The sequence below is a fragment of the Castor canadensis genome, chromosome 8 (assembly GCF_047511655.1).
Source record: "Castor canadensis chromosome 8, mCasCan1.hap1v2, whole genome shotgun sequence".
NCBI classification, from domain to species: Eukaryota; Metazoa; Chordata; class Mammalia; order Rodentia; family Castoridae; genus Castor; species Castor canadensis.
Genome location: NC_133393.1, coordinates 15,478,188 through 15,620,249, shown reverse-complemented (window position 1 = coordinate 15,620,249; position 142,062 = coordinate 15,478,188). Strand labels below are relative to the sequence as shown.

At 41.9% G+C, this 142,062-nt stretch overlaps 6 protein-coding genes across 26 annotated transcripts; 4 read left to right on the top strand and 2 right to left on the bottom strand.

The window, feature by feature from the left end:
- Positions 1–11,652: 11,652 nt before the first annotated feature.
- Positions 11,653–24,044, bottom strand: Unc5cl (unc-5 family C-terminal like). Its single transcript, XM_020181410.2, has 9 exons — positions 23,887–24,044; positions 18,944–19,389; positions 18,158–18,458; positions 17,207–17,469; positions 16,407–16,508; positions 16,064–16,131; positions 15,101–15,201; positions 14,847–14,960; positions 11,653–13,376 (listed from the first exon to the last, which is right to left on the bottom strand). The coding sequence occupies exons 2-9, from the start codon at positions 19,326–19,328 to the stop codon at positions 13,154–13,156; spliced, it is 1,557 nt and encodes a 518-aa protein (XP_020036999.1). The 5' UTR covers positions 19,329–19,389; positions 23,887–24,044; the 3' UTR covers positions 11,653–13,153.
- A 2,617-nt stretch (positions 24,045–26,661) lies between these two features.
- Positions 26,662–29,139, top strand: Tspo2 (translocator protein 2). The gene is made up of 4 exons (XM_020181411.2): positions 26,662–26,722; positions 27,952–28,145; positions 28,544–28,685; positions 28,854–29,139. The coding sequence occupies exons 2-4, from the start codon at positions 27,973–27,975 to the stop codon at positions 29,049–29,051; spliced, it is 513 nt and encodes a 170-aa protein (XP_020037000.1). The 5' UTR covers positions 26,662–26,722; positions 27,952–27,972; the 3' UTR covers positions 29,052–29,139.
- Positions 29,140–41,795: 12,656 nt separating this feature from the next.
- On the top strand, positions 41,796–53,595 carry Apobec2 (apolipoprotein B mRNA editing enzyme catalytic subunit 2). The gene is made up of 3 exons (XM_020181413.2): positions 41,796–42,094; positions 49,861–50,424; positions 53,164–53,595. Exons 1-2 carry the CDS (start codon positions 41,958–41,960, stop codon positions 50,402–50,404), a joined length of 681 nt encoding a protein of 226 aa, XP_020037002.1. The 5' UTR covers positions 41,796–41,957; the 3' UTR covers positions 50,405–50,424; positions 53,164–53,595.
- A 2,202-nt stretch (positions 53,596–55,797) lies between these two features.
- Positions 55,798–61,318, bottom strand: Oard1 (O-acyl-ADP-ribose deacylase 1). 12 transcript variants are annotated; one of them, XR_012450646.1, is made up of 7 exons: positions 61,104–61,318; positions 60,443–60,549; positions 59,989–60,133; positions 58,966–59,024; positions 58,426–58,453; positions 57,805–57,917; positions 56,427–56,450 (listed from the first exon to the last, which is right to left on the bottom strand). XR_012450646.1 is itself a non-coding variant. In XM_074082244.1 (6 exons), the coding sequence occupies exons 2-6, from the start codon at positions 60,506–60,508 to the stop codon at positions 56,348–56,350; spliced, it is 486 nt and encodes a 161-aa protein (XP_073938345.1). In that variant the 5' UTR covers positions 60,509–60,546; positions 61,104–61,261; the 3' UTR covers positions 55,798–56,347. The 12 variants fall into 12 exon arrangements, 11 of the variants coding, with proteins under 11 accessions (XP_073938345.1, XP_020037004.1, XP_073938344.1 ...); XM_074082244.1 differs by lacking the exon at positions 58,426–58,453 and having other exon boundaries at positions 55,798–56,450; positions 60,443–60,546; positions 61,104–61,261; XM_020181415.2 differs by lacking the exon at positions 58,426–58,453 and having other exon boundaries at positions 55,798–56,450; positions 61,104–61,260.
- A 202-nt stretch (positions 61,319–61,520) lies between these two features.
- Positions 61,521–85,533, top strand: Nfya (nuclear transcription factor Y subunit alpha). 10 transcript variants are annotated; one of them, XM_074082241.1, is made up of 10 exons: positions 61,521–61,804; positions 68,051–68,201; positions 70,098–70,178; positions 73,023–73,169; positions 78,731–78,862; positions 79,054–79,159; positions 80,105–80,253; positions 81,568–81,741; positions 82,217–82,318; positions 84,970–85,533. In XM_074082241.1, exons 2-10 carry the CDS (start codon positions 68,127–68,129, stop codon positions 85,021–85,023), a joined length of 1,020 nt encoding a protein of 339 aa, XP_073938342.1. In that variant the 5' UTR covers positions 61,521–61,804; positions 68,051–68,126; the 3' UTR covers positions 85,024–85,533. The 10 variants fall into 10 exon arrangements, with proteins under 10 accessions (XP_073938342.1, XP_073938338.1, XP_073938339.1 ...); XM_074082237.1 differs by having other exon boundaries at positions 80,087–80,253; XM_074082238.1 differs by having other exon boundaries at positions 70,098–70,181.
- Positions 85,534–88,438: 2,905 nt separating this feature from the next.
- On the top strand, positions 88,439–136,733 carry LOC141425633 (adenylate cyclase type 10-like). Its single transcript, XM_074082235.1, has 25 exons — positions 88,439–88,605; positions 94,412–94,450; positions 95,185–95,328; positions 100,588–100,793; positions 101,000–101,090; positions 102,384–102,472; positions 103,073–103,264; positions 104,029–104,150; positions 107,377–107,415; positions 107,850–107,926; positions 108,029–108,217; positions 108,662–108,717; positions 109,409–109,562; positions 109,727–109,916; positions 111,333–111,419; positions 112,782–113,697; positions 114,349–114,474; positions 122,826–123,098; positions 124,391–124,726; positions 126,785–126,848; positions 128,101–128,190; positions 130,207–130,379; positions 130,833–130,989; positions 134,912–135,110; positions 135,611–136,733. The coding sequence occupies exons 1-11, from the start codon at positions 88,449–88,451 to the stop codon at positions 108,160–108,162; spliced, it is 1,290 nt and encodes a 429-aa protein (XP_073938336.1). The 5' UTR covers positions 88,439–88,448; the 3' UTR covers positions 108,163–108,217; positions 108,662–108,717; positions 109,409–109,562; positions 109,727–109,916; positions 111,333–111,419; positions 112,782–113,697; positions 114,349–114,474; positions 122,826–123,098; positions 124,391–124,726; positions 126,785–126,848; positions 128,101–128,190; positions 130,207–130,379; positions 130,833–130,989; positions 134,912–135,110; positions 135,611–136,733.
- The last annotated feature ends 5,329 nt before the right edge of the window (positions 136,734–142,062 follow it).

The following is a 142,062-nucleotide window of genomic DNA, read 5'->3' as shown; positions in this document are numbered from 1 at the left end:
TGTATGCACATATGAATAATAAAAGAAAAATGAAAAAAAAATGAGTACAGTGATCCCACGATATCTGCAAGTAATTTGTTCCAAGAGCCCCATGGACACCAAATCCACTGATGCTCTCATCCCTTACCTAAAGTGTCATAGTACTTGCATACGACCTATGCAGGTGCTCCCTAACAGTTTAAATTGTCTCGAGGTTGTTTGTAATACATAATAATACATAAATGCTGTGGAAATTGTGGTAGCACTCTATTGTTTAGGGAATAACCACAAGGAAAAGACTGCACGTGTTCAATGAAGTTGCAAATTTTCTAACACCTTCATTTGCCTTATCTCTTTTTATCTGCAGGTATTAATAGTACCAAACAATGGATTTCATTGTAACATTTTCATACGCACTTTGTTCCTATTTGCCTCCCCTAATCTCTCTTACCCTCTTCCCAGGTCCCCTCCTTCCCCTCCTCCTCCTTCTTCTTCTTCTTTCTCTTCATCTTTTTCTTCTTCTTCTTCTTCTTCTTCTTCATAATCCCCTTTCTATTTTCAAATCATGTTTTATTCAGACACAATTTTTTTTCAAATATTTTCAGTCCATGTATTGGTTGAACCCTCATGCAAAACACAACTGCAAAACTATTCTTGGGAAAGCTGGGCAAATTGAAGAAGGCCTATGTTCTAGTTAGTTGCAGTGTGCCAATGTTAATTTTTCTGGTTTTGATAACACACTTTAACCAGATGCCACCTCTGGGGGAAGTTGAGGGACGAGACTACAGGAACTCTGTGCACTCTTTTTGTGACTATGAGTCTACAATGTATTCAAAGTAGAAAGCTGGGAAAATGTATATAGAAACATCTGTTTTAGCTACAGGGCCAGAGTTGGGGTAAGGAAATTGTCCATAGTTCCTGGTGAGTGAAGAACAGCACAGAACATCAACACAGAGAGTCCCCAGCTTACAATGTGGTTCAACCTAGGATTTTTCAACTTTATTATGGTGGAAAGTGATTTGCATTTGGTAGAAACCATAGTTCAAATTTTAATCTTTTCTCAGGCTGGTGATATGCAGCACAATTCTCCCTCTTGTTGCTGGGCAGTGGCAGCGAACTACAGCTCCCAGTCAGTCACGTGATAATCCAGGAGCCAACCGAGACCCTACAGTGGACTGTATTGCTAGCATTTGGGGGATTCTGTGCTTTCTCATTACATCCTATCCACAAAACACCATCTGTATCTCCTGCTTTTGCTGAGAAAGGGAAGGCAATTACTCTTGAGCTGAAAATCTAGGTAATTTCCTGCATGAAGGCAGCAAGCCTTCAGGAACAGGCAATTCCTAGATGGGCATCACATGGGAGTTAGGACTTTTGCAATTGACAATCTTTACCATAATAAAGGATAAAGGTTCATCAGGCAGGGCATTGTGGTACACACCTGTAATCCCAGTACTTGGGAGGCTGAAACAGAAGATAGAGAATTTGAGGCCAACCTGGTTGATAGACCCTGTCTCAAAGAAGAATGACAAGAATCAGAGTGAGAGGAAGAGAGTGAGAAGATGATAATGAGCAAGGGAGAAGGAGAATCAGTGGTACGGTGAAATTGTCAGCATTGGTAAAATGCACTGTCTTCATGAAAAAAAAAAAGAGCTAAACTGACTGATGTTATGGAGAAATTGTCACATGGACAAATGACCAGGTACAAAAACATGTGCCACTTAGCTTACTGACTTCCAGACTAAGGCAAAAAGTCTTTTCCATTCACTAAAAGAGCAAGAGGTGTACAAGTCAGGGGGCTTTCAACATTTCAAAACCCATCATAATTTTCATAATGTGAAGCTTGGTGGCGAGGCAGCAAGAGCTGATGCCAAAGGTAGAGACGCTTTTAAGGAAGAGCTGCCTGGGACAATTGTGAGTAAGAAATATTTACCAGAACAAATACTTGATGCTGATGAGAGGAGTTTATTCTGGAAGCACATGCCAGGGCAGACGCATTCATCAAGACTAGGTTTGAGGTGCTCAAGGGCAGACGGTCTAACACTGCTTTGGGTAGAAATGTTGCAGGGCTCAAATTAAAGCCTTTCCTAATCTTCCACTCAGAGAACCCTAGAGCATTCAAGAATGTGAGAAAGCATTCACTTCCTGCTTATTATCCCATAGCGAGAAAACCTGGGTGAAATCAGCATTGTTAGAAGGCTGGTTTTTGAACTATTTTATTCAGCAGGCAAGAGAATATTGCAGGCAAAACATCTCATTCAAGATTCCTCTCTTAAAGAATGCTCCAGGGTATCCCAGCACATCAGTGACATGCACTATGTGAAGTTTTGGAAAAGCCTTAATATTCCAAATGCCGCCCAGGCCATGGCTGCAGTCTGGAGAGAAGCCCTGGCAATGCATGAATAGCACATAGGAGAAAGTTTTGAAGACATATGTGAACTTATTCACAGCTTTACCACAGATTCTGCTGATGATGAATCACTATGGCATGGTAGCATCCCTCATCCTAGATGTAAGAAGTATAAAATGTCATAGCTGTTTCCTGACGTGGTCTTTTTCACAGCTCTATTTTATTTTAGAGTAACCCAAGTGTTCCAGCCTCACCTGCCTTTAACGGGATTCACATTTATAGATATCGCCCTTGTCCCACCAATTGTTGTCCCTATCTGTTATTCCAGAGCTTCCTCTACCCCTCTCCAAGTCTCACCTACCTAGTCATTGCTGGGGACCTCTGGAGATGTCACTCACCAGCCTATGACCATGCACTTGTGGGCTGCTGTTCACCCCATCCCAACTACAGATGCCTTGTGGCCTCAGGCACTCTAATGTGTTGCCTCAGAGGGGTCCTGGGAACAGGCACAGGGGTGAATGGGTCCAAGAACTGCCTCTTGATATTGGCAAATCTCCACCTAGCTACCCTGGATTCCCCTGACCTGAGGTTGCTTTACATTCCCTGAAGGAAAGTGAATGTCCACTCCAGGCCAGCCTTGGCTACCTGGGTACCAAAATGGGACAGCATGTGTCCAGCAGACATTGAAAATTGCTCAAGATTCTCCACTCAAAAGTTTAGAGATGAGTGCATGCTTTAGGAAGGCAAATAGTCGTAGTAAGCTAACATTTACTGAGCGTTCACCCTCTGCCCAGCTCTGTGGGCAAATTTATCTAATCTGGATAGATAGAGAGGCTGCTGTATCAATGAGACCCAACAATAACCCAGTGGCTTAATGATGTTAGAAATGCTTTTCTCTGTCATGTGACCTGAGGGGGACTTGCTGGATGAGAGGCAGCTCTGCTTCAAACAGAAAGTCAGGAGCTCAGATTTTTTCTGTCTGGTATTTCTGCCATCCCCCCAGACATAGTCCTCACCGGCACGGTGGAAGCTGGGTGTGTAAGTCAGCGTTTATGTCATTGTGACAAAATACCTGATGTAAGTAACTTAAGGGAAAAAGGATTTATTTTGATTCATAGTTCAGTTAATAGTCCTTGACTCTTGATTCTGAGCCCATGATGAAGCAGAGCATCATGGCAGTGGGAACATGTGGAAGAGGATACTCACTACATGGTAGACAGGAAGGGGTGGGAGAGAGAAGGAAGAGGAGGAGGATGAAAAAGATAAGGAAAGCAAAAGATAGATGTCACCAGAACAATTGGTAGGACAATATACAGCCCCTAAGGACATGCCCCCAAATAACCTATGTCATCTAGCTAAGCCCCACCTCCCAAAGTTTCCAGAATCTCCCCAAATAGTGCCACCAGCTGTAGACCAAGCCTTCAACAAAAAGCCTGTGGGAGACATTTCATATTCAAACCATAACACTGGACCATTGCCAAGGCCCTTTGCAGCCAATGGGAAGAAGGGCAACTTAGGAAAGCATAGCTATTGCTCTCGTGCTGGACCTGGAAGTCTCCCGCAATCCTCCACTCACATTCTGCTGATGAGAACTTCATTACACAGGCTCACCTAACTGGGGAGACTGAGAATGTGTGCCCATGTGATTTTTTTTTTTTTTTGACACAGGGTCTTCCAGGTAGCCTAGGCTAATCCTCCTGCCTTAGCCTCTGGACTGTTGGAGTTATAGGTGTGTGCTGCTACATCTAGCCCAATATGGTTCTTTTACAGTGAAAAGAGGGGAAATGCATTCTGGCAGACAGCTGCCCCTCTACTGCACTCCCTACAGATACGCCCAAAGATGGGCAAATGCTTGATGTAGGTAATAACTATCTGATCTGATAAATTAACTCGAACCAAGGAGATAAAGCTGGACCCCTTTTAGATAAAATATGTTTTGTGCATTTTAACAGGGAGCTAATGGAGATACAAGACTTACCCAGAAGCATAGCTCTAGCAGGGTTGGGAGTTGTGGTGGACCTATTCCAGTGGCTCCTGGTCCAGCCTTTAGAATGGGCAGGGTTGGATTTGGGACCAGGTTCTGCACTTGGGAAAAATCACTGACCCTCTCAGCCCTAGAGTCTCTGCAGAAAGGAGACCAGGGAGATAATGGCTCCATAAACTGCCAGGGGATGTCATGTGTTGGGGGTTGTTTGGGATCTGAGATACCCATGCATCCCACCACCAAAGTTGTCCTTTAGGAAGGTAATATGGTCTTGTCCAAGATCTGGGCTTAGGATGAACAAATTTCTAAAAGTGAGCTGCAAGGAGCCCGCCATGAGTGTGTGTGTGTGTGTGTGTGTGTGTGTGTGTGTGTATACATGTGCATGTGTGTGCACACACATGTTGCTTTCACCTGCTGTGCACCCAATCATAGATTCCTAAGGATAGCTTGATTTTTGATGGAGTCAACAAGTTAAACACGCTTCTGAAGCCCTACAGCAAATTTGGTGGTATACGGGAATATTCTTTAAATACTGGAATAATATCAAAGACCCCTGAGGAGTAAGGGAAAGAGAAGGAAGAGCCATGGGAAACTGGGTTAGAACAGGAGGAGGAGGGATGGATGTCCTCTGATTTCCAAGCTCCAGTAAATATATTCTTTAGTAAGTCCGAACCAGCATGCAGTGAAAATTACTAAAATACATAATCTGTCTAGTCTGAGTGAGTGTTCACAACAGTCCACATTTGCTGAGTGCTTATTAAATGCCAGGTGCTGTGCTAAGTGCTTCATATACACTGTCCCCTGTAACCCTGACCACGCCAAAGATTGCACCACTACTGTGGATAGCCCATTATGCAGATGCAGAAATGAAAGCAGATTGATGTTAAACAACTCTCACTAAAGATCACACAACTAGCTAAGGGCAAGCTTGGGTTTAAAGCCCCAGCCCATCTGATTCCTGACACTGTACCCAGCCACCTTGCCTGACTAATACTTGCTGGCCACGGGCTTCAGTGTCCTAATTTGTGAACTCTGCTTGCCTTATAGCATTGCTATGAGGACCATTGAGAATGATTGCCAAGGTGCACTGTGAACTCTCAGAGATTCGTGCAAAGGAAGTAATCAACGTTGCTCCAAGGTTTTCCAAAATGATCCCACTTTAGGCAGCTGGAGAACAAAACAGTTGGGAGTGACCAAGATTAAAGTAAGCCTTCCCTTGCTATAGTTAATAGCAACGTATTGTGTTCTTAAAAGAGTGCATTTTAAGTGTTCTCACCATAAGAAACAAGAATGTGATGTAATGCATATGTTAATTAGCTCTATTTAGCTGATGTGTACATATTTTTAAACATCAGATTGAGAAAAGAAATAAATAAAGCAAGCCTCCTCCACTTGCAAACAACTTGAGAGAAAGGACGTTGTTGACTTGCCTGGCAGAAAACAGTTCCAAGCCTGAGAGCTCACAGCTGTTTTTATCCCAACAGAACATCTAGGAATGAATAACATAGTCGTCATGCTGCGAGGATGCTCAAGAAGTCCTATGGACTGCTGGGTATTGAGGGGGTGGGGGGAGATGGAGGGGGCGGAGTGGGTGGTAAAGGAAGGGGTGGGGGCAGGGGGGAGAAATGAACCAAGCCTTGTATGCACATATGAATAATAAAAGGAAAAAAAAAAAAAGAAGTCCTATGGAAAGCCCCATGTGGAGAAATACTGAGCCCTCAGCTGACAACTGCACCAACTGACCTCCCCAGTCAAAAACTGATCTGATCCTGACCCACAGAGGGTATGAGAGATAATAAATGACCATCACTGTTTTAAATCACTGTCATTAAGGGTAATTTGTTACTCTGCAATAGACAACTAACGTAGGAGCCAGGACATTTCATGGGTTAAGCTTCAGGTTAAAGGATTACTAATTCAAGTTCTTGGTTCCAAGCAAGAGAAACCAATTCCAGCAAATGTAAGCAAAGGGGAATTTTCTTGGAGGTATCAGGATTCACCAAATCCATGAGAAGACTGGAGGGTCATGCTTAGGATCCCTGGCAACCTGACAACAGAATTCCAGGCCTGGTCCATGAAGAGGAATAGCCAGGTAGGCAGGCTTCCACATCTCTGGAGAGCCACTAACCATGCCACATAGCCTGTCTTAGTCCATTCAGGCTTCTATAATAGAATACCATAGACTAGGTGGCTTTAGCAACAAATATTTATTTCTCACAGTAATGGAAGTTGGGAAGTCCAAGATTGAGGTTCTGGCAGATCCAGTGCCTGATAAGGGCCCTCTTCCTGCTTTGCAGTTGGCCACCTTCTCTTATTCTCAAGTGGTAGAATGCAGAGAAGGAAGCAAGCCCTCTTCTGTCTCTTTTTGTAAGATACTAATCCCAGTCAGGTCTCACCCTTGTGACCTGATTACTTCCCAAAGACCTCCCCTCCTAAGACCATCACATTGGGGGTTAGAATTTCAAACTTGACTCTAAGAGGGACACAAGTGTTCAGTCTTTAGCATATCTTCAATCTCCACTGTCAGGATTCAGTGTCTGGGGTGATAGTGACATGGATTGTCCAGCCTCTTGGCTGTACCAAGGGCAGGAGAGAAAAGATCTGTCCCCGTCATTATTTTCCTTTAAGACTACTCCCAGCATAGTAAAAATGATTCCTAAAAGGAAGTGAGGGTGTTACTGGAGAGGGGGATGAGATACACTGCTGTCAAAATCAGCGAATGTGCAGCCCAGGGGCTCTTGCAGAATATCATGAAGAGGAAGACCCTATCGAACCAGATCACGTGTAAGCCATGGGCTGAGTTCTGTGTGTTCATGACTTTGTCAGTGCTCACAACAGTCTTCTAAGGTAGGTGGTATTTGCCTATCATTCAGAAGAGGAAATAGAACCTCAGGCATATCAGCAACTTGCTTGAATTTACAGAGAAGGTGATGGAGCTGGTCTGTGGGGATCTAGAGTTCCTGCTCATCTTGCTTTACCAAGATGCCAAGACAGGGCCTCAAGGGAATGGAACAACATTCTGCCTTGTTGAAATCAAATAAGTGAAAAGGAGTTTAAGGGAAAGAGACAGAGGCTGAATTAAAGGATTCACCTGACCTGCTCCTGAGGAGGAAGTTACCTCACTGCTAGCTTGGTCCAGAAATGTCTAGTCAGAGGCAGAAAGGAGAGCAGGGGATGCCAGAAGGAAGGTTTCTGGAACTCACAGCCTCCCAGGGCCCCAACCCTGTGTACTGAAAGTGGTCCACTTCTGCCACCTGGCCACAGATGATGGATTAACCACTTTTATGTCACTGACAAAATACCCATGGAAATAACTTAAGGGAGGAGGAAGGATTTATTTTGGCTCATGGTTTCAAGGTTTCATTCCTTGGTTGCTTGGTTTCATTGCTTCTGGGCCCATGCATGGTGAGCAGTGCAGCACAGCAGGAAACGTGGTAGACATGGTGACCTACCTCAGGGTGGACAGGAGGAAGAGAGTGAGAGAGAAATGAAAAGGGGCAGAAAACAAGGTATATGTTTCCAGGGTACATCCCCAGTACCCTACTTCCTCCAACTACTGTCCTACTTCCTAATTTCCACCACTATCCGATAATGCCATCAAATTGTGAATCCATCAATGGAACATTCCACTGACGAAGTCATGATCCCATTCACTTCCCAAAAGTCCCACATTGGGAATGAAGCCTTCAACACATGCATCTTTAGGGAGATACTTCATATCAAAATCGTAACAGTCTTTTCAGCCAGAGTGATCACAGCCTGACTTTGAGAAATGTCATGGGTGAGCACACAATAGACACAATACCGATGTGAAGGTTCTCCTGTCAAGTTCTGAGACAATCAACGCTACTGGGTTCCCTTCCCTATTGTGTATGTTCATTATATTTATCCAGGATTCCGGAGGACAGAATGGTCAGGGATTGGGCCCTTCCCCATCCTCATCTCCATTCTCTGCTCCACTAAGGAACTTTTCTATAATCCCATATTCACCCTCTTGAGCATTTCCCAAACACTGTTCTTCATTTTCTGGTTGTATCTTTCCTAGTGTGTTTGGAAACTGAATCCATTCCCACCTGAAGGCTGATAAGTAATATGAAGCATATTCCTGTCCTTGGGCTGATATCTTTATAACATGATGACAGTAACCAGCTAGAATTGATGTTAGCTTTTTGTTGGCCAGAAGCTATAACATCTCTACCAACAAGAAACTAGTGTAGGGTGGATTAAAGCCAGCATGAGGAAGATTGCCCAAAGATAAGAAAATAAATGAAGGCCCACCGTGATCCTCAGTACAGAGTAAGCAGTCAAATGTATCCTGAGTACATCAATAAGCATAATTGTGTAAGGCTTTAAAAAAGGTGAATAAGAATGACAGGTCTCACTAAACAAACATTCTGTTTTGTATTTTTGTTTTATTTTTTAATTGGGGGAGAGTGAAGTCAATTTAGGATCACTACATTTTTATTTTGTCTAATGGAGACATTTTAATACTATGGCCTCTCGTAATATCTTTTCATGATATTATAGACTCTTTACTACCAATCAAATAGGAAGAGTATGATTCAGAGTGAAGATAGACTGTCCAGAGAAAGAATCACTGGCACATTGGACAGGGGTCCTTATTGTGCACTGTGTAGTCCTCTCTGGCTAGTTGAAGCATGAACAATATATTGTGGAAACACTGTTCACAAATCACTGGGAAGACTGAAGGAATACACTCTAAGTCAAACTTATAGCCCCTCAAAATAAACACCAGCTTCATTTCCTTTTTAACACCCCACATTGTTCCAATTCCAAATCAAAGTCCTACCTGACTTCAGTCGATTGGCAGAATACAAACATATCTAAACTCTTAAGAAGTCTGGGGAATGTAATTTGTGTTTCAGCCTCAAGAAGGCACATGGGGTGAAAGGAGGCACTGAATAAACCAATTCATCAGTGTTAGTGAGCTTATTGTATTAGTCTGTTTAGGCTGCTATAATAAAAATACCATAGACCTGGTAGCTTACAAGCCACAGAAATTTATTTCTCATGGTCTGCAAGCTGGGAAATCCAGGATCAAGATGCCAACGTTAGTGATGCTCAGTAGAAGCAGTCATGGTTCCTCCATGAGCTGGTCTTAGAGTACAGTTTAGAACACCATTCCTGGAAACTTTATCTCAGATCTGTTTTCCAGTCCTCTGGACGATTGTTTATCCTTCAGTATCTTATAAGAAATCCCATCTGCCACGACCAGGCAGAGTAGATTCTGTTGTCAGCAACCGACAGCCCACCTGAGGTGCTAGGTAAGCCAAGGAACACCTGACTCAGACTCCACTGCCTCTCCACCAGGCTGCAGAGTGAACCATTCCTATGCCAAGAGTGCGGGTCTGGACCCCACTGCCACCTCCTCAAGTCAAATGCAAGGAAGCATGAAAGGAAAGTGCCCTTCCCTCTAACTCCCACCATCCCAGAGCTCCTACAGAATAAGATGGGTTCCTTCATTTAATTTTTATCACCAACAAATTGTGCAGGGATTAGCATAATCAGGATATTCAGCAAATATTTGATGGATAGATTGAGGTGCAAGTACACTGTAAAGTTGGATCCATAATCCCTTGAAATGTCGTGCAAATGAGGAATTGTTCCAATGAACTTAAAATTTTGACTTACTCCATTTTTTGCCTCATTGTTGCAGAGATCTCAGTCCATGGACACTTGGCCCTTCTACTTTGGGCCTGTGGCAGCATAGTACATCATGGCTGGAGCATGTGGTGGAAGAGACCTGTTCACATATGGTAGCTGGAAAGCAGAAAGAAAGGGATCCGCATACTAATAGCCTCTTTATGGGCACACCCCTAATGACTTAATTTCTTCAAACTAGACCCTACTTCTAAAGGTTCCACCAGCACAATAGCACAAGCTGGGAACCAAGCTTTTAACACATGTATCTTTGGGGCACGTTTCAGATCCAAACTCTAGCAGCATACAAATTGTGATGTACTTAATATGAAAAAATTATTTAAAATATACCATTCATTTTCTGATGATATGCGGAAATGATAATATTCTGGATATAGTAGTTTAAACAAAATATATTATTCAAACTGATGTTACCTGTTTCCTTTTACATTTCTCAATGTGACTACTAGAAAATGTAAAATTATATATGTTGCTTTTGTTATATTTCTATTGGACAGCACAGACCTAGGAGTCAGTGCTTATATCACCCAGCAGTTAGAGGGATTCTGAGAGCAGGGATTAGCTCTGAGCACTGGAGGCTCTAATTCCACAGATCTAGGCCCAACCTTACCCTCTCATTCACCCATTCCACTCACACACTCTAAACCCAATGGGGGAGCATCAGAGCAAAAGTCATTGAATTTGTTTTTAGGGATCAGGCAGATAACCTATCAGGGAAAGAGCTAGAGGTAAGACCACAGGCAGCAACCAGTTGTGGGCCGCCAGTGTGCAATCTGCCCAGTCTGTGGGCTCAATCGGGGGGAGGAGGCTTGGCAAGGGGGAGGAGGCAAAGTGGCTTTGTTCCAAGGGTGAGAACTGAAGTCCAGAAAGATGAGAGCCGTTCTAGGCAGCCCAAGAGCAAGGGCTAAGCGCTACATCTCCTGACACCCACTGGAACACACCCTTTTGGCTTTAGGTATCAGTAAATATAAGCCAATGGGTTTGACTTGAATAAGGAAAGATTCCCCTACAGGAATCTCATAGCCTGCACCTACCCTAGGATTTCCAAGACTCCCTTTGCCAGCCCTGGGAACCCATTCTGAGAAAATGAACTAGGGACCAGAAAGCATTTTATCCCACCATGGGGAAACACCTCCCGCCCCACCCACCCACACCAATATACAACCACACCCACATCCACCCACACCCACACCCAACCCATGGCTTCTTTTTACAACTTAAAACAATGTGTTCCAGGATAGGAAGAAGTACAAAGATGGATTTGACTGGCCTGAGGGACAGGGAAGAGCCCATGGGAACTCCTGGAAAAACTGCCAGGACTGCATGGGGAGAGGAAGGAGCTTTTCATAGTCCAATCCTGAGTCAAGTAACATGGGAAAAGGTCAAGACACCAACCTGGAGTGATAGGCAAAAAAACCCAGTGAGGTGGGGAGGAGTGAAGAGGAGGATGGGAGAAGACAACTGGGGCTCAAGGAGCGGGGCAGGGGATGGAGGGGTTTGACTCTGAAGGCTTGCTTCTAACAAAAGGGAAATGACCTGTCTGATTTACCATGCTGGACAATTTTCATACAGGAAGCACAATGTACCAACTCCCTCCCTCCAACCCATCCCCATAGGTATAATTTTCCACACAAAACCATTCATACCCACATCCAAATTGACCAATCTGAACAAAATACAGCCAGTAACAAAGAAAGGCAATTTTCATATTTTACCACACAATATTGTTCATCATTTTAAAAGCATTAATTTTTTAAATACAGAAGTGAATTGTTAGTGTTACCAGAGAGATTGCCTGCCCTTGGGCAAATTAACAACACCTGTTTGTAAACAAAGGCATTGCTTGCATTGAGCCAAGTCCTTTGTTCTCTCTTCAGGACGCAGCCTATTCATCTCTTCTGTATTCATCTCTTCTGTAGCAGTGTCTCACACACAGTAGGTGCTGAATAAGTACTTTTTCTGTGGTGTTCTTTAACCCCTAGTCTTTATTTCCTGACCCTAAACTGGATCTTGATCCATGGGGAAATAACCCACTCATTCATTCCTAGGCTAGCCCCGGCTCTTTCAATAGCCTTTGATACATGACATGAGTCTGGAGATGCTCGCCTGAGGGGAATGACTAAGGATTTCAGATAGAGGAAGAAACACTCAAAGACGGGGCACGGTAACCAGGTAAAGGAAAAAAACGACACTAAGGCATTGATTAACACAATGACATACCCACCCATCCAGAGATGGAGCAACTGCAGGAAACAAAAGCAGAAAAATGAAGTCAGAGACTTGAAACTCACACAGTTGGCAATGAAGGGATATAAGGGTTGAACAAGAATGTTAATTCTGAGGTTTCTTCTCAGTTTTAATGTTTTGTGGAAAGATAATGGCAGAGAGGGAAGACAAGGTGTGAGCCAGGCATGAAGACACAAAGGTAGAGGAGATGGTGAACAGCAGATATACCTGCCCATCTCTAGATCTGGCCTTGAACGTCCTGCCACCCTCCCTGGACCCATCAGGAGGGCTCCTTATTGTCTGCAGCCCTCCAGGTTCACACTTGGCTCCTACCCAGTGCAATCACTCCCTTCCCCTGAATTCCCCACCCAAAGATGTCTCCCAATATTCTCCTGCCAGCCTTCTCTTTCCTCCAGCATATAATCAGCTCCCTCACTTCCCAACTCCTAAAGGGAAGGCCAGCTCCACGCTGACCACACTCCCTAGCCGCAGGGATGCTTGAATGTGCTGCTTTACCCTTTGCCCTCAGCTCCTGTGGGGACAGCTTGATTCCTGCAAGAGAACTGCTTGTCATCGAGGCTCTAGTTTAAATACTCGGGTACTCCCCGTGATCTCAGCCCAGTGCTGGGACCTACTAAGTGCTCAGTGAATACTTGTGGACTGAACTATTGCCAAGGCGTGCCCACAGGGCCACCTGCAGTCTGCTGGTCTATTAAATAGCGTTCTGGAAGATAGCCGGATTGTGGCCATTTCCCGGGCTCCCGCGCCTCCTGGCGGCCAGAATGGGACCTGCATTCGGGCCAAAGTTCCCGGGTGGAGGGCGATCGGGTCTCGAAGGTGGCCGTGGCACGGTCCGCTGGCTTGGCGGGGAACGGTGGGAGACACCAGTCACAGCTGCGGCGTTTCTTCCCGCCCCGCGCCGCCCCGGGCGCTCACAGCTTCTCGTTCAGCTCCAGGGCCTGGTTCTCCTGGGCGCCGCCGCGGGCCCGGGCCGGGCTGCCACCGGGTGGCTCACTCAGGTAGCTCTGGATGACGGAGGCGCAGTCCAGCCGCTCCATGGTGATCATGAGGTCGTACAGCTCCTGCAGACTGCCGTTCTGCTCCTCGAACAGCTCCAGGATAGCTGCCGCGGGGCTGCGCTGGCAGGACAGGAACCTAGCCCCAAGTGGGTCGCGGGGGAGAGAGCAGAGACAGATCCCAGTCTTCTCCAAGCACAGCAGCAAGGCCCACCATCCACCTCCGCCCCCCCCCATCACACCCCCGGTTCCCACCAGAGCTCTGGTCCTCCTCCTACTCTTGCCTGCCTTCCAGGGGATTCAGGACTTTGAAACTTGAGCCTGTCCTGGCTTAGAGTCATCTATCTCCCTGGGTCCTGCTCCTCCCTGGGCCTCAGTTTCCTCTTACTGAGCACAGGGCTTGCATAAGAGGATATCTAAGGTTGCTTCCAACTCTGAGGCTCTGAAATGGCCTTTTCCTCTTTCCCCAGCCCAAACACACTCCTGTGTCACCTAGGCCTCCTGACTGCCTCCTTCCTCCCTCTTCCAGGTCAGAGAGCTGACGTCCCATCCCCTAGTAAGGAATCAGGTGCTCTAAACTATAGATTCTATCATGACCCTCTGGCTCTCAAAAAACAGTCTCTTTTGCCTACTAACCAAGCCCACACTCCTGACTTACTGGTTCATCCACAGCCCAGCCATGCTCTGCCTTTCTCCACTGTCCTCCCTTCCTCCTACCCTGAACTCCTTCATCCTCAGCCCTGTTGTCTCACCTTGCACACACCACACTCATAACCACCTCAGACAGAAAGACTGATTTCCTCTTCCAGTCTCCTCTACACTCAAACCCTTTCTGATTGTCTACTCTTGGCCCCTCTCTGGTCACAGCTCAGATATTCTTGCCTCATCTATTTTGTGTCTGTCTTCAGTATGTGTTATGCAACATTGGATACAAAGAGCACTTGCCTTTGTTTTTATGCATTCTGTATCCCTTACTACATAGAGAGCATAAGCGCCTGAGAACTGAAAGCATATTTCATTCTTCTTATAGCCCAGTACTTAGCAGGACTAAATAGGTGCTTGATAAATACTCAAATAGATGGCTGGGTTTTAAAACCACCCTGTTTTCAAGGCCCAGCTCTGGCCCCACTCCTAGATGAAGTCTTCCCTGACTACTGCACTCAGCCTGGGCTCTGGGACCTTGCTCAGAATTGTTCTCCTACTCATTCCTTTGTGAGTTACTTGACAGACACCATGGCAGCATTGCCACCATGATTGCTAACACTCACTAAGGTAACATGTGCCAGGCACCCAGCTACATGCTTTACAAATATCATCCTGTAATCTGCTGTTCTACTCAGGCCAGTGTGGCAAGCTCACTAGTACCCAATGACTCACGTGGTAATTGATTCATTCTTAAATATTTATTGTGCACTTGCTATGAGTCAGGCATCACTCTAGGTACTGAAGATAGAAAGAGCTGCTGCCCTTCTGTGGAGAATAAGGTAGGGAGTGGTCATTCTCTAACTTTAAGTCATCCCCTTGTTTGTGGTCCAGTTCCTAGGATGACCTTAGGAACCCCCAGACCAGTCCACCCTCTACTTCCATCCACAGACCTTGCCCTTCTTACCGTATTTTCATGCCACAGAGCCCCAGGTGGGAGGCCAGTCGTCGCCAGTCATTTCCTGTGATGCTGTTTGGCTCCAACAACATCTGTAGCTGCTCAAAGAGCTCTGGGGGCAGCCTAGGACAAGGGGAAAGTGTATTCTTGGAAGGACCAAAGAGACCCAGTCTGATTCTCCTATGCCAGCCACCAATGCTGTACTTGACCTGTGGGTGCTGGAGCAGGAATCCCAAGCATCCCCTAGACAACCTTTGTCTCACCTATTGCAAGGCGGTGGCTGGGTGACAGGGGGTGGCACTGCCCAGGACTCCTCCTCTGATGCCTGGAATCTGAGGATTTCCATATACTTGGTTTCCAAGCCCTGAGTCAACAGAGGGGCAGGGAACACACTTAGAGGTCAAAAGATGCCCCCATGAGTAAGAAGCTGGGGCCTAGCTCCATTCCTCATGCCTTTCCTCAGCCTGTCACCCAGAACCACGTCACAGGAGATACAACCCACCCCACCCAGAACTCTCTACCCTTTGCTTCCCTGACACCAGAACCCCACATTCAGCCATAAGTTTTACCACTGATCCCTTTGGGAACAATGAAGACCAAACAGTATATCTTAATCTGCCAGGAGAAGTCCTGGATGGAGTCATGGGGCACAAGAGGTCATCCAATAATAGATATACCCGACTCAGGCTTTGGGGCCCCTTCCCTTCAACCCAACTTTTATTCCCAAGTGTCAACATGAGGGCATCTGCCTACCTTCTACTAAGATGCCACCATGGTTCCCCAGACTCTCAACCCCGATTTCTTCATATCTTCCCTTGAGGCTGTGGGAGGGAGGGGAGAGACCTAACTCCCATCCCACCTGTCCAGGACCCCCTTCCTGGTCACTCCCACTGAAGATACAAAGCATTATCTCAGGTACAGATAGCAGCCTTGGAAGAGGCCAGGCCTCTTTGGTGCCCCAGTTCCCCTGAGTTGGCAGAAGGTGTTAATCTAAGGTTTGGTTCTTTTAACCTCCGGCTGCAATCATCCATTGGTAGACAAGAGAGTCAGGGATGGAGGATAACTTGGAGGCAGATGGTCAAAGTTCCTCAAAGAGCTGGTATGGCTGTGAAAAATACCATCTCCCTCTGTTGATTATGTGCTTAATCTGGACACCAGACCCCTCAACCACTTTACCCAGGATTCCCACAGGCCCTCCTCTTTCTCTGCCCCTCAACACAACTCACATCCTGGAAGGTGTGCATGGTGACAATGATCTCATTGGTTACCGCTGAGCAGTCCTCATTATCATTGGCTACAAAGAAATGGTGAGAACACAGTAGGTGAGAGAGGAAAAGACATGGGGAAGAGTGCAAAAAAGTCAAAGGGACTCTACAGGAAGACTTTGGGGACTCTGAAGAAGCAAGATAGGATTCGCTGCCCGTCTCTCTGTAAAGATCTGCTGTGGTTCCTCACCTTTAAAAAGTATGTGCACAACCAAGGTGGAACTGCAGAGCACCCCACTACAGGGCTGCTGAGAAGGGAAGGGAAATGGGAGGGCAGGAAGTGAACTTGGGGTTTCTGGACTACCTGCTTTTCTCCGGAAGCAGAAGGAGCGGAAGGGGCACTTTCCATGCCAGATGTGGAGATGGGGAACCAGTTGGCAACTACTGTCATCCACATTCTCCCAACCTAGAGAGGAGGCAGAGAACAATAGAGATGGGCCTTCCGTAAAGCTTTAAAGAGGTTGTGGGGAGGCATGAGAACATGTGAAGGCAGGAGGGTCTTAAGTAAATGGGAATTCATTGACCTGGGTGGGAGCCCCAGAGTGACCTTGCTTCTTCTATATCATATACTCCCTGCCACACACACACACACACACACACACACACTCACGCACACAGAGCATACAGGCCATCACCCTCCCCACAGACTTCCACCTCCTACATCATCCCCAGAAGCAGCCATGCACCATGTTCCCTGTCTAGAACTGCAGAAATGCAGTGTGTCCCATGAGCAATGCCAGCAGCTCCACCATTAGGAAAAGAGGGTCCAGTCAGAGAAGACTGGGAACATGGCTCCCAATCCCAGCTACCCTTCACTCCCTGCTCCTGCAGGCATAACCCCTCTCCTCCCACCTCCCATCTGGCATCACCCTGTCCTGGAGTGGCTGGCAAGGGCAGAATGGGCAGCATAGGAAGGATGTGGACAGAGCCTGGGGCTCCTGGAGGTAGCCACAAAATCCAGGAGTACTCCTTGAGACTGTGTCCAGCCCAGGAGTCCGAGAAAGAAACTTAGGGTTCCTGAACTTCCAGCCCAGGGTAGGCCCTGAACCTCTCTTTCTCATGGGATTCCCTATTTCCCTGTGCCCAAGATGCCCCCTCCCTCACCCTCAGAGATGTACTTGAGCTTCAGGCACTGGTCACCTCTGGCCCCAGTGAAGTCGAAGAGCTGGCAGGGCCCACGTAGGCGCCCACCATGGGGCTGCTCATTGGTCATGGCCCACTGCAGGGCACAGGGTGTGTTGTTCAAGAAGTAGACTCGCAGCTGCAGGTGTGTCTGCCCCGGTGCCAATGGGGAGCAGAACACAGCCAGCTGCAGCCATTTGCGGGCAGCCTGGCCCACAGGTGCCTCCAGAACACAGGTGTAGAGGCTGTGGAGAGAGACAATGGCAGAGACCCCAGGGCATCTACCACCAGGCAGTCATCTCCCAAGGGGCCTTTGTGGGGGCTAGGAGAGAACTCCAAAGGAACATCAAGGGAGGACCTGATGTGTGCAGTGGCTAGATAGTCAAGAAGTGAGAATGTCATGGTGACTGTCACCAAGTGGGAAGAAGAACCAGCACATATTCTCTGGCAGTGGAATCAGGGAAGGTGGGCTCATGGTCCCCATGATTGGGAAGAGTTCCACATATGGCCCTGCTCTGGTCAATAGATGGCAAGGACAGTGGGAGGCAGAGGACTTAAGATCCTAGAAAGTCAGAGATAGAGGACAGACATGAGGTGGGATTGGAGGGGACAAACTGTCCTAAACAGTTTAGGGTCAGTCCTTGACAAAAGGCACAGGGTAGAAAGGGACAGCTATAGGGAGACAGAGGTGGGTCTCTAGACAGTCAGACACCTCCCTATGGGCAGAGAGACAGCAATGGGGTACACAGTCTCATGTAGGAGTGGAATGAAATGAGCTGCCATGAACATAGGAGAGGGGCACAGGGGCATAAGGGATTGGCAGGCCATCCTGGACAGATAAAGGGGCTGTTCTATAGAGAGATGAGGATGAGGCAGAGGAAATAACAGTATTAGAGATACCAGGGCAGAACAGGTCAGCAGGCACCTGCCTACCTGAAGTGGGAGAGCAAGATACGACACTCGTCCCGGGAGGTATGGGCACCCGGCCGGCCCAGGGGCCTCCAGGCCTTGGCATCCAGCAGGGCTGTGTTGCTGCTGTAGGTGCAGGCATGGCTGGGCTGTTGGGCACAGTGCTTGAATGTGAGTGTGCATGGCTTCAGGAAGGAGGCCCCATGGGGACCACACGCCACCACAGGGCTCACCAGCCCCTGGGCTCGGGACAGGGTTGGAGCATCTGTCAGGTCCCACACCAGGATCAATGATACTCGCTCCTGGCGACCCACAGCCACAGCACCTGGGGGAGACAGAGGGCTAAGCTGGGTCTGGCAAGTAGGCACCTCTCTGCCCTTAAGAAGTTTAGTCAGAGTAAGTGAGGAGGTGAGATGGGAGCCCAGGAGGAAAGAGGGTGTCCAGCAGTGCGACAGGAGCAGGGAATGAAAGAGAGCGGGACCACTATGAGCTAACTTTGGGTGCAAACCTAAATTAGACCCTCCCTTCCTTCCAGGGCTGCTGCTAGCCCATACAGTGCCTTAACTGAACTTGTAAGCCATGTCTTCCCTCTTATTGCTGAGTCACTAGAACAAAGCACTTTACTTCCACCTGCTGGAAAGTCGTCCTAAAAGATACATGATGTGTACACCTTTTGAGTAGATTAAAGTTTTACCAGAAATATAAACAATTTTCAAAATTATAAGGGCATCTAACAATGGTGCCCCTCAGATGTGGTGCCCTAATGTGCAGTCTGAACAACTTCCCTGAGAAGAAACTGGGAGTGGTTACCTGGAGGGATGAGGAGGGAAATGCCTGTGTCCTGGAGGATCAGGCAACCACCACGGTGATCCACCTCTCGAGCAGAAAACACCAGCAGCTTGTGCATCAACTGGCGGGTGACAGTCTGGCCCTGGGTGGGCGTGTGCAGTTCCTGGTAGAAGGCAGCCACCTCTGACAATGTGACTGGTGGGAACTGCCTTGGAGCCTCGTATTCTGGTAGTGGGGTGGACTGGGACACTGGGTCCTCTTGGCCATCTGACTTCCAGAAGGCTCCTGGTAGCCACCAAGAACAGTGCCACCGAAGGCACTGAACCAGAAGGAGGGCACTTGCCACTGGGACCCCCACCAGCAGGAGGAACTGGGAGGGTTGGATGGAACTCTCCTGGGGGCACATCCGCTTGGTCACTCGATGTGGCTGACTCTTCTGCACCCAAGTGCCAGTCAAGGCCAAGAACCTAGAGGGGGGAAAAAGAATTAAAGCCAGGCTCATTCTTTTAAGTTGTAGAGGTCAAAACTTGGCTTCCATGGGACTGCAGGGGCAAGGCCTCATTCTCTCTTGTTCTCTCTCTCTCTCTCTCTCTCTCTCTCTCTGCCAAGAACTTTCCACAACTAGACATACTGGTTTGCACCTATAATTCTAGCATTGAGGAGGCCAAGGCAGGAGAATCTGGAGTTCAAGGCCAGCCTAGACTACATAATGATACCCTGTTTAAAAAAAAAGAAAAAAAACCTTCCATGCCCCACCCCAACACCGACTACATTACCATAAACTCTGAGGCATAATGAGCTTGAGTTTGGAGCTAGAAGATGTGAGTTCAAATGCTACCTCGGTCATCTTGGCTAGATAAGCTTGTCATACTGCTTAATGTACCTCAGTTTCTTCACCTGTTAAAATATCTACCTTTGAGCCAGGTAAGGTGGTACCTGCCTGTAATCCAGCACTCAGGAGGCTGAGGAAGGAGGATCATGAGTTTGAGGCCAACCTGGACTACACAGTGAGACTCTGTATGAGAAACAAAACAAAACAAAATATCTACCTTTATTCAAAAGTGCAGATACAGCAAAATCTCTAAGTGAAAAAAACAAGACACACATAGACATCCTCTGATCTACTTAATGTAAAAAACAATGTATAGGGTGGGTGTGTAGCTCAGAGGTACAGTGCATGCTTGGCATACAAAGGCCCTGGGTTTGATCACCAGCACCACACACAAAAACAGTATACACTAGAATAGATACAGACTTTTATATGTGAGTGTATGTATGGGTGTGTGTGTGTGTGTGTGTGTGTGTAAATGTACAGAGAAGGGTCTGTGGTGTGCAATAAAAATATAATGCAAGCCAAATATGTTCTAGTAGCCATGTTAAAAGGTAAAAGGAACAAGAGAGACTTGAATGATATTTGTAGCAGGTTGTGATGGCTTACACCTGTCATCCTAGCTGTTCAGGAGGTAGAGAATGAGAGGATTGAGGTTCAAAGCCAACCTACACAAAAAAGTTCTAGAGACCTCCCCCCATCTCAAACAGTAAAAGCTGGATGTTATGACACATCCCTGTCACCCCAGCTACACAGGAAGTATAAACAGGAGACTCAGGTCAGCTGGATATAAACGTGAGACCCTATTCAAAAAATACCTAAAACAAAGAGGGCTGGAGGAGTGGCTCAAGGGGTAGAGCGCCTGCAAAGCAAGCACAAGGCCCTGAGTTCAATCCCTGCTACCACCAAATAATAAAATAATAATATTTGTATTTAACCAATATATTCAAAATGTTATTTTGGCAGGCAATCAATATAAACTTACTAGTGAGATAGTCCCCATCCTTTCTTCACACTGAGTCTTTGAACTCCATATGTATGTTACAGTGAGGGCACATCTCAACTGGAACTTACTATATTTCAAGTGTTCAGTTGCCATGGAACTAGTGACTCCTGTCTTAGACAGCACAGGTCTAGAATGATACAACCCCAAACTATTCCTGGTTTTCACCACTAAAAGATACAATGAAAACTGAATTCTCTTAAGCTGTTTTGTTTTCTGTATTCTTTGAATTGTTCACACCAAAACATGTATTCGTATGAACTTTATAATTGTGGAAGCAGTACTGGAGTTTGAACTCAGGGCCTCACACTTGCTAGTTAGCTTTTTTGTTTTGCTTTTTTTTTTTTTCCTTTTTCTTTTATTATTCATATGTGCATACAAGGCTTGGTTCATTTCTCCCCCCTTTGTTTTGCTTTTGTTATTTTTCAGGTAAGGGCTGACGGTTTTTGTCCCAGACAGGCCTTGGACTGAGATTCACCCACCTACAGTCTCCCATGTAACTAAAACCACAGGCAAATACCACCACATCCAAGATTGATTGAGATGGAGTCTTGCTAACTTTTTGCCCAAGCTGGTTTTGAACTGCAGTCCTCCTGATCTCTTCCTCCCAAATAGCTGGGATTATAGGCATAAGCCACCACATCTGGCCCTAAACTTTGTAATTCTTTTTTTGAAGTTATTAAAAATCTCTCAGGTGATTGTGAGGATGGGATGACATGATGTGAAAAGGATCCATGTATGATAAATTGCTGTCCAAATGTGTGTTTATTTATGCCCCTCCTTCACCAGAAATATTCGAAGGTAACTCACACCATTCAACACGAGTAACAAAAGCTAAAAGTGGAAGCAGAAAGAATGAAAGAAAAACAAAGGTGGGGGCCTACAGGGCGGTTGCAATGAGGCAGGGCAAAAGCATATACTCACTGCCTGCTCAACTGGTTACCTGAGAGTAGCCACACATTGAACTTTTCAGCAGCTTCCCATACAAATGTCAGCTCTTCCTGCATTCACTTCCACTCCTTTCACTGGCCCTCTTCAAGGCCCTTTAATTTTCTTTAATTAACCTCCATACTCTGGCAGGACTGGGTTCCCATACCCAGTTCATTCTCAGCCTCTGCCTTTCACTCCTTGCTGTTTCCTATTTCTTCACACCTGCCCCATCTCCCCAACTGGACCCCTACTGGTCAGTAGCACTTCCCCTGTCACCCCAGCCCTCGAAGGTCTCCCTACTCATGGCAATCTCTTGCCACTCCCATCCCATACTGAGTGTTGTTGATTACATGCTGTCACATGGGGCTTTTGCACTCAGATGAGCATTTTCTGAGCACCAGCTGTGTATCACGCATCATGGGAGGTTCAGTCCTGCCAAAAATGACGTTTTATTCAGCCCTCAAGGAGCTGCTGAGGGAATGGAATTCATTTGTTTGGCAGCTGAGTTCAGTAAGGCACCACGTCCTCCTTCAAAGTCCTTGGCGGCCCCTCTGGTTGACTCGTGAGGGTCTGCACTGGCTTCCAGCATTCACTCCCCCTGCTTCTTCTCTCCACCAGCCACCTGGAGTTAAGCTTTGCTCACCTTCTTCCTTCGCTCCTCAGGCCCACAAAAACTACACCAACTTCTTAGCTCCTTCCAGGCAGAGACTCCTCTGCATCCTCATAATTGAAGCCCTGTTTCTCTGTGTCCTCACTGAGGACAGGACGGGGTGGGGTGGATTTTTCCCTTTGCTTTGAAATCCAACCTGGTGGCTAGTGCCCCAGCCTTCAGTCAGGCCATTTGCAGGGCATGCAGGTGAATCAGGTGAGTTGGCAATGGTGGGAAGGTGGGTTAGAGCAACAAGCTCCGTATGCCCTGTCCATTTGTTTTGGTTCTTCCACAGTAATAAAAATTGCAACTGTAACTGTAATAGAGATCATGCACAAAAGCTTTACTCTGCATCAGTGTGTCAAAGCACTCTACATGGATTATTTCATTTTATCTCACACAGCCCTGTGCTTGATGTCATTTGTATCTCCATTTCACATGTAAGGAAGCTGCTGAGCTTCCTCCCCACCATTAGGATGGAGCACGGATTATTAACAACTGAAGACAGAAAGGAAAAATGCTACTCTCCCCCACCCCTTCTTTATTCCCAGGTCTCTTTCTTCCCTCCTGTAGAGGAAATGAAGTTGGACAAGAAAGAAACAAACATGAGTAGAAGGAACTAAAGGCACATCCCAGGTCCCAAGGCAAGTGATGCCCTTCAACCCGACCATCAAGGCACTGGAGGCAGGGATGGGCCAGCTAAAGGGAATGAAAGGAAGGGACCGGCTCTGTTTCTAAAGCAACAAACCTTTCTGGGGCCTCTGAAGACCAGAGTCCACCTCCCCTTCACTCCATTGGGCAGTGTCCCCTTGCCCAGCCTCCCAACCTGGAAAGGTTGGTATGGACCACTCCCAAATCCCCCTGGGCCTCTCCTAGGAGCCCTTTCATTTACCTGGCCTCAAGCAGGTAAAGCCCTCCCCTAGCTCAGCCCTGGGGCCCAGCCTCCAAGCTACCTAGGCATTCCCTCCATCCTCCCCTAGGTCCCAGGAGGGAAAAGAGTACTGAGTTTTGCTGAGTAGGATCCAGCTCATTCATTAGAATGTCCCAACTCCATGTCTGACTCCTCAGCACCCATTCCTCCAGCTTGTCCTGCCCACAGTCCAGATCACCCTGGGTAGCATTTCCCTAAAATGAAAGCTTTTAGAATGCTGATGTTACCTGTCCCCAGAGGGTTGCTTTTTCCAGCCCAGAGATCCAGACTCCCGCTGCACAGTCTGCTCATACCCTCCCCTTCCTCACTGGCTCTCACCAGCCTCCCCAACGCCTGATAGATCTCCAGTTATTATTGCAGGATATAAAGTTCCAGGATGAATGAGTCCACACATAAGTGCATTCACTCACACAATATACATTTCCACAGTGTATAGAATCGTCCTCCTGCTCCTCACACCCATTCATAGGAGCCCTTCTCTAAAGCCCTTTTCCTCCTCTCCTTCTGCAGAGGGTTCCCACACCTGGCAGGCCAGGCTGAGCTGGCCTGGGTCCTCCCCTGAGCCGCAGGTGACCCCACTGCAGTGCCTGTCCCCCTGCAGCTGTCCCAGGGGGGTGCTCACCTTACTGTCAAATTGTTCTCAGACGCCGCTGGCCTGTCCCGGAACAGTGGCTCCTTCTCTGAGAAACAGAGGTCAACCAGACCCAGACTCCAGGCAAGTAGAGGTGGGTGGGGAATCCAGGCAGGAGTGGCCTCGTGCTTCCTGGCAGAGTCCTGCCTCTCAGCTGCCCTAAAAAGGAGTGGGGGAGAATGTCCTTGTCTATTGCAAAGTCCAGCCAAGGTAAGGGAGTAGCTGAAGATTCCAGAAGTCAGTAAACTTACCAGCGCAAGTCTGGAAGGGAGGAGAGAGGGAGCTAGTGCAGGTGCTACACCTGGAAACCTCTCCTTAGAGTGCCCTCTGCTGGTAAGTAGTGATCCTCACCAGTCCCCACTACTAAAATGGCAGAAGGTAAGAAGAGGAGGGAACCTTAACCAGAGCTTCTCAAACTGTAATGTACACATGAGTTATCTGGGCTCTTGTTAAAATGCTGATACTGAGTTGGATGCAGGTCTGGGTTGGAGCCTAAGACTCTGCAGCTCTAAGAAGCTCCCAGACTCAGGCACTGAAACACTGTCCCGTTCTACCCTTTCCTTCACAAGCAGACTGTGCAGGCGCTGAGAGCATTACCAGCTCGCAAGTTGCTGGGGGCATTGGGAAGTACCCATATCTAGCCAGTGCTCTTTCCAGTCTCTGCACTCAGAGCTGGAGGGACACTGCCCTTGGGAGAAAGCTGGACTCTGGGGATATTGCCAGCCTGAGTCCTTAGGAACTCTACCTAGGAAAGATGGCACTTCTAGAATGAAAGCCCCTTTGGACAAGGAGCTTCCTGCTCTGTTTGCTGCTGTTTCTTCAGACCAAGAATCCTGATATGGAGCAGGTGCTCCACAAAGACTTGTTGAATGTATGACCAGCTGAGCGCAAACAGGATGCATTCTAGATCCAGACTGTCAATATGGAGCTCAGGTGACCCACATGTTGGCTATGTAATTTTACTTTCCCCTCTGAGCCTCAATTCCCTTGTCTGTCAGATGAGGATAACAACTATCTTGTATGAGATAATTATTCGTGAGCTAATAAATGAAAAGCCCCTGTCACAGAATGAGTGCTCCATAAATGCTAACTATTACCACCATGGTCTGACCTGCAATTAAGGAACTCTGGTGAACTCCTACAGCTCCAGTTATCATCTCCCACAGAAAACACATGACTTCCACTCTGCTGCACAAAAGTGAGATCAGACAGTATTTGTCTTTCTGAGTCTAGCTTAATTCACATGTCATAAATGACAGGATTTCCTTCTGTTTTTAAAAGTTGGATTCCATTGTGTATATCTGTATGCATTTATCCATCCATTTGTTGATGGTCCTTTAGGTTTAGGTTGACTCTTGAGAATGCTGCTGCAATGAATATAGAAGTGCAAATATCAGAGACTTGGAAGAGCTTAGGGGGATGGGGAGAGATTGGTAAAAGGTGCACAGTTACAATTCTATAGGAGGAATAAGTTCAGTGTTCTGTGACACAGTAAAGTGACTACAGCTAACAATAATGTATATTTCAAAATAGAAGATTTTGAATGTTCTCACTACTAAGAAATGACAAATGTTTGAAGTGGTTGATATGCTAATTACCTTGATTTTATCATTAAAAATGTATACATGTATCAAAACATCTCATTGTGTCTTATAAATATGCAAAATTATTATGTGTCAATCAAAAGCAAAATATAACTTTAAAAAGAAAAGGTAAGAAGTAGCTTCCTCTGCTCTCATTTCAGCTCTTGCCTCTCATCACTGACAGCAACCCTTTCCCCCCTCTGCTTCTTTCCCTGGGTGAAGGTGGGACACCCCCTGGGGAACCCAGTTCCCCACCTTAGAAAGATGTCAGGAGGGAACAGGTGAAGTGCAGCCAATCTGGAAAACAAACCTCATGCCTAAAGGACAAGCAAGGAAGGAGTGTTCAGAACTTTGACAAGGAACAAAGAGGGGAGGTGTCTGTCTTTGTTGGACAAAGCTCTATCTGAGTCACACAGAGACTGGACTTTGCCAACAGACAGGGACACGCTCCCCTACCCCTCTTTGGGGCGCGTGGGAGGCAGTACTCTGCTGGGAAACACCAGGCCACTCCTGCCCAGATTCCCCACCCACCTCTATCTTCTGCCGTCACCTTGTCAGCATAAAGTCCCAAAGGTGTAAGAAAGATCTGCCAAGCTTGAGGCCCAAGCCAGGCAGGGCATGCCAACTAGAAGGCTGTGTCCATGGATCATGAACTCATTTTCAAGACTGGTGCTGGCCTCACTTCAGAATTATCCCAGTTATAGAAAGACTCTGGAGAAATCCAAGGGCCCCAACACCTCCACTGACACAGTACTGATTCACAGGATGCACAGGTCACAGGCAGCAATAGAGCTGTAGCCCCGAGGTTGAACTGTTACAGGATATCCAGGTCTCACAGTGACAAACCCTCAACTATTTCATCAAGGGTCTCCCTCCGGTCCATCAAGAAGAATCTAGTAAGGCTGGGGATGTAGCTCAGTGGTAGACAGCTCACCAGTAGGCACAAGGTTCTGAGTTCAACCAGCACCACACACACACACACACACACACACACACACACACACACACACACAAAGATCTAGCAGACCAGGGGCAGGGGGAGTTCCTGCTGAGAGCAATTCTTTGTGGCCATGCAAGCAGCAACCTGCTTGGGGAGCAACTGCTGGGGAACAGTGTCACCACCCTGTCATCTGAGAAAAACACATTAGTTGAGAGCCCTGCTCCACCCTTCTCTGGGTCCCTCACCCTCCTCTGCTTTGCACACATATCATCAGGCACTCGGCCTGGGAGGTGTACTGCCTGAGGTAAGAGGAGCAAAGCCTGGGAACAGGGAGGCATGGGGAATAGTGGATGACAAGAGAAAGGAGGATGAGGGCTGGGGGCGGTTAGTGAGAGGGACCTCCAACTCTGGACCAAAAAAACAGGAAAACTGAGTCAGTGAGATAGGAAGGTGGATGAGCAAAAGGACAGTGAGGAGCAGAGAAAAACAAACAGAAAGATGCACAGACAGGCATTTCCTGTCCCAGGATCCTCCAGGGCAAGTGTCCCTCACCCCTGACAGTAAAGAATGTAGTAGGCAGTCACTCTGGAGCACTGAAAATAATCATAATCAGATACTTTCCCCTTCAAATCCCATCAATTATGGGACGGAAGCTGAAATATCATGAACAAGTGAGAATAATGATTTTGACTTGGGGGCCTTGGTTGGAGGACAGTCTACACATTGTCCCATGTGTGAAGACATGCAAAGAAAGCAATATGCAAATGATCATGGCAGCTTTTCAATCAAAGATCAAGTGGTTGTTTCCTTGAGAGTCACGCCACAAGAAATCTGAACACTGTGTCTGCAGCCCGACCCTCTGGAAATAGAAAGGCCTCCAGGAGCAGAGGAGAGCTAAGGTTTCAGAGAAGGGGATCCGAAGTGGCTGCCTTTGAGTTTGGTCAGGAGATTAGCCTGGGTGGGCCCATTGAATGTGCCTGTCTGGTCTTGTGAGATAAGCCAAGGCAGATGAGCTGGCCCATTTGGGACTAGAAAGGTCCCACAAGTCTATGACTCCTGTCTTTAGAACATGGTCCTTCTAAGGTAGTTTCTGTCAGCTTAGGTAAGACACTGTCTTTAAGGGCCAGCTGTGGGCCTGGCTGAGCACTGCCTACTGTGGGAGGTTGAAAGGTAGTCACTCCTGGACCTGACCTTTAGGAGTCAGATACCCGTAGGAAGGAAGCCTTTCACTCAGAAGCAGCTACCAATAGTGGACAGTATCCTCCCGGTACCAAATAAGTGGTGTGAAGAAAATAAGTCCATGGGAAACTACAAAATGTGCAAGGCAATGGAGAACTGGGTTGGAGACAGTACAGAGGAGTGGGACTGAAGCTTGGACAAAGTTGGGAAAGGGGGTGGAATCTCCATGACCAGACTGCAGTGAGGGGCTGCAGCCAGGGAATAGCATCAGGTTAGGAGGTGAGGGCAGACAAGAAGACCTAGGGAAAGGACTGAAGAGAAAGCTCACAATTAGCATGTTCTCTGCCTTTTCAGATTTTTGCCTCCTTGAGGTGAATGCGGCCTCAAGGGCCTATCTTTGTGGGCCTGCCCCACCTGGGGCCAATTCTGATCTGGATATTCACTCGTAATGGGATGTCTGGTTGGTGTGAGGGCCCCAAGAAGCTGCCCTGGTGCCCATTGCACAAAGTTATATTGCTTGTATGGACAACCATCTACTCTGTCATGGGGTGAGCATGCATTTCTCACACATGGTCCTGGTACCCACGAGGGTGGGAGCAAGCCCTCTGTATCTGAGCTTTTGCTATATACTAGCCTCCAAAGGGATTCCCCGCTTCCATCTTGCATCTTTGGGAGGGTCTCATGGAAGGAGACCCTCTGCCTGCCTAGGATTCCAACCAACCCTTTTGTTCCACCATCTCCAAGTTTCCTATACCCTCCCCCCACCACCATACCTCACTCCTCCCACCAGCTCCCCTGTACCCTCAACTGAGGTCAATACCCATCTGCCCACTTTTCAGCCTACAAGCTTCTCTTTTGGTAACCAAGAGTCCTTATGCCAAAGAACCTCCTCCAGGTGCAACAGAACGCCCTCCTGCTGAGCATTTGTGTCACCATCTCTCCATAGTTACGCCTCCTACCTGGTATGGAAGGACCTGGGAGGGGGCTTTGGGTGGCCCCTGGCCCTGCCTCTTGGCCTCTATGCTCTACAACTCCCTATCAGCTGGACCGTCCTGATGTTCTTCTTGGAGGCAGACAACCCTGGTCTGGTAAGGCATGCAGAGCTCAGTAGTGGATGTAGTGCAGAAGCAGGTGAAAAAGGTGACAGGTTGGCAGATTTCTCTGGGTTCCCATGGAGCCCCAGGGACTTGGCTTGTTGGATCAGGGTACCACAGAAAGGTAGAGGTGTTGACACCCATCCCCACCCCTGTGTCCAGGCCCTGGTATACCTGCTGCTGCTTTATGGACTGGTGGTGAGCATGATGCCGATCTGGTACCCCATCAACAAGCTGGCAGCCCTGCTCCTGCTGCCCTACCTGGCCTGGCTCACTGTCACTGGAGCCATCACCTACCATCTCTGGAGAGACAGCCTATGTCCAGCATACCAGCCTCAGCCCACTGAGAAGGACAGCTGAAACCCTAGGGCATGGGACAGGAGGGAGGATGGCGGTGAGGAAGAGGCAGGCTGGTGTCTTTTCTCCCTAGAATTCCAAGAAATGGGAAGGAGGGAAGTTTTTTTATACTTAATAAAATCTTGTAAGTAACTTTGAGAGTATGATGTGAAGTGTACACCAGAGTGCATGGCACCCAGGGCTGCAAAGTGGGAAGGGTAGGGTAGCTTCAGCCCTTATATGTAAGTGGACACAGGTGAACAAACGTATAAAGGCACATGAGGGAGCATGGCCGCCATCTCCTCTCCATTCACACACCCTCCCAAACCCAGCAAAAGGGTTAGCCCTTAGATTTTTAATTATCTGAAAAACAAAATCTTTTTGAAACACACATAAAAGCAAAACAGAACAAGGCTAAAAAGACTCTAATGTCATGGCCAAAAAGCAATGAAGAAATGCTCAACATCCCTGGCCATAAAGGAAATGCAAATCAAAACCATGTTAAGATTCCACCTCACTACCGTTAGATTGGCTATCATCAAGAACACAAACAACAAATGTTGGCGAGGATGTGGGGAAAAAGAAACCCTCATACACTGTTGGTGGGAATGTAAGCTAGCGCAATCACTATGGAAAACAGTATGGAGGCTCCTCAAAAAACTCACAATAGAACTGCCATATGATCCAGCAATACCACTCCTGGTATATACTGGAAGGAATGTAAGTAACGTTACAATAAAGACACCTACACACCCATGTTTATTACAGTATAATTCACAATAGCTGAGTTATGGAAACAGACAAGATGCCCCACAACTGATGAATGGATTAAGAAAATGTGGTATTTATATACAATGGAATTTCATTCAGCCATAAAGAAGAATGAAATTCTGTCATTTGCAGGTAAATGGAGGGAACTGGAAAACATGTTCTTAAGTGAAGTTAGCCAGGATCAGAAAGCCCAATGCTGCTTGTTTTCTCCCATAAGTGGAACACAGAACCAATTCAAATACAAGCAATATTATGAACACAGGTCACACTATGGGACGGTCACTAACAGGAGAGGGAGGGTAAAAGAAGGAAGTTAGGGAGGTGAATATGGTTGATGTACTTTCTATCTGACAATGAGTATAGAATTTTTAAACTGGTTGAAATCACCATAAGAAAGGGATTAAGGCAGAAAGGAGAAAAATAGAGGAGATGAACCAATTTGGGTTATAATACATATATATACATGGAAATGTCACAAGGAAACACCCTGTATAGTTTTTTGTATTTTTTTCAAAAACAGAGAACAGGAAGGTAGAACAGGCCCCGTCTGGGAGTTGGTACCAATGGGAGGGAGGAGGCGGAACAATTATCTACTCATACCTGAAAACAGAAAAATGAGACCTGTTGAAACTATTCCAGGCATGGGGGAGGGAGGATAAAGGAAATGATGGGGGGTGAATTCAACTATGAAATAATGTAAGATCTTTGTTAAATGTCACAATGTACCCCCTGTACAACAATAATGTGAAAAATGTTAAAAAAAAAAAGAGATACTAACATCACATGTTAAGATTATATATTACATGTTCTATAGCATATTAAGGTATATATTTTTAAAGACTACATATTATAATATATAATATAATTGTACAATCTATGACATATGTCATGCTAAGACTTTATGTGACTCTCTCTGATAAGTGAGGTTATAGATTTTTTGTTGTTTTCATATATTCTTATGCTTTCAATTATTTATATCAATTAATTACTATTATAATAAGAAAAAGTATTGGGCTGGCAAAGGGGCTTAAATGGTAGAGCACCTGCCTAGCAAGCGTGAGGCCCTGACTTGAAACCCCAGTACCACCAAAAAGAAAAAGTGTTGAAAAAAAGAATGTAAACCTCAGGGTGCTGAGATGTGATTTCATTAGGAACTTCTTGTCCAGCCTTCACCCTGGCTTCTCCCTTTCTAGACCTTCTCATTGACTTTTTAGTTTTAGTTTCCTCCTCCAATTTTCTTCTGATCTACTTTTAAAGCCCTGAAGGTGGCAAGGAGCAGCTGCCCTGGGGGTGCCTCCCCAGTCCCTAAGCAAGGCCTGCTGGAAGGCTCAGTTGCCTTACATTGGGGCGGGAAGGGGGTAAGTAGTCTCCATTTAAGGCATGGTGGGATCACAGGGAGGGGAGATTTTAAAAACACTAATCAGGGCTAGGCATGGAGTCTCGTGCTGGTAATCTGAGGAGGTGAAGATTAGGAAAACAGCAGTTTGAGGTCATGCCGGGGGCGGGGATTCGCAAACCCCCAATCTTGACCAATAAAAGCTGGGCCTGTGGTCCCAGCTATGCAGGAAGTGTAAATAGAAGGATTACAGGCCAGGGTATAAACACAAGATCCTATTCGAAACTAACTAAAGCGAAAAGGGCTGAGGGTGTGGCTCAAGTGGTGGAGCACCTGTCTAGCAAGCATGAGGCCCTAAATTCAAACCCGAGTACGACTACCACAAAATAAAATAAAATTACTGATCAGACTCTCCAGGGATGATGCCTGGGCATTGACATTTATATATAACTCTCCAGGAAGTGCAGCCAGAGTTGAAGACCAGGGTCACTTAGGAACTTTTTGAAAAATGCATGTTCCTGGGTTCCTACTTAAGACCCTGCAAATCAGATTTTTGGGGGGTAGGCTCCTGGCATTTTCAGATTTAATAAACTCCCCAGTACTTCTGCTCACTAAAGTTCAAAGGCTCTGGACATGAATTAATTCTCAAAGTCTGTTTAGCTCTGACAGCCTGTGGTTCTGTGAGCTGAGTTTGAGGGTTGAAACAAAACAAGCCCTTCTCAGGTGGGGGCCACAGACCTCACAAAGGAGAAGGCATTCAAACAGCATCATTTGAGAAGAGAACAAAGTGACTCTTTCCAGAGGTCACCAAGCCAGAGGGAATTGCAGCTTCCCCAACTCCACCATGGGCAGCTCCACACAACAGGGCAGGTCACTTGCTCCCCTTGAAGAACAAACATGGGGTTCCACCCACCTTTGTATCTGCAGCCACAGCATAGGGCAGGGCATAGAGTAGGTACTTATATACTTTTGACTAATTGAATGAGTAAATGAACACATTGTCACACTTTAAAAAAGGTCACCACCCACAACACCACCCCCACTTTGGATCAAGTGAAAAAAAAGGGAGGGCTTTAATAGTTTTGGGAAATTTCTGAAGCTGAACTACAACCAAATAACAAACTGCTGCTCAGGTCACTGCTTCTCATTGGGTAGCCCAGGAACCTTCTGGAGCACTTGTTGAAGTATGGACCCTAGCCCAGCGCCAGACCCAAGGAATCCTATCATCTTGGGAAACAAGGGCAGCAAAGCCCTTTCTGGTTTGCCTTTCTGGGCCCAGAACCAGAATGTTGTGGTTTGGATATGAAATGTCCCCTTCATGCACTGAAGGCTTGGTCCTCCATGCAGCAGTATTCAGAGATGACTGGATCATAAGGGCTCTACCCTCATCAGTGGATTAATCCATTGATGGAATCATAGCTAAATGGCTATTAGGAGGTGGGGCCTAGATGAAGGAAGTAAATCGCTGGCATGAAGGGTACATCCTGCCCTTGATTCCTTGCTTGCTTTCTCTGCTTCCTACCTGCCACGAAGTGAGCCAGCAGAGTCTTGTGCCACGTGTTCCTGCTGCTATGATATTCTGCCTTACCACAGGACGACAGCAACGAGGCCCAGCCAACCACAGAGCTAAACCTCTGAAAATATGAGCCTCCTTTAACTTGTTTCCCCAGGTACTTTTTCACAGTGATGGACAGTTGGCCGTGACATAAACCAACCTGGAGTTGGATACTGTCATTTATTAACAGGTAACCCAGTGCTATTTGTATGTGTGGCTGTGCTTCAGTTTCCTCATCTGTAAAATAGGTATCTCACAAATTTGTAGGAAGATATATGAGATAATGGGGGAAAAGGGTATGCAACACAGAGTAAATACTCAACAAATATTAGCTGCTCTGGGAGTTGAATACAGAAAGTCACCAGTTTAATAAGCATCTATGGTTCAAGACACACTACAGTGCAGACTCAGGCTGCTACAAGGCCCAGGCTGTACTTCCTAAATGTCCTAACAGCCAGGAGAGTGAGTGACCTCCTCCTCAGGTCTTCAGATTAATTGACCGCTGCCACAGGGACAAAATGACTGGCACTCTGTTTTGCACATTTGTGGGAGTTTTTCTTCATGTCAATCAAATTGTTAAAAGCTGCACTGGGGGTATTGCTCAGTGGTTCTTTCCCAGCATACATGAGGCCCAGAGTTCCATCCCCAGCACTGAAAATAAAGGCTGCTTCTGGTTCAACTTATAGCTAGCTCCATTTATGCAGGTAACTTGTAAAACCTTTTAACTTCATAAATTTAATCTATAGATACTGATTGACAAAAGGTGGGCTTGGGAGCCACTCTGCATGAGTTATTATTCCAAGCCCCACTCTCACTGAGTGACCTTGAACAAGTGAATATTCCACAAGAACTTGCCATTATCATTATTATCATCTCATGTTTGCCATCGATTTTATTCATGTTACCAGCTAATTCTGGAAATTCAGCTGACCATCCAAGAAGAGGCACCATACCTGTGGAATGACTCTGACTTCACAGGGCAAGATGAAGCCACAAATTCAGGGGTCTAGTTACCTCTAACTTTGGATACTTGGCCCTAGAAGGAAGCCTAATTTGGACAGCATCCCTAACCCTAACTGGCATGATGACCTGATATGGCATGAATCAAACTACAGAGCTTTGTGGTCCTGTGCAGAAACTCAGCCTGAAAGGGCAGGATCCCAAACCCAAACTCTTATTCTCTGCTCTCAAAGGTGTTCTCAAAAATTTCTCTCTGAACACCCACAGAGTGGGAGAAAATATTTGCCAACTATACATCAGACAAAGGACTGATAACCAGAATATATAGGGAACTTAAAAACTAAATTCTTCCAAAACTAATGAACCAATAAAGAAATGGGCAAGTGAACTAAACAGAACTTTCTCAAAAGAAGAAATTCAAATGGCCAAAAAATACATGAAAAAATGCTCACCATCTCTAGCAATAAAGGAAATGCAAATTAAAACCACGCTAAGATTCCACCTCACCCCTGTAAGAATAGCCATCATCAGCAACACCACCAACAACAGGTGTTGGCGAGGATGCGGGGGAAAAAGGAACCCTCTTATACTGTTGGTGGGAATGTAGACTAGTACAACCACTCTGGAAAAAAATTTGGAGGCTACTTAAAAAGCTAGACATCGATCTACCATTTGATCCAGCAATACCACTCCTGGGGATATACCCAAAAGACTGTGACACAGGTTACTCCAGAGGCACCTGCACACTCATGTTTATTGCGGCACTATTCACAATAGGCAAGTTATGGAAACAGCCAAGATGCCCCACTACTGAAGAAAATGTGGTATCTATACACAATGGAATTTTATGCAGCCATGAAGAAGAACGAAATGCTATCATTCGCTGGTAAATGGATGGAATTGGAGAACATCATTCTGAGTGAGGTTAGCCTGGCCCAAAAGACCAAAAATCGTTATGTTCTCCCTCATATGTGGACATTAGATCAAGGGCAAACACAACAATGGGATTAGACTATGAGCACATGATAAAAGCGAGAGCACATAAGGGAGGGGTGAGGATAGGTAAGACACCTAAAAAATTAGCTAGCATTTGTTGCCCTTAACGCAGAGAAACTAAAGCAGATACCTTAAATGCAACTGAGGCCAATAGGAAAAGGGGAACAGGTACTAGAGAAAAGGTGAGATCAAAAAGAATTAACCTAGAAGGTAACACCCACGCATAGGAAATCAATGTGAGTCAATACCCTGTATAGCTATCCTTATCTCAACCAGCAAAAACCCTTGTCCCTTCCTGTTATTGCTTATACTCTCTCTACAACAAAATTAGAAATAAGGGCAAAATAGTTTCTGCTGGGTATTGAGGGGGTGGGGGGAGAGGGAGGGGGTGGAGTGGGTGGTAAGGGAGGGGGTGGGGGCAGGGGGGAGAAATGACCCAAGCCTTGTATGCACATATGAATAATAAAAGTAAAAAAAAAAAATTTCTCTCTGCCCAAGCTCATAGGCGAGAGCTTCTAATCTCACAGTCACCTACTCCACCTCCCAGTTCTGAGCCTGGTCTGGGGCATACCCACTTTTGTACCTCCCTATTGTTACCTAGCATTGTGCCTAAGTACCGTTGGAGTTGCTTCTTATTTTTGCCAGATGTACCCCAGTGTTCCATCATTCGAATTGTGTTGTGTGTTGTGTGTGTGTGTGTGTGTGTGTGTACAATTTTCTGTCCTTAGGCAGTATTGTTCCATTTGCCTTTGGTTGGATGTCTGGATATTATACACTGGAGGGGCAGAGAGACAAACTCTTCACAAAGCTGTGCAAATCTCCCACCCAGTAGCTGGAGAGGTGGGGAGAGGCACTAGGAGCAAACCTAGGAGGTGATATATCCTTATTCCTCCTTTCCTCCCTAAACCATTCACTTTTTTTTCTCTTGGCCAATTTATGGAGACACGCAGAGAAGAGAGTGGGTAGCAGACTGGTAGGTGTATGTGCAGTATACAGAAGTTGGCCAGCTGGTCTGGAAGACGTGTTCTTTTACTGGCTCCTCCAATCTCCAAGCAGTTAGGTGGAACTGACACCATAGAGACTGCCTAGAAGACACCTCAAAGTTATCAGGCCCTGGCCAAGGCTCCAAAGACTCTTTTCTGCCTTCATGAGGAGCTACTATCCACTTTATCTCTGAGGCTTCCCTGCACCCTAAGCCCATTTTCAGAGTTTTCTCATAGTTGCCCTTTCTTATAGTTCCAGAAGACAAGAAAAGACCCTTTAAGGGTTTTACTGCTAATCCTCATTAGCTGCTCACAAATTACTGATTTTGCTGGGGACTCCCTCAGAGCTCTACCATTCTCTTTTATCCACAGGTGCAGTCCACTAAAACATTTTTCCTCCTCCCAGACCCCTTCTTTCCTCTAACACTGAAGACCCTTTGTTGCCAGAGTTCCCACTCAAAAAGAACTAGCTCTGGGTCCAGCTGCTTGCCTCCATCCAGAGAAAATGGCAAAACATATAAAATGAGAAAATGGATTTATTTACAGTTTTGGCCAAAACTGGGGAGACAGCCATTCTCAGTCTGTTTTCACCTTCTCCCAGCAATGCTATAATTTATAGAAAATATATTAACTTTATCCTCACTGTGACCAAAATATCTGAGAGAACAACTTAAAGAAGTAAAGATTTATTCTGGCTCACAGCTTCAAAGAGTTCAGTTCATGGTTGCTTGGCCCCATGCATTGGTCCGAACATCATGGCAACAGAAGTATGTGGCAGAGGAGTTCCTTTAGATCATGGTGGACAGGAAGCAGAGAGAGAGAGGAAGGAACTAGGTAAAACCTTCAAAGACCCACCCCCAGTGACCTACTTCCTCCAGCTAGACTCCACCTCCTAAAGTTTCCAGAACCTCCCAAAGTAGCACCACCAGTTGGAGACCAAGTTCAACACATGAGCCTCTAGGGGACATTCCATATTCAAGCCATAACAGAAAGCACAGAACAAAAGCCAGGAAACATGCATATGTAAATTCAGCTATGAGTCCCATTGAGTTGACCTGGGAAATAAATCACAAAAATCACAATTCAGGCTTTTCAGGTTCTTGTTGCACCCTCCTAGCACCAGAGGCCAGAGTTTCTGGAGGCCTGTCTGTTCGCAACATATTTCCTATAGAGAGTTGGGACTAGAAAAAATTTAATTTAAAAAAAAAAAATCCCAGTTTCAAGGCACCCACACTATGCCTTCACACACAGGTCCCCTCTTCTAGCATGCAGCCAGAAGAAGCCATTTTGGTCATACCCAGGGCCTCTGGGATTCAGGACTCATATATTATCTAGTGTCTATGTCCCTGAGGTCCCCAGGCCCACCCAGAAATTATCTGCTCAAAGAAGCATCCACTCCAAAACTCTTCTCATCTTAAAGGCTGGAGTTCTCTCAGAAGTTGATAGTTGAGTTGATAGCTTTCTCCCAGTACATTGGTTGGCCTTACAAAACAAACACCCCTTCAAAGAGAAATACTATTAGTCACCCTAATGGACATGATTCTTATCAGATTACTTTCCTCAAAGACTCCAGCCAGGCAGTGCCAAGGGAGCTAGGTGGTGCCAGGAATGTTGCTGGAATGGAAGACCATGGTGACCAGCACTAAAGCCCTGGGTGTCACCATCTCTGCCCAGGGTAGAATGTCCTGCAAGGTAAGGCAAACATTGTGCCCTATATGAAAGAATGAAAACCCCAGTGTGCTCTGGGATTTTGGTGCTTTCTCCAACCTCAGCCTCAGAATCTGGGAGACCCTGCCCCCAGTGGAGGCCACTCAAAGCCCTGAACACCCCATGTTTATGTCAACAGAGCGGTTGCCAGAGAGGCAGGCTCCTGCCCGCCAGGGGGTGTCTGGTGCCCATGGCTGTTGTTTGTGTACTTTGTCTCAGTAGTGACCACAGGGGCAGCATGCCTAGGCTGGGTCTCTGGGCAACACACTGTTGGGGTCTCAGCTGTCCCTGCACAGAAAGCACCCAGTCCATCAACAAACTCCAGAGGTATCTTCTTTCACAGAGCAAGAATTTAAACTTTCCCCTGGTGAGGTTTCTATTTTCCTCCAGCCCCTCTCCTGACCTCTCTGCTCCCTTCCCAACAAGGGCAGCCCTACACCCCAATAGGACTCAACAAGAACAGCTGACCTGTCCTTCCTCTTCAGCCACCAGGAGAACCCCTGTATGTTTTTCTGAAATAGTCTTGGGAAATGGGAAAGAGATTAGCAGGCAGCAGCTTGTCCTGGGTCTAACCAGCAGCAACCAGCCACAACTGCCACCCTGCAGAAGGGGGCAACAGCCAGAGACAGACTGGAAGAGTTCCCTTTTTGGTTTCCACCCCACTCACCAGCTATGTGGTGTCTTTATGTCCATATTCCTCACACACACACACACATACACACATACACACACCACACCACACGTCAGCACCAATGCTTCCCAGACCTACTCTTCCTGCAAGAACTCCTGAGTTCTCTAGCTCTCCATCCCTCAGTCTCCTCAAGCCCCCAGCCTCGAGATGGGGAGGGGATTGGAAGCAGTAGGGACTGACTGGTGAAGGCTAAGAGCATGGCTCTGGAAGCCAAGAGCTCTGCACTCACTAGCAGTACCACCTTAAGTCAGTCAACCTCCAGGTCTCTGGTTTCTTCACCAGTAAAATGGGCATCATAATCAGACCTACTCAAACATCCTGAGGAGTAAATGAACTACAACTACCTAGAGGTGCTTAGGATAACATCAGGCCAGTAGCCAGGGTGTCTTTATATCACTTCTCCATGTTACTAAATTCCAGACAGGGAAAATTCTAAACTTGATGGCTGAGGAGGGGGTTTAAAATCCCAGCATCTCACTGACTCTTTGTGTGACCCTGAACAAAATGCCATACTGCCCAGTTTCCTAATGTGCAGTAGACAGACTGACAGGACCTTCCCCAATAGGGTTAATGTGGAGGAGTAAAGGCAGGGTGTGCCAGCTGTTGGGGTAGGAGTCAGGCTTCTGATGCCTGATCCCAGAGATTAGCTGCAGCACTCTGGCAGTGGGGAGACTGGTCTGACTTAGAAAAGAGAACCAGGGACCAACCAGGAATTCAGGTCCCTGGGAGGTGCCATAAATAGCCAGAGCAGGTCATCATGCCTCCAGAGATGGTAGATGGGGGTGGGGGAGACTGGAAAGGAACAGTGGAAAAGGAAGTTGTCAGTCATCAGTCTGGGGTGGGTCCAGGGCACTTTGCCAAAGGTCAAAGGAAAAAATTGTCTAGGGTCATGGTAAGAGAGAGGGGTCCCCTCTTCTGGGCAGAGCAGCCTGGGACCATCTCTATACCATCTCCCAGTGTCACTCAGATCTCTGGGAAGAGTCAAGAAACTCTGAGTATGGTTCATTTGTACCCTGTGATCTTTGCCTGCCTTCCCTGCTCCTTCACTTTCATCTGTGAGCATCCTGGAGTAAAGAGCAATAGCTCAGTCTATGTCACAGGAGGAAAACTCAAAACTCATCACTACAAGAGGCTCCTGGTCAATCCGCCCAGAGATGTAAAGTGATTTGGCAGAGATCACGCAGTGAATCTGAGCCTGAGATGTGACTATGAACATAAGTTTCTCCCTCCCCCAATCCAGGGTTATATGTGAGAGCCAAAATATAAGAACTTGTCCTGAGGAAAGGCAGCCTTTCCCCTGGAGGAAGAGTGAACTGATTGAATCCATCCTCCTGGAAACATCTAGCTCTTCCAAGAGCATCATTGTAGCTGGGAAGTGGGAGAAGGGCTTAGGTTTATAATGCTTTAGAAGTGCTGAATCAGAGGTATTTGGGTGCAGCCATGTAAACAAGACTGGACTTAGACTCAGAAGAACTACACTCAAATCCTTGTTGATCCTGTACAAATCATTCTGACTTTCTAAGCCTCAGGTCTGTAACTTGCAAAATGAAGCCAATAATTCACACCCGGGTGAGGCTGGTGTGGGAACTAAGTGAGATGATGAGACAGGCTTGAGTGCCTGAGGAATGCCCCAAATGTTTAAAAACTTCGAGCCCTGCTTATTCATCTCTGTGTTCTTGGTATTTACTACAGCACCTGGCAAATAGGAGCCCTCTGTAAATGTTGATTAAATAAAAGAATGAAGTAAACTCTTTGCATTTAAATGCTGTATGTGTGTGTCATAATAAACATTCTTTGCTATTTATCAGCTATTACTGCTTTTTCATTGTGGACACAGACACTATTACCTCAACCCTGTACTGGAAAATGTTTGAAAAAATAATGTGAGGACAAGAATGCTTTCAGTAATAAATCTAACAGGTAGGGTGACCAAATGATTTATTGTCTAACTGGAACACGTTCGAGTGTGTAATTATGCCCAAACAACAGGGAGAGACCAGGACCATCCTGGACAAACCAAAAAGCTGGGCATACTAACCATGAGTTGTGCTGCCCACAACTCTCTGGAGGAGAGAGCCCTAAATATCCAGACCCTCCTGATTCCTTCTCTCTAGTCAGTCCCTGAGAAGGAAACTCTACTAGCCAACCCCCCAGCTGGAGTTGTTTTCAGATCAGTTCCCTGGTGTTCTTAAGTTCCTCATTTTCAGCCTGCAGGTGACTCTGACCCCTCTCTTCTTGTTCCCTGAGAATATCCTAGAGTGTTTGCACTGCCCCAAATGTGAATAAGTGTGGCCCCTGCTAAGCTCTGCTCATGTGGGCGATCCTCTGCTGCTATTCTAGCTCAGAGGCTGCTCTCAACACGCTTCTGACCAGTTGCCCTGTGTCTCCTCCTTCCTACCTTTGGTTCAAGCTCGCCCAGCAACCAGGGTGATTCTGTAGAACTATGTGTCTCTGCAAAGACAATGGCTTCCCATCTCCAGCAGAGAAAAAACCAAGGTCCTCAGAAGAGATAAAGAGCCTCTTTTGCTCATATTATCTCTCTGGCCTCCTCTCCTAGGCCTCTCTTGTCACATACAGGTGTCAAACACACCAAGAATGCACCCATTGCTGGGCCTTTGCACCTGCTGTTCCCCCTCCACTGAACATATATCTATACATTTGATTAATTCTCTTTTCTCCTTCAGGTCTTTTCTCAATTGTCTCCTTTTCAAAATCCTTCCCTAGCCCCCTATAAAAAAGTAATCTCACCCCTTGTCACTCTCTGTTCCCCTTCCCTGACTTTTCTCCTTAGCACTTACCAACCCTAAATAGACTATCTATTTTACTTATTTATCATCCAACTCCTTCCAGCTTCATGAAGCTAGGGACTTTCATTTGCTTTGTTCTTTGCAACCGTTTCAGTACCTGAAACAGCACCTGGCATAGAGTAGGTGCTTAAAAAATATCTATTAAATGAGTAAGATGACTGGAAGGGAACACAGCATGGAGGCCAAGTGTTTGTCCTCTGAAATAAAATGGTCTGCGTTTTAATCCTGCCTTATGTCACTTACAAGCTATATGACCTTAGGCAAGGCCCTTAACCCTTCTCTGAGCCTCAGTTTCATTGTGTATAACATTGAGATAGCACACATTGCCTCCTAGGGCAATGGAGAGCTTTAAATCTGCTTTCATGTAAACCACTAAACTCACTGCCTGGTCCATTTCAAAAACTCGAAATTCAGTGAATGGCAGCTCCTGTCACTATAGGAGGCTCTGGTCAAACTGTCATTGAATAATGGGCTTACCACAAGCAAATCAGCATCTGCTCTGAATCACAACTCACATTCTCTCCTTCCAAATCCTTGGTTTTCCCTGGACCCTTCTTTCCTGAATCCACTTTCCCCAAATGGAAATGGATTTCTTTGCAACCACCCCTTTCAACACAGGCCTAGTCCTGCTTAAAACTCTGAGATGGCTTCTCCCTTAAATCACAGGATGGCTACCCTAAACAGACTACAGACATTGTGCCCCTTCCACAATGTCCCCAGTAAGAGCTGGGAAAGTTGGTTCGGAAACCAGGGAAGAACACAGCTTGAGAGTGGAGGGAGAGGCAAGGGAGGAGCTGATCCAGCCCTTCCCACCTGCCAGCTTCCTGTCTTTGCCTGCTGATAAATAGGGGACACTCATGGCCAGAGTTTCCATTCCCCCATTCTGGCACCCACTGTCACTCAATTAAAAAAAGATAGGAGAGAGTCTGGGGGAGGGGCAGAAGGCTCTGACTTATAAAGCTTGGGGCTGAGGGGGTGCGAGCTGAAGCCTGGCCTGCCCATCCTCTTTCCGTCATCCCCAGCCAGACTTAGCCGCTGACAGCTGCTTGGGATTCTGCCGCCAGTCCCTGGCCAGACCTTCACCCTCTCCTCTCTTTCAGTGACTCCTGAGCCACAGCCCCACCATGGCCCAGAAAGAAGAGGCTGCTGCTGCTGCTGCTGCTGAGCTGGCCTCCCAGAATGGGGAGGATCTGGAGAACTTGGAAGACCCAGAGAAGTTGAAGGAGCTCATTGAGCTGCCGCCCTTTGAGATCGTCACTGGGTGAGCCTCACATGTGGGCTAGGCCTCCTCCCTAGGAGAGCAAGGGCTTGGGCAGGCTATAGTAGGTGTAAGGGTCAGCCACAGCCTTGTGGCAATGTGTACCCAGCAAGGGTATTCAATGGACACAGAAGCAGAGCTCTGTTGGTTTCTTAGTGTGACACCTTGGGCTTTCTAATTAGGAGGAGGTAGGAGGAGCTCCTTGGAGGCAAAGGCCCAAATGACAATACCACCCCATATGTCTCCTGGTATTGGGTAGAAGTTTAGTCCCAAGGAGTTTGGTGAGACTGACATGTTTAAAGATGGCCTCAGTCAAAGCCTCCCTCACTTCAGCTTCTCTCTGCTGTGCTTCTGAGTGGGTCTCTCTTGTGTGTGTATGTCTCTAGTGCTTTCTTCAGGGCTTCTCTCTGCAACGGAAAATCCCAAGACAGGGAAGACAGATCTATCCTTCGCTAAGGCAGAATAGGCAGCTTCTATTTTACTGAATCTCTTATGAGTCCCCCCCAGGGAAACAGTCACAGCACAGATAACACAGGCCAAGGTCTTAGGGACAGAGGAGCATTACCATAAATTTAGCTACAGCCTGGAGGAACTGGGGCAAAGGAAGGGATGTAGAAGCTCTAGAGAGGGAGTCATGTACAGGGTTCCTCTGTCATGTCCAGATTACGCCATCTGTGTTAAGAAAACCAAGTTAGTCTTCCTTCTCTCCCCTCTCTTTTCCTGTAGAGGAAGACCCTGTTAAACACCAAAGCAGAGAACAAGAAGGAAATATGAAGGGCTACATTTCCTCCCTGAGCCCAAGGTTTCCTTCCTGAGGGTCTCCAGCAATGTGCACAGGCAGAGTGGGTACCATACTAACAGAAATTTCAGGAAGAATGAAGGCAAGATGCTCTCAACAAGGAGAAGCAGCCCTGGGTGGCAATTTGGACTTGCTGTTTTATGCTTGGCAAATGATTTCCCAGGCTTGGCCTTTGTTGTACCATTTCTAACATGAGAAAGCTATACTAGTTGACTCCTAAGGTCCCTTCCTGCTCAGATATTTTCTGATTTCTAAGAGAAATAGAAATTTCCAAAGGAAAATACAGCCTAGCTCCTGAGGCATGAGTAGGTCCTGAACTTGTACTTGCCCGTGCTTACTCAGCTGATCTCATCCTCATCCTAGGATTAAGTGAGCAGCTGGGTACAAACTAATACAGACACAAGGGAAGCCTATAGCAACCAGACTGGGAGTGCCCTCAATTCCAGTGGCTGCCTTTTTCTAACACCTGAGCATTCTGGGCCATGCTATCCTTGGTCATACACACGTGTGGGCACATGCTCCATTTCATGTAGCTTTGTAATCTCCCAAGCACAGGGGCAGGAGGGATCAAGAACAGAATTAGACTGTTCTTTTTGTGTGAACATGGGCAGTGGGCCCTGAAGGGCTAGGGGCCTCTGGCATAGCTGACACTTCTCCACGGCTTTATAATCACCACTTACTTTCAAGTGTATGAACTCAGCACAATATCAGGAGAAGAAGATTAATTATTGCCATCTTACAGAAGGGACACTGAGACTCCGGAAGACTGAGTGATATGTCCAAGAACACAGAACCAGGAAGTGACAGGTCTTTGGACTCCTTCCTAGCCAAGTGTCCTGTCCACTGTTCTCCATTCATTCTGGGTGCCAGGTTTCCCAAACAAAGCTCCATATCATCTCCATATACAAGGTGGTGAGGGCCAGGAACTTACAATGATTCAAGGCTCAGACAAAGGGGCACAGAGCACAGTTCAGGTGGGAGGTGGAGCCCTCAGTGTTTCTTGTTCTAGAGAACAGCTGGGGAGAGTTCTCTCTGGGGCCCCTCTGAGTAAACAGATGCTTAAAATAGCCCAGAGGTGTGTCTGTTTCTGTGAAGGGCCAGAGGGAGGAGACAGCTTTCCTCTCCTCTCTCCACATGCTCTGGAATCCAAGGGATCAGCAAAGCAGATCCTTTGCTAGCCTAGACTCCTGCAGAGAATGGATCCAAACACTCCTCATACTTAGGCAAAAGCTAGCAGAAGAGCAGGTGGCTTTCAGAGAACTGTATGAAGTGAGAAGGGAGTACCTAGTAGGAATAAGGAGAGAGATGCCTTGCTTGTAGTGGTTCTGGTTGAATAGGGCAACAGATGGAAAGCAGACCTAAGTGCGTGAACAAAAGTAACATGGTGGAAAGTGCTGAAAAAAAGCCAGCTCCTGTTTGGCTTGGGAGTCATTGTGTGCATCTTTACCCTACTCTTCATCCAGTAGCTTCACATTCCTGGCTTGAAATATCCATAATGGAAGGACTTACTTTATAAGAATCGGCAAATGTTAGGAATCAGGGAATTTTTTTTTTCTTTCTTTCTTTCTTTCTTTCTTTCTTTCTTTCTTTCAGAGAGCTGGGTGTTAAACACTTAACAGCATTGTTGGAAGAGAGAAACCTCTGGAAGTGAGAGGAAGAGTAAAGAAGGGATGAGATTTGGTAATGCTTAGTTAGGATGGAGCTCTGAAGGATATTGCTAAGGCCTAGAGAAGGCACCATTCATCAATATTCACTTTAATTTATTGAATGTCTACCGTTGTCCAAAATCTGGGAGTTGGAGACTGTTTTTTCAGATAAGGAAACTAAACCTCAGAGGGATAAGTAGTTTGCCCAAGGTTAGTAGGAACTGTAAAGCATGTGTCTGACTCCACAGCACCACAAAAAAATCATAAAGAAGATTTTTGTACTCACAAATATTTACTGAACAGAAATTGTTCACTACTGTTTCCCCCATCAGTATACTTACCCTCCACAAGCAAGGATAAGGAATTTGTCTTTTTTAGTGCTTTATCCCTAGCATCTAGCTCCCAATAGGTAATCAATAAATATTTGTGGAATAGCGGGGCACCAGGGGCTCACACCTATAACCCTAGGTATTCAGACAGCAGAGATCAGGAAGATCTAGGTTTGAAGTCAGCCCCCAGTAAATAGTTTGAAAGACTCTATCTCAAACCCCACAAAAATGATTTGGTGGAGTGGCTAAAGTGGTAAGAGCACCTGCCTAACAAGTGTGAGGCCCTGAATTCAAACCCCAGTACTGCCAAAAAAAAATGTGGAATAAATGAACTAATGAATGAGCTCTCATTGTGTGTTAGGCTCTCTGCCAGACTTTGTGATGGGAATGAACTGGGGACAGAGGTCTTTGTGGAGACAAGATCAGGATATATGGAGGCCTGGCAGTACTGGACATGATGAGAATTCTAGTGAGTGCCTGCCTTTGTCTTCAGCAAGCTTAGGGGAGCTCTGGAGCAGGGAAGTTGGGTTGAATCCCCATCTGATCATTTCTCCATCCGAGTAAGGAACAACTGTGACCCTGCCTGTCAGCACCCCAGTGTGCGTTTCTCTTTGTCTCTTATGATGTCAGGTATGTTTCTGCAGAAAGCAGAACCTGCCCTCAAAGGGATTATAATGGACCAAAGATAAATGGCATATAAAATGAGTCTTCTTTCAACCACTTCTTTAGCTACCAGGAGTTTAATCTGGTGAAGTGAGGGACACAGAGAGAAGAGGCATAGGAAAAGGGAGGCAAGGGGTGAGGAGCCTTCAACATCACTCTTACACTGGCCTCAAGAGCATGCTGGGAGAGGCCATTAAGAACAGAAGATAGCTCTACTGGCCCCATGAAGGGCTGGTGGGAGGTCAAAGCTGTGTGGATAGATAGTGTCTCAGCTGGCTCCTGGCTTGCCTTCGGCAGAACCCCATCAAGTCCTGCAAGTCTGGAGCTCCTGCCTCAGCTCTAGTACACTTCTGCTTCTGTTCTACACACCTTTCCTTGACTATGCCCACTCCTTGGTATCCCCTTTGAAAGTGGTCTGAAAAGAAGGTAGCCAAATGAGACCAGAAACTCTACCTCTTTCAAATACGTCATTGACAGGTCTAGTGAGGGGAAGTTGAAATAAGTCAATATTCAGTCGCTTGTGAATACATTTTCTGCTCTATAGGTTATTTTGGAGCAAATGTTTAATCTTAGACCAGCTTCTACTGATCTCCAGGTTGCTCCCTTTCACTGTGTATTTATGTTTAGGAAATGTAAATTTTTAAATGCAAACCTGAGAAAACATGTACTACATTTATTCACATCTCCTCTCTCTCATCAAGCAGACCATCTTTTCAATTTTTGCTAGATACTAGGATTCTGGTTTTCTCTATTAGTTGTGTAAAATGTCCAATAGCCTCGTAGTCTAAATAGAGGGAGGTATAAATGGCCTTGTCTGCAGAAAATATGAGAAAGTGATGCCTACAAGAGGTGCTACTTGAGGTGGTAGTAGAGGAGGGACAGGAACCATGCTGCTGGTTCTGAAGAAGTGACTGGATGCAGAGGGAGGAAATTTACTGCCAGCATCTTTCTCCTGTTCACCACTCCAATATACATGCACTCACACACACTCCTTTAGCACTGGGTGTCTCTGGAGCTAAGAATAATGGGTTGTAAGTATGTATAATACTTAGGCATACCATGCTACTGGAAAAAAATGTTTGTGATTAAGAAGTTAGGTGTCTCTGTTTGCTTCCTTCCACTATTGGAAGTGTTGACTTTTCTTCTAATTCCATAAAATTGCCTGAGGCGGTCATGTTTCCAGCTCTTTGTGGAAATTTCAGACCTGTACCTTTCTGTTCTCCTGGCTTACCTCCAGTACCTGACTGTTATAGTCTGTGGGAGACCCAAAGAATCTCATTTGACCTTTATGCTCCTTCTAGAAGACCAAGAAACCCAATGAGGAGCCAAGCAAGCTCAGTATCTGGGCAAGCCTAAGGGAAAGCCTGGGAGCCAAACCTTCCCTGTCTTTCCTTTGCCCCTTGAAAGCATTTCTGAGGAGTCTACTCCAGAGTCCTTGCTGATAGATAGAACAGGCCCTGGGGCTGCTGGCCAGAGGGGTCAGAAATGGATATTTATAGAGGTGACCTTTCTTTCTCTCCCATGGTTTCAGGTTTCTCTGGGTGTGCCAAGGGAATAGGAGGAGGGGGAAATTTCAGAGTTTAGGAGGGGCTGCAAGAAGGCTGCTTTTCACAACCATCCAGTCAAGTTGCAAGTATGTGCGGGGCCAAATTGTTGCTTTTTGCTAGGCTATACTAGGCAAAATTGGAGCAATGCTTTGGGGGATTTTCCAGAAATAAACCTTAGGCAGCTACTGCTGAAGCAAGCCCTCAAGCCAACCATGAAACTACAAATACTTATAAGAGTTCCAGTGGAGAATGTATTATTCAAGGGGCTCTAGATTAGACTGGGGTACAGGGGTTGGTCTGTCAAAAGACCTTGAAGAACAAAGAAGGGTTTGGGCAAAAGAGATAAGCTCTGTGTGGCAAAAAGCCACTTCAGGTAGTAAAGGGACCCATGAAAAGGCAGTAGAGTTTGAGAGTGGTCTGGTGGGGTGAATGTAAATAGGAAGAGCTCCGTGTAGGTGAATTTCCCTCAGGGACTGAAAGATGAAAGGGGAGACATTAGGTGATATGCTCTGCTAAAATGTTAAGTAAATAATAAACACCTCCAACCAGAGACAGAGGGGCTTAGAGAGCTAAATATAGTACCTGAAGGAATCCTGGGGCTGGGTCCTCAAACACATCCATCTCCACAGTGGAAATTTAACTTGACAGCAAGAGACATGGAAACTTGGACGGAGAAAATTTGGTGACTGGTCAAGGGGTAGGGAATCCTGCAGGGAAACAACTCAAGTTTATTCAGCTTTTTGGCATAGGTGCCTTATCCTTAAGCAACCAAAGCCTTGGGACACCAGGGATTCCCCTATAGCACAGGGAGTCTAGTGATCTTTCTGGGGAAAAAGAAGGGGTGGAGACAGGTAATGTAAGTTAGTGCTGCCACAGAGCATCTTTTAGGGCAGATTAGATTACACTTTTTTCTATGGTGCTGAGATGGAACCCAGGGTCTTACACTCGCCAGGCAAGCATTCTACCACTGAGCCACATCTTCAACCTGAGATTACAGTTGTTAAAAAAGGAAAACATCTAGCCTCTCTACCTGATACTCATCTCCTCCTCTCCTTCTTACATTTCAATCTCTCCTCATTTTCCTTGGCCTTCAAACCTGCATAGGTCTTTCCTATTTTGACACACACATTCAAGAAAAATAAAAATAATATTCAACTATGATGCCCTCTCTAGTCCTTTTCCTTTTTTTCTCTCCTTCTTATTACTAACAAACTTTGAAAGGCAGGGGGAAGGGTCCTAGCCTTTTCCTTCCCCAATGAAGCCACTGGACATCTACCCTATTCATCACCAAGTCTGCTGTCCTAAGACACCTGGTGGCCCTTTTAAGTCTCAGGCTCTTGGTCCAGCCATACTACCTCAGCCTAGTGCAACCAGTGATCTTCCATGGACATCACCTGTATTATTCTCTTCTCCAACTCAAGAACTGGGTACCATACCTTACTGCCTTTTGAATCAAGGTGCAATTTTCAAGGACTTTTATAACATATCCTCTACTCTACCTATCCGCTTACAGCAATCTTCTAACATTATCAGTTGTTTCATTCACATCTTCTCAGTCCAGCTGTTAGATTATAAGTATCTAGAGGGCAGAGGCCAAGTCTTTCAAGATTCTGAAATTACTTAATACCATATGCAAGCTTCATTATCTCAAGGGAACTTTGGGTACTCTTGTCTCAGGTAAATACTTTTGGACGTTGACCATATGATAACCCTTTCACCTGAAGGAAAAGACAGACTTGAAAAACAGCCAATAGGAGAGCTTGAGCCATTCTGTGCCCCCAAATGCAATTTATATGAGCTAAAAGGAGAAATGGAAGCATGAAATGCTCTGAAAAATCTTTGTCTTGCTCTGTCTCGAGAAATTTAACATACTTGCTACTTTGTAAAATGGCTTTTTAAACACTGTTTCTCTAATCTGGACATTTATTAGTATCATCTAGCTGTTTTCCTTTGCTTTTTTTAAATACTGATGCCTGGGACCTACCCCCAGGCATTCTGAATTAGTTTGATGTGGGGCTCAAGCATTGACATTTTTAGAGTCCCCTGGGTGACTCTAAGGCATAGCCTTGTTAAAGGTTCACTGATTTAGAAACATGGGAACTGGGCACGGTGGTGCACATCTGCAATCCCAGCATTTTAGGAGGCTGAGGCAGGAGACTCACAAGTTTGGTGCTAGTCTGGCCAAAGAGGCCAGGTATGATGGCCCTGTGCCTACAATCCCAGTTACTCTGGAGGCACAGATTGGGAAAATTGCAGTCCAACAACAGTCAAGCTAAAAAGTTAGTGAGACCCCCATCTCAACAAACAAGCTGGTCAGGGTGGTATACATTTATAATCCAGCTATGAGGGAGTTATAGGTGGAAGGACCATGGTTCTAGAATGGCCTCAGCAAAAAGCATGAGACCCTACCTGAAAAATAGCTAAAGCAAGAAGGGCTGAGGGTAGAATGCTTGCCTTGCAAGTATGAGGTCCTGAGTTCAAACCCCTGTACTGCCAAAAAAAAAAAAAAGTGCGTGTGTGTGTGTGTGTGTGTTTTAGGAATGAAGATGGAAATGGTGTTAAAGAGCCTTCCTACTAGTGACCAGAATGCAAACCCCAATCCAAAGTCTTCTCCAGATAAATGCTTTGGGATTCTTTCATGCTGTTTTTGTCACTACCGTTTGCATAAAAGGCCTATTTTTAGTAAGAGTGAAGTGTCTTGGAGATCCACCTACTCGAGGCTGGTCCTAGAAACAAAAGCTCAGCATTCACTTTTTCCCTGACTCTTTGTGTTCCTGGCCTATAGGGAGCGGCTGCCTGTCAACTTCTTTAAGTTTCAGTTCCGGAATGTAGAATACAGTTCTGGGAGGAACAAGACCTTCCTCTGCTATGTAGTTGAAGCGCAGGACAAGGGAGGTCAAGTGCAGGCATCCCGGGGATACCTAGAAGATGAGCATGCCGGTGCCCACGCAGAGGAAGCCTTCTTCAACACTATCCTGCCAGCCTTTGACCCGGCCTTGCGGTACAGTGTCACCTGGTATGTGTCCTCCAGTCCCTGTGCAGCTTGTGCTGACCGAATTATCAAAACCCTTAGCAAGACCAAGAACCTGCGCCTGCTCATTCTGGTGGGGCGCCTCTTCATGTGGGAGGAACCAGAGATCCAGGCAGCTCTGAAGAAGATGAAGGAGGCTGGCTGCAAACTGCGCATCATGAAGCCCCAGGACTTCGAGTACATCTGGCAGAACTTCGTGGAGCAAGAAGAGGGTGAATCCAAGGCCTTTGAGCCCTGGGAGGACATTCAGGAGAACTTCCTGTACTACGAGGAGAAGTTGGCAGACATCCTGAAGTAGACAATGGGGCCCAGCCTCATGTGAGTTTTCCTGGTGTCAGTGCCTTCCTGCACTGGTACAAGGCTTTCACTTCAGGTAGAATAAGTGCATAACACGATCGCCTTTGGAGGGACTGCATTCCTCTGCTTTGGGCTGGTTATAGAAACACTTACGCTGTCTCATGTTCTCTTTCTTCTACATCCCTGTGCCTAAATCCTTTTGCCTCCTACCCTTTGGTTTCAAATCAGCTTTTCCAAGGTTGACAGGGATTCTCATGCTTTGAGACATATGACCTTTCATAAGACTTAGATGGTACAAGGACCTGTTACTGAAGAATAGCAGAGAGGACATTTAAATCCCCTAAGCACACACCATTGTACAGGTGTCCAGACTTATTCTGCATACCTTCTAGAATCTCTACTTCCAAACCCACTAGAAATCTTACCTCCTTTTCTCTCTAATGTAGCTTTTTCATCCTTTAGGGACAGTTCTTTCATTTTTGGTCACTAAAATTCCCAAGGGAATTTGTATTCATCTTTCAGTTTTGGTCAGATCTGCTTTCAAGTTTTCAAACAAACTGTTATGCTTTGAGAGAGGTCAGTAGTGTGAATTTAAATGCAAGAACATTTTTCTTATTAAGAAAGAACTCAGCAGAATCACGGAAAATGCTGAAGAATCAGGGTAATACAGCAACAAGCTAATTTATGCAGGACTGTTTAAAGAGTTAAAGAGGTGTTTGTAAATTAGGCAGCAGCTCAGAAGTAGCCTCCTACAGATATCAAGAGGTGATAAGAGAACTGGAAATAAAGATTAGCTATTTAAGCAAATAATTAGGACACAATTAAGGCCAATTTGGCCTCTTGCTGAGGGTAAATTAGACTCTTACACAAACAGGCCAATTATCCTCAGGAAAGAGGGTAAAAGATCCTTCACTATCTTTCTTTGAATTTGGTCTGATCTAGTTTGTTCTCAAAGAAATACTATGACTGAACTGAACCCTGTTACAAGGCCAGAGTTACTGATCAAAATCTCCCAGTGATAGAGAAGGCGCTTCACTACCTGTATCACTTTAATCCTGGAACAACTCACACATTAATAAAACATGAAAGCAACAGGCTTCCATGAAGATCGTTCAATTTATTTTTGGTGTTTCTCACTCCTAATATCCTTAAGAGAAGATGTTGCTTCATAGACACGCTCAGGAAATATCAGTGTTCCGGAGCTCGATGTTGGCAGGTGTTTTCTATTAGACGTGCACACAGGGTGCCTGGACATTCTCAGACTGAGCATTTGACAGTCCATGAAGACATGATTTTTCAGCAATTTTTTTTTCTGAGAAAAGGAAGGCCCAGTCATTGAATTCAGAGTCTGTGCAGGGTAATACCATGCTCACATAAAATAAGACAGTACTCTGGGTCGTGAGGAAGAGCAGTATAGACAGATTACCAAGGATGACCTCTGAAAATACAAAGTTTAACTTTTAAAATTCCTTAAAAATTCTGTGAGTGTAGATACTATCACTATAATTACATACCCAACATAGATTCTACAGAATGTAACTGGTAGCTTAATTTTAATCTCACTGTACTTTTTTCTTTTATAAGAAAAAAGTTTTATATTTTTATAAATATCTTTTATAAGCACTTTTTTTTCTAAATAGCTTTAGAGATATAATTTCCTGGTTTAAAGTGTGCAATTCAATAGTCTTTACTATTTTTGCAGTTGTACAGCTATTTCCATAATATCTGATCTAGTTTTTTTATTCTCAAAGCATTTTTATTAGCATTGTTCATTGTGACATTTCTGAATATGCTTACATTGTACATTGCTTAGGTTCCTCCCCACAATCTCTCCCTCTCATCCCCTCTCCCAACTAAAACAATTGCAAAAAGGTTTCATTATTCTATTTCATATATGTAGGCACTTCTTCAGCTACCTAAATAGCAAGTCTTCAGTGACTTTTTTTTTTTCTAAACTTTTCAGGTTTTTTTCCATTAAAATTAAGCTTCCAAGGAGGATTCCAAAAATTATTTTGAGTCTTCTTCATTCCCATCTTCTCTGTGGGAAAATAGGAAATGTTTCTCCCCTTTTCTGTTTCTCCTCACTTTATCCTCTTTTACTAAAATAATTCCTTGCTAAAATTCTACTCTGAATTTTTTTTTTATTTTGAGTAATTAAGGATTGTATCTGATACTCATCTAAGTAAAGGAAATAAACCAGGATGAGAAAAAAGTCCATTTCTAAGTCAGATTATTTTTTAAATAGAATAATACTAGATATTTCCCTTATTATAAGTCTGCTTTAGTGTACACCTGCAACTGTATTATCTGAGCCTATTAACATGCTTCTCTGTCCTTTGAATTGCTCATATTTCTAAAGGGAAAGGTCAAAATATACCAAGTTTAAAAAAAAGTGGCATGAAATCAGTTGTAATTTAAATACCCAAAAGAACCTACTCAATTAAAATAATCCCAAGAAATGAGCATTTGTTAAGTAACATATGCCTCTCACCATGTTTTTTTTTTTTAAAGTTACAGAATAATGTTTAACCATATATTTAACTCAAGACAACAGAGTTAAAACAGATCTCTTCTGGGGCTTTCTCTGTGTGAACACCACCAAAACATAAATGAAAGAAACAACCCTAACCTTGGGTCAGCCAGGAACTACAGGACACTAGAGAAATCCAGGGATTTGTTGGAAAAAGCACACAGGAACCTTTGCTCAGAAATTCCTAACTGTTAGGTGACAGTTAACATGCTTTCTCTTTTTTCATGAAGGTCTCTGCCTGCTGCCACCAAGAGAAGCAGTGACATGTATGCCACTTGGGACATGCCTATCTTCCTAATACTACTTGGAGCTGGACAACATTCAACATCAACCAATCCTACTAGGCAAGGCCCTCAGAAGACTCAAAACACACTTCCCATTGCTGTAATTCATTTAGGTTATGTCTGTTTAACACTGCTCTTGGAAAGAGGAAACTGATCTCCACAAGGAGAGAAAAGCAACCATGAATAGGCACCAAGCATCTGGGGACTGAAAGTCTTAATGACCTTCAGTTGCTTAAAGTAAATGTCCTCAGATCCAAGGTACAGAGCTTTGAAATATGTGCCATAAATGTATTTTATGTTAAGTTGGGCTGTTGTTGCTTTTTTTTTTAAAAAAAGAAAGAAAAACAGCAACATTAATAAAAAAAATAGTGTGGCTTTTCTGTGGCCTGGTTTCTTAAGCAGCTTGGACATCAGGAAGTGGAGATGGTCAAGGCTAAGAATCAAGCCCTGATATTACAGGAGGGAAGATTAAAACAGGACTTGACTAGACAACATAACAATTATCTCTCCCATACAGACTTCCCGAGATCATCTTTTACCTTAAAATAGTTTCTTTTGAAAGGTTGGGATGTAGCTCAGTGGTGCAGCACTTGCCTAGAGTATACAAGGCCCTGGGTTCAGTTCTCAGCATTGAGAAATATTCATGTGTAATCTTCTGGATTACACATAAATGAAGGCTTTTCCCATTCTCTGAAGATATGACAGAAGACAGAACAGAAAGCACAGGAAATGTTGTAAGGTAGCACATTTCAATTGCCAAGTAATAAACAATTACCTTCTCAATTAAAGAGAAGAAAATGAAAAATAAGACTCTAATGTTCATATATACAGTAATGGCAGAACGATGTAGTCTCATTTCTTAATGTCTGTTTCAGTCCTATGTAGAAGTAAAATTCTACATATGAGGTTTGGGGTGTAGCTCAGTGGTAGAGTGCCTTGCATGCATGAATCACTGGATTCTATACCCAGCACTGCCAAGAAACAAACAGCAATAAAAAAAAAAAAAATTCTACAAATGAATTTCTGGGTCTTAGCCAAATTTTAACTGGGTTCCCAGTTACGAATGTGTTCATTCTGATTGTCAGGCCACGCCTCCTTACCCCAGGCCCCAACTGTGATAAGTCATTGGAATTTGACCCCAAGACTACCTGCAACTGACAAAAAGCACTTTGTCACATCCCTGCTGAGTCCCAGCATTCCACTTACAACTAGTTCTTGAGATGAGGCTGTTAAAAGAATAAAGGCTCCTGTTCCATGGCGGGTGGGGGGGACAACGCACAGGAAACCAATGTTTTGACCCAAGTTTTAAGATTTATTTGTATAGGGACTGAATGTAGCTGGGTGAAAGAGCATTTGCCCACCACATACAAGGCCCTGGGCCCAATTCCCAGCACAGCAAAAAAATATTTATTGCACAGAGTTAAACAAAATACTTAACTTACTGTTTATCACCTGACCCTCATTTCTAATTTTGTATATTTGATTATTCTCTTCTCCCTTTTTTCCCTTCAATTTTATTTCACATAGACAGAAGCAAAGCTTCAAGAAAAGCCTTAGTCAACACTTTGCTAATGAACTTGCCTCTGCTCTACTCTCAAACCAATGCAGAATTTCTCTGCTCCACACAGAGATACAAAAGTTATATGCCTTTTGAAAATACTGCCTGCTCTCAGACTAAAATGTGGTAAGAACACAAGATTGCTCTTTTACACCAGGGAAAGCAGTGTCCTGTGACAGACCCAACATTGACCTAGGGAAAGAAATCAGTAGCAAGTCCTGCTGTTTTAACTTTCAGCATCACTGCAAGGGGAGAAAAAGAAAATGCCTACTTTCCCCAATAGCTGTAATACCCAGCCACTGGCTAAATCCACGAACTTTATTTTTGTCTCTTAGCTTCAGGAGAAAAGGGGGCTAATATTTACTGCAGTGTTCTTGAGATCCAAGTTAGCTGCAAGGCAAAATCTAGGGAGGTTAAAAGCACAAACCTGAACTGAGTGAGGTAGTTCACACCTATAATCTAGTTACTTAGGAGACAGAAATCATGATCCCGTTTCAAAGCCAACTCAGGTAAATAGTTTGCAAGGCCCTATTCTAGAAAAAAAACTATCACAAAAAAGGGCTGCTGGAGTAGCTCAGGCAGTAAGAGCGCCTGCCTAGCAAGTGTGAGGCCCTGAGTTCAAATCACAGCGCCACCAGAAAAAAAAAAACTTAAGCGTGTAACCTATCTTGCCATCAAAATAAAAAGTGGCCATTATACTTTTAAGATTCATATGGACTTGCTGAGTATCAGTGATTTACTGAGTTACTACTCTGTGATAAACCTAATGCCAGGCATTTAATATGTATTATATGTGTAATTTGTTTCATGATTAAAGTTTTATTCAATCACAGAAACTGCAGTGGACAGAAGAGAGTTTACTATGAGATTCTAAACCCTGCTTCTGCTTTTCCAACTATGGTGATCTATATTTCTTGTCCATTCTATTTCTTACCTTGCTACTCTTTCCAATGGAAAAGTTTTAAATTCTATCACAAGGTTTATCCAATCCAAAGTAATGCAGACATAAGCACAGAACCTCATTAAACTGCAAGAAAAATATTTATTTTTCCTCCTTTGTCACCACAAATTCCTTGATAACAATGTAGGCCTCAATTCTGTAATAAAAACAAAAACAAAACCCCAACTTCTCTCTTAGGATAAATCCAATGATATAAGAATAATACCAAGTTAAGTGCACAAAGGACAAAAGATGCCAAAGTAACTCCAACCTTCCCCCTTCCTGAAATTTTTCTTAAAGAGCAGAGAAATAATCAATGCTGCCAGCTAGTGGCCAAACAAATTAGCCAGCATACTGGAGCCAACAGATCACAGAGCTACCTACTAAGTTTCCTGGCTCAGTATAGGCCACTACTCCTGACCTTCCCACACAAAAAACCACCCAGTAACATATTCCAAGCAATCCTTCCTCCAGAGTCCCACGAGTACTGGAATACAGAAACCCAAGTATTGCATATGACACAGATGCTTTCTCATGAAAATTTTCCTCTGCCTGTTTTAAGGTCAGTTTCTTATTCCTATGACCAAGTAGGGATGATGAAGAACATGGAAACATCCACAATGTTCGCCTGTTCAGAGTGTGTACACTGTAATTTTGATGTCTGTTGCCTCAAATACCTCTTCAATCATTGCAGACACATTTTCCCATTGTAGACGATCAAGACCACATCCAATCCTAGAAAAAGACAAAACATCTCCATTGGTTGTGATAGTTATCTAGGACACAGTTCCTTCCCTCTTCCTTTGACTGAATCCACTCAAACAGTAAGTTGTCTGGTCTCACACCTATAGTCAGCCCTGGTGAGAATCTAGGAGTCGACTTTTATGAAGTCACCTAAGACTGTTCCTAGACAGCCCTAACAGCCAACAGCTGTCACTTCTCTTTGCTTAATAAGGTGCTACTTTCCAATTATTTCATGCTGCATATAGAAATGTATAACTTTGCCATGCCATAGGAGACTATCCTACTATCCCTCTATTGATGAAAACTGGCTGCAGATGGACGGCAAAGACTGGTATTCTTAAAACACAATTATGCTAAGATAAAAGGAAAAGAGGGACAAAGGACAGGATCTCTGCCAAAAAAAAAAAAAAAAAAAGTTAAGCTGAAAGGCTGGGAAATGCTAAGCTGCTTACAATCTAGAGCAAAGTTTTTGCAACACTCTGGTGAGAAATCTCTTATCAGCCCATGAAACTCTACTCTCTGCACATTTCTTTATTGGTCCCTAATATCCCTAGGGACAAAAGGAAGGCTTATTTATATCAAAATATGTTAACTAAATTCTTAAAGAACTGTGATTCTAAAAAACAGTCCCTGCTATATAGCCATGACCAGTGTAAGGTAAGGGCCATTGTGGCCAGGTTCAAATGAACTTGGGACAAACCTGCATGCATGCTCATCCTTGATCTTAAGCTGCCTGACAGGAAGAAAAGAGTTAAGACTATTTCCTGAAAAGAAAGCAAAAGGTCTACTGAATATCCAATGACATTCCTTTAAGTCCTCAATAGCTAGGGTTGAAGAAATTAAATCAAGGACAGAGCCTCTGGCTGCCACTCAGACCGACCACAAAATAGACATGCAGTATAAAAGGCTGAGATGATTTACAACTTTCTGGGCACAGGATTAACAGGTTTGAGAAACCAAAAGTAGCCCAAGAAAGAAATGAGAGTTGCACAATCTTGATTCTTTAGCTTATACTACTTCAAGAATAGGGGTTAAGCTTCAAGCAGAAGATGGTGGGAATTCAACAAATGTGACTGAATGACACTGGTTCCCCACCTCTGAGTAGACTCAGGAAGGTGTGTTATGTGTTATGTGTCCTGACTCATTCAACGCAAGCTGAAAAACAGCTATACCATGACCTAAAATCACATAACTAGTTCACTGCTGGCTATATAGTATGGATGTTTATCTACCTTAAATTGACTCTTTTTATTTTTGGTTAAGCTCTGAAGTTGTTTGTCTTTGGGTTAAACAGTAAACCTCAACAATCAATTAACTCTTCAGTTAGGGCCCTGCGTTTCCTTGCCTGGGCATGGAGAGGTCGGTGACTCCATTCTTCAAACAATGGGACTTCATGGCCTCTAAACTCTTCTGTAAGTTTTCATAAGTTGGCTTGTGTGAAGCCCTTTTCTTTGTAATCTGAACACAAAGAAAGGATCCAAATTTCCATTAGTCAAAAATGATAGATAATAAAAAGTCATCAGATCCTTCTATATCTTGAACATTAAAAGAGTAGTGCATTTTTATTGATTCATCTAGAGCAAGAATGACAACTATCATGCTGCCCCTTTTACACTGTTAAGGAAGATCCCAGGAAAATCCACTAAACAGGGACTGAGGAACCTAGACTCAACTAACTATCTAGCGGTCCTTCCTTTTCCAAGGAAATCCATGAGATCAATAAATTGTGCTTATTGTCAATTATTTTTAAGCAAGGTAGGTGAAAGTTTTTGTGTCATTTACAAGAGATAAGCTACATGTCTGTGACAAGGAACCCATACAATCTGAAAATTTCCTGTTAAAATTTTCTATTTATTACTTGCTTGCTTTTTGTATTCTACAAAACCAGAGAGTGGTAGTTTTCCTAAGTAAAAACAATGAAAGTTACATCAATCTTAAAGACAGAATTCAATAGATTAGGACATACCTGTACTCAGTTTGCTGTTCAGATCAGGCTTGTAATAAATTGGCTCAAAGTCAATCACCACCATCACCTAGGGAAGCCACATACCCTGGGCCAGAGACCGTTTGGACTAGCAGAGAACCCACACTCAGGCAGCACGCAGACTAGCGGAGAACCCACACTCAGGCAGCACGCAGACTAGCGGAGAACCCACACTCAGGCAGCACGCAGAAGAGGAGCTAAGTGTTACTTGGCACTGCATTTGGAAATCTCTCCTGGGACATTTTTATTTCCCTCTTACTACAATTAAGAAAGAATCAATTATAGGAGGCAGCCCTAACTTTTGCAAGTCTTAGAACACAGGTCTATGATGGAGGGCACAATAGTATTGCCCATGGAGCTGGGATACAGCCTGACATTCCTTTCTAACCTAGTGCTCCAGGAAGCCAGCACCAGGGGCCCTGAGTTGTCATGAGATCAGAAATTTTTTTCACATCCTCTAGAATGAAGCACAAATGTAGTTCACCAATCCTTAGAACGTATTAAGATTTGGCCCCATCTTACCAAGTAATATATATAGCGCCCATCTCTCTTCAGAACAGCCACTTCTCCAGATTTCTTTTCTAAGAAAAACAGTTAATAGTAATGAAGGAAACCAAAAACAATCGATCTCCACTCTTAATATTAAAACAAATCACAGACCTGAGTTTACGTCAGAACTGGAAATAATTTTTACTTGTAAAGAAACTAGTATCTCCTATGAACTTTTTGCTGCTTCCCAAATACTGCATTCCTTAACTTATAATCATGCTTCTTCACACCCTACTTTTTGTCCTGCCCTGAATTTCAATATATACCCTCCCTACCCACTTAAAATACTTGAATGCCTACTGCCTTGAAAATGTTTTAGAATGTACTGTTTTAAACTGCCAACTCTCTGATCATTCAATAATGATCTTTTAATAGAGTTCTGTTAAACATTATGAGATGCACAAAAAAAAGTTATTTAAGTTTTCAATTCAGAGGTGTCACTTTTACAAGTAACTATAACACAAAGCAGTAAGAAACTGCTTTTGTAGAAAACTGGAATCAAAATGATTGGTAGACTATGATTCAGTAATCCTGGAATTTGGTCTGAGAGACTGTATCAAAAGCTCCATATATGATTCAAATGCACACCTCATTGGTAGAAAGTGATGTGGAGAGTCTATAAGAACGAGATTTCTAAACTTCTCTGAAGAGTAAGTAGAATATTATTAAGTATAGGGCCTTTATGCCAAGTTAACACCTGTGGTCTTTGCTAAGTATTCACTTATCAAATTTTTCAGAGAAGTGAAGTAGTATTATTAAGGAAATTTTATGATAGAGAAATACATTAGAAACTTTTATAGGAGTTTGGTGTGATAAGAGCCAGAACCAAATGTGAATTCTTGTGAGGAAAAACTTAATCTGAACAGTTAAAAAGCACTCAGTCATTAAAAAGAAAATAAAAAACCCATGTTGCATGCACATCCTAATAAAGTATACCAGAACATCAAAAGATGCTTAAACCGGGGCAAAACAAGAAAGTTGTTTTTCAAAACTCACGTTGGTTTATCAGTTCCTGCACCCCTCCAAATTTCTTCTTGAAGAGGACTGCTATCCCAGCTCCCATGCGACAATCCTCACTGATACAATGGGCTAGAGAGTCTGTTCTGGGACATGCGAAAAGGTCTCCTTTCACATAGGTGATCTACAATGTGCAAAGGGTAAGAAAATATTTCTATTAGACACGGGAAAATACTAAGCTATTTCTTTCAGTGTTACTATGCACCCCCACACCTATCTCTATTTCTTCCCCACTTCCTCACCAATTTGAATTAAAACCAAATGCTCAGAATTTAAGGAATTAACCACAACGAATTAAAGTATGTGTAAAAGGAAAATGATGGACGGCCCCTGCCCAAGGTTGTATTAGGCCTTTCTTAAGTAAATCAGCGAGAGAGGACAACAAAAAAGACAATCCAGTTGTTGGTTTAATTAAAGCCTTTATGCTTTTGACCTCAATTACTCCGCAGTTCTTACGCACTCTGCTTCCATCTGGCTCTTCATTAAGGCTGCTGGCCATGATACTGAGTCACTAGTTCCAGAACTTAAGCGCTGCTTCTGCTACGAGAAGGGAAAAGCAAGTAAAAACCGCTCAGGCTGCCCCGACCCCCACTTATCGGGTGTCCCCCCAGAGGGACTCGCTGAACGCTGAGCTCCTGGGGAGCAATGCAAAGCCGGCTGGGGCCAGGAAGGGCGGACGCCGGGCTCGGCGGCTGCGCCACCCGCTCGCATTTCGCGCTCTCCGGGAGCGGAAGCTATGGCGGCCTAGACACGCCTCCTCCGGTCTCCTCGCCGCTCCCGGCAGGGCGGATTTAGGACGGTCTCCTTCTCTCTGCAGGACGCAAACGTCTTTTCCCAGTGGACTTGGATTAGAAGAAAAAAGGGGGGACTTGGCCTCGGTCCCGTGGAGCCACAACCAGACAGTGTACGGGGCAGGGGGTGTGCTGAGCACCAGGCGGGGGCCAGGCATGGCGGCCTTTCAAGGAAGGTTCGCCCCTTCTTTGGGGCGTGTGGGGGGAGAAAGGAGTCTAGAGAAGCTTCCCACGCTCGCTCCTACCCTAGGAGGGTCAGTCCTGGGATCCCGTGGGAAAGTGCGTACCGGGGCCACCCATCACCTGGAAAGGAGTCGGCCGTTTGGAGGTGCCCGCCCCGAAGGGAAGGGCTCGGCATCGGACCCCGGTAGGTGAGAGCAGGGACGAGCCGCGGTGCGGAGCCAATCCCTTCACAGCCTTATATTGCACACAACCAAAGATGGCCGCCGCCGCTCTGGAGCGGGACGGACACGAGCCCCTCTAGCTAGCTAGAGCCGGCTCTCTGTGGTGAGGGCCGCGGAACTTCCGGCGACAAATTCCTCGGTCTCCCGCTGCCGCCTGGGCATGCGTAACCAGACTGTTGGGAAGAGCGGCGCTTGCGCATTAGCCGCTTAGAAAGGCGTGAACAGCGGGCAAAAGGGCGAGTTAGCGCCTGCGTGGTACTACGTGTTTGAGTTGAAGGGTCTGCCGCGTCTTGAAGGCGCCTGCGTAGCCCTTCGGCCGGAGGTGGTGTCAAATCAAGGAAGTGGGCGTGGCCTGGGGACGCCTGCGCAGTGCTCCTCCGGGGAGGGCGGGACCAGCCCGTCTGGGGTTAGGGGGCGTGGCCTCTGAGGCGCCTGCGCGGAGGCGGTTGGAGGGAGGCCCGATTCCCCTTTGTTCGAGTTCGCCATTTTGCTAGGCAGCGGCAGTGGCGGCGGCAGCGGCGGCTGGAGCCTCTGATTGGGTTTCGGAGTCCGGTACTGGAGCCAATCAGCGCGGGCAGCGAACCGGGGGAGCGAGGCACGGTGAGTATGAGGAGCCAATATCCAGCGGCCCAGAGCCGGCCCCAGCGCCCCGATTGGCGGGTCTCGCTGACCACTCAGGAGAGGCCCAGGCGCCCGTCGAGCCCGGGAGTCGATCTGAGCCCAGCCGAGCTGGACGGCCGGCGGCCCTTACTCGCACCTCGGGGCATTCCCGAGCGAGGCCTGCAGGGGCCGCCCAGTGCGGGGATGGCGGCCCCGGGGTCAGACTCCCCGAGATCCTGGCTCATGCAGGGTGCCAGTTGGGGATGCACCCCCTTTGCCCCGACCCGTAGGCGCAGGTTGTCAGGCCCCAGGCAGGGGTGTGATGGGTTTGCCTGCCACGAGTGCCCCTGCACTCACTCAGGTACACACGCGCACCCCCGCCTCGGCGGTCCCCCCTGTCCTTCCTGCATCGGCCGTAAGCCCGTCCTTTTAGCCGCCACCCTCCCGACCCTCCGGACCGGAAAGGGCCTCCCGCGAGCCCGCGTCCCCTAGTCCTGCGGGAGCTGAGCCTGTGTCCCTAGCCCCTCCGGGACGGGAAGGAAACCGAGGGGAGACGCGCGCCGCGGCCATCAGACCCAGTGCAGCGGGCGGGGCGCTGCGGGCCCGGGTCGGCCCAGGAGGGGGGCCGTTAGCTCGCCCCTGCCGCGCCCCTCCTCCCGGCCCGCTCGGCCCGGGTCTCCGGCCCGGCGCCGTTCCCTCCCCCTTTTGGCTCGTCATTTCCTCTCCTCCCCGCCGCGCTCGCCCGGCCGGGACCGCACACCTCGGTGCTGGAGCCCAACCTAGCTGTCCTCCTTTCTTGCGCGGGGCCTGGCCACTCCGCGCCTGGAACCTCACTCGGAAGATTGATGGCACTGCGCATTCTTTTTCCCGGAGGCTGCACAACTTGTTCATAGTAAACGTCGTATCCGTGGTTCATTCTGTGAACCATTCCTCCCTCGCATACACCGATTTGTGTGTGTGTGTGTGTTCTTTCACCTGTCTCTGTCCTTTTGGAAGTGTCAGGCTTGATTTGTTAGCTTAGTCCGCACATGTCTTGGTTTATTTACTTCTTCTCATATACTTTCTAAGCCCACGTTAACGTTTCCTCAACAGATGTTTAGAAAAAGAGTGTCATGGACTTTTTTTCTTAGAGGAGAGGAAATCTCCCCAGGCAGGCAATTACGGAACAATTAGTTTGTTTCAGGCATCACCTAAGTGCTGGAGAGAGAGTGGGTAAAGGTAAATAAGAGCCGCCCCTCCTTGGTGCAGATTGACACGTGACACTAACCAGTATCTAATATTTAGAGCTATACATGGGGACGAAGTACTGTTGCATGAATCAAGCAACAGCCTCTTCATCACACTTTTGATTGGTCTTGAAGGATGATGACATTTATTTGGATGGAAAGAATGGATGAAAGTATTGATTGCTTGCAGATTGAAAAACGTGCTGAGGCTGAGCTATGTGTGAAGCATAAAGGTGAGATGTAGGGAAGTGGGCAGGAGTGTTGAGAGTTTAAGTGAGAAAGCCCAGGTGGTAAAAAACACTTGTAGGTCATGCTGAGAAATTGTTTTTGTAAGAGTTATTTTGTCTTAGAGTTTCAGGTAGACAAGATCTAGAACTATGTTTGTTTGTTTTTAATACTGAATAAAAAGTGAATTCTGCCCTATTATAATAGTGGCTGACTTCTTTGGGGGAAGAAAAGGAGATTTTTTTTCTCCTAGGAAGCTAAAAATGTTTTTTTCTCAGATGCAACATCTGGACTATTTAAGCACCAACACCTGTTAGGACAAGGTTGAATTATAGCCTAGTACAAACAGAACAGTCACAGGTTAAAAAAACAGATGAGAAGTAGAAGTGGGAAGAAAGCAAGGCTGTTTATACTAGAATGCTGACAATAAATCACAGAAGGGATAATGGATTAGGAAACTAGCATTCTGCAAACATTACAGTAAAAGGTGACTCAGGAGAGTGCACATCTAAGAGCACCTTGAGAGGCCAACCCAGGGCAGGAGGCAGTCCTGTGGGACAGGACATCTACATAGTCTGTGTATCTCCCCCATACTGAAGATGAAGGGAGAACAGTAAGTGTTCACTGGGAGAACCAGACATCACCTGCATCAGGTAACCAAGTTAACATCACCAGCACAGGGCAAATGGACAACTGCTTCCAGATCTAGTACCCCAGGCACTCCAGCCGGCTCAAACCTATAAGTACGAGACCTAACTAAGGATGGATGTTCTGTAATTAGCTACAGCTCTTTAGAAATATCAGCTCATGAAAGACAAGCTGAAGAACTGCAGCAGGTTAAAGACTAAAGAAACCCAAGGACTAAATGTAGTGTATTGTCCTAGACTCAGTCCTGGACCAGGAAAAGAAGATAGGGGAGAAATTGTCAAAGTGAGAATGCAAGGTGTAGATTAGGTAAAAAGTATTGCCTACATTAAATGTCTGGAATTGATACAGTTATTATTCTTTAGGTAATAGTAAGTATTAAGAAGTAAGGGAATACAAAGTTGTGCATGGTAGTACAGGTCTGTAGTCCTAACACTCAAGGGGCTGAGGCAGGAGGATTGTTGGGGCCCAGTTAAAGGGCAGCCTGGGCAACACAGTGAGACTCGTCTCAGAAAAAAGAAAAAGGTAAAGGGTCAAAAAGAAGGAAAGAGAAAAAAGGAAGAAGGAGATGGGAAACATTTGGTTTTTTTATATTTTCTCACCTTTTAGTTCAAAATAAAAAGTTTAAAAAAAAAAAAAACTACCAAGTATCTATCTTCTTTAGAGAGGTGCCTTTTAGACATTTATCTAAAAGACAATTATCCTCTGGTCCATTCCTGTAGAGCTTCTACCTGCTGCAGAAGAATCTTTTTGCCCACAATTGTAAGAGAATAATGTGGCCTCTAGCGTTCTCTGGACATGGGGCATTTTAATATGCTGTTCACATGCTGAAATTTTTCTGTCTTTATTTTATGCTCTCTTCATTTGTACTACCTCATCCCCTTCTACATCATCACCTAGCTAAATTCTCACACAGTTGAGATGGCACCTTATATCTAAAAACATTTAGAACAATGACATGTTGTACATCATTAGTGGCAAGAAGGAGCAAATTAGGAAGATCCAATTCAGAAACTTCTGTTGGATGATGGGCATCCCTTTATTATCTAGTCTTTGATGAAACAAAAAAGATCCGTTGATTTGTTGTGGAATTAATGGACTAGCTGGTTCTTAGAATATAAAAAAAGCACATCTTATGTTATATGAGAATAAATATTGTTTCTTGAAACTTGCTTCATTTACATTTTTGTATGCTTACGTATGCACCAAGTTGTGATACAAAACACATTTAACTGTGGTTTGCAGTTAAAGAAAAAGACTGCACCATGGTACACATCTGTAATCCTAACACCTGGAGGGTGAGTGAGGCAGGAGGATTGAGACTCCAAGGCTAGCCTGGGGAAGTACATAGTGAGACCCTGTCTCAAACATACCCCCACCCACACACTAAAAAAAAAGTTAGAAAGGTACTAATCTAGTGTTTGCCTGGTAGTGATTATCAAATACAGTGACCTGAGGACTTTTCCTATGCTGCTGGAAGCTTTAGCTTCGGGATGTGTGAATGGCCACATAGAATGGGTTCCTAGTGGTTGGCCAGCTTTCTGCTTTTGCACCTAGAAATGCTGGGCAGAGATGCTTTGGGAAGAGAATATCCATGTTGGCCAGAATAAGCACATACTGTCATCCATCTCTCTCCTTCCCCTCTCAAGAAACATTCAAAACTTTGTGTTAGGAGTAAAGAGCTAGAAAGACTAAATCTGGCTGACTTAATTTTATCGTAATCTAGGGCAGAGAAATACTTGAGGAAGGACAATGTGTCATATTGTATTGCAGTTCTGCTAACTTAAGGTTCACAGTAGCAGGAACATTCGGCTTCACTGAAGCCCGTTGCTCACAACATTCACCATGAGCAGTCTTATGCTCTAAGCTAAATCACTCCCACATTCATTTGAGAAAGTTGCTACTAGATTTGAAGCTGCTTTAACTTTTACCCTACAAAGTATAGTGAATTTAAATGTTCTTAAATTGGAACATTTGTATTACCAGGATAAGGTAGTTCAAAGAATTTGTATGTTCTATTAGTTGTTTCCATGTGCTTCAAGTTATAGTTTAGTCTGATAAGATGTACATTTCTGGGAATTAGTCAAGGAAAAATCATGTAAGAAGAGGCTTGGGGCAGAAAGTATTGAAATATAGAGGATATAGTCTTTATTTTCAGATCAGCTTTCCTGAGGTATGTTTTGTTTTGGGGTTTTTTTGATGGTACTGGTGTTTGAACTCAGAGCTTTGCACTTGCAAAACATGCACTCTACCACTTGAACCACACCTACAGTCAGTCCATTTCGCTTTGGTTATTTTGGACATGGGGTCTTACAGACTATTTGCCTTGGCTGGCCTCAAACCTCAGTCCTTTCAAGTGGCTAGGATTACAGGCATGAGCCACTAGCACCCAACAAAAGATAGTTTTAGGCAAACTGTAATCACATTCAGTGTATACTTTGATGAATTTTGACATACCTACATGCTGGTACAACCACTGTCACAGTGAAGATATAAAACACTTTTATCACCTCAAAGTTCCTAAAGTTTCATCCCAATCAACCTCTCTCCCCTTCCCTTGTGTCTCCAGGTTTTCATGGTTTCATATTAATGGAATCATTCTTTTATGTCGTGACCTTTATTATTTTAGAAACACATGTTACAGACAAGATAGAATTTAGGGGAACCACTTGGCTTCCCTAGCAGAGCCACTTAGTCTAGTTGAAAACTTGATTTTCAGTGCTGTACCCAGAATCTCTCAAGAACTGATTTCACCCAACCAAGTCAGAAGAGACTGGTGTGTAAAAGTCAGAAAATCCAATTGATGAGCGTGTAGTGGCAAGTAACTATCGAGTTGGCTTTAGGTTGTACTCATAGTAGCTCTGTTGGCAACTCTATGTAAGTCCTTATTGTAGCCAGAAATTTGTATGATGAGTACCCTGTTACAGCAAGGGCAGTGATTTGGAGAACCATACAGCCAGAAGCCAACATCACTTATTTTATGACGGTATAATCATTTCAGGACAAGTTTTAGATATCAGTATACTTCTAAATGCTTGGACATGCACTTGAATATTGTTAGTCACCTTTCCATTACTGAAACAAAACTACTGGAAATAATAAACTTATGAAGAGAAGAGGTATATTTTGGCTCATAGTTCTGGAGTTTTCCAGTCCATGGTGGATGAGCCCCCTTGCTTTTGGTTCTCTGGTAAGGCAATATATCTTGGTGGCAGTAGATACCAAAACTGCTCACCTCTTAGCCAGGACATGAATAAAAAAGCAGAAAGGTCACACCCTCACTGACTGGAAGACCTCCCATTAGGTCATATCTCTTAAAGTTTCCACTGCCTCCCAATAAGTGCAACCTGAGGCCTTTGGAGAGACATTCCAAATCCATTCTATAGCAAATGCATTTTGATTTCTTCCTTTACAACACCATGTTGAGACACCTCACAAGTGTCAACTATCATGTATGAATTTATAGAGAACAATCAGTTATCAGACTGATTTTTTGCAGTACCACACTGCTTACATTCAGTCATTTTACTTAATAATGGCTCCACGGCACAAAAGTAGTGATTCTTAGGAGGCACCAGTGAGTAAAACTCGCAAACTCAACTTAACACTGTATTTTAAGACAATACTGTAAGGCAAGACATAGTTCATGTAGAATTTGGTACTATCCGAGGGGCTTCTATATCTAATTATAAATGTTTTGTTGTTGTTGTTTGTAAACTCACATAATAATTATACATGTCTATAGGGTGGAGATTTTGATAAGCATAATATTTGACTTCAGTTTTCAGGTAAACTAAGTTGCTTACCATATAGAGCTGACTACTGTAGCATGTTTGATGGGCAGCAAATGTGTCACACAAATTAAAGAGAGAGCTGTGTTGCAAAATGAGTACTTCTAAGGTACAAGTGTTGCCCTAGTAGTATTGAAGGTAAGGTTGGCAAAAAGAAATGACTAAAAGCATTTTTTTAAAATGTGGAAATAGCTTGATCTTGTTCTGATTGTGCCATATAATCCTAGTTTAAAACAATACTGAATGTAAACACTTCCTATTCTTTTAACCTGTTTTCTTGCAAATATTAATTGCATTGATAAATTGTCTGGCAGGACCTTTACTGATAATCTCAGTTTCTTTCCTGCCTTTTCTAATAGGAGTGCACCACCTTGAAGTCTTCAGAGATCTCCAGAGTGAAGTTCACCGTGGACAGGATTGTAACTTGGAGGGGCCATGGAGCAGTATACAACAAATAGCAATAGTTCCACAGAGCAGATTGTTGTGCAGGCTGGACAGATTCAGCAGCAGGTATGGAAGCAAGACTGCTTTAAGCATCATAGCAGGGGAGCTGATAATAGCATCATCCAATTGGTTGATATATTACTGTGGGGAATTATTTGACAGGTATCAGATCTTGCAAAATCCTGGGTCTGATGACATGCTGTGAGGGCCCTTCCTGAGTGGTGGTTCAGTAGTAAATTGCCCCTTTTATCTCATTGAAAATCACAACACCTAGTCTGTTTTTCAGATGCAAATTTAGAGTTTTGGTTTTTTCTGGATTCAATTTGGGTGGTTTCCCTTCCTGTTTGAACTAGCTTGTGATTTGGCCACAGTAGACAATAGTTAGCTTTCAGGAAATCCACTGTTCTTTGATTTGGTCCACCACAGTGTTTATTCTGAAATGCTCTAGTTTAACATTAGGACAATATTTAGACAACCACTCTTATGGATAAGCACATACTAAGAATGAATTCCTGATAGCGGTTTATTCCCTAAATAAGAATTTGGAGAATTTATACCCAGATTACATTTTCTGATGCTTTTTTTAAGCTGTGTTATTTTAGTAAAACTTTACTTTTTTTCCTACCCCCTAGAAGAAAAGTAAAAAGACATTTATTTTGCTTTCATTTGATCATAGGCCAAGATTGATAACTTAGGAATATTTTGTCTTCAAAATGTAATTTAGCTAATAAAGAAAAGTAGTTAGTACAAAGGGTAAAGGAATTATTGATGGTGAGTTGTTCCAATCTAATGATCAAAAGAAGGTGTTACTCTTCATTAAAAGAAATTAATTACATAGGCTTCCTTGCGGGCCTTCTCTTTTGTATTGCTGTGAGGTTGTGGCAGCTTCCTTCATTTGCCTTATAGAAAGGGACTCCACAAAGAGCCCTCCAAGCTGACCAGTGCCCTAGTGGATGGATTTCTCTTCTGTCAGGACTTACCATGAGACTGTGAAATAAGATTGCATCACTGAAAACATTGCTTCTAAGACAATGCAGTTGGGTAGAAATAAATCTGAGTTTGGAGACAAAAGGAGTGACCTCATGAACATGATTTTGGTACACAGTGATTAGCTCATTCTTCCTCTTTTGGTGATGCATTTAAGCCCCAGGAGTTTTTTGTCATAGTTTCAAGGCTGTTGAAATCTGATTATTTTGTTCTTATGAACTTATCTTATGAGCTTATCTAACAAAGTAAAAAGAGCATTAAAATAATTGTGTAAGCCGAATAGTCTTTCCTTCCTATTTCTGTGTTAACTATGATGTTACTTTGACTTGAATTATGGAAGTTTGTTTGGTTTTTATTTTTTTTTTGTTTTGGTTTGGTTTTTGGCTGTACTGGGGCTTGAACTCAGGGTCTTGTACTTGCTAGGCAGGTGCTCTACCACTAGAGTCCTGCCCCCAGGACTTCCTCTTTTAATTATTTTTCAAATAAGATCTCTCTTTTTGTTTGTTTTTGGCAGCTCTGGGGTATGAACTCAGGGTTTTATGCTTGCTAGGCAGGCATTTTGCCATGTTAGCCACAACTCCAGGTCTTGGATCTCACATTAATGTTGGGGCAGCCTAGACCTTGTTCTTCCTATTTACTTCTCCTAGGTAGCTGGTGTGACAGGTGTGCGCCACCATGCCCAGTTTTCGTTGGTTGAGATGTGGTCTTATGAACTTTTTTGCTCAGGCTGGCCTCAAATTGTGACCTCTATCTCTAAAGTAGTTAGATTACAGTCTTTTGAGGTCCACTCTGGGGATAGAGGGCTAATGTCTTTGATCTTACTATACAACAGCTTCAGTATGGGAAGTCTGTATATTTGAGGCTTTTTAAAGAAGACTTCCCTCCCCCTCCCCAAGAGGTAAGGTGATCTCATGTCTTGAGCTATACATTTCCTTCCTGAACATTTCAAGCTTTTCCTGTTCCTGTTCTCAGCAGCAGGGTGGTGTCACTGCTGTCCAGTTGCAGACTGAGGCCCAGGTGGCATCCGCCTCAGGCCAGCAAGTCCAGACCCTCCAGGTAGTGGTGCCCTCTCTGATTCTCTATGAGCACTGCATGAACTCTCCTCTCCTCATGTCTGGTGCTGTTTGTGGTAGGACCTCAAGTAGAAATGGCAAAGTCAGTTGCATGTCTTTGCTGCTGCTAACTTGTCTTCAAGGCTTATAGGTGCCAGTTTCCTAATGTTTCATGCCAAGTCATGTAGTAACTGCTCTATTAATTGCCTCAAAACTGTATTTGTGTGTTTCTTTGAAAATGTTTTGGGAAAAAAAATCAAAAGTGACAGGAAGAAATTCTTACAAGTAGTATTAGATCTTATTCAGTGCTCAAATTGCCTAGTAAACATTTCGTGAGATCATATCATAGAGAAGCAAATACACACACTAATAATAGAATGTGCTTTATTTTTGCTAAAAAAGCAACTGAACTACAAAATAATCTCTGCACCTGGCAGTTTATCTAAGCACTGAATCTTGTTAATCTCTTGTCAACTACTGCTTTTTTACTACCTTTCCTGGGGGAATAGTGACCTGTCTTATTACTGGCTCTGCAAAGATTGGTCTCTATACCCCATAATTGGGCAGGAATGGGATGTGCTTTTAAGATTTAGGCATTAGAGCCACTATAAGAATTCTTACTGGTTACATGGATGTGCTGTAAAAAGAAAAGAAAATCTTTAAAAAGAATTCTTGAGTAACCAATGCCATTCTATAATATATTCTTGACCAAGATAAATATCCTAATTGGCCTAATTTAGTCAGTTTCTTTATAAAAACAAGAGAAGTACTAGTCTTTTCTGGACCTGTAGATTACTAAAATTATCAGGTTTTTGAGAAATTATCAAGATTTAGGTGCCCTACATTTTTCCTCCATTGAATTGGAAATAATTCAAAATAGGGCCTAGGATGTAAAGCTGGCATCTCAACTTTAATACGAGTGCTGCTAAACATCCTGCAGTTAACTACCCCTTGTTATAATCATTTCACTTTACCCTTTTGACCCATGCCCCCATCCCTGACACTAATAGTGTTTGTTTGGTGGTGAATTATAGCCAGATCTGGGAATAAATCTAGCTGAAAAAAGCTGATCATGTATGTACTCCCGAAATGAATTCAGATCTCAGAGTTCAATAGCTTTTTGTTCATGCTTGCTTCATCTTATTAATATATAAAGCAGTATTTGGATTATTGTTAACCACTTGTGGAATGGGAATGTAACATGCTCTTAAGCTGTATGGCTTCTTGTCTGATGCATGTGTCCTCATGGTCATTCATGTGTTGTAAACACGGTGAGCTCTTTGGAGTTCAAGTCTCTTATCATGTGCATGTGTATATAGCATGTGAAAGAGGGAGGAAGTTGAGATGATGGGTAGCCAGGGAGTTGTTAACAGTGTGTCTTAAAACCTGTGTTAACTACGTGTTTAGATGGATTTAAAAGAAATGGGCACACATTACGGACGTAATGAAAACCTTTCCTCTGAGGGGCTTATTAATTTTGGAGAGTTTTAAATAGTTCTTTCAGTTATTCATGCGGCTATAAATCTTTCCTGATACAGGTTGTGCAAGCATTGATGTAGCAAAGGGAATTTGAATAGGGAAGTAAGGAAAGTTTGAGAAAACATGAGAGGTCAGGCTGTAAAGGCCTTAAAAGTAAAGTAGAGTTTCTCAAGGGAGAGTTTCACAAAACTTAGGATTTAAATGTTCCCAATGATTGTAATACATTGGTGGTGATAGTGGTGGTGGGGACAATAGCAGGAGAACCTTGCTGTCTAACCTGCTCATCTAAGACAAATTGATCTCATAATTAGTTGCTATTGTTGGAGCATACTCCACTGGCATTATGAGTATTTTGGGCTGGAGGTGAGGCTCAAGGGGTAGAATGCCTGCTTAGCAAGCATAAAGCCCTGAGTTCAAACCCCAGTACTGCCCCCCCCCAAAAAAAGGAATATTTTATAAATATTCTTTTATTCTGCTACAAATAATTCCTTAAAGCAGATAAAATCTGAAAATGAAAGTTTTGAATTTTCAGCTTCTAGAATGCATTCTACTAAGTATTTTTACATTGGAACTCAAGATGTGACAAAGCACTTGCTTTGACCCACTTTCTGAAGTTGTCCATTGACTCATAAGAACTTAAAAGCTGGAAATTATATTTGTATACTTGACTGCTCTAATTTCAGTATTTGTCATTGTTTCTGATAATGCTAAAATAACTAAACATATATTACAAGGCTCTATCACATAGATTGCAAACTGACCGGGAATTATTCCAGGAAATCTTTAGGCAACAGACATATCTAGAATCCTCAGAGTGAGAGAAAGGGTACATTTCACCTTTGCTAGAGAGACTGTGGGCAGAAAGGGTCCTCTGCATACATTTTTAGGGCTTTTGTTAGCCAGCCCTTGAAGTTATGGCTACATACAGTTTGATTTACTCCCTGAGGGTGGTTTAGAATTTGCACTCAATTACCACCACCTTCACTTCCCTCTCATTGCCTCTTCTTCAGCTCTCACTAGAGACCATTCCTGGGTATTGGCTTCAAAGGGCAAATAGCCTTGACGTCTTAATTAAATGTTTGTTGTGGATTTAATGTATATTTGCTGATAAATATTTTATGTCTACTGGGATTCCCCAGAGACTCTAGATATGCTCCATTTTAGCTGACATTCAAGTATTCAACCTGGCATTCACTCTACAATATCAGATATTTGAAGAATGTCACTTGACAACTTAAGACTTATTTTCTTAGTGTCTCTCTACCTTTCCCCCCTCTAGCCAGGCAGCAGAATAATTCCAGTGTGTCTTTCTTTTTAATTTTTTTAATGTCTTATGTTATTTCATTGTTCTTGTTTTATATCATTCTAGGTCCAAGGGCAGCCATTAATGGTGCAAGTCAGTGGAGGTCAGCTGATTACATCAACTGGCCAACCTATCATGGTCCAGGCTGTCCCTGGTGGACAAGGACAAACCATCATGCAAGTACCTGTATCTGGGACACAGGGGTTGCAGCAGGTGAGTGGTATTTTTAAAAAGTGTTTAGATAGCATATCAAAATAGAAGGGGTGGCTGGGAACTGCTGTACAGTTGATGCTGCATTTAATTGCTTTCTACCCTCTTATTTTGGATTTAGTCAATTTTTGTAGTACCAGTGATATAAAGCAGAAACTTGACTTCTCTAGGAAGAACTACGATATTAGGCATGTTTGGATGCTATAAATAATGTAAAAACCTGAGAATTTAAGTTAATTGTTGATGTTAGAATACCTAAGGGCTGGGGGATAGAATTTACAATTTGCTTTGGAAATTTTGGTTTTAGTCATAAAGGTTATCCTTTTTGTTTTTTGAGATGGTGTCTTGCTATGTAGCCCAACCTAGCCTCATACTCTAGAACCTCAGCCTTCCAATGCTGGGGTTGCAGGTGTTTTTGTCACCATGCTTGGCAATATTGTCTTCTTTTCTTTTCTTTTTTTTTAAATTAGCATATATTAATTGTACAAAGGGGTTTCATTGTGATATTTTCATATATATATATATATATATATATAAAATGTTCTTTGAGCATATTCACCCCTTTTCTTTTGCATGTAACTTGAGTTACCTCACAAGTAATACAAAAGAAATTATTTTAGTCCATACTCTTCGCTCACACCTACAGCAAAATTTAATAATTTTAAATACTTTATTTTAAAAGAAGTGGAAATAAATGAATAATTTGTCTTACGAAGTTAGGAAAGGTACAAAATGAGCAAAAATAGAACCAGGCATGTGGTACCACCTGTAATCCAAAGATTCAGGAGACTGAGGCAGGAGGATCACAAGTTCCAGTACATTGAGAGACCGTATCTTTGAAGGACGATCATAGTTCAAGCCAGGCACAAAGGAAGATCCCATCTCAACAAATAAGCCAGGCATGATGGTTTGTTTCTGTAATCCCAGCTATGCGGGAGGCATCAATAGGAAGATCATGGTGCTAGGCCAGCCCAGGCAAAAAATAGGGAACTCTGAAAAATGACTAAAGCAAAAAGGGCTGGGGGTATGGCTCAAGTAATAGGCAAGTAGAATGCTTGCCTACAAAGCACAAGGCCCTGAGTTCAAATTCTAATCCTACCAAAAAAAAAAGATTAAAATTAAGTAGAAACCTACCAAAAATATAGAAAGGACAGATAAAAGCTAAATTGTTTTAGAAGAGTACTAAAATGGATAAATCCACTTGCAAGGCTGATGAGAAACAGAACAAAGGTGCTGAAGAAATTAAAAGAAGTATAGCTTGGGTTAATATTGAAGTATCTTTAGTGAAAAATAATTTTCAGAAAATGCCTACTGTGTGATCTCATCTTTATAATTAATAACTAACTCCCCATGGGTATGTATGTTTACAAGCCTAGAAAAGGGGATGTGGAGAGCTATAAACTTTTTACTATATCTTTATTTCATTACTTATAGCAACCATAGTAATAGCTTATAAAATAAGTTGACAAACACAACCATGATGACACTGCTTATAAATTAAACTTGTAACTTTTACATATTTCCTTGTTTGGTTGGGTTTTTTGTTGTTATTTTGCTTTTGTTTTGGGTTTTTTGCTTACTTATAGCATGGATGTAGCTTTTTTTCCTTATTACTTATTTCTACATGGTTTTCTTAGTTGTCATTTTTAGTTCCTTCAGAATATTTAACCAATTGGATCACAATTTCTAATTGACAGAGTGCATGTAAGAGTTCAGTGTGTTTCTTTGAGGGAGTGTTGTGGTGAAATTACCATAAACATTTGGACACAGTAGTTTTATATTTCAGTTTAATTCTTTGGGTCATTTTCTGGAGTCAGAATTGCTTAGGCAAAGGGTTAGGACATTTTTTAATGCTATTGGCATACTTTTGCCAAGATAGAATTATACTTGAGTCTAAAAATAGTTTCCACATTTCTCCATGCATAAATGCATGAGGCATTTTAATTTTCAGTGTGTGCTGTTCTCAGTTTCACTTTACTATTTCATTTCTTGCCCTTTCTCTCTTTGCCTCCCATTCAGCCCCCTTGCCACACCTTCTCCACTTATCTTTTGAATGTAATTTTATTTTATTCTTATTTTTTGGTGTGATTTGGGGTTTGAACTCAGGGCTTTGTGCTTATGAAGCATGTCTACCCCTTGAGCCACACCTCCAGTTCTTCTCCACTGTTGAATGCACAGTGTGACACAGTGCTAGAAACAGTATCCTGTGAGTGCAGTGCTGACCCGACTTTCTTTCCCAGATCCGCCATTAGGCTAGGTTTCTAATCTTAGTCAAGCCATTTGTCTGTTTGTTTTCTTAGCCAAAACTGTGTTTTATATGAGGTGATATATAGGGTTCAGTCTAGCTATAATTTCTATGGTTTAATGGCCCTTTTTTTCTAGTAAAGATTTGGGAAGTTTTTGTTTTCTTTCCCTGCTTCTCAAGCTGGATTATAAGTAATCAAGCTAGGGTTGAAAATCAGGGCAGGGACAGTATTTAGGCCTGATGCTTGCTAGGCAGGTGCTTGACCACTTGAACCATGCCCCCTGCCCTTTTTGCTTTGGTTTTGTTCAGATTGGTTCTCACTCTTTTTGCCCTGCAAGCCTCGCACCACAATGTTCCTACTACTACCTCCACCTTCTGCATAGCTGGGCTCGCAGACTTAGCACATCCAGTCTTATATGTGCAGCTGTAGCTGAGACTCTAGTCTCCCTTGGGAAGCTCAGGGCACTGGTCCCTCTTACGTAAGGGACCGTTTCTCACTAATGCTCTTGGAATAGCCACTTTTTAACAGGAGAGTGCTTACTGCCTACTGTTTTGCATTACTCTTCATTTTGAATTCCAGTGAAGCCTATGCCGCTGAGAAAAAGTACAGATGTCTAGATACATGCAAATTTTACATGTATTGTTACATTAAGTTCCCTAGGTTGTGGCGTGTGGCTGGGTGACATCCGTCAGTTATCCTGGTTACATAGGCAGTGCCTCTCTGAGTGCACCAACCACACAGGACTCATTCTCAGTGTGGCCTGCTTAAAAAAAGAAAAGAAAAGATCCTAGACTGTTTTTTTCAATCAGGTGAACTAGAATGGAGAACCAAGAAGTAGTGCATGAGTATAGGAAGATGGTATGTGACAAAAGGGTGTATCAGTCGGCAGTCACTCAAGAATGAGATAGAAACCAAAATTGATTTCTACCTCATCTTTCTTAGATCAGTTAGCAATCTAAACGTAGGACTGGGGATGTACATCAGTGGTAGAATGCTTGCCCCACGCATGAGGCCCTGGGTTCAATCCCCAGCAATCAATCAGTCAATAAATAGATGATATATTTAAATTTTTTTTAAAACCACACTTGGAAACTTTCAAATAAGATATAGTGTAATTTTCCTTATACTGCGTTGTAGAGAAAGATTTCTTAGAGACATAAAACAAATTGATTGCTTCAAAATATATCATAAATAAAGACAAGCTACAGACTTGCAAAAAGTATCTTTAGTACATATAACTGAGTTTATATCCAGATATATTTTAAAACCTTATGTATTGAGACAAAAATAACAATCCAGTCAAGAAATGGGCAAAGGATATGAAAAGATGGAAGAGGAAACCCTAATTGCCAATGTAAGTGGCATTCTTTGCTATCTGAAATTAAGAATGAAATAGAATAGAATGAATAGAATGAAATATTCAAATAACTGAGTAAACTTGTTTATTCATCTGCCTGCATTTTGAACTAACAATTAAGGGTTAAGTAGTATTTTGGAGTGAAGCTAAGGCAACCGAGGCAGTCTGTCCCCTAACATCAAAGGATTCACAAATGAGGCCAGCTGGCCTGATAACCTTCTCCTTCCCTTCCATCAACAGTCATTGGTGAGCTTTGTGATCACTTAAGGGTCTAGGCATGTCCTTTCCAGACTAAAGGGTCACAAGTTGAAATTACAGATAGAAAGCACTCTAACTATTAAAATCCTTCTTTCTGAAAGAACCCTGTTTCCAAACTGCCAGTTCTGTGAAGCAGCACTCAGATCAAAGACACCTGTTGATAAAAACTAAAGAATAATTAAAGAACTAGTGAGAAGGGAGATGAAGGTGTTGAGGGAGGGGAGTCTTAGTTTAGTAGCTGTGGGTTGGGGGTATTCTTGAATGTAAAATACTAGAAATACTGAGTTGTGAGGCCTTCTAGATGCTTTTACTTTTGGTCATTAAAACAGTTTGTCTAGTAGTCATAGGAAAACAAGATTCAGTATGCTCAATAAAATGTTTGTTTTGGTTTTTTGGAGTTTTTTTGGAACTAGAGTTTGAACTCGGAGCCTTGTGCTTTCAAGGCAGTTACTCTACCACTTGAGCCATGCCTCTTAACAGTTCTTTAGGTTATAATGTTTCAAAGAAAGATTTTTCAGACTTCTTGCATGTTTTCTAATGATACTCCTAGTGAACTGACAATGGCGATTAAAGTGAGAAAGAAAGAAAATAGGTTTGGATACCACACAGTATCCCTCACTTTGCATGGTTGCTATCTGAGGTTTAGCTATCCAAACCTAGAAGCAAAATAGGAGGTGCAAATTAAATTAGAAAAAGATTGGTAAACATTAATGGCACTATTCAGTATTAGGGAGGATACTAGGAAACAGGATTAGGAGATTAGGACGAATGCAATCGACCACATTGCCTTAGTTATCTATTGTTGCATAATAAATTATCCTAGAAGTTAGTGTCTAAAATAAGAAACATTTTTGTCAGACATGGTGGTTCATACCTGAAATCCCTACTATGCAAGAAGCAGAAATGGGAAGGTCAAGGTTTAAGGCCAGCCCAGACCAAAAGAAAAGTTAACAAGACCATGTCTCAAAAAATCAAAACTGAGCATGGTGTTATATATCTGTAATTCCAACTACTGGGGAGGCAGAGGAAATACACGAAGCCCTGTCTGAAAAATTACTAAAGCAAAAAGGGCTGGGGATGTGGCTGAAGTGGTAGAGCACATGGCGGGGTGGGGTACCATTTCATAGTTTCTGTGGATTAAGAATCCTGGCACAGCTTAGCTGGATTCTCTGACTATATCTGTTTCAAGGCCCTCATCAAGGTATCAACCTGGGCTGCCATCACTTTAACATTTGACTTGGGAAGAATATGTTTTGTGTGAGAGAATAGCATTTCATCTGTAAAAAGAACTTCAGAATGTATTAATAAATGAACACACTTTAAAAATATATGTTGATTCCTTAGTACCAGATAATCTAGGTGGTATTCAAAATTCCTTTATTGAGGCACTTTATTAATTCAGAAAGTGATGTTTTATGAAAACAAAATGGCATATTGGAAGCTGGGGATGTAACTCAGTAGAGTGCTGTCTAGCATGCTCAGTGTTCTGGGTTTGAACCCGAGCACTGCCAAAAAACAAAAACCCCCAATCACTTCATAAGTGGAAAATAAGTTATCAGTAATTCATAACTGAGAGCAGAGTAGGAGTTCTTTTCCCTCTTGAGAGCATTTCCTGCTTTCTCTAGGAATTTGTTTAACATTCAGGAACCAAAGGAGAGTGGTGTCAGTAGAAGACTCTCCTTTCTTTGTGTTCTCTTCTGCAGATACAGTTGGTCCCACCTGGACAGATCCAGATCCAGGGTGGACAGGCAGTACAGGTGCAGGGCCAGCAGGGTCAGACCCAGCAGATCATCATCCAGCAGCCCCAGACTGCTGTCACCGCTGGCCAGACTCAGGTAATTCTGCCAGCTCTATCAGTGCTGGAGCAAAACTGATTTGGAAGGGTCAGACATCAGAGCCAAAAATTATACGTATAGTAGAAATGGGGAAGAAAACCATAAAAAATATTTTAGGGGTTTAAGTACCACAGTGGTTTTCTCTGTGGGTATCTTTGAAATCTATTGATTTGTGTTATTATTTTCTACAGACACAGCAACAGATTGCCGTCCAGGGGCAGCAGGTGGCACAGACAGCTGAAGGGCAGACCATTGTCTATCAGCCAGTTAATGCAGATGGCACCATTCTTCAGCAAGGTAAGTATGCCAATAGTTTCCTGGGACTTTTGAACACAATAAAAGGTCTCTGTTGATGGTTCCTTGTCACCATTACACAACCAACACCATTTCCATTTGTAGAATGGAGTTCCTACAAGTGGTTGTTAAAACTGGTCCAAGGGATTATGTAAGCTTTTAACATTTTTAGAGAAGAAATCTTTTTAAATAGAAGATTGGAAATACAGAGTTTCTTTTGTAGGTGAAAGGAGAAATAAATCTGTTATTAAATTTGCATGTGAGAGGGCTGCTTAGGCTTTATTTGCTTGTTTTCTGGATCACTCCATTATTAATTTGTTCCAAAAAGATTTATATGTCTTCTGTTTATACAGCACTTTACTGTGAGTGAAAAAGAGTTCTGAAAGAGCCTTGATTGAGCCCTGGCAAGAGTTCAGACCAAATGGTGAAATTGTCCTCAAGTGCTGCTGTTGATAGTTGGGTACTCAGAATGCTTGGTTTAAGTTTTTAAGTTTTATTCCTTTAATGACTCATTGTCAACTTGGGATAAGAAAATTATAAGTTTATAAAACTTTTTCCTGGACTAGATTGTTAGATTGAATAACTCTCATGCAAAGTATAGGTAATCAGACAGACCTATAGAGGGGAGGCCTCCAAACTTTCTCACCTCCTTTTGAATGCTATCATTGGAATGTTCTGGGGAAGTACTCAGGAATAGATTTACTCCGAACTAGGCCCTAGACAGTTCATAGAAATTTTTAAGGATGATGATTACCTGAATTATATAGGACACAGCAGAGTGGGAGATTACTTTTTCTCCCTTGTGTTTTTCAGTATGTTTTTCCAGGATGGATGACTGTGTGCCAGATAGAAGAGGGACTAACCATGTTCCCTTTCTGTTCTGTGTGCCTGTTTTTTTTTTGTTTTGTTTTATGTTTTATTTTCTTAAAGTTACAGTCCCTGTTTCAGGCATGATCACCATCCCAGCGGCCAGTTTGGCAGGAGCACAGATTGTTCAGACTGGAGCCAATACCAGCACAACCAGCAGTGGGCAAGGGACTGTTACTGTGACGCTGCCGGTGGCTGGCAACGTCGTCAATTCAGGAGGAATGGTCATGGTAAGGAGATTAGTTGTTCACTTTACTTTTCTGTGTATCTCTTTCTTTGTAAATTTCTTGAACTTGAGGGCTGGAGGTTTGGCTCAAGCAGTAGCGTACCTGCTTCACAAGTGTGAAGCCTTGGGTTCAAGCTCCAGTACCACCAAAAAAATTTTTCTTGAACTTTCAAGGTGTAGGGTTTTTTGGTTTTGTTTTTGTTTTGGCAGTATGGGGGTTTGAACTCAGGACCTCGTACTCGCAAAGTAGGCACTCTACCATTTTAGCCACTCCTCCACCCTTGAACTTGCAAGTTGATGTCTCTTGTAAAATGTAGTATAATGTTGACTTCTTAGGATCAAAACCAATCCTTAAGGCACTTACAGTGGTTTGCTTTTACAATAACATCACAGTGAATAATAAGTCCTTATGAGTGTCTGTCTAATGTGTGCCACAAAATATTCTAAGTGTTGGAGATAGAACAGCAGACAGACAGGTATAAGTACCTAATTTTATTGAGAATTCAGAGAAGGGAAGAATAGGTTACTAATCTTCAGGAAGGGGAAGATACATTGTCCATGGTGGGTAAAACAAGAAATAAAAATTAGATTATAATCAACAGAGAAACAAACAAAATCTGTGATATAAATATATTAGGAAGTTAGGGAGAGTTGAATAGTAAGAGTAAAAGCTAAATCCCCATATGTCAACATAGGATGTTAATGCACAGTGCCAAAAATGAATAAATTAAGAATGAATAGAAGTTGCACAGAGGTGGAGAAGCTACCAGGACAATCAGTAAAATCACTCAGCTTGGCTGTAATTGTTAAGGGGATGGCATATAGGAGCCTGTTACTTATTTCCTCATATATAACACAGTGGTTGTTTTGTTTTTAGAAAAAAATTGAATTATATTGATTGAATTATACAGTAAGTGAACTAATTAAGTTATTCTTATAACTGTTGGCGTTTAGTAACACTTGGTCAGTCTCTGCCTACCTTCCTTTGTGCTGTTTCATTGTCTTGTGACTACTGTTCCTGACAGTTATATGGCAGCAGACATTGCTAGAAAATGGAGCCATAAATGGATATGAAGTTAGGGGTAGTTATTTCATTTCTCTGAGTAGTTTCTCATTCCCCTGTGATAGAGTCATCTGGGATATTTATTTAAAATGCAGGCCTTTAGTGTAAATGTCTCGAGGAATCTGTATTCAACCAAATGCTCTATAAAAGTTACTTTGGGTAATATTCAGAAGAAAGTAAATTAACAGGGCCCTAGAAACTGCTATGTCTGTATCTCATGCCGCTAATAAACTCTCTGGTCTCCTGTTCCCACAGATGGTACCTGGAGCTGGCTCTGTGCCTGCTATCCAAAGAATCCCTCTACCTGGAGCAGAAATGCTCGAAGAAGAGCCCCTCTATGTAAATGCCAAACAGTACCACCGTATTCTTAAGAGGAGGCAAGCCCGGGCTAAGCTAGAGGCAGAAGGGAAGATTCCAAAGGAAAGAAGGGTATGTGTAACATTGGAAAAGAGACAGTAAGTGAAGAACATGATTCCATTTTTGAGGCTACTTTTAATATGGTTTGTTTTCTTTGGTGCCGTCCAACAACTGAACTTAGGTTGCTATGATTTTTGTGTAATTTAGCATTTGTTATTGCTATATGTAGCTTCAGCTATAGCAACAAAAACCAAATGATGGCTTAAACAAGATTTTTTTCTTATATGAAAGAAATCCAGACATAAATTGTCCTGGACTAGTAGCACATTCAATTTATTTTACATTCACATTCTTACAGTTGTCATAGTTAGTTAATCCATGTCTTACTCATGGATTCGATAAGTGTTTTGTCCAAAGCTTTATCCATGATTCAAAGTCTTGTCTCTGTGACTTTGAGCACAGTTGTCTTAAACTTGTAAGGATGAAATTGACACAGTATGTAACTGCTGGTTCTAACTAGTAGTTAAGTAGTTTTCTTTTGTTTTAGAAATACCTACATGAATCTCGGCACCGTCATGCCATGGCTCGGAAGCGAGGTGAAGGTGGACGATTTTTCTCTCCAAAGGAAAAGGATAGTCCTCATATGCAGGTAATGAGATGAAGACCTCTCATTCTTCTCTTTACTGCCTTGCGTTTTCTACAGCAGTGTCCTTTCACTATTTTCACATTCAAGGATGAACTACATTCTCTAAACTGAATACAGCATATACCTCTTAGTTTCTCTTTGACCATAAAGTACTAAAAGTCTTTAATCCAGTGGCCTTTCTTCCCTCCTCTATTTTTCCAGTTATTCCTATTAACTCCTTCTTGAAATTCTTATGTTCTCAAGGAACAAGTTTTGTCTCTTAGGCTAATAGTAGCAGCAGCAAACACTTACTATATGTGACATATATTGTGTTAAACACTTTGCTAAGCTTTTTTTTTTTTTCCTTTGAATCTCTACAGCAATCTCATGCCCATGAGATAAGAATTGTCTCTTATTACCTTTTCACTATTGAATCTGAGGTTTTGAGACATTAACTAAATTGCCTAAGTAAAATACTTAATGAAATGCTCAAATGAAATTCAAACCTAGGTTATAGAATCCCAGAGTTTACTCTGTTAACTTCTATGCTGCACTGGCTAATACACATCTGATCGCACTAATAGGCATTGCTGAGTTGATATATCCAAAATGACACTTTTGGTTTGTTTATTACACCTAAACTAGTCACTCATCTCAACAAATGACATGTCCATCCAGCAAGTTACTAAAGTTGAACAGTCCAATTCTCGAAGTCCTCTTGGTTTTATCTCTAATGTAATTTGAATCCATTTACTTTTTTCCTCCCGACTGATGTCAACCTGATCTATTCTGCTTTTCTTCGGCTTGAATTAATAAAAGAGCTGCCTAAGAGGTCTCCCTTCTTGCACTCTTGTGCCCCTCTTCCCGTTCTCCACTTCTTAGTGTTGTTTTCTTTAAATACGTATCATATTATATCACTGTCCTGCTTCAGCTCCTTCAACCCCACCCTCTCCTGTTTGCACTTGGCCTAAAATCAAAGTCCTTACCATGGCCAGTAAGCCTGTCTGCCTGTGTCTAACTTCATTTACTCTTACTTCTTGATCTGTGCTCTTGCTCGCTGTTCATCCATCTGTCTCCTTCCATGGACCTTTGTCCTTAATGACTTCTAATCTATAATAGCCTTCACTCTGTCTCTTTGCATGGCTATTTCCTTTTCCTTTAGGCCTTGGTTTAGATCAGAAAAGTTATTCCTAGCCCATCCTAGCTCTGGATAGGTCTATAATACTCCAGTATTTTCTCAAAATTTCTTCCTTTTTTAGAGTGTAGTAACCATTGTTGTATTTATCTAATCGTTAAAGATTATTCCCTTCATTAAAGTGTGAGTTATGTAGAGGATACAGGATTTTGTTTTTTCTTGTATTTATTGGAGTAGCATAGTGTCCAGTTCTATGCAAATTCTTAAAAAAATAATACTGTTTTTTAATCGATGAATTTCTGTCTTATTTTGTACAAATATCACATTCCACCACACTATTGCATTATCCTCTAAATTGACCTCCAGTCTCTGCCAGATTAGTCTTTATAAGACAGTGTGGGGTTTTTTTTTGTTTGTTTTTTAATAATGTTAGTCCTGTGCTCAAAGATGCATGCTAGTTCTTCATTTCTTAATGCATCAAATCTCAAAACAATTTCTGTATAGCTTCTAAACAACTTTGTCTCATTACTCCTTTCAGTAGTTAGCTTAGGTCTCTGTGTCCCCACACATAAGCAATACGCACTAACAATTTCTCCAATGCTAATAGTCCTCCCCTGTAGTGTGAGAACCCCTCCATCTTCATTATTTTTCACCTATGCATTTCATGAATGTGAACTGCCAGCTGTAGAAGGGCATTGTGCTTTCTTAATCTAGATGCTAACAAGATGACTTTGGTAAGTTAGTTAGCCTCTTTTAGCCTGTTTATTCATCTATAGAAGTAGAATACTGTTGACTATTTCAGAGGAACTTTGTGAAATTTTCATGCAATAATATTATCTCATTATAACATTAGGCATCTGTTGAGCACTAAACTTTGTGGGGCATGAGTGCTCAATAAGTGCTATGCCTCTTGCTCATTATTTAAGACCCAGCCCCAGTCCTTGTACCTCCAGAAATCTTTCAGCCTTTTCTCAGGATTTTGCCTACTGAGGTTTTAGATCCTTGTATGGGAGAATGAAAGTATTCTCCTGGAGTGTTAACAAAAACCTTCCCAGGCTGATCCTTGAGTTTGAACTGCAGGTCTTAAGTGAGAAGCAGCACTCAGTTTAGTGGAAAAATTAAACTGGATCCAAAAGATTTAGGGGTTAAGCCTTGTTGGGCTCCTGACTTTCTGACTCTAGAACAAGCAGAAACCATGGTCAAGTTTATCTAAAAATGAATGTATTAAGGTATATAGATTATAATGTATTTTTCAGCCCTAGTAAATACTCAGTAAACATAATGATCAGAAAATAACGACACAAAAATACAATGTGTCATCATGGTTTCTCTGGGTCTTTTTCTTAGCCATCTGAATAGTCTTCTAGTCTTAATTATAGAGTTGATACATGTTGTCAACTGTGTGTAAGGTGGGGTGGTGGTTTGTGATGGTTTTACATGCTTTTAAGAACCAAGGTCTATTGTCTCTTCCTACAGGAGCTGCTGTGTTTTTAACCATGTGTGAAAACTTAGAAATCTATCTATTCTATCTTTGCTTTAGGATCCAAACCAAGCTGATGAAGAAGCAATGACACAGATTATCCGAGTGTCCTAACCTCAGGCCATCCAGTGGAGCTGATCAAAGTCATGTTTTCCACTGTTCCGGAAATTGATCAACTCTTGCAAGGGGACACTGATGATCACACTCTGCCCTTTTCTACAGGACAGAAACCACTTAGTTTTTAATAAGTGGCTCAGTATTATAATTGCAGTCTGGCAAATTGAAGTTGCAAGCCTTTGTCTCATCCTTTCAGTCAGGACCTACTTCGGACTGTGATGATTCTGATATTTTGTGGATTAGGATGATACAAGGAGACACTTGCCAGCCCAGCAGTACACAAGCACTTACGTTGACTGGAGAGGCCAGCCAGCCATCTCAGCAGGGGAGAGCATCCTTCTCAACCTGAATTCAGTCAGGGACCAAAGCCCATTCCTTCCCATGGATTCTAGACAGTGTTCATCCTCTAATGGAGATCTCAGGCCGACTGGCTGAATAGACACTTTGTATTCAGAGATGGCTTCCAGGCAAGGAAGTTTAAACAATAAATTCTCTGAGATACGGTCATTTTATTCGTGGTAATAATAAGAATCTCTGTCTGCCTAGATGCTAGATTGACAATTTTGAACTCTGGGGATAAAATGATAAAAGATCACAAGTACCTAAACATACATTGCTGAATCTTTTTTAGCTCTGACAAGTGGTCTGCTTGTCCTTCTATTGATAGATCATCTGGACTATAGTTCTTGCTATGGTTACTTTTAAGACAATTTTGAAGGTATCTTACCTCGTGACCGCCTTTCCTCCTAGAGAACACTTCTGTGCTGAAGTGCTAAGGACATTTGTAATAATTCCTAAACAGAGGCAAACTAGAGATTTTTCAATCACAGGCTTTGTGCCAGCATTTGGGGAATGGAAGGATTTATGTGTTCAGAGAGAGTAGTCTCATATCCATGTGTTGTCACAAAACGTAATTCTCCAGTGGATGGGTCCCTGGGATAGAATGTTAAACTGAAGAGAGACTTAATTCATATTTACACTAAGACGTTTTAATAAGCACTGAAAGGGAGAAGTCTGAGATTTGGTCCTTGACAGTTTCTGAAAAGCACTGTTCAATCACGCTATCCTGGAGATAGTCCAGGTTACCCCTGGAGCTTGATGTGGATGCTGGCTTCACTCCTGCAGCACTCTATGCTGGCCCCAGAGAGCAAGCATTCTCATTCTTCTCATGGCAGCTGATTCTGTGGTGCCACTTTTCATTTGTTTTTTCCTTTCTCTGTAGACCTTGTGCACCAAGATTTTCACATTGTATCCATATTATATAGAATAAACTACAGACTGAAAGTAGAGATGCCTACAGGGTCAGGAACTGGGCCATAGTTCCCAGGATGGCTTGGGCCCCAGAAATCTATTTTCTAGGCAAGCATTCTACCATTGAGCCACACCTTCAGCCCAGAAATGTATTTTCTAGATGTTCCTCCCTGGGAGAGCCAGGATGATGTTTCAGAAGAGTTGGCTGCCTTCTCTGTAAACAAAGAAGGAAAACCCAATCATTCTGAAAACTATTTGGGGTTCATTTAAATACCAACAGTAAAGATTGTCTTTTCTTTAACTTCATTCTAATAATATCAAGACAAAAGAAATTTAATCCTCTAAAGAATACATCATGAAGGGAAAACCAATATAATGGTAGAAGTAGCAATATGGAGCTATGCAAAGAAAATGGGAGGTGAAATGTCTTCCTAGTCCAAGGAATCTAGTAATTTTCCCCTGGCTTTCAGATGTCAGAGGGAGGCTGATCCATTGATAAGCTCACTAGAAACTTCTGGCTCTTTACATGAGTTTTCAGATATTACTAAAATGAGGAATTTTTATCTCTTTAGGAGCTAAAGGTGGAAAGGTGAGAAAGAAATTCCTCAGATCTAATGTTTAGTGTTTAAGCCAGCAACAGTTCTAAAAGCTATTTATTTGTGTCTATAAGTTTGTACATAGTAACACCAATCTCATATTGTTTGCTGAATATTTCATTTTTGGACGGCAAGTTTGAGTTTTGTTTTGTTTGAAATGAAATGCTTCAGTCATTCGTTCATTTTGCCACTGCATTTCGGATAGCTTATGACCCTTTTATTGTGGTCATTTTAGCACACCAGAATAGCCCACAAAGGGGGGGGCTAAGAGAAGCTGACCTTTGGATTTCTTTCTTTACTACTAGTTGTTTTACTCATTTGTCCTTGTGACTAGTGGTGACTTCAAAGCAGAGTGAGTGGATAAATGAATAATTGACTTAATGCAGTAATGTTACTTCTTGAGTGCTTTTCTTTTTTGCAGGATAATTGTAAGTGTATATATTTTAATTGCACTGGTACATGTCAGTGTCTATACCACTGGACCAACAGCCTTTTCTGGCTACAGGGTGCCTGATAATAATGTCTTGATTTTCCTTTGGGACTCAACCGTATAGGTTTCTCCCCCCACAGTAGGGGAGTGCAGGTGATTGATCATTAATGTCATTGCGATTGTTATTTTTTAAAATAAAGTTATAAAAATACTAAAAAGTGACTTTGACTTTTGAAGAGTCTCCATCCCTGGGTTCTAGGTGGTTTATAATGTTGAAATTGTGACCTCTATGGGCAGATGTGATCTCGCGGTATTCCTGCCTCTTAGTTTCATCATCCCCTAATCTTTTCTCCCTCCCTTTTGCATTTTCCACTCAGCTAAGGATTGTATGTTCCTGTGGGCTGATCATATGTGTGGTCATTAAAATATGAAGTATTTCCATGAATAGAATTATCATCCGTTATCACCAAAATACCCACGTTAGGTGTTAAGATGTACTTTCAGATTTTTATTTCCACGGAAAGCCAAAGCAAACCTTTATTGCTGCTGAGGGATTTTTTTTTTTGGTGTGGTACTGTTGTTTGAAGGCTTGATAAGCAGGTGCTCTACCTCAACTCTCCAGGAACCTGAGCCACAAAGACTAGCATCCGCCATTATCATGCAAGCTTGGAACCAGGAGCTAGAGAAAACCAATGCTGGGCGCTCTCTTAAAATGAGATGCAACAGACTTATTATGGCAGATAACAAAGAAGCACCCTAACAAGGAAAAGGCCTGTTAATAGCTAAATCTCTCTTTCAAGAAAAAAAAATTATAGTTTCCTTTAGTCAGATTTATGTCAATAGAACGTGTCCTTGCTAAATTCAGAGGTGCCCTATGCTGCTACTCTGATGATATGAGTAAAACCTACTGGTATTTATGCCAGATGATTTGCCTTATCCTAAAAGCGTCTCCACGCCCCCCTACCCCGCCGTTTCCAGGACCTCTGCTTCTTTGAAAGCACCGCCTGTCCTCTACACCCGGAAGTTGGCAAGAGCGGCAGGAAGCGAGGGGCGGAGCTCCGAGGAAGCCCGCGCTCGGATTGGCTGAAAGGAAGGTCCGCCGCCGAAGCGGATTGGCTCCTATTTGGGAGGAGCGAGTCGCCCCAATGGCGACGGGCGTGCGAAAAGCTTCGCTGCCTTGTTGGCCCGTGGAGGCTCGGTTGGCGGCGCTGCTTCCCGACCTGCTGGTATTCAGGAAGCCCCAGGTGCCGGAACCCGAACTCGCTGCGGCCCAGGACGTCCTTCTAGGTGTCCACGTGACGGGTGAGGGCGAAGGGAGGTGCTGAGTCTCCCAGCTGCCCGAGGGCTGCCGTTAGCTCCAGCCACGGGAGGCCTCGGTCCTTACAAACCTGGCCTGCTGGTCACCTAAGGCGCGCCTTAACCGCGCCGCCGCACCTGCAAAAACCTCTAGGTCCTTGGTTTTCTTTTTTTAATTTTTATTGTTTTATTATTCATATGTGCATACAAGGCTTGGGTCATTTCTCCCCCCTGCCCCCACCCCTCCCTTACCACCCACTCCACCCCCTCCCTCTCCCCCCCACCCCCTCAATACCCAGCAGAAACTATTTTGCCCTTATTTCTAATTTTGTTGTAGAGAGAGTATAAGCAATAACAGGAAGGGACAAGGATTTTTGCTGGTTGAGATAAGGATAGCTATACAGGGCATTGACTCACATTGATTTCCCGTGCGTGGGTGTTACCTTCTAGGTTAATTCTTTTTGATCTAACCTTTTCTCTAGTTCCTGGTCCCCTTTTCCTATTGGCCTCAGTTGCTTTTAAGGTATCTGCTTTAGTTTCTCTGCGTTGAGGGCAACAAATGCTAGCTAGTTTTTTAGGTGTCTTACCTATCCTCACCCCTCCCTTGTGTGCTCTCGCTTTTATCATGTGCTCAAAGTCCAATCCCATTGTTGTGTTTGCCCTTGATCTAATGTCCCCATATGAGGGAGAACATACGATTTTTGGTCTTTTGGGCCAGGCTAACCTCACTCAGAATGATGTTCTCCAATTCCATCCATTTACCAGCGAATGATAACATTTTGTTCTTCATGGCTGCATAAAATTCCATTGTGTATAGATACCACATTTTCTTAATCCATTCGTCAGTGCTGGGGCATCTTGGCTGTTTCCATAACTTGGCTATTGTGAATAGTGCTACAATAAACATGGGTGTGCAGGTGCCTCTGGAGTAACCTGTGTCACAGTCTTTTGGGTATATCCCCAAGAGTGGTATTGCTGGATCAAATGGTAGATCGATGTCTAGCTTTTTAAGTAGCCTCCAAATTTTTTTCCAGAGTGGTTGTGCTAGTTTACATTCCCACCAACAGTGTAAGAGGGTTCCTTTTTCCCCCGCATCCTCGCCAACACCTGTTGTTGGTGGTGTTGCTGATGATGGCTATTCTAACAGGGGTGAGGTGGAATCTTAGTGTGGTTTTAATTTGCATTTCCTTTATTGCTAGAGATAGGTCCTTGGTTTTCATCACCTTTGGGGATGACCAGGTTTAGCACTTGGACTCACTTGCGAGGTGACAAAATTAATACAAAGGGAAAAGGAATGTGCAGAGCCATGCAACAGGCTTTGAACCCGCTTTCCCCCAAACCCAAGAATTTTGCAAGAAGCGTTTTGCTTCGTCCAGTTATTTTGTTAGTTCTTTGGGTTAATTTTTGTTAATTCTTTGGGTTCCTAAGTATGTGTCTGCCATTGCTCTAGATGCTACCGATCTAGCAGCCACTAGATTTATGGAATTAAGCTGGGTGTGGTGCCTCGTGTCTGTAATCCCAACTGATAGGGAGAGAGAGCATGAGGATCACCACCAGGCATGGTGATCCCAGCTACATGAGTGGTATAGGGAGGAGAATTGCAAGTCCAAAGCCAGGCAGGGCAAGACCCTATCTGAAAAGTCACTAAAACAAAAGGTCTGGGAGTGTGGCTCAAGTAGTACTTCCTAGCAAAGAGCCAGTACCACCGAACGTGTATATATATATATATATATATAGAGAGAGAGAGAGAGAGAGAGAGAGAGAGAGTGAGTTTATTCTGTGTCATGGATATGAATATAGGTGATGTGAGGTGCCTCTCCTTACCACATGAGTTCCCCCATTAAGCTTTAATCCATTCCCCTTTTCACTGTTTTCTGTTTCCCTCACATGGGTGAATGATAGTTTCCTTTAGCCACAGAGCCTGAGAGGACAGGGAGAAAGAGGAAGCTGGCTTCAAAGAAATATGGTGCTTGTAGGTCCCTCTACACATCTGCAGCCCCTGGAAATAGAGAGGGTGGCTCTCTGGATTCCCACGGGTAGCAAACAGCCTGGTCCTGAGGGCTTTCTAAGTAGCACCATATTAATGGATCAAGGGGTTACTCAGCTTGATGGGATCTGATTCCTTTAGACTAACCTGTGGGGAGCAGAGTGCCTAAAAGTTTAACCTTTGCAGCTAACAGTAACCTTGCTTTGTTGGTCAGGGTTTACAGCATTAGTGGACAGGTTCAGCCTGACCTGCAAGTCAGAACATGACATGGACAAACTGGCCCACATCTTCAGTTATTACATTAGCGACATCGTGGAGCGTGAGTGATCTTTCCAGGGGAGGAAGGAGGTGTGGTGAGGGTTTATTTGTAAGAAGGGAGCCTGGAATCCTTTAAAATAGATCCTAAAGGATCATTCCTTTAGTGTCACTCATTTTTGGTTTATCAGGTCACTATTTCATTCTCTGCCACTGCCATTCTACCCAGTCTTCAATACTATTGACCTAATGTTCAGAAAAGGGAAAACTAATTTTAATTTTCACTTTTTTATTTCAAAATAAAGTATTCTGCATGTTGTGTCTTTTAACAATAAATGTGCCTCCCATGTATATATCAAATATCGTTCACAAAACACCTTTCCATATTACTGCATATTGGTCATCTGAGGGAAGGAATAGGTTTAATCCATATATTCTTACATGTATTAAGCTTTTGGATTTTTGCCTAATCTAGGAAAAATCTCATTTGTGCACTAAACATTCCGTGTACCTACTCTGACATGCGCTGTAGTAGGCTCACAGGAGACAACTCTTGAGCTTTTTAGTTAAGTGTACACAACAGAAATTACTCTGGCCCTATGCCTTTTAGTACTTACCCAACATTCTCATCCTTTCCTGATGGTTGAAGTTCACCAGAATCATTACTTTGTAGCATCTCCTTTAGCAACTTGATTATTCTGCTCACCCATAAGGAACAAGTATAAAAGGTCTTCCATTTTCTCTCATCAGGTTTGGGTAAAGGTGAAGACTAAGAATTGTATTGTGTGTGTATCATAACATAAGGAACTGCTAGGTGCTAGAAATGCAGAGAGAAGTAAGACATAGTACCTGCCATCAAGGTAACTATAGGATGGAAGAATTTCTCTATGTGTCATGGTGGGCATAGAAAACTCCTCTGAGGAGGTAGCGGTTAGGCTGAGACATGAGTCACCAGAGAAACACTGTGAAGAGCTTGAGGTAAAATATTTCAGGCAGAACAAGGACAATGGTTCTGAGACAGAAGAATCTTAGCTTGTCCTAGTAACTGACAGAAGTCAATTGAGGCCCAATCATAGCTAGCATGGTGAAGGGTGACTTAAGGTGCTGTTGAAGGAAGGGAGGTATCAGATCAAACTCTTTTCCATAGTACGGAGTTGAAATTACTGTGTATGTTTTTTTACAGAGGGAAACTTGAAGGGCCCTAGCAAAATAGTGATTTGGTATGGTTTGCTTCTTCCTAGACAGGATCTTACTTTGTGACTCAGGCTAGCCTGGAAGGAACTATGTACCCCAAGCTGGCTTCAAATTCATGATCCTCCTGGTTCATCCTCTTAAGTGCTAGGATTACAGGCATGAAGCAACACACCTGGCCACTGATTTACATTTTTCTGAAAGCTCATTTTGGATGCCTCATGGAGATTAGATTATAGAGAGCTAATGAAGAATGAATGGTGAGAATGGAATCTGGAAGAGGCAATTAGATCAGTCTTGAAGAGAGAGAGATTTAGTTTAGAGTAATGGTTCTTAACCTCACCTGCACATTAGAAAACTGTCTGAGGAGCTTTTCAAAATCTTGTTGCTTGGGGACTAGGATGTATCTCAGTTTACCTAGCATGCGCAAGGTCATGGGTTCCATCACCAATACCTCACACAAAAAAAGATGATTAGGCTGTATCCCATACCATTTAAATCAGAATCTCTGGATGGGCCCAGGAATAGTAAGTATACTTTTAAGTTTCACAAGTAGTTCTAATGTTCAGTCAAGATTGAAGGCTGTTCATGAAGAAGAACGAAATGTTATCATTCGCTGGTAAATGGATGGAATTGGAGCACATCATTCTGAGTGAGGTTAGCCTGGCTCAAAAGACCAAAAATCGTATGTTCTCCCTCATATGTGGACATTAGATCAAGGGCAAACACAACAAGGGGATTGGACTATGAGCACATGATAAAAGTGAGAGCACACAAGGGAGAGGTGAGGATAGGTAAGACACCTAAAAAACTAGCTAGCATTTGTTGCCCTTAATGCAGAGAAACTAAAGCAGATACCTTAAAGCAACTGAGGCCAATAGGAAAAGGAGACCAGGAACTAGAGAAAAGGTTAGATGAAAAAGAATTAACCTAGAAGGTAACACCCACGCACAGGAAATCAATGTGAGTCAATGCCCTGTATAGCTATCCTTATCTCAACCAGCAAAAAACCCTTGTTCCTTCCTATTATTGCTTATACTCTCTCTACAACAAAATTAGAGATAAGGGCAAAATAGTTTCTGCTGGGTATTGAGGGGGGGAGCGGGAGGGGGTGGAGTGGGTGGTACGGGAGGGGGTGGGGGCAGGGGGGAGAAATAAACCAAGCCTTGTATGCACATATGAATAATAAAAGAAAAATGAAAAAAAAAAAAAAAAGATTGAAGGCTGTTGATCTAGAGATATGGCCACAGAACTGTTTAGGGATGGCTTAACTTGGACTATATTTTGCAGGTTCAACCCAACAGAAGTTGCTGGTAGGTTGAATTTTAGTAGGAAATGGTAAGAAAAGGGATTCTCATTTCTTTGTTTTTCATGACTGAATTGATAGAATCACCAAGATTGGAAAGATTGAGCTTTAAGAAAGAAAATAAAGAATTCTGATTTAGGTTTAAGTTATAAATTAGGTTTGAGATGCCACTAAATCATCGAGACTGGTGCCCAGACAGTAGCTCTGTATTTGAGATAAAATGTGAATTGATAGTATAAAGGTAGTACTTAAAGTTAAGAACTGATTAAGTTTATGTAGAGAGAGTATAAATAAAGAGAAAGAGTCTTAGACTGAGCATTAAGGAACTTCAAGGGAGAAAGAGCCTGCAAGACAGAATCAAACAGTCAATGAAGTATGGTATTATGCTGTTCCTGAAGCCAACAGGGAAGTATGTCTAAAAGGCTGAGGCTAGCTAGATTGAAAATGAATGCTGTCAAGTACAGTGAGCTCAGAAAAATACTGGATTTAACAGGATGAATGCAGCTGATGACCTTAATCATTTTAGTAAAGTGGTGGAGGTGGATGTCAGTTTGGAGTGAACTGAGAAGAGACTAGTAGAGAAGACATTTAAGAGTGAATTGGAGACAGGGAAAAGGAGAAAAGTGTGTACAGCCAATTCTTTTTTTTTTTTCTGTGAATGTAATAGAAAATGAAGCTATCAAAAGGAAAAAGTAGAGTCAAGAACTGGTGAAATCTTTTTTGCTTTGTGTTTATTTTTTTAAAACATTGATGGGAGTGATTCACAGACAGCGTGGGAGAAACTAAAATCCTTGCGAAGGTGAAAAAGGGTAAGATCCCTAGCTCACTATTTGTGACTTCAAAGGAAGCAGGATTAGTTTTTAAAGAAACTGTATAGAGGTACAGATAGTTTTGGGGAGAAGGCAGGAGAAAAGGAAAACAAAAAAAAGCCTGAGGCTTCAAATGAACAAATGGATGAGAAAGATAGGAGAAAAACTCAGTAGGCCATTTTTGGTAACCATACATAGTTTTGCCATATCTGGTATCTCTCTGATCTTGACTGATTTTCTTCTCTCTTCCTTACTTGATTTCAGATGTGCTCTGTTTTGGAGGAGATATCCTAAGTATCACAGGTATTTGTTGATTTTTCTGAATATAGGATGTGAGTATTTGGATAGAATTTGGCATATTCGTTTATTCTTCATTCACTGATTATTAACAGGTACTGAGCCCTGAGGAAACCAGATGAGGAAGACATTCTTTGCCTCAGTTGATCTCCCAGTTTTAGAAAGCTTCACCCAAATTAAGCTCACATGTGCTTTATGTTTCATTAAGACTGACTGTCAGGAAAATTAGTGCCTATAAAGCATCCTGGAGGAAAAAAAATCATGTAAAACTTGGTCATTAATAGAAGAAGCTAAGTGTAAGACAGGCAGGAGTCAAGCCTCCTATCTGGAGAACCCTTAGGATGATTAACAGCTATATGGCCCAGAATTGCCCTATCTTCTCATTTAAGCATAATGAAACCAGCCATAAAATTAGATTGGAACTTGAACCTACATTTTGGGAACTTCTTTGCTAGTACCTCCTCCCCTCCCACTAGTATATTAGTGGTGGGAAAGTTACCAAAAATATCCTCAAGAATATTTCCGCTTCTACCTAAGTCATGTTTTTACATACTGAGTTGTCTCAACAATCAAAGGCAGTATTTTAACCTAGCATAATGTATAATACCAAGAAACTTTGCCTCTGACTCTTGGTGATATCCACAGAAGATCAAGTTGATATTCTGCATTTCGGGTGTTTTGCCATAGGCAAAGTAAGTCTAGATATTTGACCTCTGTCAGTCTGTCTTGTGTGTTTGCAGGCAATGTGCTCCTGGCACTCTGGACAGTGGAACAAAATCAACTGAGTGACATCATTACCCTGGTGGCAAAATGCAGTCTGGAGATACAGGAGAAATTTGGGATCTACCATGCTAAAGAAGGCCAGGACCTACAGCTAAAAATAGGTAGCAGCTCCTAAAAGAGTGATTCAGTTGGGAAAAAAGAACACTATAAAAGTTTGAAAAGATAACAAACTGATAAAAAATAAATTTGCAACTCGTAGACAAAGGGTGATTCTTTAATAGAGTATGAACAGCTAGAAAAGACTAACAGAAAAATGGGCAAAGGACATGAATAAATGATGCATAGACAAATACACATATTTTTTTCATGTAAAATATGGTCATCTTCATTCATAATAAGAAAAATGCCACTTTAGAGTATGTTGAGAAGCTCTTACCTATAGAAAGGCAAATATTCAGATGCTAGACAATATCAACCCTGTTGATGAAGAGGAATGACCTTTCTCATACTGGTAAAGTAAACAATGATACAACTTCTATGAAGGGTGATTTGAGATTACAAATGCATTTATTCTGTAACCCAGCAATTCCACTTCTGGGCATTTATCCTATAGATATAACTGCATGCCTGGAATGTATACACATATTAATTTCAATATGTTCATAAAAATTGAAAATAATATGCCTATAGGAGGCTAGTTAAATAAAATGACTGTTCTGAGATTTTCTGCAACTTTAAAAAGTAGGTTTTCTATTATGGCAATATCTCTGAGATATAGTTAAGTGAAAATATATAAAACACTGTGTTTAATATGCTACCTTTTGCATAAGGAGGGAAAAATAACAATTGTTCTTATTTGCTTAGACTTACACTAGGAAGATATTGAAGAAACCAATAGAAATCACTCAGTGGTGGAAATAATTGGTTCTAAAACAGATGATTATATAATCAGAAGCAAGACTTTTATTGTATATTCTTTATATGTTAGTTCTTATTTTAGATGGTGTTTTATTTGTTTATTGTTTATTTGTTTGTTTGGTGCTGGAGATCAAATCCAGGGCTCAGCAAATATAGCCATCTACTCTACCACTGAGATACACTCAGCCCTACAGTTTAGTTTTTGAACTGTGTTGTATGATCCAATACAAAAATTTAAAAGCAACATATATAGGTATTGCCACTGGCAGAGTCAGGATTGGAGGAGAAGCGCAATATACAAAGATTCTTCCCTGAAGTCCAGAGACCTTAAGAAGTTTCTGAACTATAGGAAAAAGTTGGCCCCAGCTATTAATTTATATTTCAAGAAGCAATTGTGAAGAATATGTTGAGTCTTATATGGTATCTCTTCTGTCCTGTCATCCTTTTTGGTTTTTTTGTTTATGAAGATATAATTGATAGTGTTACATGGACATTTATGCTCTTGAAACCATCACCACAGTCAAGACAATTGTGTCTCTATATACCTGTTTTTCCCACCACTCTTCTCCCCCATTCCCAAGCATCCGCTGGTCTCCTTTCTTTCTTTCTTTCTTTCTTTCTTTCTTTCTTTCTTTCTTTATTTTTATTTTATTATTCATATGTGCATACAAGGCTTGGGTCATTTCTCCCCCTTGCCCCCACCCCCTCCCTTACCACCCACTCCACCCCCTCCCTCTCCCCCCCACCCCCTCAATACCCAGCAGAAACTATTTTGCCCTTACTTCTAATTTTGTTGTAGAGAGAGTATAAGCAATAATAGGAAGGACCAAGGGTTTTTGCTGGTTGAGATAAGGATAGCTATACAGGGAGTGGACTCACATTAATTTCCTGTGCGTGGGTGTTACCTTCTAGGTTAATTCTTTTTGATCTCACCTTTTCTCTAGTTCCTGGTCCCCTTTTCCTATTGGCCTCAGTTGCTTTTAAGGTATCTGCTTTAGTTTCTCTGCGTTAAGGGCAACAAATGCTAGCTAATTTTTTAGGTCTCTCACCTATCCTCACCCCTCCCTTGTGTGCTCTCACTTTTATCATGTGCTCAAAGTCCAATCCCTTTGTTGTGTTTTCCTTGATCTAATGTCCACATATGAGGGAGAACATACGATTTTTAGTCTTTTGGGCCAGGCTAACCTCACTCAGAATGATGTTCTACAATTCCATCCATTTACCAGCGAATGATAACATTTCATTCTTCTTCATGGCTGCATAAAATTCCATTGTGTATAGATATCACATTTTCTTAATCCATTCATCAGTGGTGGGGCATCTTGGCTGTTTCCATAACTTGGCTATTGTGAATAGTGCCGCAATAAACATGGGTGTGCAGGTGCCTCTGGAGTAACCTGTGTCACAGTCTTTTGGGTATATCCCCAAGAGTGGTATTGCTGGATCAAATGGTAGATTAATGTTTAGCTTTTTAAGTAGCCTCCAAATTTTTTTCCAGAGTGGTTGTACTAGTTTATATTCCCACCAACAGTGTAAGAGGATTCCTTTTTCCCTGCATCCTTGCCAACATCTGTTGTTCGTGGTGTTGCTAATGATGGCTGTTCTAACAGGGGTGAGGTGGAATCTTATTGTGGTTTTAATTTGCATTTCTTTTATTGCTAGAGATGGTGAGCATTTTTTCATGTGTTTTTTGGCCATTTGAATTTCTTCTTTTGAGAAAGTTCTGTTTAGTTCACATGCCCATTTCTTTATTGGCTCATTAGTTTTGGGAGAATTTAGTTTTTTAAGTTCCCTATATATTCTGGTTATCAGTCCTTTGTCTGATGTGTAGCTGGCAAATATTTTCTCCCACTCTGTGGGTGTTCTGGTCTCCTTTCTGTCACCAGATATTATTTTACTTTTGGTTTTCTAATTTATCATATATTAATAATATGGGGGGTTCATTGTGATAATTCCATACACATGCATGCATACAGTGCATCACCCCCCCCCCACTGTATTACCGTTCTCCCTCTCCCTCTTCCCCCCTTTCAAACAGTGTTTGATGGATTACATTATACTGTCTTCCTATGTATATATGCAGCATAATTCTGTTCTCTTTACCCCTTTATGCTTTCCTTTCCCCCTCCCTCCTCCTGCTGATTCACTCCCAGCCAGTCCCCCATATGCATTCATGTCCCATTATTATTATCATCATCATTTTAGGTCAAGGTTCTATAAATGAATAAGAAGAACATAATATTTGACCCTTTGAGCTTGGCTCATCTTCCTCAGCATGATGATCTCCAGTTCCATCTATCTTCCTGCAAATGACATAATTTCATTTTTCTTTATGGCTGAGTAATATTTCATGGTATGTGTATACCATATTTTCTTTATCCATTCATCAGTTACTGCGCACCTCATCTGATTCCACAGTTTGGCTGTTGTGAAAAGTACTACAATAAACATGGACATGCAGTTACCTCTTTTATATATTGATTTACATTCTTTTTGATATATGCCCAAAAGTGATATGGTAGAGTCATAAGGAAGATCTATGTTTAGCTTTTTGAGGAACCTCTGAACTGATTTCCATAGTGGTAACACTAATTTACATTCCACCAACAGTGTATGAGGGTTCCCTTTCCTCCTGCATCCTCACCAGCATTTGTTGTTTGTGTTCTTGATGACAGCCGTTCTGACTGAGGTGAGATGGAATCTCAGTGTAGTTCTGATTTGCATTTCCTTATGGCTGAAGATGTTGAACTTTGCTTCATATATTTATTAATCATTTGTATATTCTCTTAGAACTGTTTATTCATTTTCCCATTTATTAATAGATTATTCTGCTGTTTTGTTTTTTGAGTTTTTTTATTAATATTCTGGATATTAATCCTTTACCTGTTGAATAACTGGCAAAGATTTTCTCCCATTCTCTGGGTTGTCTCTTGATTCTTTCTTACTTTTTTTTTCTGTACTGGAATTTGAACTCGGGGCCTCATGGTGGTAGGTAGGCACTCTACCACTTAAGCTACTCGCCAGCCCTTTTTTGTTTGGGTATTTTCAAGATAGGGTCTCACAAACTATTTCCTGGGCTGGCTTTGGACCATGATCCTCCTGATCTCTGCCTTCTGAGTAGCTAGAATTATAGGCACAAGTGCCAGGTCCTTATTTTACTTTTTAAAAGAATGTTACAGGGCTGGGGTTGTACCTCAGTGACAGAGTGTAGACCCTGAGTTTGATCCCCAGAACTGAGAAAAAAACAAAACATTCTCTATGTAGAATGAGACAGTGTATCTTTTGGGCTACTTTCATTCAGCATTACTTTGAGATTCATCCATCTGCTAGTGTATATCAATAGTTCATTTCTTTTATTGTTTGGTAGTATTCTTTTGAATGGCTACGCTGTACTGCGATTTGTTTATCTACTCATTTATTGCTGGACATTCAAGCTGTTGGGTTTTGGTTGTTACAAAGGGCTGTTATGAATATCTGTGTACAATTATTTGTATGGATGAGCTTGGTCATATGGCGTGTTTACTTAAGAAATTGTTGGTCTCTTTTCCAACATGGTTGTACCATTTTACATCTCACGATCAATGTGTGAGGGATCCAATTCCTCCATGTCCTTGTCAACATTTGTTATTGTCAAAGAACTTCTTTCAACAACTCAGAGAGTCTTCTGCAGTGCATGTAGGCTCCCTTCCTGAGATGTGGCCTGGAAATTCTCTCTAGACAGTACGCTGGAGTGTTAGAGGGCTTCTTTTATTTGTTTACCATCTCTTAGGGATCACTGTTCTTTATTACCTGATGTCTAATATCTTGAAAAGTAGTGTTTCATGCATTTTCTCTAGTTTCTTAGTTGTTTCAGGCATTAGTATATATTCCATCTTGACTGAAAGTATAAGTCTTTGCCCTTTTGAAACTGTTTTATCTGCTTTTTTTAGCTTAGGTTGGGTGGCTTAGAATAAGTCAGAATTTCTTGGTTATATACAGTTACTTTTCCCTTAGTAAGCAAATCAGTTTTTCAACTATATTAGCAGTAAGAAACTTCCCAGGGCCAGAAAAATAGGAAGTAGAATCAACATGTAGAGCAAAATCCATGTCTCCTAAAATATTGATCTTCTACTCTCTTAGTCCTGACTACATGTAAGGAGGGGTAGTGTGGTCCCTGTAGTAGCAGTTTCTAAGTATAAACATTTGGTCTTATCCCTGCTAATAGGACCTCACAGTACATTAAATAGCAATTTAGAGACAAGATACTTAAAGGTGTAAGATTTCTCATTTCTTCTCTCATACAACCTAGGCTTATTTTAATCTCAGTTTCTAGGAATATTTAAGTGAGAAGGAAGTCTGGAAAGGGTATTATTTTTTAAAGTGAGCTTACCTAAGACTTCTCAACTGAGGGCAATAACAAAATTGAGAGGATGTATAGAGCCATGTCAATATTCCAGACCTCTCTTTTGCATAGTTTTCAAACTGAGATGGCTATGCTCCATTTCTCTTTTTTTTCTGGATAGGTCTGTCTGCAGGTCAGATTTCCCAGGTTATTATTGGAGATGAGCAATGGCAATACCTGCTGGTGATTGGGCAGGGTGTAGATGGTGTCCAGTTAGCTCAGCATTTGGCTTACACAAATGAGATTGTCCTGTCCTGGAATTGCTGGAAGCTCTGTGAGCAGTACATATTTGAAGTAGAAATCATGAAGGAAAATGAAGCTGTGAAGGTAAGAGACTGGCCCATCCATTGCACATCCTACTACATAGGGCAAACTCTGGTGAGGTTCATTTATTGCCTCACTGGGACTCTATTTTGGAGGGAGGCCAGGGTTAGTTTCCTACACAGATAATGTGTAACAGTAAGACTTAGAATATTAAAGCTAAACAAGGGAGATAGAATTGAACACAGAATTGAGCAGTTTCTTTTCTCTAGTTAAGAGATATGCGGATCATTACCTCATTTGATTTTGATGAGCATTTTGATAAGTGCCTCAGTTATCTACCACATTACCGTACAAGTGCTGGTAAGTTACTTTGCCCTTTCTACCTAAGCCCCACATTTTTTCCCTTTTTCTTTTATTATTCATATGTGCATACAAGGCTTGGGTCATTTCTCCCCCCTGCCCCCACCCCCTCCCTTACCACCCACTCCACCCCCTCCCTCTCCCCCCCTCAATACCCAGCAGAAACTATTTTGCCCTTATTTCTAATTTTGTTGTAGAGAGAGTATAAGCAATAATAGGAAGGAACAAGGGGTTTTGCTGGTTGAGATAAGGATAGCTATACAGGGCATTGACTCACATTGATTTCCTGTGCGTGGGTGTTACCTTCTAGGTTAATTCTTCTTGAACTAACCTTTTCTCTAGTACCTGTTCCCCTTTTCCTATTGGCCTCAGTTGCTTTTAAGGTATCTGCTTTAGTTTCTCTGCTTTGAGGGCAACAAATGCTAGCTAATTTTTTAGGTGTCTTACCTATCCTCACCCCTCCCTTATGTGCTCTCGCTTTTATCATATGCTTATAGTCCAATCCCCTTGTTGTGTTTACCCTTGATCTAATGTCCACATATGAGGGAGAACATACGATTTTTGGTCTTTTGGGCCAGGCTAACCTCACTCAGAATGATGTTCTACAATTCCATCCATTTACCAGCGAATGATAACATTTCGTTCTTCTTCATGGCTGCATAGAATTCCATTGTGTATAGATACCACATTTTCTTAATCCATTCGTCAGTGGTGGGGCATCTTGGCTCTTTCCATAACTTGGCTATTGTGAATAGTGCCGCAATAAACATGGGTGTGCAGGTGCCTCTGGAGTAACAGTCTTTTGGGTATATCCCCAGGAGTGGTATTGCTGGATCAAATGGTAGATCGATGTCTAGCTTTTTAAGTAGCCTCCAAATTTTTTTCCAGAATGGTTGTACTAGTCTACATTCCCACCAACAGTGTAAGAGGGTTCCTTTTTCCCCGCATCCTCGCCAACACCTGTTGTTGGTGGTGTTGCTGATGATGGCTATTCTAACAGGGGTGAGGTGGAATTTTAGCGTGGTTTTAATTTGCATTTCCTTTATTGCTAGAGATGGTGAGCATTTTTTCATGTGTTTTTCTGGCCATTTGAATTTCTTCTTTTGAGAAAGTTCTGTTTAGTTCACTTGCCCATTTCTTTATTGGTTCATTAGTTTTGGGAGAATTTAGATTTTTAAGTTCCCTATATATTCTGGTTATCAGTCCTTTGTCTGATATATAGTTTAAGCCCCACATTTTAAAGATTAATTTTCCACATGGCTGGAGACATTTTGTTTGTTTTCCTTTTCTCAGAAATGCTAAGAACTGCACTGGAATTGAATCCAGACTGTGCACTTGAGCAAACACTGCAGAAGCACATTATGAAAAACCTTTTGAAGAAGGTCATTACTTTTTCTTGAATCATTGTGTAGACTGTGTATGTTTGTGTAAACAAGTGTACATTTATATGTGACAACCTTTTTGTATTGCTCTAATTCATCTCCTCATTATAATCCCAGCTGAGTTTCCCATCTATACCAATATAACTACTGTGATGAACTTGTCTTTTATAAGTTAGTTTGCTCAGTCCTAGAAAAAAGAAGCCATACTTGTTTTTCAGTTTGTCCTTACAGCACTTAGTATACCATAAGCAGGCTATAGAGTATACGCTTGGTAAATATATGTTGGTTGGTTATGTATAAATGAAATATGTGTTCGAGTCCCTTGGTATGCATTATAATGACTAGTGAACTTAGTCATATTAAACTAACTTGTAGAAAATGTTAGGTCTGGCAGTTTTCATCAGTGAAGTAGATTTAATGTTAAATACTTTTAATTCCGAGTTCACTGGTTTATACAATCTCCATGCCTCTTAAACCTCAACTTTTTCTTAAGTTTTTGCCTGACACCCATGAGTTATTTGCTCATACTCCCCATGAAATACAGAATTAAAATGCTTACACATAATACTGAGAAGAAAGATAACAAATTGTATCTTGTAGATTGATGAAGGCCAGCCTATGGAGTATATATCCAAGTTCCGTACAGTGACAATTGTTTTGGTCAGCCTCGAGTTCCACAAGACAGTATGGTTGTTGCATTTGTGCTATCTTATCCAGGAGGTTGCCTTATATATCTCTACAGTCATTGAGAAAGGGGGTGGCCAGCTGAGCCAGATTTTTATGCTTGAAAAAGTAAGTATAAGGGAAATTAGCCCATCAGCATTAAAGGAGAGTGAGCATAAATCTTGTATTACCAGTTTATCTGTCACATAACAGAAGCATAAATGAGATTTTCTGCTGCTTATTTTATAACAACCTTTATTACATTAAAACTTCTATTAAGGTAAGTTAAGAAATGCCATGTTGTAGTTAATTTAATTTTCAAGGTAACTGAGGATTATTCTCCATAATATTTTTATTCAATGCTTGTTGAAAACCCCTTGTGAAAGCTGGCTTTTGACTCTAATATTAAGGTAAACAAAATCAGATTTTTCTCAGATAACTAAGAAACTTGAAAAGGAGCAGCATCTTAATATCTGACATTAAATGTGAAGAAAACTGGGCAGTTAACTCAACACTAGAAATTGAATGATTTTTTGTTTGTTTGTTTTTTGAGAGGGAATCTTTTTATTGCCCAGGCTGACCTTGAACTCCCAATTATTTGCCTAGTCTGGCTTCAAACTGTGATCCTCCTGAGTAGCTAGGATTACAGGTATGAGCCACCAGTGCCTGACTTCAGTGGTTCTTGATAGCAACTTTATTTTTGTTTTAAATTTCTATTCTCGGAATAGTTAATCAACATTTCTTTAAATTTCCCTGTTGGTGTGGTGCATAGTGTCTATTTCATGAATTATGTGGAATACTCTACTCCTAGTAGCAGACCAGTAGTTTAACTGAGATAAGCTATATTCTTCTCCCAGGTAAATTCTCTTTTCTCCCTCTGTCATCTATCCCAGGGCTGCATGTTCCTCTGTATTTTTGGCCTGCCTGGGGATAAGAAGCCAGATGAGTGTGCACATGCCCTGGAGAGCTCCTTCAGCATCTTCAGCTTCTGCTGGGAGAAACTTGCTGAGACCAAGTGAGGAGGAAAGTAGAGCAGAGAAGAGATTCTCAGGCCCCAGGAGGCTCTCCAGGCAGGGTCGGATGCAGTATCAAGGAACAGGGGTGGAGGGTATTCAGAATTTGCCTAATGGGAGGAAGCATGCTAAGAAAAGTCAGCAAACAGGAACTATTAAGAAATCAGTACATACAAAACTCTGTACTGAATACCCAAGGGAAATAAAGACAGGTTGCCAACTAATGGAGAGGTAAAGGGGAAGGAAGAGAACATACATCAGAGATTTTAAGCATACTGCAAAAAGAATCCCAGCTACTTGGGAGGCAGAGGCAGGAGGAAGGAGAATTTGGGTCCAGCCAGCCTAGACAAAGTTAGGAAGACCCTGTCTCAAAAATAAAATGAAAACAAAATGGTTAGGGGCATGGCTCAAAAAGTAGAGAGCTTACCTAGCATGCTTGAGTCCCTGAAACCAAGGACTTCTTCTCCACCCTCAAAAAAAAAAAAAAAACCCTACAAAGGAACAAACAAATGGGCAAATTAACGTTGTGCAAATAAAATACCTGTATGTGGAGAGGTTGCAAACAAAAACTACCTGTTTACAAGAGATAGGATGAAAAAAGTTGTGGGACAGGAACCTAGATAGGAGGAAACTACAGTTAGTTAACACACTCCTTTTTGGCTTTTGTGTTTGATCTTTCCCAGATGCCATGGTTTTCTCTGGGCCTTACACTGAACTGATCTCTCTTCTCAATGTCCACCCCATTAAAAACCTACTCCTAATGAAGAAAATGGAAATTCCATTTTCCCATTCATTTGGATATTTAATTAAAATGAAAAAATAATATCACACATGTATATATTGTTTATACAATAGTATACACTAACAGGGTGAAATTTTTTATCCCTCTTTTATATTTAAGGGAACTTAGGTCACATAAGAGAAGTTACCAGTTCACAGAGCTGGTAATGAAACACAGATCTTTGGTCTTCAAATACTATGTTGTTTCATTACGCCACATCTGCATCATAAAATGAAAAGGCTCACCCAAAAGAATCATATGTATTGTTATTATGGAAACATACTCATAGGATATTAATAATGGAAAGGAATATATATCTGACCTAACTCCTTATTTTACAGATAAGAAAGACACTATAGGTGCTAATTAGATACTCAGATTCTTAGCCCAATGAAACATGTGTGGTACTTCTTTCATAGAATTGGCCAGAGACTCCCACAGCCTGCCTCCCAGTCTTACGTAGAGCCATTCTTTCCAGTATTGATCTTTTCTGTTCTTAAATTTCACATTGATCTGTGGCCTTCAAGAGTTCTGCCCTTATCCCTTACTCTTGAATGAGTCATTTCTGACCTTTAGAATCTGCCTTACAATGTCCCGAAGGATGCCTTCTGTGACTCTTAGGCCATAACCTGGTCATTTTGGTCTTATTTAACTTAGAATATAATATATGATAAGAACTAGATGGAATATTTTCTAATCTGATCTCTTTAAGAAACTGAGATCCAGAGAGGTTATATTGGTAAGCCAAATAAGTATGGCACTGTCAGAGCTTGAAAGCTAGATTTCAAAGTTAATGTATTTTTCCTTCATGATAATTATCATTCAGCATCTTCCAAAGTATGTTTGGTAGAGCAGTAGTCCCTTATTATACTCATGGAGAGTGATACAAACTATGTTTCCTTCTCAGAGGGTCACAATATACATTTATGTATCAAAGGTTCTGACTAGTCTATTAAGGTAAAGAAATTTATTATATTTAGTCTACTCACCATTTCTCAAATGTGCTTGATCACCAAACTCGTTCAGAAAGACCTGTAAACATCCAGAATAACTAGAATTCTGAAGAACCTATTTGGGGAAATGTCGCACTAAACAGGTGCTGAAGCTTCAGTGGTGCCTTTATAGCTTTGATAACATACCATTGCTCATGCCTCTCTGCATCCCATCAGCTTTCACCCAGACCCCAAATTACACTTCACATCTCCTGTTCACCTGGGGTCATCTTCTAAGGTCTTCTTTCTAGTCTGAAAAACACCTTGAGTTTTCATATCATTTAAAGGAAAAGATGAGGCTGGTGGAGTGGCTCAAGTGGTCAAGCGCCTGCCTAGCAAGCATGAGACCCTGAGTTCAAACCTCAATGCCACCAAAAATGAATGAATGAATAAATAGAAAGATTGTCCCCAGAGCATTTCTCCAGGATATTTTTGAGACCTAGGGAGTATGGTGTCAGAATCTCATCTTTACTGTTTTCAATACCATAAATCCTTCATGTAGCCGGGCACTGGTGGCTTACACCTGTAATCCTAACTACTCAGGAGGCAGAGATCAGTATAAATCACTTTTGAGCCAGATGGAGATTGAAAGGAGTTCAGCAAGTGGAGAAAGTAAGAAAGTTAATTTTAAATAGAGGAAGCATCTTTAAATCTTAGAAGTTTTGAGTCTTGCTCTTGTAGTGGCAGCAGAACCGACTCCCTGGTTTTTGTCTTGGGCATCTCTTTTATTCACCCTGAGCAATGAGTCCAGTGAATGAATGGTGAAAGCCTACAATCCTACCCTTCAATGAAGGCAGGAGAATTTTGATTATGTCGGAGACCATAATATTAGCATCATTACATTCTTCATGCTCTCCCTGAACCACTGAAAATTATTTATAGATTTAACTGTGACTAATTATACCTCATTGTATCTTCTTTCTCTGTCCAAAAGTCTTGTTCCTGTCACATGAAATCTTCATGTCAGTCAAGTAAATCTGCTTATTCTCTGTTATATATGAATTGCTCATTGCCACCTCTGAGCCTCTGCCTTACTTAGAACAGTATATGCCCTCTTTTTGAACAATTCATAGTGCCAGTACTTTTCCATCCCTAGTCAAGGTAGGATCACTTCTCCCTTTACCTCTCCCTACCCTAAACATCATTATGTTCTAGCCATCTTGAAGAACTTCATCTTGCACAACCACACCAGGCCTTTTCCCACTGGACAGGTACTTTGCCCTACTTTGGCAATGTCTTCAACTTTCAAGGCCCAACTAATGTTATCTAGGGCTGATGGAGTGGCTCAAGGAGTAAAAGTGCCAGCCTAGGAAGCCTCAAAAAAAAAAAAAAAGCCACAATACTCTTTCTGCTTTTCAGTATATTCCATCTGTTTCCTCTGTGAATGTGTTTTACCACTCCCTAATAAGTAGTATTTGCCTTGGTGACTTATAAATGTCCCTTCTTTTTCCTCAGTCCCTACCAACTTCTCCCAGCTGAGCTTCTCCAGGGCAGGTAATTTTAAACATCCAGCCAAGTATCTGTTATAGGCACACTTCCCAATACTTGTTGAATGAATGTATGTATGCATGAATGAAAAAATAATTGATCATTAAAAGCATATTCCAAAGATCAGATGAGGTAATCAATTTGAAAGTACTTTAAATATATATATGAATCTTCTGATAGATCAAATTTCTTACTCTTTTACCAGTGATAACTCCCCAACCAAAACTCATAAACTAAGGAGACCATTCTGTTCCTTTTAGTTATCACCCTAATGTTAAGTTCTTTGCACTTATCATGTGATATAGACCATTGCAGTCTCTGATCTTTTCCACTCTGAGCTATAAAACTAGACTGCTGGATCTAAAGAGTAACAGGTCCTAATGCCTGACTTGGGGGCTTATGAGTGTATATTTACCCATTGCTCCTTTTCTGGTTCCTAGGCTTGTTCCCATCAGTATCACCAATGGACCAGCATTCTGTGGTGTGGTTGGGGCAGTAGCAAGACACGAATATACAGGTAGAATAGAACCTTGGATTATGAGGTCTGTGACTGAGGAGTGAAAGTGGAGGAGGTGGTCCAAATACTTTCTACCCTTTGCTGTCTGTCTCCCTGACACAGTTATTGGCCCAAAAGTGAGTCTTGTGGCCAGAATGATAACTGCTTATCCAGGTCTGGTGTCCTGTGATGAGGTAACATACTTAAGATCTATGCTGCCTGCTCACAACTTCAAGAACTGCCAGAGAAAATTATGAAAAACATCTCCAGCCCAGGGACAATGTATGAATATCTTGGCCATAGAAGATGTATGTGAGTATCACTTTGTGATGGTTTATTCCCATTTCTTATAGAATCAGAGCATAGGAATATTAAGTTTTCAGTTGTATGAAATTAGTAATGTTAGTGCCATACTGCTGGAATAAAATTCATGAGAAGAGGTTTGAGTGTCAGAGATCTTCAGTTTGTGTGTTTAGCTTTTAACTAGTTCCTCAGTGGATTTCTTGCTCTCTAGCAGGAAGAGATTATTAGTAAGTCACTAACCCAGCTGTTCTTTGTGTGTGCTTCTTCTCTTTGTGTACTTCACAATTTACCTACTTCCCCTAACCTAGAACAAACAATAATACCATTTCTCCCCCCTACCTCTCCAACAATTTTTAGTTCTTAAAAGCCCTTTTAACCAGAGAACTTGCTTAAGAGGATCATTGGTTCATAAAGCTATTTTAATAGACATATTCCCTTTATTCTTTTTCCCAGAATGTTTGGGAAGAGACATTTCGCCAGAGAGAGAAATAAAAATCTCCCTTTGTTAGGTGAGTTTTCTAACTCAAGTCATTTCTTTCATTTGTAAATGACTAGATGCGATTTTAAAAACAAAATGAAATACAATACTAAATGATTTTAAACTTCCATTAAAAAACAGAGAGGAGTCTTAGTGAATTTATGTCTTAAAGTGGCTCTACATTATTTCAGGTGGAGTCCTTATCACTTTGCCAGCATTTAGTAAAAACCTTTGTAAGTTAGAGTTCAGCTATTGAGCTTGTTGTAGATCATACTAAGAATAGTAAAGATACCACTAAGACTGTTGCCACCTATACTGTGCATTCCCTATCTTTAAAAAATTTTTAATCTGTATTTATTAATTCATTATGTTTGCATAGCAGTGATAGACTTTGAAGACTAAATTATTACTGTGGAAATTTTGTGACAAAGAAAATAACAGTAGCCTTCATGACCATGTATGTGGTACCTAATTATTCTGAACATTATTATTTAGGCTCCACAACAAACCCTAAAGACCAGCACACATTTCTGTTTAGTCCAGAGTTGATTTTCTAGAATGAGATGTGAAGCTCCATGGAAAAAAATGGGATTCTTCTAGGGACCTCCTGAGCCTTCCTGAGGGGATCCTTTCTGAGAGTTAGCTTTGCAAATTAATTCAAACAAATAAGAGTCTCTACTATAAAGTACCAGAGTGTTAGGTGCTCCCTATCTCTTCTGCAGACTGGGAGAAAGAACTGGAAGTCTTCAGTTTGGCACAGCAGGAGTGTTTGCACCAGAAGAAGGGACAATCAGTTCTGTATGAAGGTAGAAAAGGCTATGGAAAAAGCCAACTCTTGGCTGAAATAAACTTCCTGGCACAGAAGAAAGGACAAAGGTAAAGACTCCTGCTTTATGACTTAGTCAGAGCTTACTTCTCCTGGGGCTTCTTTCCCTTATTGATGAGACTCATGTCATTAGATCCAGCATCCTTGTGCTGGTAGAGTGAGTAACCTCTCTGTGGATCAGAGGACTCCCAGTGACCATAGTAATATTCACCAGGGTATTGCCATTGATGCTGAAGGAAGCAGATTCCAATCAGTGCTTCTATGCCATCCAGACCCTCATGGCTATCTTCTTTGAGATTGATATGTGCCCAGCCTATTACCAGCAAGAGTATCTACACAGACAGCTCCATGGGATGGTGGAAGAAGCACTTCACTGCCTTTTTAATAACATCTTCTTTGTGAAGGTAATGAAGGCAGTGGCTTTCTGAATTGAGTTACTATTATTCTTTATGGATAGTCAGACCTAGGATTGTCTTCTAATATAACAGAATGTGTGTGTGTGTGTGTGTGTGTGTATGTGTATGTGTGTGTGTATGCAGTCTAAAAACACAGTTAATCATGATAGAATCAAGAGCTGAATTCCATTTGGTGGGGAGGGAGGGTAAACAGAAAGGGTAAGGGAAGGTGAATATGGTTGATGTACCTTGCATACATGTATGAAAATTGAACAATTAAACCTGTTGCAGTTGTTCCCAAAAGGGAGGCAGGAGGGGTGAGGGAGAATGATGGAGGGGGTGAGGTGAATCTAATTAAGGTACATTACAAACACACATGTAAATGTCACAGTGAAACTCTCCTGTACAACTAATATATGCTAATAAAAAAGGAATTTTAAAAAAGAGTTGAATTCCATTAGACATTAAAACCTAGGCTTTCTCCTTTTTGAGAAGAGTGGATTCTAGGACTGACAGACACTTGCTAGTTATATGTCTTAGAGTAAATCACTTAGCCTTTCTGAGCCACATTTTTCTCATCTGCAAATAACTCTTATGTACTTTATGATTTTTGCATGAATTTTAAGAGAAATAGATTGCATTGTAAATTTTCTACTACTAAATATATTAAGGTGATCTGACTCTAACAGATCCCTGGAATTATATCTATTCAGTGTTATTGAGTCCGTTGTAATTTTTTATTCTTTAATGCTACCTTCCTATTCTCTAGCCTTGAAGATATCACTTGAGCCAGCATCTAAATCTCAAAAGTTTCCAGTGGTCTAGGGTTTGTGTAGTACCCAATAGTGAGCAAGATAGATATTTCCTGGCTCACAATTCTATTTAACACCTTCTCCATCACTTCTAATCTACCTGGGCTTCTGAGAAAGTATTTGACGTGAAATGGAGAACACTAAAATCTGCCTAATCCTTCAGCATAGCTCTCAAGACAAACCTTGACTGGGGCTCTAACCCTTGATAACATGGTCTAGCAGGAATCTTAATTTGGCGTTCAGATGCATGGTAGCTTATGCACAGGAAAGAATTTGAGACATTCTCATGTACAGATTCATCCTAGTATACTTGGCATAACTGGGGTAGAAGAGTTGCCCAGAGTAACCTTGCTAAGTACAGCCATCATTTACTCCTTAGTTACAGTCCATTTAGTAATCTGGTATGGAAGGGAGATGCATATCCATCTCTAACCCTCAGCAAACTTTCAGTCTCAACCTATGAACTACATATTAATGTTGGATTGGCCCTTGTAACTCATGTCCAGTCTTGAAGAAATACATTCTCAGCCAAAGTATAATCATGTTTTGTTCCCTTTGGAGAATCTCTGTGGTGTTTTTTGAATGCTAATATATAATAATTTCTTCTGGTCAGTTTCCCTTATCCTTCCAAGTTTCACATATGGATGACCTGGCTAGACAAAAGAAGGCTAAAGCATGTTTTATTCAAGTGCTTCAGGAGGTGGGTACTTTTGCTACATACCATTAACTCTTAATATTTGAGATGGCATATGCTCATTTTAATCATACCTTGCCACATCATAGGCATTTCTTGACCTATTTGTTGATATCTTCATTGTTTGTTTCTAGGCTTTGTACTAGCAGAGCAGGCTCTCTACCACTTGAGGCACACCTCCAGTCCATTTTGCTCTAGTTATTTTGGAGATGGGATACTTGTAAACTATTTCCCTGGGCTGGTCTAGAACTGTGATTCTCCCAATGTCAGCCTCCCAAGTAGCTAGGATTACAGGTGTGAGCCACCAGCCTCAGCATAATCCTGTTTCTTAATGATATTTAGTAACTTAACTTAAAACATTTGTTTCTAAATGCAGGTGGATAGCTATTTTGCCTTGTATTTATTTAAAAAAAAACACATATACAGAATCAAAGTTCTGTATGAACGGAAACTGTTGTAGCCATTCTGGAAAGCAATCTGAAAGTAACTAGTCAAAATTTAATAACACGTGTTCTCTAGATCCAACAATTCCAGTCATGCATATACATCCTAAAAAATATGTTCATTGCAGCATTTGTTTGTGGAGGCCAAGAAGGTGTTGGTATAAACATGTTGATGAACACAGTGGAGTATAATGCAGAAGTTAGAAGTAAGGCAGTAAAATGAAAACATAGCAATCTGAAGTGATCTTAAAAATAATCCTGAATAAAAAGAGAGAGTGGAAGAAATACACTGTATATGTCTGACTGAGGTCTGTAATCCAGTACCATTTACATAAAAACAATTTACTTAACAAAATAACAATGCACATTTTATGAGAACAAAATACAAATGAAAAGCTATAGGATAAATACATTGGAATGGTTACCTGAGACAGTGGGGAGTAGAATGGAAAGTGGGGATGAAAGTGAATATACTTTTTCAAAGTGTACGTGAGTGGAACCTGGTAATTGCTCCCAGTGTTGGCAAGCATTCCCTGGAGATTCTCATGTGCAGCCTGATTTGGAAAGTGCTGTTTTAAAGTATTGTGAATTCCCACACAGGATGAAGCCTTTGCCAAGATGAAATATTTGAAAGTTTCAAGTTTGATTAAGGGAATATTTTGGTGCTTACTTCATTTTATAGTTAGAATATTTTCTTGTACAAAAGAACTCATGTTTCTTTAGGTATTAGATATATGAGCTTTATTGTTTTTATTTATAAAGTAAAATTTTACCTAGACTAAGAAAATATATTTTACTCTTAACACTCTAGCCCCTGTTGACATTTTATTTAAATTGTTGATGGGAAATTCACAGTAGATTCAGAAACCCAAGTGACTTTATTTCTAATCAGAGGTTGATACTGTTTCTTTGCTGTTATTTCCAGGCAGTAAGAGAAACACCACTGATTTTCCTCATTGATGAGGCCCAGTATATGGATGCTGCTGCTTGGGAATTTTTGGGAACTTTGCTCTCCAGTGTGCCTATCATCATGGTGATGACATTGACTCTTCCTGTCACCCTGTGTGGCTGTGCCCAGCACTTCCTGCAGAGCCCTCAGGCTATCCTTGTGCCCATTTCAAAGTTGTCAGCAACCTCACTGTTGAGAATGGCATGTTGGGAACTAGGGGTGGTGAGCATCCCCAAAGAGCTGCAGATGTGAGTGGCTAGGATTACCTGGATACTTCATTAAGGGAGAAGCCAGTGCCATAATACAAGTGAGGAGGCTCGGGTCTCACCAGAGTTGGGTGAGAAAATGGCATTAGTAACCATGATGAGGCCCACAGCTAGAGTTAATGGAGACAGTATCCTCGTTAAGGACCAAGACACTACCTTCCTGGGATATCCTCCCAGGTTTTCACCAGGCAGTTAGCACTTGGCTTGCGTAATGTGTCAGGTATATGTGATCAGGTCAGTTTCTGCCAGGCTCTATAAAGTCAATAGAAGCAAAATAGTTGAGGAAGAATTTACTACCAAAATGCACTTCAAAGCTGATCAGAAATTGTTTGATTTTTACACTTCTGTTTTGTTGCTTCCCTCTATTAGTGTATAGCATCAAGATCTAATTTTAACAAAAAAAAATCCTTCAGTATGAAGTACCCTTAATACTTGACTCCCCTCAAGTGAGCATCTTTAGTCAGCAATATCCTACTTACCTTTCTGCAGCTATCTTCTCTACAGGTGCTTCGGAAACCCCTTTTATTGTGAGGTGCTATGCCAGGACCGTCTCGCTAAGGATACATTGCTTTTTCATGACTTACAAAAGGAGAAGGAATAGAACAGCAAGTGGGAAACTCTTTCAGGTAAAGTTAGCTTCCAAGGATTTCACCCTGGCCCAGCTGCTGCAGTTCATTCTCCACTATGGCATCACCAGTTTCCCTACTGACCTTGTGGGTCAAATTAGGCCCAGATGAAGTATGCTCTACAAATATTATATAGCTAGGGCGAAAACTCTAAATCCCTGTCTCAGATAACTTAATTCAGTCAACTGATCTGAAATAGGTCCTTTTTTATTAGCCCAAGAAGTAGGTATAGGAAAGTAGGATTTACAACTATTAGGGTCCAGAATAGAGAACTGTACATTACTAATGAGAAGGTTGCTTTGAGGGTTTGGATGGGGGTTGAGGGGAGGGGAGAGATGAGAGAGAAGGAGAGGAGAAAAGTATGTGTAAATCCAGAAAGACATCCTAGAGCTGTGAGGTAATAGAAAGAAGGGCTATTACAAGGTGAACAGGAATAGTGAACAATGGTTAGAAATTAGATGGTCTAGAGAATATTGTTAGTTTATAAGACAGAACAAGCAGGATGGGTTAGAATAAAGCATGTTAAACTATGGTGTGTTCCACTCACCTTCATCCTGTAGTATCTTGGCTAAATTCTTGCATTTTTGTGTTTTTACACCTACAGTCACTAAGCATGGTGTTTTCCTCAAATATAGTCTTTTCCCCTCACAGCCAATGCTATAAGATCCACAATATATTGTATTTCTCCTGCAATCTCTGAAGAACAGGGACTTTATGTCTGTACTGTCAAAGATGATGTGAACTTGGATACGCTGCTTCTCCCACCACTGTTAAAAGGCAAGTCTTTCGAATACCTCAAGTGAACCAATTACAGAAGTCACAATTAGTAATTGGGTGGATGGTTATAGTACATGTCTCTATCATTCTGGCTTTGCTTTTTTCTAAAGCAGAAACCTGTCTTCTAGAAATAAGTTCTAGAATGGCCTGAAGAGCTCTTTGAAAACATATAATGCTACTTGATTAACATTTTACTTAAATGGGCCCATTGTTCTCTTTGGGGCTGACTGGTGACCCAGAAAGTTTTCCAGTTATTTAATAAAAATTAGGTACTGAGTTTCCTTTTGTGCATGTTACCATGCCAGAAAAGACAGTAAGCAAGGGAAATGATATTGATAAGATTTAAGAAAATCTGCATCCAGGCACAGTGTTCATGCCTGTAATCTCAGCTACGTGAGAGGTAGAGGTCAAGAATACAGCAGTTCGAGGCAAGCCTAGGCAAAAAGTTCTGAAGACCCCGTTTCAACCAATAGCTGGGCATGGTGGCTAGCACCTGTCATTCTGGCTATGAAGTTTTATAGGAGGATGGTGACACAGGCAAAAATGCAAGACTCTATCCCCAAAATAACTAAAGCAAAAAGGGCTGGGGGCATGACTCAAGTGGTAGAACACCTGCCTAGCAAGCACAAGGCCCCAAGTTCAAACCCCAGTACCACCAAAAGAAAAAGACAATCTGTGGTACAGGTATGTTATGTACCTAGCAACAGTTTAATTAAAAGAAAAAAAAAAAAGAGTGCCATGTAAGTTTCTTTTGACTGGTGAGGTAAAGTATAAAGAAACCAGTAGAATTGGGCAGACATAGTTAGAAAGGAGATATTCTTAGAAATGAATTTTGGCTTTGTTTTTGAGATAGGGTCTTGCTATGTAGCCCAAGCAGGCCTTGAATGCTCTATCCTCCTGCCCCCCATCTCCTGAATGTTAGGGTTACAGGTGTGTGCGACCATGTCCAGCTAGGGTATTTCTAAGTGATTTTGTAAAAAGTGTTTGGTGGGCAAGGTACCATATTAAGCCCTTTTGAGGAATATTATGATTAATGTACCTTCAAGTAAAATAACATCTTGATGATAAAATAAGTCATGTACATGAAACCACCATTCAGAACACTTGTAGAAAAGAGCCAGGGCTCTGAAGTCAGAAAAATCAGGGCACTGTCAACTCACTAACCAAAGAACTTTCTTTTTTATCTAACCTTAGCTTTCTCACCCATCAATCAAGTAAGGATAACATGGGATTAACTGAGGATTAAGTGAAATAAATCATAGCACATAATAAATGTATTAATAAATAACATTTATAATATTTAATATTTAATAATAATTATAGTTAATTATATGAATGATCACATAATAGCAATTTAATAATTAAATAGTTATATTTAATGAATGATTAATCTATTGATAATATAATTTGATATATTTAATATAATAATAAGAATAAATAAATAAGAAATAATAATATGAGCTATCTTCATTCTGGAAGTTTTAGGTCCAACTAGATAGTTTATGTTCATATAGCAATGAACTGGCACTGGCTTTCCTTAGAAGGACATACAGCCTGCTAGCAGAATGGCAGCAGATGGTTTCCTTCAGTAGGAATCCTCACAGCAGTTGGCATGGAAGTCTAAGGGCTGTTTTCTGGAGCCTCAAGGAATAGCTCTAGTTTGGGGAAATGTGACCATGAGCATGGATATTTAGAAGTCCAAAGTCAAGATAAGGACTTACATCTTTTTTAACAACCTGACAGCCATAGCTTTTACTAAACATTACTACATCTAAGGAAGCCCAAAGCTATTCCTTAACATCACCATTCATCATTCATGTTTTTCCAGTTCAAAGTCAGAAGTCATTCTTAGTCTAAGCAGGGTTGCTTGGTAACACAGCTGACATTCTGATTTTATCAGAATCTCAGGAAACAGCTAGAAAATTAACCCAAAGTCAACATTGTCAGGAAAGGAAAAGGGGTTGCTAACTCACAGCCCCAAATGAATAGCTCAGCAAAAGCCTTGGTCTAAATGAAAGGCCAGAATTAGATTGTGGAAGACTACATACATTTTAAAGGTGTTTAAGAAAGGAACTGACATGTTAATATTTGTACTGCATATATTTAATTCTTCTACTAGTTAATTTGTTACTGGGATAAGAATGAGAAGAAATTGGAGATGTGCAAAGCAGGGCACTATAGTGTTTCCCATGAAAATGACTATAGTAATGTTGTTTATGAGTAAACATAGGCAAGAAATCTTCAGAAAGGATAAGTGGGTGACCTGCAGGTTGTCAAGGAAAGGACAGGTTTAGAATGACTCAAAGGTTTGGGGGCTTGGTTACTTACTGGCTTAATACCAACTACTTTAATGTTTAGGTCAGACTATAGAAAGATTTTCTAAAATGTTTGAAGTTAATTAAGATCTTTACAGTAATCAGAGATCTGGACCAAGAAATATGACCCAAAAGTTTAATTGAAAATAAGAAGCCAAGTGTGGTGGCACACACCTGTAATCCTAGCACTTAGGAGGCTGTGGCAGGAGGATCATGAATTTGACACCAGCCTGGGCCACATAGTAAGATACTGTTTCAAAACAAAAAAGGGGAAAAGGGGGAGGAAGAGACTGGAGGAGGAGGAATAAAGAAGAAGAAAAGAACCTAAGTGCTGATTGGTCAAGAAAATGGAAAGGAATAATGTAGCTGAGTGATTCAGAGAAGTTTGGGGTCTACCAACACAAGATTTTGGTGATCACGGAAGAATACTTTCTTTAGTGTAGTAGAAAAGTGATTGTTGGTTGAACAATTAGTAAGAAGCAAGAACATGGAGATAAGGATCTTTCAAGAGGTTTGGCTGTGTCAAAGAAGGATTAAAGCAAGATCTTAGGTGAGATGGATAAAAAACAAGCTTTTTGATAGACAACAATAAAGAAGAAAACAGCCAGGATATGGAAAACCTCAGAAAAAAGAACGAAACAGAACTGCAAAACAAAACGGAAGGCCAATCCAGCAGAATAGAACAAACAGAAGACAGAATCTCAGAACTTGAAGATGAAATGGTAATTAAAGGAAAAACTGAAGAACTACTAATTAAACAACTCAAGACCTGTGAAAAGAAAATGCAAGAACTCACCGACTCCATCAAAAGACCAAACTTGAGAATCATGGGCATCGAAGAAGGAGAAGAGGTGCAAGCGAAGGGAATGCGTAATATATTCAACAAAATAATAACAGAAAATTTCCCAAATCTAGAGAAAGATATTCCCATACAAATGCAAGAGGCCTCCAGGACACCAAACAGACCAGATCAAAATAGAACTACTCCACAACATATCATCATTAAAACAACAAGTTCAGAAACTAAGGAAAGAATATTGAAGGCTGCAAGAGAGAAAAAACAAGTAACATACAAAGGTAAACCCATCAAAATCACAGCAGACTTCTCAACAGAAACATTAAAAGCAAGAAGAGCGTGGGGTGAGATCTTCCGGGCACTGAATGAAAATAACTTCAACCCCAGGATACTCTACCCAGCAAAGCTATCATTCAAAATAGATGGAGCAATAAAAGTCTTCCATGATAAGCAGAAACTAAAACAATATGTGACCACAAAGCCACCATTACAAAAGATTCTGCAAGGGATCCTGCACACAGAAAGTGACACCCAACTTAACCATGAAAAGGCAGGCAGCACCAAACCACAGGATAAGAAAAAGCAAGACAGTAGAGAGTAACATCAAGTTAGGTACACACAATCAAACCTTCAAACAACTAAGATAACTAAATGGCAGGAATCACCACATACCTATCAGTACTAACACTTAATGTTAATGGACTTAATTCACCCATCAAAAGACACCGTTTGACAAAATGGATTAAAAAAGAAGATCCAACAATTTGTTGCTTACAGGAGACTCATCTCACCGACAGAAATAAGCATATGCTTAGGATGAAAGGCTGGAAGAAGATTTACCAAGCCAATGGCCCCCGAAAACAAGCAGGAGTAGCAATACTTATCTCTGACAAAGTAGACTTCAAACCTACATTGATCAAACGAGATAAAGAAGGACATTCCATACTAATAAAAGGGGAAATAGACCAAAAGGAAATAATAATCATCAATCTGTACGCACCCAATGTCAACGCACCCAATTTCATCAAACATACCCTGAAAGACCTAAAAGCATATATAAACGCCAACACAGTGGTTGTGGGAGACTTTAACACTCCATTATCATCAATAGATAGGTCATCCAAACAAAAACTCAATAAAGAAATCCAAGATCTAAAATATGCAATAGATCAAGTGGACCTAGTAGATGTCTACAGAACATTTCATCCAACCTCTACACAATATACATTCTTCTCAGCAGCCCATGGAACCTTCTCCAAAATAGATCATATCCTAGGGCACAAAGCAAGCCTCAGCAAATATAAGAAAATAGAAATAATACCATGCATACTATCTGACCACAATGCAGTAAAAGTAGAACTCAACAACAAAAGTAAAGACAAAAAACATGCAAACAGCTGGAAACTAAATAACTCTTTACTTAATGAAGAATGGATCATCGATGCAATAAAAGAGGAAATTAAAAAGTTCCTAGAAGTCAATGAAAATGAAAACACAACCTACCAGAACCTATGGGACACAGCTAAGGCAGTCTTGAGAGGAAAGTTTATAGCCATGAGTGCATATATTAAAAAGATTGAAAGATCCCAAATCAATGACCTAATGATACATCTCAAACTCCTAGAAAAACAAGAACAAGCAAATCCCAAAACAAATAGAAGGAGAGAAATAATAAAAATAAGAGCTGAAATCAACGAAATAGAAACCAAAAAAACCATACAAAGAATTAATGAAACAAAAAGTTGGTTCTTTGAAAAAATAAACAAGATCGATAGACCCCTGGCAAACCTGACTAAAATGAGGAGAGAAAAAACCCAAATTAGTAGAATCAGGAATGCAAAAGGGGAGATAACAACAAACACCATGGAAGTCCAGGAAATCATCAGAGACTACTTTGAGAACCTATATTCAAATAAATTTGAAAATCTAAAAGAAATGGACAGATTTCTAGATACATATGATCATCCAAAACTGAACCAAGAGGAAATTAATCACCTGAATAGACCTATAACACAAAATGAAATTGAAGCAGCAATCAAGAGTCTCCCCAAAAAGAAAAGTCCAGGACCTGATGGATTCTCTGCTGAATTCTATCAGACCTTTAAAGACCTTTAAACAGTTTAACCCTCCTTAAACTGTTCCATGAAATAGAAAGGGAAGGAAAACTGCCAAACACATTTTATGAAGCCAGTATTACACTTATCCCAAAACCAGGCAAAGACACCTCCAAAAAGGAGAACTATAGGCCAATCTCCTTAATGAACATTGATGCAAAAATCCTCAACAAAATAATGGCAAATCGAATTCAGCAACACATCAAAAAGATTATTCACCACGACCAGGTAGGCTTCATCCCAGGGATGCAGGGGTGGTTCAACATACGAAAATCAATAAACGTAATAAACCACATTAACAGAAGCAAAGACAAAAACCATTTGATCATCTCAATAGATGCAGAAAAGCCTTTGATAAGATCCAACATCATTTCATGATAAAAGCTCTAAGAAAACTAGGAATAGAAGGAAAGTTCCTCAACATTATAAAAGCTATATATGACAAACCTACAGCCAGCATTATACTTAACGGAGAAAAATTAAAACCATTCCCTCTAAAATCAGGAACCAGACAAGGATGCCCACTATCTCCACTCCTATTCAACATAGTACTGGAATTCCTAGCCAGAGCAATTAGGCAAGAAGAAGGAATAAAAGGAATACAAATAGGTAAAGAAACTGTCAAAATATCCCTATTTGCAGACGACATGATCCTATACCTTAAAGACCCAAAAAACTCTACTCAGAAGCTTCTAGACATCATCAATAGCTATAGCAAGGTAGCAGGATATAAAATCAACATAGAAAAATCGTTAGCATTTCTATACACTAACAACGAGCAAACGGAAAAAGAATGTATGAAAACAATTCCATTTACAATAGCCTCAAAAAAAATCAAATACCTAGGTGTAAACCTAACAAAAGATGTGAAAGACCTCTACAAGGAAAACTATACACTTCTGAAGAAAGAGATTGAGGAAGACTATAGAAAGTGGAGAGATCTCCCATGCTCATGGATTGGTAGAATCAACATAGTAAAAATGTCTATACTCCCAAAAGTAATCTACATGTTTAATGCAATTCCCATCAAAATTCCAATGACATTCATCAAAGAGATTGAAAAATCTACTGTTAAATTTATATGGAAACACAAGAGGCCACGAATAGCCAAGGCAATACTCAGTCAAAAGAACAATGCAGGAGGTATCACAATACCTGACTTCAAACTATATTACAAAGCAATAATAATAAAAACAGCATGGTACTGGCACAAAAACAGACATGAAGACCAGTGGAACAGAATAGAGGATCCAGATATGAAGCCACACAACTATAAGCAACTTATCTTTGACAAAGGAGCTAAAAATATACGATGGAGAAATAGCAGCCTCTTCAACAAAAACTGCTGGGAAAACTGGTTAGCAGTCTGCAAAAAACTGAAACTAGATCCATGTATATCACCCTATACCAAGATTAACTCAAAATGGATCAAGGATCTGAATATCAGACCCCAAACTCTTAAGTTGATACAAGAAAGAGTAGGAAATACTCTGGAGTTAGTAGGTATAGGTAAGAACTTTCTCAATGAAACCCCAGCAGCACAGCAACTAAGAGATAGCATAGATAAATGGGACCTCATAAAACTAAAAAGCTTCTGTTCATCAAAAGAAATGGTCTCTAAACTGAAGAGAACACCCACAGAGTGGGAGAAAATATTTGCCAACTATACATCAGACAAAGGACTGATAACCAGAATATACAGGGAACTTAAAAAACTAAATTCTCCCAAAACTAATGAACCAATAAAGAAATGGGCAGGTGAACTAAACAGAACTTTCTCAAAAGAAGAAATTCAAATGGCCAGAAAACACATGAAAAAATGCTCACCATCTCTAGCAATAAAGGAAATGCAAATTAAAACCACACTAAGATTCCACCTCACCCCTGTTAGAATAGCCATCATCAGCAACACCACCAACAACAGGTGTTGGCGAGGATGCGGGGAAAAAGGAACCCTCTTACACTGTTGGTGGGAATGTAGACTAGTACAACCACTCTGGAAAAAAATTTGGAGGCTACTTAAAAAGCTGGACATCGATCTACCATTTGATCCAGCAATACCACTCTTGGGGATATACCCAAAAGACTGTTACTCCAGAGGCACCTGCACATCCATGTTTATTGCGGCACTATTCACAATAGCCAAGTTATGGAAACAGCCAAGATGCCCCAGCACTGACGAATGGATTAAGAAAATGTGGTATCTATACACAATGGAATTTTATGCAGCCATGAAGAAGAACGAAATGTTACCATTTGCTGATAAATGGATGGAATTGGAGAACATCATTCTGAGTGAGGTTAGCCTGGCTCAAAAGACCAAAAATCGTATGTTCTCCCTCATATGTGGACATTAGATCAAGGGCAAACACAACAAGGGGATTGGACTATGAGCACATGATAAAAGCGAGAGCACACAAGGGAGGGGTGAGGATAGGTAAGACACCTAAAAAACTAGCTAGCATTTGTTGCCCTTAATGCAGAGAAACTAAAGCAGATACCTTAAAGCAACTGAGGCCAATAGGAAAAGGAGACCAGGAACTAGAGAAAAGGTTAGATTAAAAAGAATTAACCTAGAAGGTAACACCCACGCACAGGAAATCAATGTGAGTCAATGCCCTGTATAGCTATCCTTATCTCAACCAGCAAAACCCCTTGTTCCTTCCTATTATTGCTTATACTCTCTCTACAACAAAATTAGAGATAAGGGCAAAATAGTTTCTGCTGGGTATTGAGGGGGGGAGCGGGAGGGGGTGGAGTGGGTGGTAAGGGAGGGGGTGGGGGCAGGGGGGAGAAATAAACCAAGCCTTGTATGCACATATGAATAATAAAAGAAAAATGAAAAAAAAAAAAAAGCTTTTTGGTTTTTAAAGATGGACAGATTATGGACAGTGTATTCTTGGTTTTCTAGAAACATTGTCTTTTTTTTTTTTTTTGGTGCATATGTGTGCATGTTTGCTTTTGTTTTTGTTTTTAGAGCCAGAGGCTCCCTAATTAGTCCAGGCTGCCCTTGAATCAATGCTCCTGCATCAGCCTTCCAAGTGCTAGGAATGTAGGCATGTACCATCATGCCTGGCTCAACATTTTGTTCATTTCTTTTCTTTTTTTTCTTTTTCTGAGGAACAGAAATAGCAGTAAACCAAATGGATCAACTCAGCCCAGCGGAGCAGTTGCTGATCAAGTGTGCTGCAATCATTGGTCACTCCTTCCATGTAGATCTGCTGCAGCACCTTCTGCCTGGCTGGGATAAAAATAAGCTGCTTCAAGTGTTGAGGGCTCTTGTGGATATACATGTGCTCTGCTGGCTCAACAAGAGCCAAGAACTTCCTGCTAAGTCCACATTAGTGCCTTCCATTGCCAACATAATTGATCAGGCCAAAGAGAAGAAGAAAAAGTCAGGTGAGAAGGGCTGCTTCCTTGTTCTCAGTTTTGAGCAGAGTGGAGATATTCTGTGCTCAGACTATCAACATTGTGTATCAGGGGCTTCCCTCTGAAAGCTAACGGCTAAGAAACAATAATAAAATTATCATTTAAACCATGAAGGAGCCATGGTTATGGTGAAAAAAAAATCCTATGTCAGAATTGCCTTAAATCCAAGAATTCCAGCCCCTTGAAAAGTTGGACAGGTATGGTGGTACATGCCTATAATCCCAGGTACTGGGGAGGAGGAAAAGTAGGAGGATTGTGGTTTGAGGCCAGTTCAGGCAAAAAAGTGAGCAAGACCTATCTCAAAAACAAGTCAGGAGTGATGGTACTTGTCTGTAATGTTAACTACTTGCAGTTGTGGTCCAAGACTGGCCCAGGCAAAAGCCTAAGACACTATCTGAAAAAAAATACTAAAGCAAAAGAACTAGGGGTGTTATTCAAGTGGTAGAGAACTTACATAGCAAGGATCCCTGAGTTCAATCCGCAGTGCTGACAAAAAAACAAAAAGGGCCAGGCACAGTGGTGCTCATCTGTAATGCCAGCACTCAGCAGAGTGAGGCCAGGAGGATCATAAGGTGAAGGCCAGCCTAAGCTGGGATTCAGACAGAGACCCTTCCTCAAAATAACAAACAAAAAAAATAAGAAGTCCAGCTCATTGTTAGTCCATGTGTTACTATTTGTGTTTTGATTTTCAGTTCATCAAATATTGCTATCATCCTTTATTGGTTTTCTAAGTGTAAATAATAAGGAAAAGGATAAAAACATTGCTAATTTTAGAAACTCATAAGGAGGCTAAACTTAAATGGTATTGAAATAAACATGAACAGAGCAAGATATAAATTAAATAATTTACAATCTCACATTCTCCATGTTAAAGAATAAAATTGTAGCATGGATGACTCAAAACACATATAATCCACAAATAATTTCCCCTTGACTTCAAAATATGTTTGGGCCCTGTATTTAAACACAACATTTCTGATGATTTGACATTTTTAACAATTTGTAGTAAAAAAACTCAATTTAGGAGAAACAATTAAGAAACTTTTCAACTGTGCTTCTATGCAAGTGCTCATTTTTCCCTTTTATTAGATATGGTCAGTATCACTTTCAGATTGATGCAAAATTCTTTATACAAAGGTAGACCAACCATGAGTTGTAAAAAAATTTTCTTATAAAATAGAATCCTATGCTTGGGAATTTGCCATAATTTAGCATAAAAGGACTATAAGGGAGACTCTCACTTAGATTTTTCTAAATTTTAGATGCTGGCTCAGTCTCTTCTCTCAGGCTACAAGAGAAGCTAGCCCTACAACAAACTGACATGTTGGAATTTGGAATGCCTCTGTTCAGAGAAGCTGCATGGGAGCTGTGGCCCAAGGAACAGCAGAGAGCTCTGCACCTTGAATGTGCCTGCTTTCTCCAAGATTTGGCCTGCCGCTGTGAGAGCTGCCACAGAGAGGACTTTGTCCCTTTCCATCGTTTTGCAGTCTATTCTACTAAGAGCTCCAGTGAGACCTCCAGACTCTATACTTACAAAGAGACTGGCTCAGTGCTAACACAAGTAACCACAAACAAATTGCAGCTGCCTTCTCCCCAAGGTAAATTAGGAGTTAGAAAGAGGACATGTGTGCAGCATTTTTGTTTATTCATGCACTTGGAGCCTTCATCAAAAAGTTGAAATCAAGACTGGGGATATAGCTCAGCAAAAGAATATTTTCTAACATGGAGGGAGACCCTGCGTTGTAGCCCCAGCATCATACACACACACACACACACACACACACACACACACGTTGAAATCAGATTAAAGGAGAAACCATTTATCCCTGGAGTATCATAAGTGAAAACAAAACGTGATCTCGGAGTTAAAAGGAAGCTGAGAGATCACATTTGTTTGGACTAGCAATCTTGGGCAAGTTACTTAACCTCGATTAATTTGGGAAAATAATACCAACTTCATAAGATCATTATCTAATGTGCTGCTTTCATTGACTTTTATTGCCAGGTACATGGTGAGTGCTCAATACATATCAGTATTGATATTATTACTCAGTTCGATGTACATATATTGAGTCCTTACATGTATCAGATAAGTGTACTGGATGTTAGGAATACAGTGTGAATAAGCCTCAGACTCTGCCCTCCTGAAGCTATCAGTTTTGGGAGATTATACAGAACTATAAATAGAGAATATCAGTATAGAATTCCAGTATGGTAAAGACAATGAAAATGGCATACATAGGGGTTGGTATTACTTAGAGAAGGGGCCACTAACTCAGTCCGAATATGTCAGGGAAGATTCTTCATTGAAGGAGATAATGTTAGGATTGAGTCTTGAGGGGTAAGTAGAAATTAACTATTTGAAGAAGCTTGTAGTAGTGAATAGATGGTCATCATACTTATTAACCAGACCAGAGTAGTTCATCTGTCTTTATTGTAACCTTTCCAATTAGCTTACCTTACAGTACATCTCATTTTCTTCAGCTGTCAGAAAGTTTCTTCTTTCATCATGGTGGAATATAAAACTCAAGCAAATCTTCTTCTCCTTCTCTAGTTTGTTAGAAGTTGGTTTCAGTATCGAGGGTGGGCGAGGACTATAGGGGAGAAATGGTAGATTATTGTTGGTGAAGAGCTAAAATGAGGGATTTGACCAATGATCCTAATACCTATCCCAGCCATACCATTAATCATGACTCTTTTAAAGGTGGACCAGTGACTTGGAGCAATTCAGTGGGCATTAATACCTTTTGTACTTTCCAAAGTCTCTTATTGTGAAGAAACTGTACTGTCATGTTTCCTGTATGGCCCTTTAATTTTGAGAACTCAGTGTCAGTTTTGGATTATACAGCTTGGGCAGTCTGTAAGAGAGCGTCTCGAGGCCTTGAGAGCCCAGCTGAACTCTGAGGAAGCTTTCCAGACCAGCACCACACTGACTTGACATTTCCCACTCTAGAGGGCACTATTCACAGAGACTGTGGTGACACTGTACCCCTTGGAATCTTACACCACAGTAGTGCTTCCAGACCCTTTTCCTCAGTTACTTTAGCCATTGTTTGACATTATTATCAGAGAACCAATCCTTTTAGTTAACCAAATCCTCTCTGTAATAGTTCTGTTCACTTCTTATCAATCCTGCCACCTGTGCTCTGATCCCTAATAGGTAACATCTCAAGACCATTCCTGACATTTTCTGTTTTGATCTTTGAGAAGGCAATTGTAGAAGAAGAGACAGATCTGGAGGGGAAAGACTATTTGGGGTCAGATAGTGAACTGTGGCATCTTGTGCTATAATAGTTTTCTTCGACTGGTTTTAGGCTCTGCAGTTCACTAATCTGGTCATGAACCTGATCCAGATAAATTCAGGGATTTCCTCTATTAGAAGTACTATCAAACCAGAATTGAACACATTCTTTATTCACTTTTTCCTTCATTGAAAACATTGAGTGTGTCCTTCAAGTTGCAAACTGGTTTGTGGGGATTGAGAATAAGGAGAGTTACTATGTGAGTCACAAATTGTTGTCATTAAGGAGTTTATAAATTTATCATCCTGATTTTGTGTCATAAAGTACAGAGACAAACATAGTCCTGAATTTAAAGTGTCCTCAGTGAATCCAAACATAGATAATAAAAGATAATCATATTTTTTCTCCCCACAGATAGTTTTCAATTCCAGGGAAAACCACTCCAAAGTCACGAGGCCTTCTCAAGTGAACACTGCAGGTAGATGGAGGTGCTGAGGGTGGACAGGAGGGTCCAGAGTGAGTGATAGATGGCCATTAAACTGGGTACTCACCTCACCTGCAGGCTAGAGGGTGTCTGACTACCTAGGAGTGAGGACTCTTGTACTCAATCCAAAATTCAAGTGGACAATTCTCTTTAGGAAAATTATTTTTTACTGGTTAGGAATAACTTTATTCAATGACTTTCAAATGCATTATAAATAGATTTTTCAGCTATAAGTTTGTCTTCTCAATTTTTTTTTACCTCAGCTGATAAACCATAAACCTCCTGGCTTTCTAATGTCTATCCCATCACTTTTAAATGTAGCCGCCTTGAATTCACCATCCACTCTATATATACAGTTTCATCTCACTTTGTCTAACCTGATTCCCTACAGCTCTCAACAACAACAACAAAAAAATCTGTGTTCCACACAAACCACCCACATGCTCACCTGTGTGTCAGCTCTCCTTAAATACTCAGTGGCCTCTGCATGACTCCACTGATTAGCATCTTGGCCACCCTTCAAGCCTTCCTCTCAGTTCCTAGTTTTTCAGATCATTGTAGCTCAGAAAGATCTCTTTTTAGCTCAGGGTACCTATGGAAAGTACATGAGACTAGAGGCAAGCCTAGCTTTGGTTCTATCTCTGAATAGCTGTGATACCATATGTAAATCAATTTCTCTAAGCCTCAATTTCTCCATTTATAAAGAGAGGTAATATTTGCCTGCCTGACAGAATTGTTGTAGGATTGATAATGTATAAGATAATATTTAAATATGTTATTTATAAAATTCAAATATGCTAATATAAGATTGTATTACTTATTGCTTTGTATCATTTTTATGTTTTAACATTTTACATTTTTAGTTTACTCTTTTGGGTGGTGTATTTCCACATTTAGATTATGTTAGGTTTTTTAAAAATCCCTAATAGAGCAGTGAAATTATAGTTCTGCTCTCTCACTTATAAAAACTTATGGAGTTATGAAGGAGAAGAATAAACATAGAATTAATGAATTATATGGAAAGCTTCCTTTGAAAAAGTGGCTTTGAGACCTGGTAATGCCCAGAAAAAAGCGGCAGCTTTGTAGCCACTCTCAGTTCATCTTCTCTCCACAAAGAACAGAGAAAGAGCTCCTGGATCAAATGTGCAGGAAGCTAGCTTAGGCCAGCCTGGAGAAAGACCTGTTGACTACCAAGCCCTGCCATTGTGAGCAAATTCTGAAATTAGTGCTCTCACCCCTCACCCAGCACTGCTTGGTCATTGGAAAAACCACCTGTGCATTTTATTACCTGCTGGAGGCTGCTGCTGCCTCTTTGGACCTGTCTGATAATTACATGGTAAGCAAGCTCTGCTTTATGGCCTTGAGCCGAGCCCTTTTACTTTGGGAATTTGATTGAGTTTTGTTACTACCAACTACCCAGGAGTAGGAAGTAAAGAAAAATGGAAGAGGTGTAAGAAAGGGTTTAATAGAAGACATGAAATGGGAATGTGGTGGTGAAAGTGAACCAGACTATGCTGGTACTACGCTCCTGACAGACCAGCCAGCCAGCCCTGTTTCCAACTCAAAACCTAACCTGATTCACATTTGGATCTTGGCCTCTTCATAACTTTATGCCAGCCTTCCTCCTAATGCATCATCCTAATCCTAATTCAGTTTCTTTATCGCTTGTCCTATTTGGAGGCCTTCTTTTATTTGAGGAAGGCAAGCAGTCTTCTAGGCCAACCCTCAGCATTCTCATTCTTGAGAAAGCACAAGGTGAAGATCTGTTAGTTTGAGGAAGCCACTTTCTGCTCTCTTCACTCAGAGGTGAGGGCAGGGGTGACCTTGAAGTTTTGTTATTTCTCTCTGAGAGGTACCCAACTACTACTTCTTTATAAATTCTTTCCTTATTTTAGTGTAGTGTGTATACTTTTAAATGTGATAATGTGATTACAAAAGGTTATACAAATTCAAATGTAGAGGTTTATATTGCATGGAAAGTGAAAGCACCCCCACTGGCACCATTTCATGCCCACTGTAGGTAATAATTTGATGCATACTCCACCAGCTATACACACAGTCATGCCATTATTTTAATGCAATTATATTCTGCATTCTCTTTCTTCTGCACTGGCTTTTATTCCCAATGGTACAGATTGAATATATTTGCATATTGGTGTATATATTAATCCATCACATAGCTACAGCAGTCAGTTACTCCTTTGTACAGATACATCATAATTTATCCCTTTTTCATGTGCATTTACATTGTCTGCAATTTTAGAGTTAGTCTAAACTTTGCTACAGTAAATATTCTTATTAAATATCTCTTTTTCCCCTTTCCATCAAAGAAGCTTCCAAAGGTAGAAATGCTAAGGCAGAAAATATGAGAAACTTTACTTTTATTAAATATATCACCAAATTGCCCACTAAAAATATTATATTGAGTTTTTTCCATTTCTTTATATAATTAACAACATCAGATATTATTAGTCTTTTCTAAGCTTGCTAATTCCTAGACAAAAGTTATATTGTCTTTAAATGTGTATCTCTTAATAAAGTACATTATTCTTATATGTTTATTAGTTATTTATATTTATTTTTCTGTGAATCACCCATTTATGTCCATTGCTTGTTGGAGTATATATAAAGTAATTGTAATGTAAACCTTAAGAAAATCTGGTTATGAGAATACACTTAATATATATAATGATTTTGATGGTCAAAGGGAATATTAGAATCATCCAATATGATACATTATTTGTACTTTAACTGAGTGGTCTTTGGAGAAAAGTTAATTATTTTTTTCCCTTTATAAGAAGAAATTACTTTGCATTTCTCCCAAGATTGCCCTAGAAGCACATAGACTTCATCATATTCCTAAGAGGTTCAGCTTTAGAATGTGACGGTACAGGATAACCTCAAGGCAGTTTCTCAATGCCCAGCTCCACATTCTCTGTAGTGGTGCAACCTGTTTAGGAAAGAGAGATGTGGGGTTTAGTGATATTTCAGATACTTCCTAGCAGCTGAGGGCATCTGAGTCTCTGCCCAAATGATGATGTCATCTCAGTCTTGCAGCATCACACTCTGACCTACTTCCTTCCTCTATTGCACACTGACAGATGTGTGGGAGATGGGAAAGGAGGGTGCTTTCTCTGTAATTCTATTTCCTCACCCCTTTGCTGCTTTTGTCATGGTACTTGTTAGTGTGATGCAACAGCTGACCAGGCTACACTCCAACCCAGCTCACTCTAGCACCTCAGTGATCCCAAGCACACAGCTCAGAATGAAAGAGCCAGTATGTTATATCCAAAACCTTGTCATGGTACTCTTCCCACATTTACATTACTGTTTCTTATTTTCCTGACTCCAGGTCTGTTTCAACATGGGTCAGATCACCTTAGCCAAAAAATTGGCTAGGCAAGCCCTTCGACTGCTGAAAAGGAATTTCCCTTGGACCTGGTTTGGTGTCCTTTTCCAAACATTTCTGGAAAAGTATTGGTATTCCAGTTCCCTGAGCCGGCCTCCAAACAACCTTAGTGAGAAGTAAGACACCTGGCCAAATTATCTTGGTTCCCTTTAGGGTCACAGAAAACTACAGCTAAACTAGGACCCAGCCTGGACTTTTGCCTACATTGACCCAAGAGTCCTATTTTCTTGCAATCAAGTAACCTTTAAGTATATAACAAAACATATAACCCACATATATGTATGTGATGTAAGTATATAACACAGTTCTAGGTCTTCCACCTTACTCCCTCAGCCAGTTAAATGCAACAAATAATTCAAAGAATCAACCTTTTAAAAAAAAACAAAACAAAAAAAACCTCCTTTCCTGGTCAAGAGGGATGGAATATGGAGTTAGGAGAAAGGGGGGATTATGGGGCTTGAAAGTATGTAGATGGCTCCATGAAAAGTAGACCTGGATCTCTTATGGGGAAAAAAAGTTGAGCACTGGTGAAGATGAGGGTCTGCTTACCACCCTGTTCTTTACAACAGTAAGAAGAAGCAGGCTGTCCTGCAGCAGCAGGTGCATTGCCTGTCCTTGCTCTGGCAGCTCTATAACATGGAAGCCACAGCCAGCAGCCATAGGTTTGCTTGCCTGGCCACTCTTATGCAGAAGAATTCAGCTGAGGAGTCTGCAAATGAAGCCCAGGTGAGCAGTCCCTGAACCTCAGAACTCTCAAGTGCTGGGGGAAAAGACCCTGCCAAATTTCTGTTTTTAGAATGGCTCCAATAGAATCAAGACTTAACTAGACCCCGCTGCTCATGCATTTGAGCATGCTTCCTCAATTTTCAGTTTACTGATGGGTTTCCAGGTATAGGATTATGTGTGATCTCCCTGACCTGAAAGCACAATTTTGTGTGTATGCTCAAAAGAGCATTTGGTAGGTGGTAAGAAGTAGGGAGAGGGTGGTAGCTTTCATCAGATTCTCTAAGAAGTCTGTGAGCTAAAAAAGGATCAGAACAGCTGACTTAGAAAAAAGTGAAAGAAATATGTTTTCCTAATTTTAGGGTCCATCTGTCTTTCTCTGTCTTTTACCCATTTATTCAACAAATATGTGATGAAAACATATCATGTGACAGGCATTGGTCTTGGCACCAGGAAAACATGTAGTATGCTAAGATATAATAAAATGTAGTATGTCAGGTAATAATAAATGGAATGGATACAAATAAAGTGGAGGCAGGAGTGGTAGGCTTCTGGGAAGTGGTGGGGGTTGCAGTTTTAAGCAGGTGGTCAGAGAATGTCTCACTGAGCAGGTGACATTAGAACAAACATATGAAGGAAGTGAGAAAGTAAGCCAGGCTACTTGGAGAAGAATGTATAAGCAAAGGACACAGTGAATACCCTCTGTATGTGAGGAATAATGAGGAAGCCAGTGTGACAGGAGGATAGGGAAAGGAGGAGAGCCAGCCAGGAGATGACAGACTGGAAGGGGCAAATGTCAGCCACTGTAAGGTCTGGACTTTCATCCTAAAACAGATGGGAAGCTATTGGTGGGTTCTTCACAGAGGAGTGAAAAGGTCTCCTTTTATTTTAGTAAAATCATTCTGACTTCTATGTCAAAAATAAACTGAATGAAGGGGGCAGAGGAGGAGGCAGAGAAACCAGTTTAGAGTCTGTTGCATCATCTAGACAAGTGAGGGAGGTGGCTTAGACTATTGTGGTATCAGCAGCAGAGAGAAGCAGTCAAGATAAAACCAGCAAGTGACTTCACTTGTGGATTTGTTTTGGGATGCAAGAGAAAGAGAAGAGTGAATGATAATCCCAAGATCCATACCCTGAGTTTTAAGAGGGATGAACATGGTCTAGTTGAAACAAGAAGCCTGCTGGAGTTGCAGATTTCATGGAAGATTGGGAGCTAGGCTAGGAGATGTTTATTTGAGATGCCTGTTAGACATCCATGTGTAGTTGTGGAGGAGGCAGTTTAATATGAGTCAGGAGATCACAGATGTACGAACTAGAAATAAAAATATGGGAGTTATCAGTGTGTACATACTATTTAAAGTTATGAAAATGGATAAGAAGATCAAAGGAATGAACAAGAGAAAGAAAATAGGTCCAAGGACTGAATTAAAGGTCAGAGTGCTAAGGACTAGTTTAGCAAAGGAAACTTAGAATAACTTGCCAGAGAAACAGGAGGAAAAGCAAGAAAGCATGGTACCTTAGACACCTAGGGAAGATAATGTTTCAAGCAGATAGCTGTTAACATGTCAAATGTGTACATAGTTGTAACAGAGATGGTAGTGTTCTGAAGAACACTAAGGACCGGGAATCAGAGGCCTGAACTAGAGAAAACAGGTGGTAGTTTGATCAGTGTTTTTAAGGGGAAAGTCTCTGATTGAGGAGGAAGGAGAGGGGTATGTAGAGAAAGTGGTTTGTTTAAAGAACAGCAGTGGGCTGGGCATGGTATGCTACACCTGTAATCCCAGCACTTGAGAGGCTAAAGACAGGAGGATTGTGAGTTCCAGGCCAGAAAAAAAAAAAAGGCAGTGAGGACGATGACCAAATTAGAAGAGTAAGGGTGGAAGGAGCAGTTTTCCTACCTGGAATGGAGGGGAGTGCTAGGATCACAAGGAGTCCAAACTGAGAAAACAGCAAGGCACAGTATTGGATTCTTACCCAGAAAAAGGGAGCAAATGGGACTATGTTTGTTGCCCTGCAGGTTGTCTCTACCTATGTGGACCTCTCCCAGTTCTTCCAGAACAGGGGTGACAGGGAGAAGTGGCTTCACTGTGAACAGATGGCCATTCAGAAGAACAGCCTATGTTGGTTCTCCAGAGAGGGACAGTTGGCCACAGCCCAGCTCATGCAGGCCTTGGCCTACACCAAGCTCTGCCTTGGCCATCTTGACTTCTCCATTGAGCTGGGTAATAGGGCTTGGGCTGGTGGGCCCAGGGCTTTCAGACAGTCCAGGTCCACAGCTAGATCTCACACAATGTTCTTTAACCTTCTTAGGTTTTCAAGCCCATGAGATATGCAGACACCTGAAGAAACCAGCTCTGGAGAATCTGATTCTCTCAGTTCTCTTCAGATCTGCATTTCTGAAGAAAAAGTATTAAGATCATTTTCTGTCACTTATGTTTGTTGCATAAAAACAGGGCAAGGGGTGTTCTCTCAAAGAAGTTTGAAGTGGAGAGGGAGATGCTGTTCCACTGCCATAGTCAGGAAGTATTATCTTAAGTGCAGGGGATCAGGAGTAGAGGTACACTTGGCGCTCATGAACAACCCTTCTCCCCCCCACTATTTTCCTGAAGGGAGGTAAGGAATTGAAGTAGCTCAAATCCCTTGATACTGCCTTAGGCATTTTTCTACCTCCTTTATTTGGCTGGAGACATGTCTGATCCCAGGCACAGATGTTCTCTACATAAATAGAACTATGGAGAGAAGAGCTTGGGAATGTTAGGTTCCTTTGAAGGTATAGGATCCCCTCCTGTCCTGCACCATCTTCCCCACTCCCTGGTAGTCCCAGTGGCTCTGTTTCTTGGCAGATTTGATGTGTGTGTCCATGTGCTGAAGAGTCAGTGGGCGCTCATTTCCCAGGGTCATGACATTCTTGGCCTGGCCTGCTTCTACTCTGCTTGCTTAGACCTACTGCTCTATGGAAAAGGTAAATCTTGCACAGGGATCTTCTGTACTGAGAAATTCAGACTTCAGATGGAGCGGGGTTTGGAACACAGACAGACATGAGCCTGTCCCTCAGGCATGGTCACTGCTTCTGGCCTCTAGCTCCTAAAGTCTTACATGCCCATTATAATTTAGGGGTCTCTCCCTTTCGGGTGTTGTTTCCTTCCCTGTACCACACCTATATCACAGTTCCTTCATTGACAACACATACTACTAGTCTGGTTACCTTCTCTGTTCACAGGATTGTTGTGTCGGCCCTTTTGTGAGTGCCTGCATTTCATTCAATGCTATGAACACAGCTATATTCTAACCTCTCAGAGCAATATCATGCTGGGATGATATTGGCCATGTGGTAAAGTCTCATTCAGAATCTATGGGAGAGGGTAGAATTTTAGGGACATCCTGAAGTCATTTAGTCCTCTTTTAGGAAGGACTATTTAAAATCTCTTTTCAAGATCATTCACCAACCATTTACCATGTCTCATTGGAAAGGTTCTTCATGTCCCTTAACAGACTTGGGCCCATAGGTTGAAGGTTATATTTAAGAGGTGCAGTAGTGCATGCCTGTAACCCCAACTAATTGGGAAGAAGAGGATCACCATCTGAGGCCAGCCCAGGCAAAAGCACAAGATCTTATCTGAACAACAAACTAGAAGCAAAAGGGTAGGGACATGGCTCAAGTGGTAGAGCATTTGCCTAGCCAGTACCAAGTTCAGTGCCTGGTACTAGAAAGAAAGAGAGAGAACAGCCCATGGCAAGGCTGAATATCTTTGGTCTCCTCTTAAGTCTCCTTACATGTGCATTAATAACCTTCGCTACTTTTCAGCATCACACACAGTTCTGACTAGCCAGGAGGTCTTAAAGCCTTAAATAAATGATAATTTTATGAATGAGCCAGTTTTGGTAAACAGGAGATAGAACTGAGAGTTGTGACTCTTTCCTCCAGGTTTGTCCAGAACTCACAGTGGGACTTATTTGAGCACCACTTCTCCAAGGCTTGCCAGTTGGTGAAAAGAACCAATGCCTCACTATTTGGTTCACATGGCTTTGTCCGATTCCTAGAGTGCCATGTGTTAATGTTACAGAACATGCCAGAACATGTCTTCATGCAGATTACCTCAGATTCCCACAGCCAGAACCTCCAGGTAGCTGTTTCTCTGGTTTCCATTTAATTCCTAACTCCCTGTGACACACACTACCTCCTGCATCTCCCCCTACTCTTCTGCTTGCTGGCTTGGTGTCTCTTTCCTCCTTGAATGCTTTATTTTTCCACCTAGAAAGTTTCCACCTACCTTAAGAACCTTCCCAGATATTTTTACATCTAGACTAGGACTGGTTCCTTAACTTTCTGCCTTTGCACAGCTGCTGCATTAGTGTTAATATTTAGCTCTTCTCAATAGTCCCACTCCTTGGATCAGTCTGTTATCTGACCCGTCTCCCTACTGTCCTGTCATCTGAGTCTATGACACATTCTCGGTCCTCCATATTGCAAGCCATTTTTTCGAGACTCACTTTGCCATCAGTTACTCTTCCCTGTTTTCCTATTCCAGAGTGTGTTGAGTGGGAACTGTTGTAATTCTGTTAAAGTGATTTGTGGGGAAGAAATCACTAATCCCAGGGCTAATGCATCTTCCTTTGTTTTCAGTAGTTTGAGGAATTTTTCTCTCGATGTGTGACCTGCCCTGTCTATCACCAGTGGGTCTCTAAACTCAAAGCCACTGTAATGAGATGTGGAAGGAGAGAATCCACGCACTTGACGAACATCATCAGCTCTTTTGACACCTGCTTGGCTACAAGTTGGCTAGAAGGAGAATTCCTGAAGGAAAACTACTCAGGGAAAAAAATTGAAAATGTAGAGTAAGCATTCCTTCCTGGAGCCCTTGCGTGACAGACTTTAAGAACAATCTCACACTCTTACAAGCAGTCAAAGGCTTCACAGTTGAAGTTAAAAAAGGACACACAGATGTAAGGAAGTAGTCCTTGGTCCAGAGGCAAATATAGTCCTCTCCCTAGTGCTGACCCATCATGAACAGATAATTACATGGTTATACAAAGCAGTTTCTCAGCCTCTACCCTTCATTTTGAAATCTGTAATAATTAGTATAGAAAGTTCTTCCTTGGTCCTAACTTAAATGAGTTGTTTCCAGGGAGTATCTGGATGGTCATGAAGGGGGAAAGAAGGCCTTGAAATCACAGTGTAAGATCTGTGAAAGTAAATGGTAAGATATAGGCAATAAAAAAGAAAAAATGTAGTTTCTTGCCTCAAGGCCCTTTCCCCAGGACTGGTTTCTGGTATCTTTTTTCTTTCTTTTTTTTTTGTGTGTGGTACTGGGGCTTGAACTCAGAGCTTTCATCTTGAGCCACTCTGCCAGCCATGTTTTTGTGAAGGGTTTTTCAAGATAGAGTCTCACAGAACTATTTGCCCAGGCTAGCTTTGAACCATGATCCTCCTGACATCTGCCTCCTGAGTAGCTAGGATTACAGGTGTGAGCCACTGGTACCTGGTTCTGATATTCTTTATGTCCCCTCTTTCAGCTTTGACAGAGTGGCTGATATCAAGGAGAATAAGAATATAGAAGAAACTCAAGAATGTAGATGTTAAAACAAGATATAAATAATCCAAAGGGACCATCTCATTGTATATAACACAAAGAAATGACCCAAATTCTCCTTTTTTAAGATTTTGTATAGTGTACATATTAAGCATACTAGTCTTTATATTCACTGCTGGCTATATCTTTGTCAAAATAAAAGCTTATGTTTCTGAAGCATGCCACTTACATAGTTTTTTAACACTTAACAGATTAGCACAACTGTGGCAGAAGTTGGAACCAGAGGTATACCTGAGATATGGGTTCTTTGAAATAAACTGATTCCATCTTATGTAAGGTGGGGCCCAGCAACAGATGGAAAACTACAATTCTAAAAAAGAGTTTACGTTATTTAAGGAAGGCCAGCAGTACGTGTGCTTTGGTATGGCCCACTTTTGGCACAGATGTGGTAATGAGCTCCTGAGAAATCAGAAATTCTTTTGAGAGGTACATGGGATTCTGAGAATCCATTTCCCCTTTGTATTACATAATTTGGGTATTCCCAGGCAAAAGTGAAGTTGCCAGAGAGTGTGTGAGTCTAGCTGTCTTCCTTTTCCATCTCCCTTTTTGGAGCTACTATCATTAAACTTTTTCTATTTGATGGTCATTTTTCTTCCCACTGATTTTTATACTTTATGATTCAATCATCTATCTTCCATAATGTCACTTAACTAATGTTATGATAGCTAGCTTGTTTACTTATTCTTTGCTTACAATAGACTATTTAACTCCTCATCATCTCTGAGAGGCAAGTACTACCATTATCCCATATTACAGATGAAGAAATGGAAGTTTAAAATGTTTTACCCTCAAGAAACACAGTCACAAAATGGTAGAGCTGGGATTCTAATTCAGATTTGATTCCAGAGTTTATGCTAACTACTAGGCTAGACCAGTGTTTATGGGACCTAGCCTATACTGTACCCGTCTTCACTATTCTCTCCAAATGGCCAAGATCCGAATTTTAAGGACAGGGAGAGAAATTTTTGCAAAAGGGAGACCTGTACTTGTCCATAAATCATGCTATCTAGTCTATACATCCTCTCTTTCCCATCTCCTCCTCCCCTGTTCTCTCTCTTGCTACCTTTCTTCTTCTCCCTCTACTCCCTCAATCTCTCTCTTTGCATTCACATCTTCCACCCTCCTTTCTTTCTACTTTTCACCCACTTTCCCCCCTCTTCTTTTTCCTTCACTCCTTTAAATTTCTGAGAGGCAATATAGAGTAGTAGTTAAAAGCAAGGGCTTTAGAGCCAGCTAAGTTTGAAATTGAGTTCTGCTACTTATTTAGCTGTGTTATCTTGGGTGTATAATTTAGCTTCTATATGCCTCATCTTCCTTTGCTGTAGATGAGGATAAAATTGGACAAAAGAATATCATTGTGAAGGTTAAATGAATATAAATCACTTAGAGCCATACATGCCCAAGTAAGCACTCAATAAATGCTAGCTATTGTTATCAATTTGACTTTTATATTAAAAATAGATAATAGTCATGTGGTACAAAATTCAAAAGAAATGAAAGTGTTTAACACTGATCTACCATTTGATCCAGCAATACCACTCCTGGGGATATACCCAAAAGACTGTGACACAGGTTACTCCAGAGGCACCTGCAACCCATGTTTATTGCAGCACTATTTACAAGAGCCAAGTTATGGAAACAGCCAAGATGCCCCACCACTGACGACTGGATTAAGAAAATGTGGTATCTATATACAATGGAATTTTATGCAGCCATGAAGAACGAAATGTTATCATTCGCCGGTAAATGGATGGAACTGGAGAACATCATTCTGAGTGAGGTTAGCCTGGCCCAAAAGACCAAAAATCGTATGTTCTCCCTCATATGCGGACATTAGATCAAGGGCAAACACAACAATGGGATTGGACTTTGAGCACATGATAAAAGTGAGCACACAAGGGAGAGGTGAGGATAGGTAAGACACCTAAAAAATTAGCTAGCATTTGTTGCCCTTAACGCAGAGAAACTAAAGCAGATACCTTAAAAGCAACTGAGGCCAATAGGAAAAGGGGACCAGGAACTACAGAAAAGGTTAGATCAAAAAGAATTAACCTAGAAGGTAACACACATGCACAGGAAATTAATGTGAGTCAACTCCCTGTATAGCTATCCTTATCTCAACCAGCAAAAACCCTTGTTCCTTCCTATTATTGCTTATACTCTCTCTACAACAAAATTAGAAATAAGGGCAAAATAGTTTCTGCTGGGTATTGAGGGGGTAGGGGGGGAGAGGGAGGGGGCAGAGTGGGTGGTAAGGGGGGGTGGGGGCGGGGGGAGAAATGACCCAAGCCTTGTATGCACATATGAATAATAAAATAAATTTTAAAAAAGTGGAAAATCCCTAAAAAAAAAAAAAAGAAATGAAAGTGTTTAACAGTGAAAAACTCTTTCCTATTATTGCCCTCCCTAGAGGTGAACAATATTACTACTTCCTTGTCAGTCTAGCAAAATCATTCCGTATGCATCCAGGTGACCATCTGTATCTACTGCAGCCATCTCTCTGCAAATGTAATACTGTACTAGTGAGCTACCTATCTTTTTTTAAGTATTCTTTTCTGGTACTTTTTTTTTTTTAGATAAAATTCACTTTTTGAGAAATTGTCAAGCTGTTCTCTAAAGTTGCTGCAGTATTTTATTCTCTCACCAACAATATATGACAGTTCCAATTTTCCACAGCCTCTCAACCCTTGTTATTTTTGTCTTTTGCATTTTTTATCTTTTCTTTATTGTCTTTTATTACAACCATTCTAGTAGATGCAAAAAGGTATCTCACAGTTTTGATTTGCATTTCCTTAATGACTAATTATGTTGAGTATCTTTGTGTGAGTTTATTGGATACATACCTTCTTGGAGAAGAATCTATTCAAATTCTTCACCTATTTTTGTTTTGTTTTGTTTTGTTTCTGTTGTGTTGGGGATCAAACCCAGGGTATTGTACATTCTAGACAAGAAATCTATCACTGAGCTACTCTGCCCATTTTTGATTGGGTTATTTACTTTTTTTATTTTGAGTTTTAAGAATTTTTATATGTTCTGAATATTGACCTTTATCAAATTGGATTTGCAAATATTCTCCATTTCTTTGAGTTATCTTTTCTCTTTCATAATGATATCATTTTGCAACACAATTCTTTTTTTTTTTTTTTTTTTTTTTGCAGTACTAGGGCTTAAATTCAGGGCCTACACCTTCAGCCACAAAACTGGTGCCTGGCTAAAATTTTTTTGTGTTGGAATGGGCACTGATGGTTCATGCCTGTAATTCCAGCTACTCAGGAGGCAGAGATCATGAGGTTCGCAGTTCAAAGCCAGCCTGGGCAGATAGTTCACAAGACCCTATGTCAAAGAAACCCATCACAAAAAAAGCTGGTGAAGTGGCTTGAGGTGTAGGCCCTGAGTTCAAATTCCAGTAACAAATAAACTTTAGTGTAAAGTCAATATATCTAATTTTTCCCCCTCTGGTTGCTTGTGCTTTTGAGTGTCATATCTAAGAGACTATCACATAATCTGAGGTAATGAAGATTACTCTTGTGTGTTCTTTTAGGTTTTTATAGTTTTGGCTCTTGTATATGGATTATTGATCCATTTTGAGTTACTTCTTATATGCCATGTAAGCTAGGGTTCCAAAATCATTCTATTACATGTGGATATCCAGTTGACCTAGCACCATTTGTTAAAAAGACTGTTCTTTCACCCATTCAGTTGTCTTGCCAATCTTATTAACAGTCACTTGGTCTTTTCTAGACTCCATTCTACTCCATTGATCTACTTATCTGTCCTCATGCCAGTACTATACAGTCTTGATTTTTGTAGATTTGATATTTTCGTTTTCTGTGAACAGGTATTACACTTTTGTTAATTTTTTGTTGTTTTGGGGTTTGTTTTTTTCTGGGGTTTGAATCTGGGGGTTGAACTCAGGGCCTCGTGCTTGCCAGGCAGGCGCTCCACCTCTCGAGCCACAGCCCAGTCCTTTTGCTTTTAGCTTGTTTATCAGCTAGTCCTGGAACCATGATCCTTCTTACGTCTGCCTCCCATGTCCTAAGATTACAGGCATGCACCCCCACACCCTGGGTTTGTTTTTGATACAGGATTTCACTATTATAGCCCAGGCTGGTCTTGAGTGCATGGACTTCCTACCTCAGCCTCCCATGTGCTGGGATTGTAGGCATGTTCACCACAGGCAGCTCTTTTGTTGAGTTGGGTTGTTTTGTTTTGTTTTGCAGTACTGGGAATTGAGCTCTACCACTTGAGCCACATCCCCAGCTCTTTTTTTTTTTTTTCTCTGGCAGTCCCGGGATTTGAGCTCAGGGCTTTGTGCTTCCTAGGCACGTGGTCTACCACTTAAGTCACACTGCCAGTCCCTGTTAAGTTGTTTTCTAAATTTCACTTCTGAATTATTCATTGCTACTATATAGAAATGCAACTGATTTATTGTGTATTGATTTTGTATCCTGAAACTTTGCTGAATTTTCATATTAGCTCTAAGATTTTTTTATGGAATCCTTGGGATTTATCTTGTCATATGAAAATAGTTTTACTTCCTTTCTAATATAAAATCCTTTTATTTTTCTTGTCTAATTGTTCTTGCTTACAACATCAAATATAATGTTGAATAAAATAGCAAGAGTGGACTTCCCCTAAGACTATATATATATATATATATATATATATATATATATATATATATATATATACATTGTATATTGCAGTACTGGTGTTTGAACTCAGGGCTTTGTGCTTACTAGGCAGGTGCTCTACCACATGAGCCACTCTGCCAGTCCTTTTTGTGTTGGATATTTTATGTGCAGGCTGACTTGGACCATGATTCTTCTATTTGTGCTTCCCTTTGTTGCTGGGATGACGGGCCTATCCCACCACACCCAGCCCTTGGTTGAGATGGGGGTCTCTCAAACTTTTTGCCTGTGATCCTCCAGATCACCACCTCCCAAATAGCTAGGATTACAGACTTAAGCCCCCACACCTGGCCTTTCAGTGTACTTTTCCCTTAAATGAAGTTAAACATATTTTCTTTTGTGCTAACTATATGTACATATCCCATGATCATATTTAGTGTTTTGTTATCTAATAGGGGTTAGGAAAATTAGCCCTCTGCCCTTGTATGAGTTGCCCATTTCTTCCTCTTTTTCTTGTTGTTGTCTTTTGTTTATGGTGATTCTGTCATGAATATTATCAGTCTTTAATGTGTCATTTTTTTTGAGATGGTCTGACTATGTAGCCCAGGCTGGCCTGGAACTCACTATGTAGCTCATGTTGGACTCAAACTCATGATGCTCCTGCCTCAGTGTCCCAAGTGCTAAGATTACAGTTTTGTGCCAGCATGTCCAGCTTCTTAATGTATCTTAATGTACAATATTAATATGTCTATAGGTTCTTTTATGACCTCTGAATTTTGTGTCATACTTTAAAGGCCCCTTTCCTCTTTAAGATTGTTTTAATTATTCCCCAATAGTCTTTCAAGTATTTTTCA

What these genes read in the sequence shown, in the direction of transcription:
- Oard1 (XM_074082244.1), bottom strand. Translation starts at nt 60,508, where the DNA reads ATGGCCAGCAGCCTTAATGAAGAGCCAGATGGAAGCAGAGTGCGTAAG. An exon ending in AGAACTGCGGAGTAATTGAG is followed by an intron (nt 60,134 to 60,442) that starts GTCAAAAGCATA and finishes TGCACATTGTAG; the next exon opens with ATCACCTATGTGAAAGGAGA. An exon ending in GCAGGAACTGATAAACCAAC is followed by an intron (nt 59,025 to 59,988) that starts GTGAGTTTTGAA and finishes TGTTTTTCTTAG; the next exon opens with AAAAGAAATCTGGAGAAGTG.
- LOC141425633 (XM_074082235.1), top strand. Translation starts at nt 88,449, where the DNA reads ATGGCGACGGGCGTGCGAAAAGCTTCGCTGCCTTGTTGGCCCGTGGAG. An exon ending in TGAAAAACCTTTTGAAGAAG is followed by an intron (nt 102,473 to 103,072) that starts GTCATTACTTTT and finishes TGTATCTTGTAG; the next exon opens with ATTGATGAAGGCCAGCCTAT. An exon ending in GAGAAACTTGCTGAGACCAA is followed by an intron (nt 104,151 to 107,376) that starts GTGAGGAGGAAA and finishes CTTTTTCCTCAG; the next exon opens with TCCCTACCAACTTCTCCCAG.
- Nfya (XM_020181428.2), top strand. Translation starts at nt 68,127, where the DNA reads ATGGAGCAGTATACAACAAATAGCAATAGTTCCACAGAGCAGATTGTT. An exon ending in CTGGACAGATTCAGCAGCAG is followed by an intron (nt 68,202 to 70,094) that starts GTATGGAAGCAA and finishes TCCTGTTCTCAG; the next exon opens with CAGCAGGGTGGTGTCACTGC. An exon ending in AGGATAGTCCTCATATGCAG is followed by an intron (nt 82,319 to 84,969) that starts GTAATGAGATGA and finishes TCTTTGCTTTAG; the next exon opens with GATCCAAACCAAGCTGATGA.
- Apobec2 (XM_020181413.2), top strand. Translation starts at nt 41,958, where the DNA reads ATGGCCCAGAAAGAAGAGGCTGCTGCTGCTGCTGCTGCTGAGCTGGCC. An exon ending in CCCTTTGAGATCGTCACTGG is followed by an intron (nt 42,095 to 49,860) that starts GTGAGCCTCACA and finishes CCTGGCCTATAG; the next exon opens with GGAGCGGCTGCCTGTCAACT.
- Unc5cl (XM_020181410.2), bottom strand. Translation starts at nt 19,328, where the DNA reads ATGTGCCCCCAGGAGAGTTCCATCCAACCCTCCCAGTTCCTCCTGCTG. An exon ending in TTCCCTCCTCATCCCTCCAG is followed by an intron (nt 18,459 to 18,943) that starts GTAACCACTCCC and finishes TGTCTCCCCCAG; the next exon opens with GTGCTGTGGCTGTGGGTCGC. An exon ending in CAGCCACCGCCTTGCAATAG is followed by an intron (nt 14,961 to 15,100) that starts GTGAGACAAAGG and finishes CCCTTGTCCTAG; the next exon opens with GCTGCCCCCAGAGCTCTTTG.
- Tspo2 (XM_020181411.2), top strand. Translation starts at nt 27,973, where the DNA reads ATGCGGCCTCAAGGGCCTATCTTTGTGGGCCTGCCCCACCTGGGGCCA. An exon ending in ACCATCTACTCTGTCATGGG is followed by an intron (nt 28,146 to 28,543) that starts GTGAGCATGCAT and finishes ATCTCTCCATAG; the next exon opens with TTACGCCTCCTACCTGGTAT. An exon ending in AGGCAGACAACCCTGGTCTG is followed by an intron (nt 28,686 to 28,853) that starts GTAAGGCATGCA and finishes CCCTGTGTCCAG; the next exon opens with GCCCTGGTATACCTGCTGCT.